The sequence below is a fragment of the Amblyomma mixtum genome, chromosome 10 (genome assembly GCF_055824585.1).
Source record: "Amblyomma mixtum isolate Tamu chromosome 10, ASM5582458v1, whole genome shotgun sequence".
Lineage (NCBI taxonomy): Eukaryota > Metazoa > Arthropoda > Arachnida > Ixodida > Ixodidae > Amblyomma > Amblyomma mixtum.
In genome coordinates, this window is record NC_143021.1 from 160,228,835 (window position 1) to 160,357,300 (window position 128,466).

The following is a 128,466-nucleotide window of genomic DNA, read 5'->3' on the forward strand; positions in this document are numbered from 1 at the left end:
TGTCCCGGCTTTCTCCGACGTGACCAGTACTTTTTTTTTAACTACTTTATCCAGAAGTATGTCTGGCGACTGTTATCCACAAGCTAGCGACGGCGACGACTGCTGCTGGCCGTAAAGCACGGCTCGCCAGTCTGGGTCACACCGGCGATTCCCGTTCATCGTACGCGTGCCCTGCGATGTAAGCAATAGTTGATTTCAGGTCACTGTTGCCAAAACTACACCTGGTGACTATTTGCATTCGCTAAAGCTTGTGATTCGCTCTTCACAACCGCCGAAATTACAGATCCAACCCTGCGAACTCGCTGGGCCTAGTCGTCGCGGAAGGGAACAGAGCCGTCGTCGACTGAAATTGATTTGGCAAGCGCTTATCGCTGGTGAGTGTTCAGGTGTGCACACGTGAAATATAGCCGTTCGTTTCGCTCATTTAGAAGCGCGAGCATATTCACACCGCCGCCTCATCACCGTGCTCTCGCTCAGCCGCCGACAAGGCTGACCGTCCGCCGACCGGATTCGTCGGTGTCGTTGGCCTGAAAAACGTGTCCCTCTAGAATCATATTATAGTAAACTAGATATTTCACTAAAATTACATGCTGTTGTTGAGCGTGATATATACTGTCGTTGTCGGACTAGTGTGACCGCCGTCGTCGTCGTCGCTGTACACTAAAAACGAGCTGAGGCTTTCGAATGCGTTTCGAAAGTGTCGTGCAGCACCGCGGCAGTCCGTCGAGTCCGAATGTCATTCCTATTCTCGAATGTCATTCCACTCAATGTCATTCGAACATTTCCGTGTGAGATCGTGATAGCATTATACCAGCAAAAGCGCCTTGGGTACTTCTGGGTCCGAATAAGCCAGCGAAAAGGACCCCGTCTGGCAGGGCAGACCGGCTCCCTTACGCGCCCGTGTATCTGTTGGTTGACAGTTCGACTCCTGACCTGTGCCTGACGCAAGTTTCAACTAGCAATTCCGTTCTCAATTAACCCCAGATTCGAACGCGACCAGTAGGGTACTTTTGCGATAATTTGGCAGCCCACAGTATTTGCGCAAAAAAGGCCTCACCGTGCAAAATAGTGCGTCGCTTTCGCTGGGTATATATACGGCAAGCCAAGTATAGCGCTTGTCGTAGGATTTGTTGTTTGCTGTGTCGCTGTCGTTTTGGTATGCTGTGTGTAGGTATTTGCCGTTCCCATTCAATCACGTGACCTTTTAATTCAGACTCCTGTTGATTAATGATAAATACCCGTGTACGATTTGTTCTCCACTTGAAGAATTTGAAGCCCGAGTCAACATATTTTTAATGTATTAATTGTATATTTTTGGTATATTTCTAATGTATATTTTTATTATATACTTAATGCATTATAAATATGCTAAGCGGGCAAAAATGTACTTTTCACGTATTTTTAAGAACGTTTAAAATATTATTCCTAGTATACTTAGAAAGCATTCGTATTGCAGTTTAAGCATAGGGACAAAAAAATGCGAAATAAATATGAAATAATACAATACGTTTGAAATGCATTTTTAGCACATCCTCTTTTTCGCTAAGGGAGGCATCGACACTGCGCGGTTAGAGGGTTAAACCAGCAAATATAATGCAGGCATTCCAAGCAACTTGACATGATTTAAGAACTCAACTTCCTTCTAAAGTGACCACAAATGAGTGGACTTGGTGGCACCGGACGAACAGGGATGCTCACCCATTTCTTCTTCGTTGTGCAGATCACGCTGTATTCGGCGGGATTCGACGATGGACATGGTGCGCATGGTTGCCGAGAGGCAGGCACCTTGAATCCCCTGGACTGCTCGACTGATAGCCGCATCAGCGACGGAGCACAACTGCCATCTTTAAATTCCCTTCCACGTGTGGTACGACCATACCAGCTGACCCAGGGGGTGACGGCAACAGAGGCGCGGCAGCGCAGCTATATAAACACGAGCTCCACCAGCCAACACTTCAGTGGACTTGGTGGCACCGGGCGAACAGGGATGTTCACCCATTTCTTCTTCGTTGCGGAGGTTGGTGATGAATACACAGTATATTCTTTTCGTGATGACTCTCGCGCTTTGTTGGTGCTACCAAGTCGACAGTTTCTTGTTTCTACATTGATTGATTGCTTTGATGTAATTAGATTGCTGCTACTAATATTTAGGAACGTTGAACTAAACCCGGGACCGAACTCTGGCTCAGACTCAAAGTCTAGCTCCAACATTGAAATGTTGAAAAAAATACTTAAAGAGCAGACGAAAACCAACAAAGTTTTGAAACAGCTAACAACGAACCTGAAGCAAGTAGAATCAACAGTTAGTAATATGCAAGACAGGATCACGGTAATAGAGACGGAAGTGAGCCGATTGAAGCATTTTGAAGAGAAACTAGCAGAATGCGATGCAGCTTGTACGAATACCATTAAGCAGACGCTAGACCTGGCAGCCAAGGTGGATGACCTAGAAAACAGAAACCGACGCAATAACCTCTTAATATGCGGTGTAAAAGAAGAGCCGGAGGAAGATGTAAAAGCACTAGAGGATAAAGGCAAGCAAGACATTTTTAAAGACGTTCTTGGAATAGAAGTAGTCTCAATGGAAAGAATACATCGAATCGGAAACCCCAACAGTCAACTCTCCCGTCCGATCATGTTGAGGCTTTTCAATTTTTCTGAAAAAGCTAAAATTTTGTCTAGTTGCTTAAAACTGAAGGGATAAGATGTATCTATAAGTGGGGACTTTTCAAACAGAGTAATACCCCTGTCACACGGGCATTTCGAAGGCCCTCGAATCGATAGTCTATCAACTCGAAGGCGATCGAGCGCTGCTACACGGCCAGTTTGAATGGCCATCGAGTCAATAGGCTATCGAGTCGACAGAGCAGCTCGGAACTCTATCGAGATTTCGAGGGCCTGCGAGCGTTGCCCAAGGTTGCTAGCATTGCTTCGAACGACAACAAACATGGCGGCGCCCTTCAAAGCCGGACCCCTCGCTATAGTGAACTAGAATGTATTCTAGTGGCGCGAACGGCGACGCCCAGGCACGCCGTTTCGCATTGACGCCGCGAGGTGGCGCCACTGCAACCTTTTCTAGAAAAGGTTTCAATGTGTTCCGGCTATTATCTGGCATATACCGATGTTTCTGTGCGCTTATTTAGTACGAAACAGAGATTCCTTTCTTATGGAGATTTATTCGGAGCTGCACCTACGTTAGAACGCGTTAAATTCGAAATTGAGCTTGCCTTCACGGCTGCACTAGCTGCGGAAGTGCTCACCCCTTGTCATTTACTGGCGTTAGCTACGGCTGATATCGGACGAGTGATCGCACACTACAAAGCATCCTGGCCACGGCAGGTGCTACAGGCAGTGCATTCTGTCCAGCCGCGCAGGGCCCGCTTTCTTAGAGGGCAAACTCAAGTATCAGCGAGAAACTGGCAGCGCGCTGTTCCTTAGAGTTGCCGGCTGACAGGCGCACGGGTTTTCGCTTTTCTCGTTAGCCGCGCGCATCGGTTCAAGTACCATTTTTTTCTCCTTTTTTGGAAATAAATCCTATTATTGTAGTATGAAATTCGGCTTTTTCAGACCAGCAGCCGCGAATTCTTCATTAAGCAGGATACCTGCATATTGTTAGGCAGCTTGGCAATTGCAAAGCTATAGAGCAGCTTTGAGATGTAATGTTTTTTAGACAGGTAGTGATCACAAACAAAACGTACGTTTTCGGACCTAGCCACCCGGGGATTTTTAGTGGTGTCATACCAGTGCTCTCTTTTCAAGGAACATCTGTTATAGACCATTTCTACAAGCTACGCACCAACATTATTTTCATTTGTGATGATCATGCACAACATGCAAAAAATACGAGGAGGGCAACAAAGTTGTGTTTAAGCACACGGCAAGGTGTCATGCCGGCAAATTTTATTAGCATCGCACAAAAGGCAAGAACAACAAGGCAAGACCCAACGTTATCAGTTAACAATGCTTCAATTTCTTTTTCTTGAGTGAAACTAAAGATCGCATGATCTAAGAGCATCTACTCAACTTCAGGTGCTTTGAAGCCTGACGCCTCTTGTCATTGCTTTGATTAATACTCTTTGTGAAAAAGTGCATGCGAGTGGTTACGTAGAAAGCAGCCATTTCTGCTGCAACATTTTGATAGTGGTCCGCGCACCCAAGGCTGTAATTTCGCTTAGCTGTTAATGTACTCAGCACATCCAAAATGCTGTCTGAATGCAGCTCGTTTAGGCTGAAACATGCTGTAAAGGCATTCTCAAGGTCAGCCACAAACTGATACAGCACACTTGCAGGGTACAAAAGGCCCCCGTTGTCCTTAAGGAGAGTGAATTGAGCTAAATTTAATACCTCCGACCTTTCTTTGCTAATCAATAGGAGATTGAGGCATTCCTCACATTTAGTCCTGAGGATACATTTTCTGGCTACATAGCCAGCCATATAAAATATAAGTCTGCTGTCGCTTGATGCCACAGCACACGATGTATGGTCGGACTCTGCACTGAGCATTAAAGTATCTGCAGCATCAATATTGCCCACATCAAGACACATATCAACAAGCTGCTGCTTGCCAGAAGGACCGCTGTGCTGACTGGCATCAGGGCCTAAGAGGGAACTGAGTATTGCAGGCTCACAATTTCCTTTCGCAACCGAGTGAACAAGATTACTGAACGATAGGCAGTTTACAGCAACAACAAACTGCTGTGGCGTCGGATGGGCATTGCATCCACATGACTGCCGCTCAATACCTGGCTTGTCCGGATCGTTAACAGGTATTTAAAACCTACCCCTTCACAAAGGTATTTCAGCAATGACAATACACTTGAGACAGTAACTCAGAGCCCTGTTGCAGTGGACTGGCTCAGGAAGCCACGCTGTCCTTTTGTGTGACGTTCCCAGTCGTGCAACAGTACCAGCATGTTCTTCAGTTTGTCCGCAGATGGTGATGAAAGTCTCAATGCTTCGGCAGGAAACCGGGAAGTCATTATCAAGATGAGGTCACGGATGATCCTGCATAATTAAGACGACATAAATACAATTTTGACTGTGCAATAAAGGTGATGCAGCTAACTAGTTCTCATCAAATTTTTAATATGAATTACTAGTGCTATATTATTGGAGTACTTACTCAAAGAAATGTAGTGTTGCTGGAATATCACCGCACCGTTCTTCAATCTTTTCCCGGTAGAGCTGCAGGCCCTTGACAACTTTCTCACTGAATAGCTGGTAAGCTAAAGAAACCTTATTTATTCACAAAGGAAAATTGGGTCACTGACCAAGTCAAAAAATGAAAAATGACGAAAAATGAAAGAAACCTGCATCTTTTCGAAGTTGTTCGGGTTAGTGTGGCTGGTGGTGATGCCATGTAGTGCCTGGAGTGTCACGTTGTTCCCATCCATTGCCACGGCTCTACGTACAGCTTGCAAGGAGACCTGTAATGAACAAAAAATATGCCGCCTTGGTTGGTATATGCATATGCATCAGTAAATGAAAGGAGCATTATTTATGTTGGGATGTATTTGGATTGTAATGTATACAGTAGAAAACTCACCCGCCCTTCTGGCACCAAGTACTCATGGCTAAGCAGGCCGTTCCGCAAACATTTGATTAAATGAGGGAAGTCGGAAAGGAAATGGAGCCGTCGCTTCAAATCCACGGGATGGGGCGCACTACACTTAGTGCCGGTCAGAGATGCTCTGATGCCCATTAAGGCCCACATCTTCCGGTTCCATGTCGCACCGTCCGACGTTATGAAGTCGACCTTGAGGCCTGCTTTCTCTGTCAGTATGACAGCCTCAACCATAATCTTTGTGAGCAGGGTCCCTTTGATGCTGCCTTTTTTTGCGAAAGCCGCCAGGACCTGTGTCCATTTTCCCACGAATGGAACAAACATTATCACCATGCCATGGTCACTTACATTGTGCTTGTCTTCATCAGAAGTAAATGGACCAAGGTCCACAAAGCCATCTATGTGGCCAGCAGAGCTTACGGAGAGATGTTCAGATAGCTTCATCTCATCCACAATGAGACCTCCATGTAGATGGAATTCATCCATGGTGCTAGTAGCTTGTTTGAGCACATCGAAACTTTTGTATTGAATCCAAAGCCTGCCTTGTAGCAACTGAGATACTTGCGAAGAGTTGTTTTAGAGGGTAATGCAAGTATGTTCTCTTTTCGCATGTGCTCATAGAGCTTTGCACTCCTCATTTTCACCAAAACCCACTGTGGCGAGTACTTCATGCCTTTCGGACTCTTGCGTGATGACGCTTCAAATACGTGCTGTGCCGCTTCGCGCTGTTTCGGAGGAAGCTTAGCGACTCTGGTAGCAAAATCTTCCTTGGCAATCTTTTTGTTTTTTCCCGCCATCGCGACAAGCCGCTCTTCCATGGAGGTGGTGCGTTTTCTCAGAGGAGCTGTTCTTTCCTTTTCGAGCTTGAGCCGCAATGCACACGCTCTCTTCACTGACAGATTGGATCTGGTGCGTGCCGTCTGTGACTTTCTTGTAAGGAGCAACTTTCGAAGGCCCTTGCATTCAGCGCAAGGAGTTCCTGCAAATTCAAATATTTGACCATAAGAATCACATGTATATAGACAGGATATAATATAGCGCAGTTGTACTTAAAAAAAAGGCTAAGAAGCCGAGCTTACCTTCTTGATTTACTTTTCCACGACATTTTGTGCTGAAAATGCTCCGCCCACTCACAATGCTTGCCGCCCGTAGTTTTTCTGTCAAACGCTCCGTTATTTGACTGAAGTCTGTGTCCAGCATGGCTCCCTTGCAGACACAAATTCCCTCTGTCTCTCGCAGCACATTGTCCGCTTCTGCCAGCGAACACACGACAGTGTCACTACATAACGCACCTCTAACGAATACTTGTGCGCGCACTTCATCTCCGGTGGCAGCAAACAAAACAACCTTGTCATGTACAACCTCAAGCCTAGGGCTTGTTTCTATGCTTGTTATCGCAAAGCCAAGACTTGAGGCACCATCGTACATAAATCGGCACCAGTACTCAGGGGAAACTTCTAAACTACGAAGTGCACCAGTCGTGAACGCTTCAGTTCCCGATGAGTCCACAATTTCATTGTCGTCGTTCGCTGCGCTACTGACAGAATCCTGGCGCTTCTTATTATTTGTTGACACGCTTGCTGGAGCTGGTCTTTTCCGCTGAGTCCTTGCTCTCACGGGCTTCACGGAAAGATAGGCCGGGCAACGAGGCAAGAGCGTAGGCACCGCGTCAGGTGCCAGCGATGGCTTACCGCGTGGAATCCGCACTTGGCAGCCGTTGATCACATGAACGTAGTCGCGCAAAATGAAATGCGGCTCAAAGTGGTGCTTACATACCGCAGCGGTTTCTGTGAGAGGCTTGTCCTGTCTTCGCAAACTCCGCTCCCACTTTTTTCGATGCTCCTCGTCCCTCGGAGCAGCAAACAAAGATGCTTTCGGAGCACCCGGACAGCCGCTTCGGCATCCCGGAGCAAAACAGTGAGAGTCCGTCTTTCTCTTTGCCATTGCGTACTTGACATGGTGCTTTCGAAGAGATATAAGACGTCTTCGTTGGTGCTACGCGAAACTCGTGAAATTTCAAGGCCGCAAGCAGAAAAACGTGCGCAACGTACCGAACGCAAAGCCGCAGACTTTGACCGACGCGCGCGCGGTCCTAGAAAAGAGACCTGCAGCGCCACCAGCGGCCGTCAGTGGCGTCCGCGTGTCAAGAGCGCCCATTTCCCTTCCGTTCGCGCCACTAGAAAGTATTCTAGTTCACTATACCCTCGCTACCCTCGCTTCGAACCGAATTCTCGTTGTTGCTGCGTTTTTCTGTCCGTTCACTGGTCATAAATGGGGCACCGGTCTTTCGCTTCGTCTTATCTTGCCTACAAGAAAACGTATAAGTCACAAATTTGCTTTATTTCTTATTTAGAGTGACGATTCTGCCGCTGCTAGGCCTAAGAGAGTCGGTTTGTTGACAGTAATGGTTCCCGTTTTCACCACCAGATGGCGCCACTAGAGGCTGAGTTTATTTTTGCGTCTCTGCTAGCATACGCTGAACTAAATGTGGACTGCGCCTGCATTTAGCGTACGTAAGCGTGCATACGCTCGTGGTACGTAGACAGCATAAATTTATGCTCTTTTCTCACTGTATCTGTGTACGCCGCGAGCGGTGACGTGGTCCGCACAGCGAGAAGCAGCAGCGGCGCTGCCGTTCCAACTCGCCCGGGCGTCAACAGATGAGAAGAGGTCCTAGTTTTTGCGGCGAGCGAATCCGCTTCGCTTGCCGGATTTTTGAACAAGTGTGAACGCGCCTTATGACTGCAAGAAAGTGTATTTCAACATTTAGTTAAGTTTCGTCAATATATTTTTGTTATTTGCGCAAAACCGAACGTAGCGATTGTGGCGCCACACGAGCTTGGCGTAAGACGCGAGAACCATTTCAATGGCCATTGAGATTTGCCTTGTAGCAGCTCCACAACTCCCTCGAGTTCGATGGCGATTGAAAATCTCGATGGCCCTCGACTCGATGGCCATTGAAACTGGCCGTGTGACAGGGGTATAAGCGACATACGATAAAACCTTTGACGTTCTGCAGCAGAAGAAAAGGCGAATGGAGCGAGAGTGTCTCTTGCGTTCGAAAAGCTGGAAGAGGACGGAAAGTTATACATATGGGATTCACAACAAAATTGCAGAATGGAGGCATCTCGCTCAAGGGCTTCTGCGCTTGATAAAACGAGAGTACGGCGGAAAAAATGAAAATTTGACCATAAATTTCTTAGAGTTGTATCGCTCAACGCGCGATGTATAGTTAACAAACTCAGTCTACTTGAAGGCATAATACTGTGTCATCAGCCACATATCCCCGTCATTAGCGAAACGTGGTTGCATGCAGAAGTGCAAGACTCGGAAATAATCCCGCCATCGCACAAACTTATCCGCAAAGACCGAGGCGCAAGAGGTAGAGGAGTGGCGATAGCGATTAAAAATAACATTAAATTTTCCCGCATGGATGCCATTGATGGTCATGAGAGCGTGTGGTGTAATATTGAATATGGGGGAAAACGCATACCCCTTGGAGGCGTCTACCGACCACCCAACGCTCCTCCCAGGTATTTTGAAGTGATGCACGACTGCCTCATGCAGAGTACAAATTCCAGATCCCAAATAATCATTACAGGAGACTTCATCTTGCCTGGCATAAATTAGTCAGACATGTCACACGATCACAACGAAGTGAAAACTGCTGAAATGTTGCTACTAAGCACTTTTAGTTTTTTTCTTTAAACCAATTAGTTACTTCTTATACTCGAACTCTCGGGTCGTGCTCTTCTCTACTCGACCTTATGCTTGTTAGCAATTCATTTGACAACTGCTCAGTAAATGCAACTGAAGGAATCTCAGACCATAAGATGTTAATCCTGGAATGCTCATTGCGTGTTTCGAATAAGACTGTCAAACCATCTACCACTTTTGTTAAAGATTACGAGCGGTCTGATGACATTTCTGTTTTAGCTCATCTGGAATCTTGTTACCCAGCATTTCAGACAATGAACGGCGTATGTGTAATGTGGCCCTATTTTACAAACAGTCTTCACTTCTGCGAACAGCCGTACATTCCTGTGAGAAGAAAACGCGTCAACCGAGAATATCCGTGAATAACGCGAGACATTACTCATCTGAAAAGAAAGATTAAGCGTGGTCGCAAGCACTACCTGTCAGGCGAAGTTGTACGCCTTGTCAGTATGCTCCAAGATAAAATTCGAGCCGCGAAAACAAGTTTCTTTTAGGAGATATTACCGTCCTTTATGAAACATGACCCGCGAAAGTTTTGGCGCTGTCTAGCAAATGAGCAATCGACAGTTTGTGAAATAAAAACTTCGAGTGGAATCATAACTAACCCGGACGCTATTGCTACCACATTTAACTCGTTCTCTCAGTCTGTTTTCTCGCGCTCGGTTTCAGGTGCTTCCATTGACTCATACCCCATCACTCATCCCATGTCTGAAATAAGCATTAAGATGGCGCATTGTGCCTGCTGCGCAAACTAGACGTGAAGAAATCTCCAGGGGCTGATGACATCTGAATTAATGTCCTTAATAGATATGCTTTCTGGGTTTCCAAATACTTATCAAGAATTTTCACCCTGTCGTTGCGAACACTAACAATCCTGGATAACTGGCGTAGGGCTAAAATAATTACAGTTCATAAGAGTGGTCCCAAACATGAACTAAATAACTGCAGACCGGTTTCGCTAACTAGGTCTTTGTGTAAAATACACGAACATATTATTTATAAAGCAGTTATTAATCATCTAGAAGTTAATAACCTTCTCTACAGTCGACAACATCGCTTTAGATCGCGATTGTCAACAACCACACAGCTAGCAGAGATAACGCACGATATTGCAATTGCCCTTAATGCAGGGGGCCAGTTGGACGCCGTTTTTTTAGTCCTATCTAAGGCATTTGACTCAGTTCCTCACCAAGACTTACTCACGCAACTGCGGGCTATAGGTATTGAAAACAACATCATTACATGGATTGACTACTTATTGAAAAACCGTAAACAGCGCGTCAAACTGAAAAATTCTGAGTCTGATAACATGGATGTCTACTCAGGAGTACCACAGGCTTCAGTCCTTGCCCCCTTATTGTTCTTAATTTATATCAATGATATACATTCATGATTACACTCTGGGGTACAAATTCGACTCATCGCAGACGACTGCGCAGTATATAAGGTAATAGATTCTATAGAAGATCAGATTAAACTAAATGAATCTCTATCGGCTATTCAGTCTTGGTGTATCAGATGGGGAATGAGACTCAATACCACTAAAACAAAACGCATAATTTTTAGCAACAAGAAAAATCCACTAGATTTTTCATACATTATAGCCAATGTCCCAATCGAGAAAACTCTGTAAAATAACTAGGAGTGACACTATCAAGCAATCTAAGATGGGAACAACACATTAAAGACATATGTGATAGGGCCCAAGGAAAGCTGTATTTCCACAGCAGAAGATTACGCAACGCTCCTCCTAATGTAAAACTTAATGCATATAAAACTCTCGTGAGACCAACCTCAGAATATGTTGACATTATTTGGTGTCCACACCCGCAATATTTGATACGAAAAGTAGAACGCATTCAAAACTTAGCAGTACGCTTTGCATATTAAAACTTTTCCAGACATTCCAGCGTATCTAACCTGCTTCACAAAGTAGATCTTCAAAGCTTGGCACAGCGTAGAATAACATTAAAACTAATATTTCTGTTCTTACTTTACCACGGTAATTTGCACATATCAAGAAAAGCATACTTCCAGGAACCATTTCGTCATTCTTCGAGAGCTAACTATGAGAAAGCACTTCATCAACCCATAAGCCATATTAATGCTCATAAATATTCCTTGGTTCCATCGGCTATATCTAATCTAGCTGGAACAAACTACCCTCGTCTGCTGTAAACTGCAACTCAGTTGAATCCTTCATAGAGCATGTCAATAGCACTGATTCGTCAGTAATGCACCGTAATAAAACTATGATGCTAACTTTCATTTTTTGTAGCTATACTTGTTTCCGTGCTGAACCCGCTATTTTCGTTTCCCTGAATTGGCATCATTACCACCACGATGCCGCTATGATGATGAATTCTTATTTTGTATTATATATGTACCTAACTTGTTCCCCTGTATTGTCTCCTTTTTATCCACTCCTGCATTGACCCGAGAAGGTGCTTAGTATTTGTAAAATAAATAAATAAATAAATAAATAAATACGCATTCAACTTGTTTTGAAGACTACTATGAAGATGATTGATTTAGTGCGGTCATGATGGCAGGGTGGGTATTTAAGAAATATGGTATAAGAAATAGTTCTGCCATGCCGCAAACTACGCATTAATGCGACAGCGTTAAGGGCCCCGTGTCGCAGAAAAGCCGGTGTCGTCGTCGGCGGCGTTGGCCCTGAGCGAAAAATTCCAGAAGCGCACTGCTTTTTTTCTGTGCTTGGTGTGCACGTAGCGCCATCAGACGGCGCCCACTAAAACATCCTCCTCGCAATGTACGCCACTGCCCCAACAATAGCGTGCGATGGCAGCGCCCCCCGCTCATCGCGTTCGGGCGCAGTGGGGCCGTGCGGGGACGCAGGAATCACGCGATGAGCGGCGAACAACGCAGCGCACATCCAAGGCGCGTTCACCACGAAGATTGCGGCTTGCTGCCCGTTCGTTCGGCGCGGAAGCTATGCTGGCGTTTGTGGCATCGGGTTTGCCGAGAGGCCTCCTAGAGACTGCGAGCGATCTGTCCAACGGGCTAGGTGTTGTGCCGAACGGGCGATGGCGTCCCGCGGACTTCCTGGCAGGCTGCGACACGCTTTCGTGCTCCACTCTTAAATGCGAAGCTTAAGCGTCCTCCGACTTTTTTTTACCCTTGTTGTAAGTTGTGTACCTTGTTTTGTATTCGAGCTCTTTCTGGAGATATTTTCGAAAAATTCTCTTTCATTATTCTTGACGGCTTCGAATATGGTAATTGCTATTTTACTGTTAATTAGATTTCTGTTTGTTAATACATTGTTCTTGAGGCGTCTCTCATAGCCTCAGTCGCTTTGGGACGTTAAACCCTATAAACCAAAACATTGTTCTTGAAGAGCAGAGAGCAATGCCACGTGTAGGGTGCGTTCTCAATAATTTTCGTCCCCGATGTCCAAACGGATAAACAGTACTGAAAGCGTGAATACAGTAGACTATAACTTAGCTGTTTTCTCAATTGTGGAGATAACAGGTTCCTTAGTTCATTGATAACCACAATGGACCTCGCAATACTGGTTTTTATGTTGTCTATAGAATTTGACGAGTTCAAACTTTCTTCGAACGCAACTCCCTAGAAATGACTGAAATGCGGGGAGCTGGATGTCTTCAAAATTATATTTCAGTCTACGCTTTCATCAATAAGCCTACCACGAGGACAAAAAACAATGTATTTTTTAATATTTAATTTTTTATTTGTTTAATCTAGGCCACTCATAAACAATCCTTAGCCAGATATTAGCTTCAGAAAACTTATGAACTAGTTTTCACCGGAAAAAAAAGGTTAGTGTCATCGGCATATAGGATTATGTCTGTAGTTAAGAGCACGTTAGTGATATCATTGATGTATAAAAGAAAGAGAAGCGGACCGAATACGGACCCTTGCAATACACTAAATTTGATTTCTATTCGTACGGACCGCGAAACAAGTATTTCTGCGTGCTGTAGTCTGTTAGTGAAAGAGTTTTAGCTCTGTTAAAAGCAGTTCCCATTATCACAAACTCATTTAACTTTTGCAATAAGATGTCATGCTTGATGGAGTAAAACGTTTTTTTAAAGACGAAAAATATTCCTATTGTATACATTTTATTCTCAAAGTTGCTTACTATTTTTTTCGCACCATTACCAGCGCCATTTTCGCACCTGTTGTTTTCGAAACACCTATTGTTTCTGTGTTATAATGTTTTTTACAGCGCAGAAATTCAGAATGTGCTCATTACTCACTTCTTCATGAAATTTTTGAAAAATTGGCAGGATTAAAGTTGGTTTCGAGTTATTAATGTCATTACTCCCACCCGCTTTAAATATTGCCGATAGCTATGCAATATTTAATTCATTAGGAAAAATGCCAGCAGATAAAATGAGATGCCGATGTATAAGAGAGGTTTGCTAATATACACCGCGACTGCTTTTATAGGCTCTGCCTTTTATGCCATTAACACCACAAGGTGCTGAGTTCTTTAATTTGAGCAGCTGTTACCTATATCCCATCTGTAGGTGCGAGAAATAAATACTTGCTTATGCTAGTCAAAATATGAAATATATACGCAGGGTTCTAAGTGTCCAGAGCGCTTGATGATGCGCTTTTAAGAAGATGTTGATTAAATTTATGCGCTAGTGAATCTGCTGCGTATGTTGTTCCGCTCTCACTTATTCTAGAAACACAGCTCTTTTAAATGTTAGAACAGTTCGCTTACTATTCTCCAGCTTTTTTTAGGGTCATTAAGAACAAAGTGTCCGCCCCAAAACATCCCAACTTCCCAACTCTGTGTGGCTTGACGCATTGTCGAGGTGCAAGATCCAATTGTCGCGAATTTCTTTTCGAACTTGTCAAGCCCTGTTGCGCTACTGTTTGGAAACCTCACAGTAAAACTCCTTCTTGTCTGCTTGTGTGTGTTGCATAAATTCACTGTGAATCACACCTTTTCTGTCAAAAGAACACAATGAGCATTCCCTTGATTTGCGGTTTGCTCAGCCTTGCTTTTTTCTGGCCAGGAGACTACGTGGTGTGACACTCGCTGCTCTGACGCTTTGATTCGGAATCGCACTGAAAAATCCACGTCTCGTCATCTGTGATCACTCTGTGCACAAATTCTGGGTTCGTTTCGCAGCATCCATGCAATTCCTCACACTTAAACAAGCGCACTTCTTTCATCTCACTTCTCAGGACTATCGGCGCCATTTTCGCGCGGACTTCCCTCATTTGAAGCTCGCTCGTTAGAACGCTATGAACGATTGTTTTGAGTATTCCACACTCCTCTGCAATTATTCGAACTCTTAGTTACCGGTCCTTGTCGAACACATGACGCACTTTTCCCACCGAGTCGCCCGTATGTGTTGTCGACGATCGTCCCGAGCGGTCGTCGTCATTGACGGACTCCCGACCTTCTCGGAACCTTTTGTGCCACATGAAATTTTGGCTTTGTTTCATCGCGTCGTCATCGTAATCTTTCCGAATCATTTCGAGCGTCTCCGCGCCATTTTTACCGAGTTTCACAAAAAAGGTTCACACATACCACGGCTCTAAAAACTGGTCCATTTTTTTCTCGACCAGAGTGCAGTAGATGCATCTGCGCGGAGCGTGAACTGCCTCAACAACTGCCCGCAGGCAACTGAGACCAGTCTCGTTTAGAAGCTTAGACCCCCACTAACTTCTCCGCCCGAAGCACTGTTCCGCCAGGCCCTGTATTAGTGAATTTATTCTCATAATACCTTTCTTGTGCTAACTTTATATCCCGGCATAGTCTTTTTCTCACTATTTTCAAATCTATTAAGTGCTCCGGTTGCTTTGTCTTTGTAAAAGCGGCAGACGTTCTTCGTCATTCTTTCATTCTTCTTACCAGCGTGTTGTTGATCCATGGTTTCCTGCATTTATTATTGCGTTTCGTCTTTCTTAAAGGAAATGCTTTGTCATAAAGCTTTTAGATTATTGCAGAAAAAATGCGGAACGACTTTACAGGATATATCAAGTTGTAGATGAAAGACCAGTCTATTTTCCTCACTGATGTTTTAAAATCAGCAATGGTGTTCCTATTTATCACTCTGTATGGTGGTCGCGCAACATGTTTACTTTGTCCGCGTATCTGTGTTTCAGGTGAAAAAATACAAGTATCGGCATATGATCACTTCGAATACCAGGGCACGCGTTTCTAGACCAGTTGTTTGCGTCGTGAAGCGCAAATCAAACAAGCTTTCAGATGCATTCGTAACTGTGATCGGAACAGTAACGACATTTTCGTAGCCACAGGAAACAAATGCATCCAAAAATGCCTGTGCGTAGGGCTTTAAATAAAGCGGGTGTATATTCAGTTCAATTCTCTGTTACAGAGATACAGAGATGCTTTACATAGATGCGAGAAAATTTGAGGGCAAGCAACAAAAAGCTGCTGATTAGGAGCTTGACGAAGGTTGCTGCCCCTATATTTGACAGGTCGAAGAGCAGTAACACACAGAAACAATTATACATATCTGGAGAAAAAGCAGAAAAGATAACTGATACATATGTTGTTGGCACTCTCATAGGACACAATCAACATTACCCTTTTTCATAGTCGTGCGAGTGGACATATTACAAGAAATAAGACAGAACTAATAACACGAGTCAACATGCTGTGGTTTATATGTTACATACGGCGATGCTACATTGATTATTGATCATTTATCAGTTACCAAATGATAAATGGATTTATGATACAAAATGATTGATGACTTGATGACAATAAATTTGCAAATGATCATGATCATTTACTTTGACCTCCAGGTTTTCCACACGTTATAAAAAACCTGGAATATCTGCGTTTTGTTGCTTAATATGATAGATAACCTAATCATATTTTGAACACATTCCCTGAATGGAGTGTTCAACGTTTTCTCTGTTTCTTTGATTTCTTCTAGATCATCTACATTAACTTTCATTTTTAGAAGGACGGCAAGTTTACGGTGAATCTCCGATATTTCCTCCGCAAGGCTAAGTTAAGCGATGTGGTCATCGGTTGTGGTATTCTAACCACTTCGGGCCTTGGCTGTTTTGCAAGTGACACGTTTCCAGGATTTTAGGGACCCTCTGATTTTTTTCGTTTGGTACTTAGCGTTACCGCCGAGCAGGTGCCCACATGATAACTGAATTGGCATTCAGAACAAGATAAGCATATTTCGCTGTCGCTAAACGAGTTGCCGCCGATGGGGCAGTGAGATATTATTCTAAAGAAGAGGATAGCTGAGCAGCAGCGGTAGCCATGCAGCCGATACATACAAGTAAAGAGGAACCAATTTGTATCATATGAAGGGCTGGCTTAGAGGAGCGCCAGAAACATTCGGCATTGCTGCTGCTGAGTGCGTGTGAACACTGCTGTCGACGTGGGCGTCGTTTGTATTGGTCTTCAAGTGACGTAACGGTGACGTATCGATGAACGGTTCAGAGGCGTTGTCTGCTGGTGGTTAGCTGGAGCGCCTTTACGGAAAGGACAGGACACGTGCAAGGTAAGGGGTGAATTCTGCAACATATGAAGGGCTAGCTTGGACGACAACCAGAAACATTCGGCACCGCTGCTGCTGAATGTGCCACGCTTCTTAAAGCTCACTTGCGAGACTATAGTACGCCCACCTGGCCCACTGCCGGCACCTGCTGCGCCTTCCTTTGATACCGTGTTGTATTTAACGGCCATCGTTGATCTTGCCTTCCCATTAAATACCCTGCCCATTCCCTATTCTCCTTGAGTTGGACTTGGATATTCAATACTGCCAATAGCTTCCTGCCGCACTTTGTTCTCTTCCGGTCTGTTAATGTTATGCTACTCATTTTCTTTTCTGTACCTGGATGCTCTGCCCTCAGTTATTTTCTATTTATTTATTTAACCATACTGCAGGCCAATGCTTTGGCACTAGCAGTAGGGGCATTTTACAAACAGCGCAATGTAAAAAGCCTACACAAACAAAAGCAAAAAGTCAAGAAATTCAACACTAGTAAGTCTGGCAACAAATGAATACATGTCCACAAAAAATGCGAACAAAACTATACAAGAAAAAAGGACATCAGTCCAAAATACAAAGAGTACAACGTAAAGAGGCATTACTACAGAAAGACTGAGAAAATGACATTGTACATAAGTCATGGCAAGTAAGAAGAGAAAAATCAAGAATACAGTGCAATCAGGGCGTCTTTACTTGAAAAAAAAGATATTCCAGTTTTGATAGAAAGTTACGCGCTTCAAAAATGTTCGGTAGTAGTTTGGTCAATTCATTCCCTGTTTTAGGGAAAAAACTGTTCTGGTAGGAATTTGTTTTTGCAAAAATCGGAGCCAGTGTGTATTGTGTAGTGTGCCGTGTTCGCCTGGTGGTAGCTTTCTGAATGTAGTCTGGAAGTTTAAACGGGATTTCTCTTGACAAAAATTTATGAAGGAGCAGAAGTCGATTTATTTTCCGGCGTATTGTTAATGTTGGATTGTATGTTCTTCTATGAGTAGTGAAGGAGAATCTAATCTTCTATATTTACCAAATATAAACCTCACCGCTTTTCTTTGAATGCGTTCTAATTTTTCTATGTCCTTCTTGGTGTAGGGATCACACAGCACCGACGCGTATTCCAGTCTCGATCTTATACATGCGTTATAAGATAAAAGTTTTGTTCTGACGGGAGCATTTTTAAGCTTTCGTTTCAAAAAGCATAATTTTTGAAAAGCGGAAGCACAAATATCTGTGATAAGAATGGACCATGATATATTATTTGTGAGGGTTATTCCTAGACACTTATATTTATCAACTACAGAGATCGCAGTCTTGCCTATTTCGTATGTAAATATGCTGGGGTGTTTCTTTCTTGTAACGCGGAGCAGAACAGTTTTTTCCCCGTTTCATTCCATGCCCCACTCTTGACACCAGAGATCAATTGCATCCAGGGCAGCCTGTAGAGAAGCCTGGTCTTCTGTGCTCGAGATCTTTTTAAAAACAACACAATCGTCTGCGAATAACCTGCATGAAACATCTTCTGGTAAAACATCTACTAGATCATTTATATAAAGTAAAGATAACAATGGTCCCAGAACACTTCCCTGTGGAACTCCGGAGGTAACAGAAAGCATGCCGGATGAATAATTTTTCATTTGAACAAATTGTTGTGCGTGTTTAAGATAAGGATAAATCCATTCTATTATGTCTGACGGAAGACCAAGGCGCTGCAACTTGAACAATAATTTACCATGAGGCACTTTATCAAATGCCTTACAGAAATAAAAAAAAGACATCTAACTGGCCAGAAGTGCCCAGAACACTCAAAAATGCATGAACTGTTGAGACCAACTGTGTGTCAGTGGACAGGCCTTTTCTAAAATCGTGCTGGTGAAGGCTTTTCGTTAGCCTAAAATTTTTGTCGCATGATTGAGTACTGACAATATACAACACTTCAGTGCTTTGATCTTGACGGGTTCTGTTAAGCTGCCATCTACAAACAAGAAGTGAATTTAGGAAAGCTTTTAAACGTCTCATATACCTCCATCGTACAATGCGTCAGGCCCCAAGGGATACCCAACTGCTGCCATACGCTTACCCCCGCACTTCTCGATTACGATTATATTATATGAAATCGTCACAAGAAGTCCACTATTCAGAAATTGAAATCAGTTCAGGAGAAATCATTCCATTCCATCATTCAAAACTACGGCGAAGGTTGTTTTCCCCTTCCCACTATACAGGGACAGGTCTCGCAGCGCTATCATCTGGCCGCCACCTAGAATGTTTGATGGGCCTGCACACTCTGGTGCATTTTCAGCGCCTTCCTTCACTAAACTGTTCTTTGAAATGTAACAAACAAACCGGCCTAGCCGACCGCTTGCACAGAGGCGAGGGACACCACGTCCCAACAGTCGAACTGGCGCGCCCAGCACCAGCTCTCAACGGCCGCTACCTCCGTGCTCGGCCAGACCGAGCGCCTGCCAGCGGAAAGTACCTAGAGACAAAAAGCCCTCGGGCGCAGGTCCCTTGGCGAGTCCACCACGATCTACCCGCGCCCCTTTCCACATGCAAAAATAAACTGTGCTAGCTGCAGCTTCCCACTTGACATCAGTTTTCACGAATAGGGAAGCTCAGAACAGATGTCAGGGTTTTACCCTAACGCCAAAATTTCTCCCTATGCGGTTGTTCAATCCTCCGCCCAGTGGACAGGATGCACGCTAGACGTCTCGGGCTATCGGTCACTTTCGGTTTACAATCGTGCTGGCCCAGCACACAGCGCGTCGCGTAACGCGACGAAACCCAGACCTCTTTCGCTTGTTTATGGCCGGCGGCTCCTCCCCACGGGAGACGGGATTCCGGGAAGCCGGAGGCCAGGGGCCCAAGGTTGATGTCGGCAGAGAGCCCCGCCATCTGGAGTGGCAAGAGAAAATATTGGTGTGGTTTAGCTCTGGTTAAACCTGGTTGGTTGCGAAAGCAAACTCCTCGAGAAACGCGGCACGACCGGCTCCTCCTGGCTGCAGTGGAGAGAGCAAGCTGACGTCACTCGTCGCCATAGCAACTGAGAGTCTGACGTCACATCATCTGTTAGGCGCGGCGGCAGCTCCTCGAGGGGCAGGGGGGTCCACGGGCCACGGACCACGTGATGAGAGGTTAGACCTGGCGTAGTATTGCTTCCGCAATAAAAGCAAGAACGAACGGGGAGACCAACCGAAGAGCATGATTGTTCGAACTGCTCCTCCCCTTCTAACGGCGCGCACTAAAACAAAACAAAACAAAAGCGAGACGCGCAGCCTAGGCTACAGCCCTTTCGCGGAATGTTCGGAACACTTGTACAAAAAGAGGCAGCAGCGTGCCGAACCCTACACTTTCCGTCAATAGAAGTGCCATAGCCTGAACCTTATCTCTTTTTTTTCCGCTCTCAGACATTCAAGCACAGTTTCTTTCCTCTGACCCCTGGGCTCTGAAATTAAAGTCGGGTCGTACCCATGGAAGAGTTTTTGGCGGCCATCGCTTGTTATAGACATTTTTTTGTAGCGAGAACTACATTGGCCGTATTCTCGCCGTTTCGCTGTGGCCGGTGGCCACACCACGAGCTCAGCCGTTGCCTAGCAACCGCCGCAGCTGGCAGCGCCGCTCGCCGCGCCATCTGGCATCAAGCCGGTGAAACCGCGTTGCTACAACAGAAGAGAAGCCGGCGTTGCATCGTTTATATGGAAGGGGCGGCTCACTGGGATTCGTCGGCAGGTATGGAAAATGAGTCGAAGAGACTGAAATAAGCCAGGCTTCATCGTCGGAACGAAACCAAGAGGAGGCAGCGAGCCGAGGAGACGGAGGAAGAACGAGCAAAGAAACAAAAACAAGAACAAGAATAAGCAAACAAAAATCAAGCAAAAGAAGAAAAAAAAACCATCAAACCTGGCCTCAAAGTATTGTGCCGGAGCCATTGAGACGGCAGCCTGCTACTTCATCGACCATCGGGGGGTCTTTGTGGCAGTTGAGAAGCAACAAGATGAATACTTTAAAAATAAATGCGTTACACCTTAAAAATGTCTAGTCCTTAATGTAACCATAAATTATCGATAGGTAACAACAAAACCAAACACTGAGACGTACCAAGGTAAACGATAAAGATGTAACCGCAGAAATAACCAAGCAGAACATAAGATTAACCGCAGCTCTCGCTATGCATGTCCAGGCATAACTGAGTTAAGCCACAGCCAATTTTTATTTTCTTTTATTTTAGCATTTTTGTAAATTTCTGGATGACTTTTTTATCTCCCTGCCAACTTCTGCATTAGCCATATCAAGGCTGCAGTATGTATAAATAAGCAAAAAATTGAATTGTCCCTACCCCTACTCTCCTGGCCATTTCACTTTTATTGTCAGGATCTACTGACCATGAGACGTTAAGAAGGTATCCAAACTTCGATACCTGTCGTAAAATATTCATTCCCTCCAGGACTGCCGAACATTAGTTTAGTTTTCATCAGATTGTCACGCGCCACGCAGTCACCCCGTTGGTGACCGAATTAATATTTAGGTCCACCGTTCCATCCCACTGTCCCACACTGTCTCTGCCCCCGTGTTCTTCTTCCGCCGCGAAATAGGTCTGAAGCCCGCCTTTCACCCTGGAAGTTCAGTGATGAGAAAGCAGCCATTTCTTTTGAATTTCTTGGAACCAAAATTCGTGACTACAGTCGAGACTCCTTATAAATGAACTTGACGGCCATGCAAGTTGCATCCGTTGTGAACGAAGTTCGTAGTAGCCGTCGCGGTGGCTCAGGGGTTATGGCGCTTGGCTGCTGACCCAAAAGACGCGGGTTCGATCCGGGCCGCGGCGGTGGAATCTCTATGGAGGCGAAATTCTAGAGCCCCGTCAACTGCGATGTCAGTGTACGTTAAAGAGCCCCAGGTGGTTGAAATTTGCGGAGCCCTTCACTACGGCGTCCTTCATAGCCTGAGTAGCTTTGGGACGTTAAACCGCCATAAACCAAACCGAAATTCGTAGTAAGTGGACTTGTCCATTTGCAGCCAAAACATAGAGTCAGGCAACAGTTGCGCTAATTTCTTTATAACGCCTTTTGAGCACGTCTGTTTCACTAAAGAAGGCCCTTTCTAGCCGGCCGCTTTCTAAGCTCTCCAGCTGGTCATGTACTCTTGTCCGAGGCTCTCGCTCCGGACGAGCCGTTTTAGAGATGCGATAATACCGACGGTGGTTGAGGCGTTCACGGCAACTGGTGAAAAGTCGGCATTCTTTTCTTCAGTCCTCGACAATGTCGGAAGGATGCAGCGACGAAGCGACCACAGCCCATGTGTCCAAGATCGTACAGCACGCGCCACCCTTGTGTGAAGGGCTAGAGCAGAGCACTGGACTCCAAATAAGGAGACAGCTCGCTACGGTTAATAGGCTCTTGAAGCAACCTTTCCTCGAAAGTGCAACCGCACAGACCTAAAAACCGGCTAGGAACTAGCGCTTACGCAAAAATCATTGGCTGCTGTGTCATTTCACTTTTCGTTGATTGGTGCTAACTGAATAATTGCTTTTCACGAGGCTGAGGCAGACCAGTTGTCGTCTGCGCGTTGCCTGCCCGCGGCAATAGCGCAGAAGGCGGAGATCAGTTCCAGTAGGCGCCACACGCCACGTGGCCCGATGCGCCAGCAGTCGTACAGCCCCCGTCAAAAGTGTTTGCTTGTAAGCTGTTTAGCGGGGCTCCTCAGCACATCTAGCAGTCCAAAGCTTGGGATGATTGATTACGCAAAGCCGTTCCTCTTTCGATAGATTACGATCGCTCAGAAAGCATAAGAAGGTATACAAAACAAGCAAGCCGCTTGGGCCGTATGTATATCTTTAACGGGAGGTGCACCCCGTGAGAGTTATCCTAACTTCTCATATCGCTGCCATTCACTGGCCGCATGCAGTGGTTTCGATTCCAACGCTGCCTGTCTCGCTCCTAGCATGCTTCTGCTTCCAATTGAAACGCTTCACTCAGCTGGCACACACACACGCACCTATTCACCTTGTAGCACGCGTAGGAGCGCTTGGCCAAACCTAACTACAGTCTCAGCGCCACCTCTTTTATTATTTCTTGAGGCCCCACACATTCTTTTGGGGAGGCCACGGGAGCTAGGAGATGCTTTCTGGTCTGCGCGCTGGCGGGAAGCGAGCAATTTTCGACTCCAGCGGCGAGTTTACTACGCCTCCTCGTTCGTTATACCTGAGTGGTGGGGCTGCGATTGTTCGTTTTATCTGAGGCACAGAGCCATAGTGTTAACACATATCTTGACGGTAGCGCCACTGTCATCCGTAATAAGCATCCTTTCGTTGTAGCTGCAGCCGTTAAAAGGGGGCTCGACTGTTGTACTGTTGGCTGCAATTATATAGTGCGCTTCTAGGTTCGCGTATAATCGTAAAACATCTTCACAATGCACTGACTGAAACTGTTTTCATTAATCTAAAAGTTTTTATTGTTCACGAATTATGTATTTCAGTTTTCATTTCTCGATGTCATACTTGTCTCCAGAGAAATCAGCCCTTCCTGAGGGATCTGCAAGTATGACACCGCGGAATAACCCATGTAACTCATGAGTGTAAGGCTAATACTGAAAGCTGGCCTTTTAAGTACTAAGTACTTTCGCGAGATCACATAAAACCTGCCAAAGGTTCTCATTTATTCATGTGCTGTAAATGTTTTCTTCGCAGGAAGTCGTTGTTCAGTAGCTGTATGCGTATTTGCACAAAATACACCATGTTATTTCGCTCGATTTCTCTTGGGATTAAAAATGCAATGCACCTACCTTTTAAATGTGTATATTTTCGTGTTCTAGCATCCTATTTTAGTGTGTTTTCTCTTTTATGCAAGTTAATTAATCCATACCAGCGTGACCATATGGTCACGCTAGTATGCATGAAGCATTTCGATTTATACACAGTCAAAAACCCGCGCCAAAATCTCCCCCTATACACCGTTGGAAAGCTTAGTGTTTACTTTACTTGCCGCCAGGTGTCAAGAGCTGTCCATCTTTTGTGTCAGCTGCTCCAAAAGGCGGGAAATAGTGTTCTTGTGAGAGGTGTGGCGCCATGCAACGCTCCCATGGGTAAGTGTGTTTTTTGCACTGTTCCTCTAGGCAATAGGAGGATGCACTTACCTCCGTATAGCCCTTTGAACATGCGACCACCGGTGAGCGTTTTAAAGGGATTGATGTTTGTTTTATGAAGGAAAGAGCGCATGTTTTGCTGCGTTACCATATGGTCACGCTGGGCCTTAGGGCTCCGTAAGTTTTTTAATTTTTCATATCTGCATTGCTTTCACTCGCACTATGGCAGAGTTGTCCCCGCAATACTCATGTAATGCATTATTGTCTAAATAGGTTGACGTTGGAAGAAATAGCGAAGATACTCGAAGAGGAAGATGACGCCGTGTCAGCAATTTACATAGAACCACCAAAGGCTAGCAGCTATTCGTATGAGGACTGGGCAGATGAGGATTCCGGCGGGCTCATTGACAATCTGAGCGGGAGGCAGCTGAGAGCCGGAGCCGAAACTGTTTTCACGGACGGACGCCGCATTGGTGGATGTGATTCCGACGATGACGATGATGACCATGGTGGGCAAGGCGACGGAGCATAGAAAACCTCGTCACCTGCGGGTGATGCAGGCTTTTCTGCAAAGAAGGGAGATTTTCCAAAGAGTCCTGCCATATTTCCCGACCCAAACTTTTCCTCTTACAGGGACTTTTCCGCTGTGGAATTGTTCGAACTCTTTTTCGATGAAGCCGTAGTGGAGCTACTGGTCGAGCAAACACGAAAATACGCGCTATTTTTGAATATGCCTGATCCGGAGGTCACCAGAGAAGAAATTAGGTGCTTTATCGGAGTCCTCGTTTTGTCCGGCTATACCCGCTTGCCAGGAAAAAAATGCTACTGGTACAGCGGCACGGACATGCGCAACACAATGGTCCACAACGCCATGCGAAGAAACCGCTTCTTACAGATAATGAGGTTTCTGCACTGTGCGGACAACGCGAGCCTGACACTCAGCGACAAGTTAACAAAGTTGCGCCCTTTGATGACGCTGTTGAAAGCGAGGTTTCTGAAGCACTTTCAGCCTGTGCGTCACTTGAGCTATGACGGAAGCATGATTGAATACTACGGTCGCCATGGCTGTAAGCAGTTCATACGTGGAAAGCCAATTCGCTTCGGATATAAAGTTTGGTGTCTAAATGCCGAGAATGGCTACCTTGTAAACTTTGAAGTGTATCAAGGCAAGCAGGGGAACCCAGAGACGTCTGCAAAATATGAAAAGGACTTTGGGAACGCTGCGGCGCCACTTCTTCAAATGGTGGATGAACTCCCGGTAGAAGCTCGCCATCTTCCATTCGCTTTCTATTTCGACAATTTATTCACGAGCAACCCTCTACTTAGGCGTCTCAATGGACAGGGCTGCGAAGGTACGGGCACAGTGTGATGGACCGGTTTCTTAAATTGGCCCTGGGTCCACACTGGGCACGAGGAGATTGATACACAGACTCCAAGAGTGATTTTAGAATATGATTTAATTAATTGATCTGGCTTGATGCCGCTTACGGGAAATGCAGTAGGGCTCGTCCACGTCGGGGCTTAGTCAGCTTGTCGTGGCACGGGCTCGACGAATGGCTGGATGTCTTCTGCGGCCGGGCTGGGGACTCTTTGCGGCTGTGCAGCTCTCGTTCTCGGCCAGGCGTTGGAGGAGCTGCTGGCGTGGAAGCGTGCTGTCGGAGGTCGAATGTGGGCGAAGGCTAGACCCCGGGCTCCCTGGTCGATGCGCGGCCCCGGTCTTCTGCCTTCCTCCGACTCGTCCGCTCGTTCGACTCGTCCCTCTCTGTCCTTTCCTCCCGTCGGCTCCCCCTTTTTAAGCGTTTTGCTTCTTTCTTTCTGCAGCCTCCATCTTCGCCGTAGCCGCTGGCTGCTTCGCGGCGCCGCCCGCTCGCCGCTTCCTTTTGTTCCCTCCGCGCAGAGCTCCCTCCTCGTGACAGCGTCGAGCCCCCTCCGTGGCGACGCGACGCCGGTCTGCCGCCTCCCGGGAGTCACTGACCGGGTTTGTGCGGCCACTGGTGCCCCCGCGGCGCCGCCTGCTCGCCGCTTCCTTTTGTTCCCTCCGCGCAGATCTCCCCTGGAATCTTCGTGGCAGGCTTAATCCCCACCGTAGGAATCGTCGGCGGCCATCCTATGAGCTATGTGGCCTTGTCCGTCCGTGGCGACACGCCGCCAGGATGGCGCGGTCTGCCGCCTCCCGGGAGTCACTGACCGTGTTTGTGCGGCCACTGGTGTACGCGCACGAATCGTCACATCCGCTCCTTCTTAAAAACAATGTTCATCGAACATTAGGAGTTCACCGCACACACACACACACGGGCGCGCACGCTGTTCAGGACTGCACGAAAATCACGCCCGCCTTCCCAACGAGCATCGAGCCAGACCGAAGTTTAAGAACAATTCTTTCACGTAGATACCACTCGAGTGCACACAATGAAATAATAATTAACAGTATTTACAAGATTTCAAACAAGAAAACAAACAAAACGAAACTAAAAGAATCGCACTTGTACCGTACCTAACAAAACAAAAGGGAATACAGACTTAGTGAGGCAACCCCCTGTCCACTACTCTGCTACGTTGGTAGTACCTGGCTGCTGGAATGAGAGAGGGAGCAGGAACCGGTTCAGCTGACCTAGCTTGTTCGGCTGCTGTCCGTGGAATCAGGCTGCCAGATTGGGCTGCCTCCTCCTCAAGGAGGGCGCTTCCGAGCTGCGACTTCATGAAGTGTTCCAGTTCATCACAGGGACTGAACTTTTTGTGCTGGCTGCTCTGACCGCTTTTCTGCAATGCAGGGTGGTTTACAATGGCGGGCTCCGTGCGAAGATCGTCCTCCCCCTCCTGTCCCCTTGAGGCAGCCGTTTTAGAAAGAGGCGAGCATGCTGGTGCTTCCTTTAACCTGTTAGCGTGAACTACAGCTGTCGATGCCCCTGCGATATGCCGAATCCGAAAATTAACCGGCGATAGCTGCTCTACTACGCGGTAAGGTCCCTTCCATTTGGGCGTCAACTTACGGGCGAGTCCTGCCTTGACCTGCACGCACTCAAGATATACGCTGTCTCCCACCTTGAAAGGAACCGCCCTAGCCCTAGAGTCGAACCGCCTTTTCCTTTTGTCGGCTGCATCCCGTAATGTTTCGACTGTTACGTCATGGGCCACTTGCAATGGAGACGTCAGCGGAGTTTTTATTTCCAGGCAAGAACGGCAGTTAGCGCAGTACTCTTTAACGTCGGAACGCATGCCCTGCCAGTAATAGTAACGCTCCAACCTCCGTTGCGTCTTCATTACTCCCAGATGGCCCGCGTACGGGGCATCGAGAAAAACTCTCAAGATGTGCGTCACCATTGACCGTGGCACCACCACTCTTTCCCATACCTGGCCAGCCTGCCCTCCTGACCGCGTGGGCCGGGTGCGCTTCCGTAGTGTCCCCTCGTTGTCAACAAAGTAACAGTTGTCGGGGTCTCGGGCGATCCCCCCCGAAACAGCATGAAATATTTTCTCTAGCGCCTTGTCCTTCCGCTGCTCGGTGCGGAGGTCGTCTGTATCTATAGCTGGAAGAAGCTCATTCACAGTGCGCACCAAATTAGCTCCACTTAATGCGTCCGCATTTCTGTGCGCCCTGCCTGGCTTGTGTTCTATCTCAGACCGAGGCGGCACTACCGTTTCTCTCCTTGCCCTAACACTAACACTTGCATGTGTTGGCGAGCATTGTTCCGCGCTCTGTTCCCCACAGTCCACTCGTGCAACGTACTCAGCCTCTCGGTTTGCTAATGGGACCAAAGTTCCGCGACAGGAAAGGCAGTTTTGGCTCAGTATGACATCGATGCCGTGTTGCCGCAACAGGTCGTGACCAACGAGGCCCGATATGTCATCCGGCAGCGACACCGCGTCTGAACAAATGTAGCTTGGATGGTCAAAGCTACTGTTCCCAATCGCGAAGCGCAAAAGGTACAATCCTCCTGTGCCGAGATCAGTTCCAGTAATCCCCACGAAGCGCACTTTCGGAGATTCTCGGGCCTCTTGCACCTGCCTGTCTCCCCTCCTTGTCAGTAAATCGAAAAACTTTTCCTTGAGGAGCGTTATCCGGGAGCCAGTGTCAACCAAAAGTTTGCAAGTGACCCCGTTTACCACGAATTTGGCAATCGGACAGGACTCTCCAAAAACGCTTACAATAGCACAACTACCGTCACCTCCCCCAACCGGCTCGGCTGCGGGGGACTCTACGAGTTTCTTTGGAGCGGTGGCTCTTTGTTCCCTCTCCGTGTCGGTCTGTGCACGCTGCTGCCCATTTGATACACCCGATTCGCGGTTTAGCTCGGGACAAAATCTAGTAATGTGACCGTACCTTTTGCAAGCATAACAGCGAACCTGCCTCCGTTCACGGTCCCTAAAATTGCTCCTGCTGTTCGGCTGTACGCTTTCAGCAAGGAGCGCCTCCAGCCGATCTAGCCTATCAGTCAACTGAATAACGCCCGCGTCAGCGCTTGCGCTTTTTAGCTCCGTTACGAGCCGCACCCTTTCCACACTAGATACCAGCAGCTCATTACGCTCCTCTACTACGGCTGCCTCTATCGCTCCTTCAAGAGTCGATGGTGCTCTAGACAAGACAAACCTGCGCACTGGATCCCTCAGGCCAATGAGGAACTGGGACTTCATTTGCTCCAGCAGCAGCTCTTTAGCGTACTTTTGCCTCGCACTATCAGGTCCCGGTTCTCGCGCTAGGGTTTCATTCCCCAGGAAGCGAAGGCGGGAGGCAAACGCGCGTGCATCTTCCTTTGGCCCCTGTCGAGCGTCGAGGAACCGCCTGAGTTTTACACTGGGAAGTTCCCTGTCGAAATATTTAAACGCCAGGGTTTTGAATTCAGCCAACGTGCCTGCCTTCCTGACTTCCTCATCTCTCCAGGCAAAATTATGTGCTGCTCCAGACATGGGACATTTCGCCATTCCCAGCTGCTGTGCATCATTTAAACCGCCCATTTTGCACACCTGCTCTAACATGTCAAAATATTCAACAATAGACGGCCCCTGACCGTCGCCAGTGAATTTCTCCACCATGCTTGACAAAGCAAATACGCTTGCCCCAAAGGGCTGTGCACTCGAGTGGGCCGCATTCATTTTAGACCGAATAGTCAGTGCCTCAAGCTCCTCTCGCCGGGTTACAGTGCGGCTTTTGCCCAATGATTTAAGTGTGGACCCCACTTCTGACACCAATGTGATGGACCGGTTTCTTAAATTGGCCCTGGGTCCACACTGGGCACGAGGAGATTGATACACAGACTCCAAGAGTGATTTTAGAATATGATTTAATTAATTGATCTGGCTTGATGCCGCTTACGGGAAATGCAGTAGGGCTCGTCCACGTCGGGGCTTAGTCAGCTTGTCGTGGCACGGGCTCGACGAATGGCTGGATGTCTTCTGCGGCCGGGCTGGGGACTCTTTGCGGCTGTGCAGCTCTCGTTCTCGGCCAGGCGTTAGAGGAGCTGCTGGCGTGGAAGCGTGCTGTCGGAGGTCGAATGTGGGCGAAGGCTAGACCCCGGGCTCCCTGGTCGATGCGCGGCCCCGGTCTTCTGCCTTCCTCCGACTCGTCCGCTCGTTCGACTCGTCCCTCTCTGTCCTTTCCTCCCGTCGGCTCCCCCTTTTTAAGCATTTTGCTTCTTTCTTTCTGCAGCCTCCATCTTCGCCGTAGCCGCTGGCTGCTTCGCGGCGCCGCCCGCTCGCCGCTTCCTTTTGTTCCCTCCGCGCAGAGCTCCCTCCTCGTGACAGCGTCGAGCCCCCTCCGTGGCGACGCGACGCCGGTCTGCCGCCTCCCGGGAGTCACTGACCGGGTTTGTGCGGCCACTGGTGCCCCCGCGGCGCCGCCTGCTCGCCGCTTCCTTTTGTTCCCTCCGCGCAGATCTCCCCTGGAATCTTCGTGGCAGGCTTAATCCCCACCGTAGGAATCGTCGGCGGCCATCCTATGAGCTATGTGGCCTTGTCCGTCCGTGGCGACACGCCGCCAGGATGGCGCGGTCTGCCGCCTCCCGGGAGTCACTGACCGTGTTTGTGCGGCCACTGGTGTACGCGCACGAATCGTCACAACAGTGAGGCAGAACCGTGTTCCGAAAGAGTGCCCTATCGCTCGACCGGATGTCGTGAAGTGCCAACCTCGCGGACACGAAGAGCACGTGTTGAGCGACGATGGAGTAATCGTTGTCCGCTGGATGGACAATTCTGTAGTAACCATCGCGAGCACCATACACGGGGTAGAGCCAGTGTCGTCTGCAGACAGCAAGTGCCGTGCTCAGAAGAAAAGAATCAAAGTACCCCGTCCAAATGCTGTTGCTCAATACAACAGCTTTATGTTGAGGTACAGACCAGATGGATGCGAATGTAGGTGCCTACAGGATCGGAATCCGTGGCAAGAAATGTGGTGGCCGATCTTCACATGGCTTTGTGATGTGTCAATCAGGAATGCTTGGGCACTTATTCGTAGCACAGGGTCCAACGTCACTCGGCCTGAGTTCCGTAGGCAAATCGCACAAAGTTATCTGATGCGATGGGACAATAAACCGAAAGGACCTGGACGCCGAAGAACCCCGAAGACTGGTGACGTGTTGTCTGGTGCACGGTATGACCAAGCGGCCCACTTTGTTGCACCGGTTCCCAATAACAAGAGGCGAAGATGCGCTGGGGACGATTGTAACAGCACGGTGCGCACACAATGCTCAAAGTGTGACATTGACATGTGTATCCCATGCTTTAAACCGTACCCCACTAAATAAGTGGCCAAATATTCACTTAGTACGTTTTTTGTTATTTCTCGCCACTTGAAATAAACATTTGTTACTCCGTGCATTTTTGTGTAGCCTAAAGGCCCTGCGTGACCATATGGTCACGTGCTATATTTCCTGAACTAATAACACAACAGCGATAGTTTTTTGCGTGGGACTTAAGTGTATGGAATTCAGTTAAAATATAACATTTATTTCAAGAAAACGAAAAAAAAGAAACCGGTTCTTAATGGGTTAATATTTCGTGCCGTGTAAATGGAGTCCAGGCCTCGTCAAGCTTGTTAAAAACTTTTTCCGCGACTGGATAGCACTTTGTCCGAATATTCAATTGCTTGCGTACTAATTATTACGTGAGAAATATAGGATGCCTAAAGGGTTTAGAGCAGCTTAGTGGAGGAATAATAGTCGCACCCTGCGAAGTTACGGAAAACAACGACGAAGGATGTGTGCATTCTTGGCAATAACAACCTTCGCCTCTGCAGATAAGAAAGGCACCTGTGTACACTGCAGATAAGCGGGGAAGAGTGCGAAGCAAATATTAGCAGGCGAATACCTGTACATTGCACTTTCAACCCGAGCCCCCCTGAACAGCTATAGGAAAGTGGAATGTTCGTCATACCAGCAGAAGTTGATTTTCTAACGCCGATAATCGGTATACACGCTTAGCAGCTAATTGAAGTAGTAACCTAAACTATATTTGGTAGCTGGATGTGTATACTTATCGTTTGTCCTCGTGATCTGGTTTTCTTGCACGCTGCTCGCGCATGTGTCCCGCAAGGCAGCATAGTATACTAAGACCTTAACTATTTAACCTGTACATCAATGATATAATTAACATTGACAAAAGTGCCATATATATTGACTATGCAGGCGACGCGAGAATTTTTTTCACTGGATCCACAGTACCTAAACTGCTCACTTGAAGCACATCTTTACCTTAGAAAATTAATGCGACAAAAATGAAGGCTATTATATTCCGCTCTAAAGACAAACCGCTCGATTTTAGACCCGTTCTAATACTCGGTTCCGACTCATTAGAAATTGTCTCTTCAATAAAAAATCTGGGTGTTATATTTCATGAAAACATGCTCTGGAATAAGCATATCAATCATCTCATTGGTAAACTTTCTAGAGTAGTGGGGATCATCTCCAGGGTGGGCATCTTATTGCCTCAGAAGCTTAAGCTGTTATTATATAATTCATTGTTTTATTCTAATCTAATATACTGTCGTTTGGTATGGTGCACGACAACGTTCTCAAACGTAATAAAATTGAAAAATCTCAAAAAAAATGTTCGCATTACTACCAGCGTAGTTTACGATGCCCCCACGTCTCCGCATTTTGCCTCATTAACAATAAACCTGTCAATGGACTTTACAACACGTTATTAATTGGTCGTTATAAAACCCACCCAGAAAACAAGAGCCCATTTTTCGGCATTCTAGCTCGCTTAGCCGTGCACGGACGAGGCACCTGAGATGCGGCGCATGAGCGGGTCTATATACAAAACAATGAGCAGCTGCGACCGGGGGCAGCTCTGCCTAATGCCGTGCTGTACGCTGAACCGGGTGCCCAGCGCACTGTCCACAAGAGAGCGGGCAGATAGGTACAGATTTTGTCAAAACTAACCAGGCTGCATGTTTATCTTCTCATTCGTATAGTATACCCCTCACGTCTTCTCTGAAGATCAAAAACTTCTTTGAAGGTGACGGCAGGGGTTCTCCCTACCATACTGAGATTTATAGCTGGATGGCTGTCATAACCTTTCAGTCACGAATTATTGTATTGATTGGAGAAAAATTCCATACTTACAGGTTTCGATGTTTTCGATGTCCAGAGGCTAAAGAAAAAGGTTTCATCTCTCTAGAATAATTATTATGCAATTGCGGTCGCGTCCTCATATGGAGACATCGCGACTGAATCCTGCTTTTCTTAAAAAATATAAATAATAATTATACAGAAGCACTTTGCAACAAGGAGGCTAAATATTTATTTAGAGTTTGCGAATGGTGCATGGAAAGGTTCACTGATTGTGGTAAAGGAAAAAAAGCAGTCCTTCTCAGCTGCAATGCACAGAAAAACATCGCATTTCCTGCAGCGGACCCTGGTTTTTATCGAACGTTGCTCGTACTTGCACCGCTGTGGAAACGGCAACTGGACCTGCTGAGACCAGTGCTCCTTGGCATCGTATCTCTCATCGTTTGGTGGTGACGGACGAGCATTGTGTGAGCGACGTGGTGGTGGCTCAGCTGAGTCAACACTCGGGCACCCTCTCTTCCTTGGTGCCCCTTTGTTGCACTGAAGTAGAGTGAGAGCCACATCAGTCTGGAAGGCGAGCATGTCGAGAGCCTTTCTTCTTGAAAGTCCCTGGCTGCCGGCGTCGCGCACATACTCCAACCATGAGTTGGCCAAAGCCAGTGATGTGAAGTGGCACATTACTCTGACAGGCCATTTTCTGGTTTTCGCTTTCATGGGGTAGAGGGCCATCGCAAAGTCCAGCTTGTCCACTCCTCCGACGAATCTATTGAGGCAAAAACCATTAATGGCTCATACTGTCGTGACCAAGATGTGTTAGCAAATTTGTCCGCGTTTCAGATTGGTCGAAATGGTCGTGATGTCACTGGGTGCGAATTTTTACGGGTGTCCACTGAAATATGTCAGACAGTTACTGTGCAATTTCTTTTCCTCAAATACAATTTTCGACTGATTTCCACCGAGATACGTGAGACAGTTACTGCCTAATTTCCTTTCCTCAAATACAGTTTTCATTTCCTTCATTACGGCCCCACTTTCTCTTTCTTCTTTCACTCCACTTCCTCCCTTCCTGCATGGTGGAATTCAGGTGTCCACCGAGATGACAGAGAATTACAGTGACATTTCCTTTCCTCAAAAAGCGTTGCATTCAAGGGGCAACATATCCAGCAGAACGAGTGGTGGTGTTCCATGGACTCCCTGGCAGCGCTACAACACGCTGTCGCGTTCCACTCATAGAGGCTCCTGGGTCCAAATAAACTACTCTTCAGAGGCAAAGATTAAGTGTCATTAATTGTCAGTTAATTAATGCACCAACAGAATGTGAAGTGAACAATGGCGTAGCAGGCTTTCGCCTTTCACCACTTTAGCCGCTAAAGTTCCTCGTAATTTTGTACTCCAGAATAGCGTCTGGGCAGGGTATTTCAACCTGCTCCTTCGATGCGTCACTCCACCTGCTGGGGACACGAACGGAACCACACCCTACTTGCATAGAGGCGATGTTTTCCACCCCACTGTCAAGCCACCTAAGACATCTTCATCTTCATCTGAGTCACTGCTCTCCATGGCCGCTGGTGCAGAAGCTTTGCTTCCACCTCCAAAGTCAATGTCCTACAATAAAAAAATAGAACGCAATCATTTAGGGCCATCATTTAACGTTGCGGCGTCCATCTTGAAGCGTTGTTTCGGAGTAGCGTTTCCACGCTTCACATCAGATGGCGCTACGTATCGCTGAGCCATATGTCTCGAATATTAGTCGCACCAAGCTGCAGCTCGAATCATGCCCATTTTGATGAAAAAAAAGGGAGAAGAAAGTCGCGTCTCCATACGGAGACACCGTGACTGAAAGGGTTGCTTTATTATACGACTGAGAAGCAAACCGTGCAGCCTGGTTACTTTCGACAAAGACTGTGCGTGTAAAGGCCTGAATTTGGTTTACAAAGTGTTGCGAGAAACCAGAAGCCCGGAGAACGCCGAAGAGGTACCGTTGCTCTACCCAATCGAAGGTTTTCTCCTGGTCAAGCGAGTCTGAGGAGCCCTATATTCTCGTCTTCGCAGCGGACATGAACAAGTAACGAGGAAGTGCGAGAGGCGTGAACACCGAGCGACCCGGCGTGGTGCAGGTTTTCGCGGGGCTGCAGTGCACAGGGAGAGCCGTGCTTAACCTGTTCGCCAGCCACGGTATTGCAGCCCGCGTTTAGTGGAGTGATCGGGCGCCATGCCTGCTGATCTGATGTGGACCCGCCGGGCTCTAGAATGAGCAAAACGAGGCTGTCCCTAAATGACCATGGTCTGACTTCCTCTTCAAAGAATTCATTCGCCACTCTTAGGAGGAGACTTTCCGGGTCGTAGTAGAAATTCGCGTAGAAGCTAGTGGGAATGCCGTCAGGATGTGGGGCAGAGGCGCATTTATGCTCTTCAGTGTGGCTTTAAGCGCTTCGCTTGTTACTGTTGCGTATAATTGAGCTGATCTGTCGTCTGGTATCTGGTGAAAAGCGCCGCTAAGTGCGCTCCCTTTCGACACTGGAAGCACATAGCTGCGACGCGTGACGCATGAACACGTCGAAATGTTCATGGAGCAGCCGCTCCGGGTCCTGCAAAGCGCCGCACGCACCTGATACAAAAACCGAGGGGTCCGATTCCGGTCTGCCTTGTACTAGCGTCCGGCTTGCAGCACGCGAAGACTGCCGAAGCAGGGCCCCGTACCGCGCCTTCAGAAGGTTCAAATAGTCGCGCATAGCAAACATGAGCGGTGTTCTGATGTTAACAATACCTATGCGCATCAGGGTTGTGTTCAGCTCGTGCCTGATGAGCGCCCTGCGCTGGCGACCGTGCCTTTCAACGCGTCCCCCGGCACAAGAAAGCCATCGCGCGCACGCACGGCACTGAATGCACGTTTTTTCCAGTAAGGGTAAAGATGTTGCTCTGCAATGCGTTAGTACTAACTCATATCCAATACTGCAGGCCGCCGCGGTGGCTCAGTGGCTATGGTGCTCGGCTGCTGGCCCGAAAGACGCGGGTTCGATCCCGGCCGCGGCGGCTGGATTTCTTTGGAGGAGAAATTCTAGAGGCCCGTGTACTGTGCGATGTCAGTGCACGTTAAAGAACCCCAGGTGGTCGAAATTTCCGGAGCCCTCCACTACGGCGTCTCTCATAGCCTTAGTCGCTTTGGGACGTTAAACCCCATAAACCAAACCAAACCAATACTGCAGCTTGGTTTGGGGAACAACAGGGGTAACAAATCTTCATAGATTGCATTTGCTGCAGAAAAAAAGCTGTCCGCTCCACAGCAAATGTGCCATTCCTTTTCCCCACAAGAAATATCTTCATAAAGTATGATATCCTTCCAATCTTCCCATTATACTTTTACAGGCTTCTATTATGCTATAAATACTCTTCACAACAGCGTGATAATCCCTTTGTTGAGGTATTAGCGGGGTCGCAGCGGAGCGCAAGAGAGAGACGACCAGCGTGGCAGACTTCTAGTTCCGGACTGCCCGTGCCGGGCGTGCGCGCCCAGCACGCGCTGTTCATCTTTATTTTCCTCTAGCGCGGGAACGCCGATCTCAGCGCCAGCGCCGCCGGGCGCTACAGGGCCCCCCGCCTAGACGGAACGTCGGAATGTGCGCTCGGTAAAAGAAAAGAGAGTAGAAGTGTCCAGTAAGTTCATGTCAGGAGCCGGGAAGAGCTGTCGGGTGGAGTGCGCGGGCTCAGGTGGACGAGCCTGGCTGCTGCGCAATGGGCGAATGATGCAGGGTGTCCAGCTGACAATGGACATCGGGGCAGGAGAGGCCATGATTGGGCCGGCACCGACTGTAGTGCTGCCCGCTGGCACAAGTGTCATCAGTGTCGGAACGTTGCAGCAGATGCCGATGGGAATCTGACGCGCCGAGTACACGATCACAAGCACAGGAGCGGGCGAAACAGCTCCATGGACTGAATGCAGCTGTGCTGCGACAGCAGCAGCTGTAACAGTATTTGGCACAGGTGTGACTGTTGACACAACGGTGAGAGCCGTGACGATGGTGGAGGAAGTTGCGGGGCTCATTGTCAGGTGCTTGGGTGAAGCGGGATCGACAGTCTGGAGCGGTTGGCCAGGGATGATGCGCGTGTGAGCATGGTCGGCTGTAGGTGGCTGCAAGAAGGTTGTGCCAGTGACAGGCCGTGGAGCCGAGACTGCTACATCAGACGGCTGGCTGGCAGCAACAGACACAGCTGGTGGATGAAGAGTTGCTGCACTACTCGGTGTGGATAGCTCTGCCATTCGTTCCAGAAGGTGGCTCAAGTCAGGCACCAAAGCAGACGCTTGCTGCGACAGTGTCGAGCTGCCAGGGTCAGAATCCGAGAAGCGGTTGACCGTACTGAGGGCTTGGGGTGGGGCCTCTTGGGCAGGCGGTGTGGCCGCCGGGGTAGTGGGGCTGGTATGTGGTATATGCTGCGGTGGCGGCTTCAACCTCACAGCAGAGGCCTGCAGAGCTGTTGGCGGTAGTGACGAGGTAGAATGAGATGCCGGAAGCCTCGGCACGGCTGCTGCCGCAGAGTCGTCCTTGGCTGCAGGAGGCTCTGGCGACAACGTCACTGAAGCGCAAGGAGGCAGAGCCAGAGACGCGGGTCGGATAGTAGTGGGAGCAGGACGCGAGGCGGAGCTCGTGCGGATCCCACCTGGTGTGGCGTCGAAAGAGACAGCCGGGCTGGAGACGCTGGACGGGAGTGGCGGCGAGGCGGCGAGGGGCTGCTGAGGCGGACCGGGTTCTGATGAAGGCTGCGTGGGCGCGAGCGAGGCCGGTGCAGGGCCAGAGGCTGGCGGCGGCGAAAACGGGTCCGCTGCGTCGTAGAGCTGCGGCGGAACGTAGTAGGCGCCGAAGTACGCCAAGACGGCCGCACGCAGCTCATCGTATGGCCGGCCGCCGAAAGCAGAGTAGGTGAGCCGACGCAGGAGGTCGGCCGGGAGGATGTCACAAAGGACTTCGTGTTTGAACGGCTGGATGGTGATGCCGTTCAGGTACATCGCAGCCTCCAGTTGGGCGAACCAACCGCCGACGCCTGCAGGCCGGAACGCCGGGAGCGGCGGGTCGAAACTTGGGTGCTGCCAGTACGCCATGCTGGAACGCCGCTGAGATAGAAGGCACGGTTCGCCAGGTCACCACTGTTGAGGTATTTTGCGGGGTCGCAGCGGAGCAGCAGACAGAGACGACCAGCGTGGCAGGCTTCTAGTTCCGGACTGCCCGTGCCGGGCGTGCGCGCCCAGCACGCGCTGTTCATCTTTATTTTCCTCTAGCGCGGGAACGCCGATCTCAGCGCCAGCGCTACGGTAACAGCTACGGTAACACTAGGCACTTGGAAACTAGAAACTTGGATCACTCCACACCAAGAACTTACTCTATGAACCAGTCCTTAAGTTACAACATTCCCGCCTTGCTAAACAAACTAAGCCATGACAACTTTGATATTACCAGAAATTCAAAACACAATATCCGTGACTACTGCCGTGACAATTTCAGTCGGTGAAAGAAGCAGACATGAATTTCTTTGTTCGAAGTTTGTGACATCTATCCTGTATATTGTAGTTATTTACAACGTTTGCTTTGAGTACATGTGTGTATTGCGATTTTTTTTATATGTGTTTCGTGCTTAGCGTAAATGTGGATCTGTATCGCATGCCCATGGCATTATGAATTGATGTGAATGATGTGACCTTCGCCTTCCTTCTGTACTGCCACTATCTCAAGGAGTCGGGACCTTCAGTCAAGCTGTTACCACAGCTTCTACTCCCGGCTACTCCTCTGTAAGAACGGAAAATAAACTTGAACTTGATGTAAACTGACGTCCATTCGCCACATGTCGCTACGTGGGCTGCACCCGCGAAGTCAACTACTACTGACAGCGGTCGGTGGTCTGAGATGCGTGGAGTGCCCGCGAGAAGTGCGAGTGAACCACAATATGCAAAGTAAAGTTCAAGCTCAGGAACCTTTTCAAGGCGGCTGCATGCCCTGCCTCCCTCCCGGACTGCTCCAAAACTTACGCCGTGCATTGAAGCGTGTGACAAACGAAACAGAACACCAAAGTCCTGCAAGTTACCGTGCCCACGCAGTGGGATCTCCATGGCCAAGTTCGCGAACATCACTAGCGAGGCCAATGACGCAATTAAAATCCCCCATAACAAAGAAGGGGTGGGAATCTAAAAGAAGTGACTGTAAACAATACAAAAAAAAACCGACGAATTACTGCGCCGCGCCGGCGCGTATACCACCAGAGCCCTGACGCGTCTGCAGTTCAGCGCAGAGCCGACCGCCAAAGTGCGGCCATATATGTGGTACGTATAGCGGAGGCGTTGTGTTTAAAAACGCAACGCCGTCAGCACACGAAACTCAATCGGTAAACTAAAGGAAACCGAAAACAAAAAAAAAAGTTGGAGGGGACGGTTGAGCTCCGCCTTAACGGTATCCAGTGATAGCTTAATGAGTTAATCCCCATATATGCAGAAGTTGATTCTCTACTTCACATTCATATTCGAGGGAGTCCCCATATTCCTCCTGGCGCGGTTGTGCAGCGGTTTAGCGATGCGCCATAGCCGTGCGGTGGCCGGTGTTCCCGGCGGTGTGCCTTGGGCAGCCCACGTTGGTATTCCCGAGCGGCCAATCATTATTTTCTTTTAATATCAGTATTAGTATACTTGCTACATCTACCACAAAAGTAGAATTGAGAAAAGCATTAAATGTGCATTTATGTAATAAACTTATTGCATCGCCAACAAGACATGCTGCATATTCCGAGGCGCGCCTGGATCTTTTAATTTCACACGTCAAAGCTAGCCGCTTGAGAGCTGCTGTCATTAAATTGGTGCTTAGTGACCACCAACCCATCTTCTTGCCCGTGGTTCACGCCGCCACCTGGAAAAAACCTGTGCGACAGCAAAAGTACCGAAATATAAATTCGCGCACGTTATACGTATTTCGTGAGCGCGTGACTAATGCCAAATGGAATGAAGTGTTAACTTCGCCTTACCCCATAAATGCACACGACCTGTTTCTTGCAAAGTTAACCCATATATATTTATATTGTTTCTCAGAAAGACAGTTTGTTTCCCAGCGAATAGCGCACAAACCGTGGGTAGACCGTGAACTGTTAAGTTCATAGAAAAGAAACTGATATGTTGTTCAAAAGGTTTCTCCAAACCAGAAGTTCCGATGCACTGAATTCATTCAAAACCTACAGAAATTACGTCAAAAAAGAGCTCCGAGTCACCAAAAACGGCCCCGGCTTAGCTCAGATAACCTTGCTCATGCAAGCGAAAGTCACGCTTGCATAACCAGCGTGAAGTCACGGTGCGACCTATTGCTAGAGTCCCGCTAGTCTGCCACAACGTCAATCAATCAATCAATCAATCAATCAATCAATCAATCAATCAATCAATCAATCAATCAATCAATCAATCAATCAATCAATCAATCAATCAATCAATCAATCAATCAATCAATCAATCAATCAAACAAATCTGTTTATTGAAAAGCCCAGCAAAAAATACATGCGAATCATCTGGGCCCATAGCCTTGTCGGCTAATTTGGGCCCAAGCAGAAAGTGCAAAAAAAAATTATAGCGAGACAACTCAGTATTATGCATAGAATTGATGTAGAGCTGTTATGCGAGAGTTATATGCAAAGACAACGAAATACTCAAGAAATTATACAATAGTTGAAGGAAAAAACAGAAATAAGGATGAATGCATCCACGAAAAATTCATATATAGTGGAGTCAAATATTGCTGGCTCCGGAAAAAATTTTCTATTTAAGCGATTGAGAATTGGCCTATTTTTCAGATAGCAGGCAGTTTGTTCCAAATTTTAGCACTAGCAAAGGCAATCGTTCTTTTACCCTACACGTTAATAACAACTGCAAGGTTAAAACGGCAACTGAAAAAATTTCTAGCTGGACGAGCTGGATATACGAACACAGCTGATGATGGTGGGATGTTATGTTTAATATATGAAGCTCGTTTGAAGTCCCACATAGCAAAGAAAGGTGTAATGTCTAGGCCGCGAAAGAGCCGAGCGGATATATCGGTGTGTTTATTATGTGTTATCACACGATATCGGTGTGTTTATTATGTGTTATCACACGATGGGCCCTTCTTTGTAAAATTGCTATTTGATTTAAGTACCTGTTATACGTAAGTCCCCAGGACTGTACACGGTAAGTCATATTGCTTTGCTATAGGAAAGAATACAAAATTTTTAATGTGCGAAGCGAGAACTTTCTAACTTTTATTGGGACAAAGTAAGGCCGTCTCAATTTACTGCGTACAAGAATTATGTGAGGACAAACATTGAAAGCGTCTTGATCGACTCGTTCGAGGGGGTTTGCGCCTATTCGAAATTCATTTTCGTTAGCGCAGGACGTTGTCTGCGCTAACGCATGTAGCCCACATTTCTCTTTCTCTTATCATCACCACGTGCCTCAAAGCGCGATTCAGGCGTCCACTTACCCAGGGAGCCAGATATTAGGCCTTCTTTCCCTCAAAATCATCGGATTCTAGAACGCTGTCAGCGCCAACGCCAGTGAACACAAGGAACGCCGACGCCCTGTAGCTTCAGTGTCGTGTATCTGCCACAACGTTGTCAATGACAATGCATGCAGTGCACATCTCCAAATACTGCCACGTAGCGCGCGTGCACGTCACATAGAAACAACTTTATTGCCATAGAATGTCGGGATTTAAGGCAAGTGGGCTTGGTATGGCCCCCAGGTGAGGGCGACTTCCTGAGTCCACGAAACGAGTGCCAGTTGGAGGCTCTTGTCTGGCCTTCTGAGCAGTTGGTTCCATTTCTCCTCGGAGGGAGCTGGCAGCAAGGCTCGTGGAGGCAGGTTTCCCGCGCAACCCGAGAGGACGTGCACCTGGGTGGCAATTTTTTTCTTGTACATTTTAATTACAATACAATACAATTTATTCACCACTTTTTAATACACATAAGTCTGCCTGTGAGCCAAAGCACATAGCGTTTGTTGGCTTACCTGGCAGTTGGTGGATACATTATCAGTGAATTTGTCATCCTGGCTACAATTGGCAGACGGGATCGTATTCTACTTCTGAGACGAAAGAAAGTCCAGAATGGCTAAGGATCAAGTGTGTATGCAGCCTGCGGAGCACGGTGGCTTGCGCTCGATTTAAGTTGGGGTGGGGAGGCGGGAATTACATCTCGTTTCTTCATGGAGGTTGGTGATTACGGGAAAGGTCTGAGGAGCCTCGGCAAGAGCGTCTGGGTCCGTGGGGCAGATCACCCGGTTGGTCAGTCCTCGGGCTAGTCGGTCGACCCCTTCATTTCCAGAGTTTCCCGTCTGGGCGGGTACCAAGACCAGGTTGATCTTAAGTTCGGGAGTGCAGCCGCGAAGGATGCGTGCAGCGGGGTGGCAGATAAAACCTGTTGAGTAATTTTGGATCGCTCCTTGGGAGTCGCTCAGGACTGTGCGCGTACGTGGGTCAGTGATGGCCAGCGAGATGGCGGTTTTTTCCGCCGCTGTGGGAGAGTGGGCTCGTATTGTTGCGTTGGTGACGAGTGCGACTGAGGTGTCCACTGTCGCAAGGGGTCATTTATGCACCTTTCTTTTGTTTTCGACGTTCCCGCTCTTCAACGGTTTCGATTGTCTGTTTTCGCTCCCTCTCGATAGCTATAATTTCTCGCATGGTTGGCAATGTCAACCGGATGATCAGACTCGGCCCGACTTCTGTGTGTACCCACTCTCGAGGACGTCGGCTCCGGCGGACTTCCTCCATCCATAGCAAGGCACTGGTTAGGCAGCACGCAGCGGCCGCGGCGACGGCGGAGCGCACGGCTGCAGCTGCTGCGATTCACGTGGTACATCACGTGGTTACTTACGCAGCTCCGCTCCTCGTGCTCAAGCTCATTCGTGCAGACACAGCAAAATCGCCGTGGCTAGGCTAGTAAAGCTTTCGTTTTAGAGCAGTACCTATGTCAATATTTCCACTGCAACAGAAGGACGGTCGGAATCTGCTTCGTATCGTTAATAGGCGTTTAAGGTCCCAAAGCGACTCAGGCTATGAGGGACGCCGTAGTGAAGGGCTTCGGAAATTTCGGCCACCTGGGGTCCTTTACCGTGCACTGACATCGCACAGCACACGGGCTTCAAGAATGTTGCCTCCATCGAAATTCGACCTTCGCTGGAGGGATCGAACCCACGCCTTTCGGGTCAGCAGACTAGCTCCGTAATCACTGGCCCACCGCCGCGGAGCGGTCGTAATCTGTCTGGGAAACATTTAATTTTGTGTTTAACTGCGCCCCTCAGGCAATGTCAAGCTTCCTAAAGGATTTCATTGAAATAAAAGAAATAACTTAGCTAATACCTTTAAAAAATTTTCTCTCCATCTGCTCCACATTGACTACTAACAATGGTTTAGGCTCTGAAACAATGGTTTAGGCTCTGTGGAACTGCACAAATGACGATGACATTGACATAGGCAACGAGGAACCCACAAAACACAACGGGCGCAGTGGTCCTCTTTGCCTGTGTCCTGGTCTTTCGCGCAGTTTTAGCCTTTCAAGCCGCCGCGGTGGCTCAGTCGTTATGGCGCTCGGCTGCTGACCCGAAAGACGCGGGTTCGATCCCGGCCGCGGCGGATGAATTTCTTTGGAGGAGAAATTCTAGAGGCCCGTGTACTGTGCGATGTCAGTGCACGTTAAAGAACCCCAGGTGGTCGAAATTTCCGGAGCCCTCCACTACGGCGTCTCTCATAGCCTTAGTCGCTTTGGGACGTTATACCCCATAAACTAAACTAAACTAGTTTTAGCCTTTCTAAAACTATGAACCGACTAGCCCGTAAGAACGTCCTACTAAAGGTTTAATCTTTTATATAGGCACCGCTAATCACACTGCTTTCTTGAATCGAGTGTTCAATAATGAAGTGGTAGTCCTTAAACAACAGCAAATCTTCCGACGCATGTGGAATTCAGACGACGCAGGTTAAAACTGCACAAATGATGATGACATAGGCAACAAGGAACACACAAAATATCGCATGTTTTCATCAAATGTTTTCCTTATTGAAAAACTTGAAAGGATTAACCTTCCTCCTTTCATTATTAACTGGGTTGCTGCGTACGTCACTGATCGTAGACAGTTTGTTAATATTGATACTTATTACTCCCATGAACTTCCAGTTACTTCCGGCGTCCCTCAGGGCAGTGTGCTAGGACCGTTGTTGTTTTTAATATATATTAATCACATTGTGAGCGTTGTTACCGAACCCGTCCAAATACGATTGTTTGCAGACGACTGTGTACTGTTCAGGGAAGTGTCAAGCGAGGATGACCAGATAACTCTTAATAATAATCTTCAAAATATTGTTTTCCTGGTGTCACTGTTGGGATATGCAATTGAACAATGACAAAACAGTAATATGAAAGTAATCAAGAAACTTAATAACCTCTCCTTTTCCTACGGCCTCTGGATAGAACCATTAATCGAAGTGAGCGAGTATAAATATCTTGGCGTGACACTAACAAATAGCCTAAACTGGAACACTCACATAACTATTGTATGTGACACAACCTTTCATAAACTTTGCCTTCTCCGTCATAAATTGAAGCACGCCCCCACCGAAACTAAACTTTTTGCTTATACCTCATTAATAAGACCAAAACTTGGATATGCATGCATATTATGGGACCCTTATACCAAAACTAACATTGACGCTCTAGAATGAATCCAGCGTAAGGCAGTCAGGTTTATTTTTTCTAAGTACCGTACAACTGATTCCCCAACAGCACTAATGAAACAACATGGAATACCGACACTGGAACTTAGAAGAAAAATTCAGCGATTAAAATTTTTTTTCCTTCTTAAAAATAACCTTCTTGCTCTAACTCCTGAACCGTACATAACACTACTTACGGCACGCCGAACACGACATCGACACGATGACTCTCGAACGCTATACAGCACCAGAACTAATGTTTTTAAATATTCTTTTTTTCCTCGCACGGTAACAGATTGGAACAACTTGCCTCTGCCTCTTCTAACCAGCATTGATTCAATTGAAACCTTGAATTGTCTTAAATGTTTTTCTTGTCTGCTTTTTGGTTGCCCAAACTGATCGTGTTTTTTCCCTGCTGCATGTTTAACATTTAATGTTTGGATATTTCATTAATTACGGTACTTCTGTTTGTTTATGTTTGACTTTCCCAAATGAAGAGCTCAGTTTGCATTTCGTTTCGTCCGTGTTTTGATCATATTCTATTGCCCAAAGAACAAGTGTTTTAAAATTATTATTTGCTATCTTCGTTCTGTACACTGATGCCATTTGTATGCCCCTCCTGCTCGGGCCGTAAAGGCCTGCAGTATTGAATAAATAAATAAATAAATAAATAAAATAAGCGCCATATATTGCCACTTGCTTAGCTTATGTTTTCTACATCTGTAAGTCAGAGGGAACGTTTCCTCGCAGTATTCACTCCGCCAAGGTGACAGCCGTACCTAACAAAGGTGAACGAAACGATGTATCTAATTACAGCCCTATTTAAATTTTGCCAGTCTTTTCAAGTCGTTTTGAAAAGCTAATCCCGGTGTCCCGCATCCTTCACTGACCTTTACAGCCTTATAAGCCTTTCACAATGTTGCTTTCGAAAAAAAAAACGTGTCAGCAGAACTGGCTCTTCTGTCCCAAAAAGAGTTCATATTGACAGACATATAACATGTGTTAGTTTTCTTGATTTCAACAAAGCCTTTAATCTCACTAACCATCAAACACTGCTCCAGAAGCTTAAATACAACGGGATTCATGGCAAAGCTTTATCACTATTAACATCGTATCGACACTATCGCACACAATTTCTTGATATATAAATCGGCACTTCGCAGATGTTAAAATCGTGACTACAGGTTTTCCGCAAGGTACCATTCTTAGCCCGTCTCTTTTTGTTATACATCAATGACATTGTGCGCATAGGTCAACTTGACAAATACTTATTATATGCAGATGATATAGCAATGTTCTTTTTGGGAACCGCAGGCTGAAACTAAAGTAATCGTGCCAACGGCGCCCTTTCGTAAATTCCCAATGCAATGCACGAAACAAAGCAATACATACGAATAAGTGCAGATAAACATGTTTCATACACGTAACACGAATATTGAACTCCCTCCCTTCTTGCTCAAAGAAAACGTACTTGAAGTTGCACCTTGTTATAAAACTTAGGAGTTTACTTCAATGAAAACATGTCATGTGATAGACACATTGAACATGTCTGGAGTAAATTATCTAGCACCATTGGTCTTACCTGTATACGTCTCTGCTGCTCGACTTTCCCCACATCCGTAAATACACTACTTCTCAACTCCCTCTTCATATGTTTGATCAACTATGGCATTCTACTGTGGGCCACTAGAAAAACAGAAAAACAAACAGAAATTGGTCGTCTTGCAAAAGCATTTGATACGGATTATAAGTAATGTGCCATGCCAACATCCTACTGCAGTTTCATTCGAAAAATTAAATATTACTCGCGTGGACCCATTGTATGGTTCGAGATTATGCAGATGTTACAGGTTAAACCACCTAAAAGCATCTGAACCCTGGCTGAACTAGCACAGCTAGAAGAAACGTAGTTTCATACTCCATACGTCATCTTCAAATCTGGAAATTTATCAAATGTCCTACTAATTACGGAAAACAGAAGCTAAAGTTTACTTTGCCAACATATTACGTTAATATATTACATTAACATATTACATTAATTCGACCTAAAATTGAGTACGCTTCCGCCATATGGGACCCAGATCAAGCCTACATCAAAGATAACATAGAATCCCTGCAAAACCGTGCTGCTCGTTTCATATATTCTGACTACTCACGTTTTGCTAGCGTCACGGCTTTAAAAGCTCGTGCTGGACTTGACAGCCTTTCCCATCGTCGTAAACTGGCTCGCTTAACTCTTTTTCACAAAATTTACCATCATCCGTTGCTTCACGACGATTTCTTGCACTTACCCTCAGCAGTGTTTCCACGCCGTGACCATCCTTTCAAAATCAAACGCATCACATGTCGCACTTCAAGTTATGCTAAATCATTCATACCCAAAACCATTATTGATTGGAACCGGCTGCCTTACACAATCGCAACTGAAAGGAATGCGACATTATTTCATGAACTTTTAAAAAATCAAAGCCTTGTGTAGTTTTCTTCTAGTTCTGTTCTGCTCACCGCAATGTGTTCGAGTTTTGCTTTTAGTTCTGTTTATTCCGTTGTTTTTATCTTTGTGTTTCCTTTTCTTGTTTTTTTATTTTGTTTATTTTGTGTCTTGTTGTTCCGCCACATTTCGATTCTTGCTGACTACCAGTTATTGCCCTTTTCTTGCTTCTTTTTTTTGCCCTGTTACTCATGTTAATGTTCCTTCCATGTATTCAAGTTGAACTTTTTACCACCCCCTATGTAATACCCTCGTGAAGAGGGCCTTTAGGGGTATCTTGAAATAAAATAAATAAATAAACTGCCAGAAATCAGCTCTTGCAAGACGACATCGAAGTTACGAGATTGTGAAAGTTTCGCTGTTTTCATTTAGATATAAGCTTGCGTTTTCCACTTATACTTATTTTGTTAACTGGTCGTGCTTGGTCTGTGTCTTTGCAAATACGATATTGCCTTGTGGCCTTGCAATGTTTTTTTTTTTTAACGCCGGCGGCGCACAGCTTTCTCACTTTATTTGTGACGCAAGACATGACCAGATTTATCTCGAAGGATTGCAGCCAGACTGAAGTGATTCTACATTGTTCCAGGCTGGTATGGTTATTAATGCGAAGGCATTACATGGCTATGTCGACGGTGTCGTGTCCTCAAAACATATCGGCAACGATTTCTCTGTTCGTTTCAGAGCGAAGCGAAAATGAATGATGGTGTGTGATAGAAGGGGAGGTGAGGATGATGTACGTCAAAACTTGGTGGATGTGGTATAATTAGTTAAATAATTAAAGCCAAAAATGTCACTTAGACGTCGAAATAGTATCGGATGTGGATATAGTTCTAGGACGTGATAAAGAGCATTATATGTCAAAATTTCGAGAAAAAAGGCAACCATTGAACCGAGGATGATAAACGTTGTACACTGAATTTGATTGATGTGGAGTAATTAGTTAATTATATGCCAAAAGAGCATTTATACGTCAAAATGGCCCCGGACGCGCATACGGTGCGAGGACGTGAAAATAGAGCTAGATTTGAAGTTAAAAAGAGGCAAACAGACCAAAGAGAGAAAAAGAGGCAAAAAGGGAGGCAAACAGTCTAAAGTGAAGCAAAGAGGCGAAAGTGTGAAGGAGGCATCAATGCTTTCTTATTCTCCCATTCCGGCTCGCCGCATTGATCTCTAACGTTTTTTTGTACACCATATCTCGAAAGTTCGTTGACAGCTTTAAATTTTGCATGGCCGAGACGGGTGGGCATTCTCTTCGACGAGCGCTGAGCACGCTTGTTGCTACGCCTCCGCCGTGTTCTTTTTTCGCGCAAGTCAGCGTAATAGAGAGTCGTTTGGAAACCCTTTTCGCTCTCTGTCTGCACGCCGGGCTGCCGACACCACTACGTGGCAATAATGAATCTTCCAAGTTTCGCTTTTATTTCTTTTTTCCTCGTGCACACATTGTGTTTGCTTGTAGTTTACATATGCGATGGCATTTCTATTGCCCTCTTTTTGTCTACATTTTTGCTCATGTATGTATGAATGCTGCACAGTGCAGTATTTGCATCCCTGCTGTATAGAATGGGTGCGCCGGCATAGAAAGGCTGCTTTTTCCTTTTTGTTTGTGCACCGGACATCACCCGACATCACCTGATGCTTTCCCTTAAGTTTGCCAGAATCCATCGGTTAAGCAGTTAGAGGAGTTCGCTCATGTTTCTCGCAGGGCAGGGTCGACTGTCGAGGCCACAGTGAGGTTAAGGTCTGCGGAGTCCTGGTCATTCTTATCGAGGCGATCCGGTGGCAGCGTCGCCGTGGTCAGCGGGGCAGGCCATCGGTGTTCGACGCGCCGAATGCCGCCGGGTGCTGGAAGAGGATATCGTCCGTGACCTGTGACACTGGTTCGAGTGCAGGCGCCATGCTGTCCTCGGTCGTCGCTCAGATGGACTCGCTGGCGCTGGTGGAGGACGCCTCAGAAGAGCTCGATTTGAAGAGAAGTGGCAACTCCGTGTCGAGCAAAAAGTGCATGGACGCGGTCGATGCTCAATCAGAAGTGACATCCTGCTGCCCCGAAGAGCGGGCCGCAGGCTAATACACGCAGGGGCCTCCGACACAATGTGCAGCTGATCTCCAGCAGCACAGCTAATCGGCTCGTTATTGGAAATGTGTCGGCGAAGGCCGGTCCTACAAGGGACCTGAGTAAAGTCATCCATTTCCAGTATTGGGCCTATGAACTGCGCTGCTTGGAATGTGCCTTCGTTTGGGCGCGCCGAGGTCTTGCCAGCTTCTCCGTGGTCGAAGCAGGTGCAGGATACAGCGCCGGTTTACCACAGGCTTGTAAGCCTTCTGTGGAGCTCCGTTAGAGGCATCCGTCGCTGCATAGGAGCGGAGATGCAGACAATAAGCCGTGGCGTTCTTCCTGGTGCAGCGACGACAAGGTGCTTCGCAATCAGGCTTACTCATGGCCAAACACGTCACAGCCAACGCACTCCGGCGTACGGCACGCCGCACCGATATTTCCGTCCTCGCCATGCCAGTAACACGCCTTGCGCGTGCCCCTGTAGTCAAACGTGAGGCGTCGGCCTTGGATGGAAATGAAATTTGCCACCGCTTGTTTCAGCTTCACTGCGACCAGCCGCTGGCCGTTCCGGGAGTGCTGTCTCCCCTTGAGCCCTGGGGACCGATTTCCAGCACCTTGCCGCCGGGGCTCAGTGGCACATCTGCGGCGAACAGCGGCCCCCGTAAAGCTGTCATCTGGACCACTGAGGGACGCATTGAAATCTAAGTGCCGTTTACTACGGAGGCATCCTCCGCCAGGAGCTTCTGCGCCGCCGTAAAAGCAGGCACTGCGACGCAAAACTTTAACCCTCCCTGATGCTGGAGGCTTTTCAGCGCTTTCGGGCCGACAACGGCTTAGGTGCCGTCCACGATGTCATCAGCCGAGGTGTCCGCGCTACACGCAAACATCAAGCAGTGCTCCTAAGAGGGGCAGCGCTATAAACTCTGGGTCAGCAGTAGGTCCTGAAGTCAGCATGATAGCAGCACGGTAGGAACAAAACGCACCTAGTGCGCTTAATACTCAGCAGACCACTCCCGGGCAGCAGGCCGTGGCGCGCAGCGCCGGGAGGAGAAGATTCAGGGGTGCATGGCTTCCTGCGTTGACAGGGCGGGCGAACTACAGGTTCGGTTTTGCGAGGGTGGTCAATGGCAGTCGCAACAGCAAGCACCATGATTTGCAGGCAGCTTCCATAGAGCGGATCCTATAGGATCCGCTGCATGCGCTAGGTTCTACATAAACGAGTTTCAAAAAATGTTGCTTTTCGTTTATTCTTAGTGTCCGTTCATATTGTCTCAAGTTGGTTTTGCCAACTGCGCATAAGTTTAATGTCAGGTATTATTAAGCGGGTGCATGGAGAACAACTTATGCAATTGCAGTGCTAACGTCAATCGGAGTCAGCCATGAAGCTTTCAAAAGACGCCGCACAGTGCCGTGGGGGGACAGATAAGGGAGGGAGTGAAAGAAGGAAGGCTTGAAGAGGTGCCGCACTGGGAGGCTCTGCCGGAGCTTCGGCAAGCCATGGGACCTCTTACTTCTTTCGCACCTTCCTGCCTACTGCCCCCACCCTCCTTCGGTGCTGTTCTGCGTTTTTCCTTTCCACGCTGTCTTCCCAATGCCAGCTGTGGCTTCGGTTCAAGTGTCGACCCAGGTATAAGAAAATTACGGGCGATTTCCTTTCTTCAAAACAGGCAGCTAGTGGTGATGGAGAAAACTTTTATTATGAAGGGACAGGACGTATGTTTGGATCAGCCCATAAGGGACCGATACTTCAAAGCACCGGGTAGAGGTCCTTAATTTGGGAGCCGAATGGCGGTGGCGGGCGCCCCGGAGCGCCTAAGGCTTGTTGGGACTGTAAGTCGTGGCAGCCGAGCAGGATCGCCTCCCTGTCCTCCCGGGTTGGGTTGAGGACGGGCGGAATAGCCTGTCGTACAGCGGTCACGGTGGCTTCTTATGACTTCTCTCTGCGTATAGCTTCATACGTGCTAGTCAAGTGAGAGGCTAGATTTTAACAGTGACTCGAACCGACCGCGCATGGATTTTCAATTTTATGCCATACCAGACTTTTTACCCCTTCCCTTAAAGCGCTTTTGAAGTGTCCAGGGAAGTGTGCCAGTTACTGCGCCATTTGCTTTAATCAAAAACCAATCTTCGTATCAAAATTGTGGTGCAACACCTCGTCGCTCAAAATTCTGGGTGTTGTAATACGGGCTTGTGCCTGTATAGGTCGTGTGTGGATGGATGTATTTGCAGCCGGGAACAGCAGTGCAGGAACGTAAGCACCCAAAATTTTTTTAGTGTTATCTTTGCTCGCTCCCATAACGACAGCCCTACTTTCCACTTCTGCTCGTGTAAAAGAAAGTGTCGCTGTTTCATGCTTCTTTCATACACAGCAGTCCTGAGCAATGGTTGGCTATATGGCGTTTCATAAAAGTTCAATAAAACCTGTGTTTAACGAATCCTTTTTATTCGGTTGTAAGACCATGCAAAATGTTTTCATGGAAGACGACTCAAGGAGAACGGTCTGGTGGAAATCAGCCTAATGCAAAATTGCATGGCCTCCCTTAATGCAAGCAGGCACTGTCAGCTGCAGGTGAAGTCGCAGAAATGAACTCGGGGGGAACGAGTCCGAAAACGTTTTAATCGTGGATGGTGCCTAGTACTGCGGACTGGTAGCAGCTACAGCAAAATGCATCTTTCGCCCGTCGTGCTTGTTCGCGTGGCCGACAGTCATTCTTGGCCAGAACTCAGCCGTTGCCGAGAGAGAAGAAGGATCGACATGTGAGCTCAGACCAATGCATCACGAAAACGTTTAGCGTACTCACGACGAATGACAAGGTACACAAGCGAACACAAACGCAACTGGGCGTTTATTGCAAACACGCAGAATGTGAACAGAATGAAAACACCAACAACAAAACAAGCATTCACGTGGGCGTATAGAAGGTAATCAAGCAGGTGCATCTACCCATAAAAATTCTCCTCATGCAAGACCAACAAAGGATCAGGCACACACGATTGCTCATTCTTGCGGATATGCTATGCCTCAGCAATTTCTCTAGTCAAAAGGTCTGGATGGCGAAACATGAGAGCGGTTCTACCAAGCAAAGGTTCACAGCCTGCGCATTTAGAGCAATGCTTAGAAAGATTGGACGAGGGCAGCTTTTTCAGAGAGAAAAAATGTTCTTTTAGTACACCTCTAGGCATTGGCCCGTTTGACCAATATAGGTCCGACCACAAGAGAAAGGAATTTGGTACACCACTCTTTTCACGCTTGTAACATGGCGGTTGCCATGCTTCAGAGTGCATCGCTTCTTTTTATCCCGCATGCCAATGCTCGCAGCAACCCGAGCACAAACACTGCTTACTTTTTGGGGGACAGGAAAGAAAACATTCGCGTCATATCGAAAACCCACATATTTGAGTTGATGCGAAAACCGATGCACATAAGGAACGACCGCGATCTTTTTCCTTTCCTCCTCTGCACCTGGAGAAGATTTATTAACAGCTTTAACTTTTTCAACACCTTTACAGAAGCCAGAGACAAGACATCATCTGGAAACCCTGCCAACCTTAACCTATTCAACTTCTCCGGAAAGCTTTTTTTCATAGAATGAAAACACGACTTCTGCGGTGACGAACCTAAGCAGGCGACAGCGATTCCACGTCTCACAATTTTAGAATGGCTAGACTTGAAATTTAGAAGCAGTTTCACTTACCGCGGTGAATATACCCAGCAAACGTGGCCCTGCTTAAAACAAAGTTTCTGATCTAGAAACTGCAGGTATTCATTGGTGGGCGTTTCAAATGTAAACTGCAGTCCACACCCATATTCTCTAAAAATATTAAGCACATCCTCTACCCGCCTTATAAAATTATGTCTGTCAAATAACACCAGATAATCGTCCATTTACCTAAAATTTTGTTTTGAAAGCCACTCAAATGTTTTTCAATACGGGAATCAACTATAGAAAGAAAGATGTCACTGAGTACGGGAGCCACTTTAGACCCGATGCACGTGTGTTGCCTTGTCTACCTTGTCGTTCGTTGTGGGTGCGCTAAACTTTTTCGTGTTACCGAGAAAGCCCATTGCCACCAGGGGTGCGGTTAGCATCCCATTTGTCCTTAAGCTTAGGAAGCGCTAGCTGCAGAAAAGGAGGGACACACCTGACGAAGCGATAGCAACAGCTGTCGGTCTGTTCGGGAAAAAAATTCAGTATAAATGCACACCACGACGTCGTATCTGCGCAACGTGAGTCGCAACAGCACGGGATCTGACACCTAGAGAATTATAGAAAGAGAAGACTGGTTTATAGGGGTTTAACGACCCAAAGCGACTCAGGCTATGAGAGACGCCGTAGTGAAGGGCTCCAGAAGTTTCGACCACGTAGGGCTCTTTAACGTGCACTGACAACGGGCAGTACACGGGCCTCTAGAATTTCGCCTCCATCGAAATTCGACTGCTGCGGCCGAATTTCGATGAAGGCGAAATTCTAGAGGTTCGTGTACGGCCGAGACCGAACCAGCGTCTTTCGGGTCAGTATCCGAGCGCCATAAGCACTGAGCCACCGCGGCATGCAAGAAGTAAAAAAAAGAGAAAAGAGAGAAATCCTATGAAGGGAAACGTAATCGACCAAGACGTGTTCCTTAACATGGTAAAATTCGGTTTTGCTTAATATGACCGACAGCGCGCTGAGGCATTGGTTCTGAGGAGCTATTTTCATATTGTAGGCATCGATGATTTCTCTTTTCTTTTTTATTTTTAGCTCTAACTGTCACCTTAGTCATCGCATAGCAAACGTGAACCTTCAGGATGCGAAGAGCAAAACGTGATGTCAGTGCACGTTAAAGATTCCTAGGTGGCCGTGATTACTACTCAACCCTGCACTAAGGTACCTGTTTATATTTTTCTCTTCCACTTTCCTCCTTGCGCTAAATGCGTCGTTGAAGTACCCACGAAGAAGTGAGACAATTACTATTCATTGTTACCGAGAAGTAAGACGAAATCACTCAATTTTTAGGAGCGGAATGCATTCACATTGTGCGAATGCAAAGTACAGAGGTGTGAGGCAGGGTTTAAAAATTTTATAGGCAATGATTTATTTATTTACATTCATTTATTTCTACATACTGCAAGCCATAAAGGCCAAAGAAGCAGTGGGGTAACACTCAATGAACCATCATTACTCACGCGGGATAAAAAACAGAAAAAGGAGGAAATACAGAAGACGAATTCTGACAAATCAGCAGCCATGGTTATCAGACAAAAGCTCGTTCAATCGCAGAAAGAACAATTTCAGAGGAAAACCCATGGCAGTGTATATTATTTCATTTGGGTGTAGTCTTAGGGAAGAAAGAATATTTAAACAGTTAGTGTGGGTGAATAACGGCGACGGTTTATGAGCTGGATAAACCCTTGTGACTTATGAAGGCTGCAGGTATGTTAGATGTCAACGCAGGGCTAAAGAGGAACTTAAATCGAGCTAGCTTTTAAAGACCTATAAGGACTTGATGTTATTCATTTTCATTAATTGAGATTGAGAATCACGAGGATAGTGCCGATTATACATGAAGCGAACTGTTGATCGTTGTATCCGTTCAAGGTTGTCAATGTCTATCTTAGTGAAAGGATCCCAAACTTCGCAGGCGTATTTTAACCGAGATCTAGTAAACGATTTATAGACCAAACCCTTTTATGTCGGAGAGGCACTATTTGGGCCTGTGTTTAGCTTGACGGACCTTGTGGCGTGCAGAAGTGCAGATAACAATAGGTCTGGGCTAGATGAAGTGGTTTCTAAATATTACGCCCAAATACGCTCTATTTGAAACACTCATTTTGAGATATCGGGATTTGCTTGATAGTGCATTGCTAATGAAAAAAGGGTTTTTTGTTCGTGATGCACATGAAAACAGTTTCATCAGGATCAAGTTCCATATCCGAGAGACCACAACAAATTAGATAGAGCACTGAGACTTTCACTAAGCACAAATTGCTCAGTATTTTTTTAACGACGTTGACGAGCAAGCAGTTATCGGTGAATAGTCGAATCCTAACACTTTGATGAATGCATGTGGTCAAGTCGTTCACGTAAATTATGAACAGTAGAGGACTTGGGACACTGCCCTGCGTAACACCGGGATTTAGAGAGACAGCATCTGTACGATGACCTTCGAAATCAAGGAACTGCTCCCGCCTACCTAGATGTGACGATATCCACTCTATTATAATGCCAGGTAAACTCACATCGTACCGGAATGTGTAACCCTGTAACTTGCACCATGATGTATCCATACTAGAAAACTCTCACAAGCAAAGATCACGGTGAAATCCCACAGTGCGGATAAACCCGAGTGTTAAAGAGTTCTGTTAATTTCGAAATTCCAGTGAAACTCTTGTTTGACTAATTGATGCTTCATTCTGTTTGGAAATAACAGCGCGTTATGAAAACGTTCACGAGTGCGACACATAGGAAAACGCGCTTCATACACATTAAGTACCCGAAATTTATTCATATCCGGAAGGCAAGTGTACGCTGAAAATTTCAAATAACTGGTGTCTGTTGGGTGTAACTAAAGCAGCATTGTGTAGGGCGCCAAGCCTCACGGGCGGCGTCCGTACGTCTGATGTGCGATGTATTTTTATTAAGGCGCTGGTCTTGACGTGGTCCTTGATCACCAGCCGTTTGCTCGAGGCATCCGAACACAATGAGCCACTGACAACCGGTTGCTGACATTAACTTGTTGACATTGGCCATCCAGCGAGGGCGGGCACCCTGTGCACGTACGGTAGCAGATGCAGCGTTGCTTTGAAACTTGCACGTTGCAAACAAGGCGACCAACTTTACGAACGAAAACTGTGGCAGAGGCATGGCATTGAGACAAGAAAGAAGATAATAAACACTCCCACAACAAAGAGTACCTAGCGAGAACATTTGCTTTTCGCCTTGATCAAGCGTGCTCCCTGCGGCTGACGGTGGGAGCAGACACGCATCCCGGATGAATTTTCATATTCTGTATTTGTTATTGGCGTAGCTAATCCTTTTACGCCTCTTGATTTCCGGCTAATGAATAATCCACCAGCCACCTTTACCCAGCTGCACAGGAATTGACGGGGCGAGTGCGGGATGCATCCCGTGCGTGTTTCGTGACATTGGCGGTAGGCGGTGGAAATAGCGCTATGCCTATGGAATGCAGATGAAAACAAACTCCATCGCTGAATCCACGGGCTGAACAAGTCGAGGCGGTCAAAAAAAAAAACAGAAAGTAGAATAGTTTTTACTCATGACCAAATTTTCGGCAAAAAGTTCATGGGTCTGATCTGCGACAACACCAATGAGTGAACTTTTTTTTTTTTTCACGTGCAAGATCAAGATTTTACCGCATTGTCCAGTCAGAGCTGTCTCCTTGCAAAACCAAAGCACAAAAGTGTGTATTTTGGTTGTGAAATTGAGGAAATAAAAATAGGCGGATGCTATTTGCTACCTTGCAGCGTGTGGTCCGGGACATAAAGTATACGTTCATCGCGTCATTATATGCCAGGCCTTATCACTCATTTCTCTTGAAAGGAAACGTACAGCGCAAGGAGCTCCCAAGTACGCAAACATCGTCGATGACGCTCTGTCTTTCTTGTGCTGCACTAGTCGCGCCGGAGATACGTTACGGCGATGAGAAAGTACCTTAGCCTATTCAATGAGACTCGCACTGCTTTCAGATAAATGCCCCTGAAGACATTAGCTGAGCTGAGCTCGTCCACATTCGCTTTCCGCCGAATTCCGCGGCCAGGTCAGTATTTCTAAGTTTATCCTCACAGAACTACTAACATCTACCGTGTATTCAAGGATTTCTCGGTTTCTTGGTATAGAGGAGAGTCTAAAAGCGCACACCTCCGAGAAATGAATCAGTAAACACGATGGCTCAAATTACCCGAAAGGCAACGATATATGCGAGCGTGAAGACGCCGCAAATATGTAGTATAAAACTAGAGTCGCGAAAATAAAAAAAAAAAGTTTAAGATACCCAGAAGCCCGTTAGGCCAGACGCTGCTTCATACATCTTGTCCATGAAAGAAGCAACTGTCCCTTCTATTTAACGCCTGAGAGCACATAGGGGGGCATGAACGCTCTTAGTTGTACAGCACGGCCATTCACTCGGCCCTTGCTCTATGGTGATGTGTAAAAGAAAAAGAGCCTTTCTTGATCCATTCAAATCGCGTGCGGAGAGGCCAGTTTAAGGAAGTGTTCGTGTAAGGAGGCTCATGTATGAAGTGAGACAACATTGTAGGCTAGCGCTTGAAGTCCTGACGGCAGTAAAACATCCACAGAGCTAGCTGAACATCAAGTGACTCATAAAATAAAGCCGTCGGAAGCAGCAGCTTGAGGTCTGGTGCGGGGTTCTTCGTGCGCACCAACAAGCCCAATATAGAACTGTGGTTCATCGAACTTCTTCTGCACTGGCCCCTTTTCTGTCTTCCCTGTCAGCGCTAGTCCTGACCGCTTTTCATTTTGACTTCATGTTTTCGTGCTGCCTTCCCTAACGATGAAACCAGGGAATCCGCGGCGTTGCGTTCTTCTATTGCTCTTGGGGCTTCCTTGGGTGACATAAACTTTTTGCAAAACTTTCTTGGGAAATAGCCTGATTGACAAAATTTCTTCTGTGGAGCTTTCGATTTCCGCTGAGCAGGCGGGCAAGTACGGTATATTTCACATCAGTCCATAATCTAAAATGAAATCTCCCGACATCGATGCTTCTCTTATTCTTTCATGAGACCTTACTACCTATTGTTGCTCATCGATTAATTTTAGCATCACACTTTCCCATTCTGAGCAGTTTTTCATTTGCCCGCTGTTATCTTCTTCTCAGCACTGAGCACTTGCCCTAACCACTGCTTCCTTCGATTTGCTCATTGATCAATTGCATTGCCTGTAGCAGTCATCTAACTTCGTCGAATATTCTTGTTGGTTCCATTGTGATTACGCGTGTGTTCTCTCCGAGACGTTGAACACCATATACACCTAATGAGCAGGTTTTGTTATCGAAGTTAGCCAAATTCACAAGCCGAAACTAACTCGAACTAGGCTATAATTTCATGCAAATACAATTCAATGCAACTCAATTGGTAATTACTTTTTGAGAGGGGGAAACTCTACGCAAAGCTGTCAGAATGGCTTGGCGGGGGTCCAGGCTCCTTACAAGTTGGCTTTATTTATTTTGGGCCCCGCCGCGGTGGCTCAGCGGTTGCGGCGCTCGGCTCCTGACCCGACAGACGCGGGTTCGATCCCGGCGCGGTGGCCGAATTTCGATGAAGGCGAAATTCTAGAGGCCCGTGTGCTGTGCGATGTCAGTGCACGTTAAAGAACCCCAGGTGGTCGAAATTTCCTGAGCCCTTCACTACGGCGTCCCTCATAGCCTGAGTTGCTTCGGGACGTTAAACCCCAATAAACCAATAAACCAATTATTTATTTGGAGACACTGTCAATCCACTGGGAATTTTAACAGGAAGGGCGTTTGGAATAAGGCACATCAAGGTGTAAGCTAAAACAACGTCAAAGAATTATCGACACAAAGAGTAAACACGAAAAAGTATTGAAGGACTGTATCAAGCGACTACAGTGCCGCACTTAAGGTTCAGTACATAAATATACAACATGAGATAAAGAAATAGGATTGTCGAATGTAAAGTTAGTTGAAGACAAGATAACATAATCGATACGTGGGATATATGGGAGGTTAGAAACACACAAGCACTGGTAAGAAAATGGCAACGCACTAAAAAGGAAGCTGCCAACAAAGGCTCAGAATTGGTCTGTTTACGAGTGACGATAATTTTCTACCAACTGAGTGAAGATATCTATCTAGTGATGTGCTGGTGGTAATGAAGTGGTCAAGGGTGTTCCATTCTTTTATTCCAAGTGGAAAAAAGGAGTATTTCAGGAAGTCAGTACGAAATATGTGCTCTTTTAATATTTCTGAATCTCTGCGAAGTGCAGGTCTTGTGTGTGGGGCCATCAGGTAGCTAGGCTTATCAAGGTTAAGCTGACTTTGAAGTAACTGGTAAAGTAATTTTAGTCATGCAAGTTTAGCTTATTTTCCACAGTGAGAATGCCGACTTTCTTGAGTTGTTCAGTGGGTGAGACGGTAGGCCTGTATTTGTTGAAGAAAAATCTTACTGCCTTTCTTTGCATAGCTTCTAATTTTCCTATGAGGTATTTAGTATGCGATAACCATGTAACGTTCGCGTGTTCGAGTACCAATCGTACGAAAGCGTTGTATGCAATCAGTTTTGTTGGAGGAGGAGCTTGGTGAAGATGTCTTTTGAGGTACAGGAGCCTTTTGACGGCGGTTTATGTCACACAGGTGACATGTGAATCCCATCTGAGATCATGGGATATTATTACAGCCAGGTATTTATAGCTGTTAACTCGAGTGAGGGGGGGGCGGCGTCGTTAACAACGTAAGCGTAAGACGACGGATGTTTTTTTTTCTGGTTATTGTGAGAACAGCGTACTTATTAATGTGACGGGCCGTCTGCCAGTCTTTACACCACCTAGATACGGGTTCTGCAGTGAGGTTTAGGGCCTTGTGGTCATCTGGTACGCACGATCTGATTTCCACTGCAAGCACTTTGGACTTTTGTTGTGGAGCCCTTTAGCCCGATGCCGGTGACATATATGCTGACTGTGTGTGCAGCTTTTTGTAGTGCCTCTTCTACCTGTTGCTTGGTACCTGTAACGGTCCATATAGTAATATAATTGGCTTAGAGTGCGTGTTTGACGTGTACGATTTGGCGTAGGAGCTTCAGGAGGGATCTCATGGCTACGTTAAAGAGGAAGGGGGAGAGGACTGCCTCTTCTGTCGTGCCATTTATACCCATCTCAATCACCGGTCTTTGGAGCTCCCCAATTTAATTGAGGATGTTCTGTTACTACGGAAGTTTCTGATGTAACTGTATGTCCTGGCCCCTGCGTTCATCTCAGAGAGACCCTTAAGAATCTACTCATGGGCTATCTCATCGAAAGCCTCGAAAAGGTCTAAGCTGAGGATGGTATGCAGTAGTTTCTTCCTTATCGTGTGAGGAAAGACATCGTTTTCAATCATACAGAGTATGTCCTTAGTCGAGAGGCCAGGCCTGAAGCCGTTTTGGTTGCTAGGTAAGATTTTTTCCTTCCTGGAATAAGCGTTGAGTCGGTTGAGAACTACGTGCTCTAGGACCTTGCCTAGGCAGGAAGTTAGCGAGATAGTATAAGATTTTGAAGATCTAGTTTCTTGCCCGCTTTGGGAATGAATATGACCTTAGCATGTTTCCAGGAGTCTGGAATAGAACCGTTGTTCCAACACTCATTGAAGTACTTAGTAATGGGTGTGATTCACGCATCATCCAGGTTACGGGGGGTCGTATTAGTGATCCCGTCTTCTCCCACCACCCAGGCGGTTTTGGTGGTACTTAGCACAAGCCGAACCTCCTGTTCTGTAATTCCTCGCCTAGGCCTGGGTTATCCGCTCCCATATAGTCCTCAGAGGGCGAAGCACTTTTCTCCGCGTTAATGTATGTGCATTGGAGCTCTTGTAGAAGCTCGTCATTTCTGCTTGGGTAAGCTTGGGCTATGCGGAAGAGATTTTCTGCGGCGCTGATTTAACAATAATTGGTCTATAAGGTGTCTGAATTAATGCCAGGTGTTTTTGCTTCCTACCTGCCCGTTCATGAGGTCGCACGTGTTGTTCCATTGTTCTCTGCTTAGTTGGGCTGAGTATTTTTCGATTTCGTGGTTAAGTTTTGCAATTTTAAGCTATAACCACCTGTTGTGCTCCTGCTTAAGCCACCTCTTGAGGGGACCTTTATGCGCTTCCCAGAGGTGTAGCAGGTGGCAGACCGGCTTGGGCTTGTCCTGCTCTTGCTCCGCCGCCTTCATAGCGCGGTTTGATTCCGCGCAAAGCTCTTTGGACCACTGCCTAATGTTTTTAATTTCGTAAACTTTTTTCTTGTTCCTTATATATCTGAAGGCTTCCAGTTGGTAATCTGGAACTTGCGGTATCTAACTTTGTGTTTGCCACTGATAAATTTGGTAGCAAGAATATAGTGGTCACTGCCCAAGCAGATCTCTGTGTTCTCCCACTGCGGATTGGTTACCCCTTTAACGAACATGAGGTCTGGTGACGTGTTTCTGCAAACGCTTTTGCAGATTCGGATAGATCTGTCCGGATCGGGCATAAGGGTCAAGCCTAGCGACTGGGCGGTTTCCCAGATTTGTGCCCCCTTGCTATTATGTGGCCTGTTGACATAGCCCCATGCCTCATAGGGTGCGTTTCTGTCACCCAGTATAGATAGGGGTTGTTTTCCTGGCTGTTTTGCTGCTTTAATAATTTTGATGGCGTCAGAAGTAGTATCTCTTGACCGGCTATAAACGCTCAGGATACAAGTGCATTTATCTCCTCGACTGCGTGGTAGTATTTGTAATCGGGTATATGCGATTTTGAAGCCGCCAATTTTCAATTCAGTTTGGTTTGCTGTCATATTTCTCTGTACCATGATGGCGGTGAGCGGTTTGCCTTTTGTGAATTCATTGAAAGTTTTGTAGCCTGATAATGTGCATTCAGCTTGTGTCTGCTGCAGACAGATTATGTCGGGTTTTGATTCCAGATGTAGTACTTTCATTTCCAAAGCCCTGCACGTCGCGGTGAAACGTCTACAGTTCCACTACCAAACCGTGATCTCACTCTCTGAGACTTGGGAAGGCTATCTTGGGGCTCGACCTAACTGAGGCCTTTGACAATGTTACCCATGAGGCAATATTGAGGAACCTGTCGGACATAGGACCGGGGGGTAGAACCTTCTGGTACATCAGATCGTTTCTGGAGGGTAGGACTGCGGAGATTGTAGTCGGAGAAATGAAATCGAATCCCTTCCCATTGGGGGGCAGGGGGACACCGCAAGGGTCACTATTATCGCCGTTTCTATTTAATATAGCCTTGATCAAGGTACCACCCAGGCTGCAAGGGATATTGGCACTTAAACATACATTTTATGTGGATGACATTACTCTATGGGTAACAAGAGGCAGTGACGCACAATTGGAAGAAACTCTACAGCAGGCGCTGGATATTGTGGAAGAGCTAGCAGAGGAAGCAGGACTCTCGTGCTCTCAGCCCAAGTCCGAGCTTTTTGTGCTGAGGGATAAACCAAGAGGGATACATGCGAGGCACTATATGCCGCACCACCTTTAGAGGTGAAAGTGTTGGGAGTACCGGTCGCTGAGGTCCAAACGATCAGGATCCTGGGTATGTATCTGCAGACTAACAGGAAGAATAGTGAGTCCTTGCAAAGGCTTAAAAATACGGTCAATGCTACCGCGCGGCTAATAAGGAGAACCGCCAATCGTAAGAGAGGTGTTAAGGAAAAGGACTTGTGTAAGCTAGTGCAGGCGTTTGTGCTGAGTAGAATAGTGTATGCGTCGCCTTATTTGAAGTTGGACGCGGCGGAAAAAGGTAAGGTTGAGGCTATGATTAGGCAGGCGTATAAAGCGGCCCTTGGGTTGCCTTACAATGCGTGTACCGAAAGGCTGCTGAGATTAGGGGTGCACAACACCCTAGAAAAACCACGGGAAGCGTACTTGGTGATGCAGCTCGGTAGGCTTTCAAAAACAAAAGCAGGGACAGACTTATTGGAAAGGATCGGCATTGGAGTTGACGTTCCAGACGGTGACACGAAAATTCAGATGAGGCGGGAAATGCACAAGGGCTTGTACATAAAACATTTGCCCAAGAACATGCATTCAATACATCACGAGGACCGCAGGAAGGCAAGAGCCAAAGCTTTACATGCTAAGTACGGGAAGTAAAACGGGGCAGTCTATGTAGATGTCGCCGAGTATAAGGACAAGGACGCATTTGCAATTGTGGTGGTGGACGGTCGGGGACGCTTGATCGCCTCTGGATCAGTCAAAACCCGCTCCCCAGAAACTGCAGATGAAGCGGCGATAGCACTAGCTATAACTAGTACTAATGCTGACGCGATCTTGAGCGATTCAAAAACAGCTATCCGAAATTTGGCGAGGGGCAGAATATATGTCACAGCGGCGCGATTGCTCAATCGGGTCACGGGGCGAGGGACTATGGAGGCGGAAAGTGTCTGGGTACCTGCACACTCTGGGTTCCCTGGGAACGAGACGGCTCACATGAATGCTCGAGGTTTCGTCAGCCGAGTAGGTGAGCCGGACGTCCCGGGAAGGTCCACGAGAGATGTGCTGGTATTCTTTCATGACATCACTAACCATTTCAGACTTAAGCGGAGGATTTACCCACCCCCGGACAAGCAATTGGTGAAGGCGCAGGAATGTGTCTGGAGACGATTGCAGACTAGATGTTTCTTCAACCCATACGTGTTGAGAAAAATCTACCCGGAGATTCAGCCGGAGTGCAAATGGTGTCAGGAATTGGCAACCTATGACCACATATTATGGAGCTGCAGCATAGCACCGCCACCGGCGGACATTATGCTTGATTCATCCCTGGAGCAGTGGGAGGCAGTGTTGGCCAGCTCAGACCCGGTCGTCCAGACCAGGGCCGTGGAGTGGGCCACCCAGGTCGCCGTCAGCCATGGGTTGACGGCCGTCTAACACGGAATCGTCCACACATGCTCTCTGACGAAAATAAAGTTTTTCCATCCAACATTCATATAAGGTTCAAGTCTTGAGGCCCCAGTCATGACCTGGGTTATGTTTTGGACCCCTGCACTCAGGGTGGATGTGGTAGGGGTTTCCAATGTAGGCATTGATGTGAACTGAGTGAAGACTGCAGTCAGAAACCGGATTTGCGCCGTGAGGGTGTCAATTTGGCATTGATGCCAGCTATGCATACACCATGCTCTTCTAAAACTTGCTCCTTCCTGCCAAATCTCTTGTTACAGTGCGTTTCAAGTGCGAGTAGGCGCGGTTCTAATTTTTCAACTTTGGAATCAAGATTGCTTTCTGTGTTATCGGCTTTTTGCTTTGCGCGAGGTGGAGTGTAGGTAACCATTTTGAACGCTGGATTGTTCGGGTGTAGCCATTTGAGATTTTGTAGTTTCCTTTAGTGTGGGTTTGTGCTGGCCGTTTTTCTCAGCCTTAAGTTGCTACATTTTAGGCTTAGCTGCGATTACTTGTTCCCCGAGTGATTTGACTTCGGACTGTAAGGACTTAATGACCGCTACCAGCTCCCTCACTTGAGGATCTTGTGTCGCCGTGTTCTCTTCCTTCCGCCCGGCATTTTGGCGGTTTTGCTCCGTGGTCCTTCCGTCCTGTTTCCAAGCGACAAGCTTGTTTTGGGTTGAGTTGGCGTGAATGAAAGTGTTGACACCATGTGGCGATGTTTTCGGTAGGTGGCATGCTCTGCTGCTTACACATCAAGCCGCGAAGTGAAATACATGCTTGGATCCTCAACTTCGTGCGTGGTGCAGGCGTTTTGCGCTCTTTATTCGAGCAAATGCTGCAGTGAGAATGCCCGAGGAGGCGACGAGAGAGCAATAGTTATACCCGACTGCAAGAGCGGCTGTGAATCACGTGAAGAAAAGTTGATCGGTATGATGCAATAATCTTCCTATCTAGTCACAGTTCTTAACAGCAATTAACTGTAAAACTTTTATAAACTGTTGAAATCTTTTACTACGGAAATTTCGGCGGGTACTCTCATACCATTAGTCGGAGCGGACGCAGCCATTAACCATGTAGACACACTAACTGACAAGGGAAAGCTTGATAAGGCTTCAAGTGTGCTCAATAAGTCCGAACTAGGTGACTATGTCTAATTGGAGTATACCAGCGACGTCTAGGTTAACAAATATTACCTGGCTGGGTGTGTGGCCTCAAACAGGAAGATGGCTACGAAGTGTCGTGAGTGTTTCGAACAGCTTTTAACTTCTGCTGAAGACGGATATGACGGTCTGCCCTCTTTGTCAGCTTTTTACTGTCAAGGAGGCCTTCTCAATCCTTCAGTCAAGCTATTTGCTTTTGTGAAAGCTTTAGAAGATGTGTTTACAATGCAGTTCAATTGGAACAATTATCGACGATAGAGTTTGAAGTTTTTCGCATTATGCAGAATGTGCGCCATGTGGGTGTCAGGCACACGAGGAGGAACTGAGAAACAACATGGTGAGGTTTTTCTTCTTAGTGGCTCAATTTTCATTGCGTTAGCAATAATACTGTAGGTTTCGCCTCGTCGTGTAGACCTGGTCGGTAGGGACGGAACAGCCGCTGCGCCGAACAGGTGGCGCGCCGTTGCTTCAGTCGCGCTCCACCAGATGGCAGCGCCGTCGGCGGTGAGAACAGTTTGCTCTGTCTACGACAGATGGCGCCACTAGAAGGTCCGCCACTCGTTGCCTTCGGAGCCGGCGTTAGCAGCACTGCTGCGCGCAGAGCGAAACGCGGCTGCGCAGCTTGTGCACAAACGTCAAATGACTCTTAAACAACCCAGCTGTAATTAGCCTAATTTCTAGTTAGACCGCATAAATAAATAACACCGAGTAGGAAATTGGTCCAGTTGAGGAATCGAACTAGGGTCTCCGGAGTGCGAGGTGAGCACGCTAACCACTCCGCCATGCGAGCTTGATGATTTGGAATGAACAAAGGCGCGTGTAGTGAACACGGTGTCTTCGTTCACTCCCATCTTCCTCCCTTCCCGTTACGGCGAGGTTCACGTGTCCACCGAGATATGCGAGACAAATACATTTCCTTTCCTCAAAGATCAATTTACCGGCGAGGAAGGAGTACAGCCGAACGGGCAATGGCGTTCCCTGGACTCCCTGGCAGCGTGGCGGAATGGTCACGTGACCAAATATGGCGGCGCCCATGCTCCCGCGCTGTTAAGCGTCTATAAATGCGCGCTTGCCTTAGCGTGAATGCTTTGCTATGCAGTCCTCTAAGGAGAAGTGGCAGCGGCAGGAACAAGTGAGAAAGCGACAACGTGCCCAAGAGCCGCCAGAACAGCGTGAAGAACGACTTGCAAAGCTTCGTGCCAAGGATGCAGCTCGGCGACAACGTTCTACCTCTCAGAGTGGTTCCACGTCCTAGGTGCCCGATGAATCTCAACACCTGACTGCTCAGGAACGCCGCAATGCTACCAGGCGAAGGCAACGCGCCGAGGAATCGCCAGAAGAACGCGCGCAAAGACTCGAAAAACAGCGGATTATCGAGGTTGCCATTGCTAACGCAGTTTATCCGGTTTAACCAGAGCTAAATCAGTGCCAATTTTTACCAAGTCCTTCAATAAAGATATCGACCTTCAGCTAGCGAAAGTAGGATTAATATCTCAAAACTTAAAGCAACAATTAACTTGAATGGCAGCTATATATGTTGTTCCATTCCCCGTGTCCTCTAGTTTGGTTCAAAAGATAACATCTAAAAATAATGTCTAATATGTTCGCTGTCGGAGGAAAAAAACAATGTTGGCTGCAATTTGGAAATTTGCTCGATGCATTAGCGTCATTTGGTTTTTGTTTTGTGATACAAACAAAATGGCAGTGGTTTAGCTGTGGTTAAATCGGGTAAATTGCGTTAGCCATAGCAACCACAGTAATCCGCTGTTTTTCGAGTCTGCGCGATCTGTGCGTTCACCCTCTTGCGCAGGTCGACGACATCGTCGATGGAACTGTTGAAGTTCTCGCCTACCTGCTGAGACCACGCACGCAAGCGCTGTTCGTCCAGCCGGCCGGCGGAATACTTCTGAGAAGCTTTCTTTGAAAATAATCCATGATGTAATATCCTCCTCGTGGTTCTGATAGAACAGATTCGCTACTCCCGACAGATCGAAATCACATTGTCCAGTTCGATTTGCGCGTTTAGTTTGTTGTATGCGCTCACCAGCTGATAGGTCGTGAGGCAATCCTCAACATCATGGTCGTCGGTGCCGCTAAATATGGCGGGGTCTCGCTGGCGGAGAGAACCAGCACAGACGACGACCTAGACCACTTGTATGGCTTGGTGGTTGGCGTCCGAAGGCATCGCGGTAGGGGATAGCGTTCAGCTGCAGAGTTCCAGTGTGAGAGGATGTTACCCCACACCTCCACCAAATGAAAGGTGGGCTTATTTTGAGAACCTTCTTAACTGGAGCAGGGCCAGCAGCAATGTGAGCAGGGCAAATGTCGCTAATTCGCCTCCAGCTCCAGTTGATTACGATGTTCAGAAAGATTCAGTGCTCAGTCCTTTATTGTTCCTAATATATGTAATGACTTGCCCTCTCAGGTTTCTTCGAAAATTTGTGTTGGCAGGTGACTGTGTAGTACATCGTAAAATAATTACTTACTCAGACATTATGACTATTCAGGTGGATTTTAATAACATTAATGAGAGGTGTCTGACATGGTACGTCCAGTTAAACATTACCAATTATAAGTCTATGAATATATCCCGTGCTAACGTGATTTGTGCCACCCATATGCTTAATTACATTCTATTAGAAAGTGCAACGTCATATCGGTACCTCGAGGCTCAGATTGCCTGTAATCTATCTTGGCAAGCGCATATTGATCAAACTCTATGGCACTTGGACCACTGGAATACATTCACCGCAATTTTTTTCTGGCACCATCATCGTCAAATATATTATTCTACACAATGAGCCCTTCACTATGGTGTCCCTTATAGCCTCAGTCGTTTTGGAACGTTAAACTCTCATAAACTATAATCAATTTCCATTTGTCCGCAGCTTGATTACGCATCATCAGCTTGGAGATCCCGTGCATGTCACCGTCACGCAGTCCCTTGCAGCGATACAAAATCGTTCAACCCGAATCATCCTAAACAACTTTCAAAGAACTGCCAGTGTTACTAACATGTGTTCGTTGTGGACTGTATTTTTATATTCCTATTTCTACTTGCGCTGCTGTGTAACATTTCTTGAACCAATAACATTTGATTACATTATTTCTTGTGTTTGCCTTTTCGTCTTGACATAAATGCTTTGTTATTTACGTTCTGTATATTGTAATATTATTTAAACTTTCTGTATGTTTATAGGTAGCGATGCGGAGGGTGTTGACCACTTGCAAAGGCACTCCTTGCACCGCACGTTGCCGATCGAGGCGGGAGGCAGACACGACGCTAATCTGTGCACCAGTGTCCACAAGGAAGCGGCATCCCGAGATCCTGTCGGTGATGTATAGTAGGCGTCTGGACGTTGAGACAGTCACCGGCCGCCATCACCGGTGTATTTCACGGCCGTAGGCTAGACTGCCGGCAGTGGCGGGCAGCGGAGACGAACTTGGGGTGGTACCAGCAGAACCAGTCACGGGCTGGGCTCCATCGATGTCTGGAACTGGAACGATGGCGCAACTGTTAGTGAGAGGAACGGTGGTAGCGACGGGGAATCGACGCTGGCAGTGCGGCAACGGTGCTCTCGAGGTGGTCGATTTTAGCCTAGAGGAACTTGTTGTTGGGCTAGTTGGTAGTTATTCATCATTAAAATCAAAGGCGCCAAACCATACAAACACACTCACAGGAGAAGAAAGAAAGCGCTCTGTCTCGTCTTTCTTTCTTCTCCTGTGTGTGTGTGTGTATGGTTTGGCGCCTTTGATTTTAGCCTAGAGGCTTGGCTGCCGGTGGACGTGAGTGGACGACGCGGCGGAAGGAATTACAGCCACATAACAGGGGACGGAGTAAACCGAGACGCGGTCAGCCAACTTCGCGAGCTTATCCAAGCTAACATCACCTGCTGCAGATAAGACGACCACGACGTACTGAGGCTGAAGGACGCTGAAGGAACAGCTTGCGGTGTAGCGGGCTGTTGGCGTCCTGTGGGCGGTCACCGAGCAGCTGCCTCATGCGATGGAGGGGCTGAGATGGTCGGCCGTCGCTAAGGTCCTCAGTGCTGAGCAACTGCTGCGGGCGGCTGCACTCCGAGATGGACTTCCGGGCCAGGGCCATAGCCTTCAGGTGGTCATACGAGGAGGAAGGTTCCGCCGTCTTCAAAACGCCGTCAAACTCGTCCATCACATCAGGGGAGAGAGTCAATACGACGTGGAGATACTTCACGCATTGTGAAGTGATGCGCCAAAAGTCGAACACAGCCTACACTCGCGCGAACCATATGGCAGGATTCCGAGGCCGAAATGACGGCAGCGGAAGGTGTATGATTCGGGACCGGGAGCTGTGCGCCGCAACCGTGGCGGCGTTATCCGCGTCCATCAAGTCCGGGTTCCCCAAGCAGTAGACGGGCAGAGACTTAGTTCCCTTACAAATGAAGCGGAGCGCTACGCGCACGAAGTGAACAGGCCGTGAACCAGGTATGAACTGTGTTTATCCTACTCCGCACATGGCCCCACGTAGCCAGCGCGAGCGCATGTCACGAGCCGAGGCCGCGCAGCAGTGCTGATGGTGATAGTGCCGCTGCACCTCCCCCCCCCCCCCCCCCCCTCACCGGGCCTTCCTCCTGGGAGTGAAGGGCCTATCTGAAACCCGCCAGTGATTAACGCTTTCCTTATGCGAAGACAAGTCCTGTTCTCGAAACGTTATCACGCTCCGTGAGGCTTCCCCTTCCTTGCTCGCTTTGAAATCCAGTAATTGTGGTATAAAACGATGAAGCCACCACGGTCGTTTTTGTTTCTTTACATTCCTTTAAGCAATGAGTCGAACTTAGCTATTAGTTCTCCGCTTAGATTTAAAAATTATTTTTATTCAAGACCTCGTGTTCTTACGTCACTGACCGCTTACGATCTTCCGATCGCTTTCTGCTACCTTCTACCGCACATTCGTTCACATATAACGTATATTCTATCTAAACCATGGGGTCTCAGGGAGAGTGACTGTGCCTGCATCGACAACCGGATGGATACTGCCACCTTGTAATATAAGTTGCACAATTCTTTCTGGAGAATTATGACACACTGCATGTGTTTCATCTCCTTGATTAAATTTCTTTTTACAGCTACGCGTTCTAAGACACCCTGATCTAGCTTCGAAGATTAGGGCAGTCCATCTTGAGCTATCATACAAAGATTCCTTCCAGATTTGCCTTTCGGTGCGAGAGCAATATTCTGATGGGTGAACCTCGGGGAAGATATGGCAATATTTGTGGGCTTGTGGCAAGTGTAATCAATAACTACAGTAAATATCCGCGATATCAATTTTCACCGGCAGCGGCGCGAACCGATAAGCTTTTCTTGTCACTGCGCCACAGCACTAGGCTATCGCCGTAGCCGAGCAAGCCTAGTGTTAACCAGCAACACACCCTCGCACATAGCATTGCACATCGTCTTCTTTATCTGCCAGTACTACTATCGAACTAATAACCGTGCTTTAAGTGAGGCGGTAGAGACAGAGATGTGCGCTGCGGGCGTTGGCGTGGACAGCGCTGCGGCAGAAACATTGCACTAGAGCAATACACGCTGGTGTTGACAAGATTGCTGCAGAAACTCGGCACTGGAACATAAGCCGCCAGAGCACAATGGGTAAATTGGCATTGCCGACGATAAACTTTAAGACGCGCATAACTGAAACCCTGACTCAGTGGACACCTCAATCACGCTTTCAGATACGGGGCTGTGGAGTCCGCCTGCAAAAAAGTACGCTTTCACACAATATTTTATGCTGAGCAATGCTAAACTGCGAGACATTTTTCAGTATTTTAATACTGTTCTACAGACTGCCCTTTCGAGTATATTATTCCAGCTCTTGTGCTTTTTTTTTACCCGTAGTTTAAAGCGTTAACATCCTCGTCCTTGTTTCCTACACACCTGCAGGTTAGTTTTCCTTTCTCCCACTCTGGGTCAACCCTCTTTCTCTGCAACCTTTTAATTACCTATGATGGCCACCTGCTATCGTACCATTCCCTCCTGAGACCCGGGATGCAGTTGTGTTCACAAATTTTTTTTGTACGCTTTCAGAATAAGCTTGTAGGAATACAAAGCACTGACAGTTGATCAGCTCAGCACGATGTGCAATATATTGGACACCGGGACTCTACCCGTATTCTTCCACCTTATCGGCATGGCAAAAATTACTTGAGATATAGCTGTGAAATTGTGCTACTAAGTATGGAGGTCACCATTGAGTTGGCCGTACTCAAATTAGGTTGGACAGTAATTTTTATCATATTCGGTCGAAGTGAAATTTTGGGTGTGGCCCAGCTAAACTTTGAGGTCACCATGGTTAGAAAGCAGTTTTTATTAAATTCGGCAGAAGTGAAATTTCGGGGGCTCAGGGGACCAAATTTTGGGATGTGACCCGCCTAAATTTTGAGATAGCCAACTGAGTTCGCCATAATGAAATTAGTTTGGACACCTAAGTTGGTGAAATTCGCACGAAGTGACATTTTGAAGGACCGGTGGACCAAATTTCAGGGGTGGCCCCCATAAATTTGGAGGTCACCATTGAGGGACTGTAGACATCGCTGGTTTGGTTCGTGCATTATTCCTCAAGTGTTACACTGATGCTTAGATCGACAATAGTCGCGTCGTCGCTATCCGATAGGCCATTGTCCGACTTGTTGCCTCATGCAATTCTGTGCAAAACTGCTTCGACAGCTTCATCTGAAACGCGAGGCCTGCCAACCAGAAAAAAAAGCCATGACTTCGTCCCGAACTGTTAAATACCAGCAGTATTTGTTTACTGTTATCACCAAAGCCATCTCAAAAGCATGGTCAAAATAACCGGCTTGAGTCCCGGCGTCCAACGTATTGGACAGGCGAAATCAAATTAAAAGCAAAGAAAAGTGAAGGCGTGTAGAGTTAAAATTCTTATATCTGCAGGTTTCCTATTCTATTTTTGTTCATATTGATGCGGGTAGACGACGACGACAAAGAGCGATGGCACGAGTGGGAAGAGTAGAAGAGGACAACGAAGTTCGGACTGTGTTCTCGGTGCCGCTCGCAGCTGTTCTTGTCTATTTGTAAATATCTGCAAATATATTCTTTCCCGCAACATATTTGGTGGAGGTGCGGGGTAAAAGTAGGCGAGAAAACCACAACATCGTCTAGGTAACAGAGGCAAGTGGACCATTTAAAGCCACGAAGAAGGGAGTCCATCATTCGTTCGAAGGTAGCCGGGGCGTTACAGAGGTCGAACGGCATGACTTTAAACTGGTATAAGCAATCAGGCGTCACGAAGGCGGTCTTCTCGCGGTCCTTTTCATCAACGGCAATTTGCCAGTACCCCGATCGAAGATCAATTGAAGAGAAATATTTGGCGCCGTGGAGGCAGTCTAATGCATCATCTATCCTGGGGAGCGGATATACGTTTTTTTTTTGTGATGCAGTTGAGGTGCCGATAATCAACGCAGAAGCGCCAGCTGCCGTCCTTCTTTTTCACCAGCACGACTGGTGAAGCCCAAGGACTTGACGAGGGCTCGATGATGCATTTGCGAGCATCTTGTCCACCTCTTGATTTATGACGGTGCGTTCGGCGCTGGACACTCGGTACGGACGTCTGCGGAGAGGAGCGGAATCACCGGTGTTTATGTGATGCGTCACCACAGAGGTCCGAGCCAAAACACGGCTATCAAAGTCGAAGATGTCGCGGAAAGATGATAAGAGACACCTAAGATCGCGAGCTTGGATTGGCGGTAGGTCAGAAGCGATCATGTCGGCGTAGTCGTCCGTTGGGTTCTCAGTTGATGGGGCCGCAGGCAGCCGGCATTGCTGAGTGGAAGGTAAGCAGGTGTCCACCACTGAAATCACACATTCGGCAGCAGGGGACAGCGTGGCGAGTGAGATGCCTTGCGGGAGCGGTTGGATGGATGAACCAAAGTTCAGGACCGGAAGGTACGCTCGGTTGGTAGACATTGTAAATACAATGTGTGGAAGCGCAATGCTGCGCGTCAGGGCGACGTCAAGTTCCGGAGTGACTACGTAGTGACCATCAGGTACAGGGGGAACAGATGAGAAATAAATGTAAGTTGCGGCTTGAGGCGGTAGACGGACAAAGTCGACAGCACAAAGACGGTGTATAACTGGGGACGGCGACTCAGCAGAAAGAGGAAGGTCAAGCTGAACAACATTAGTGGCGCAGTCAATGAGGGCTGAATGCTCAGACAGGAAGTCGAGGCCAAGAATGACTTCATGAGGGCACTGGTCCAGAACAGAGAACAGACCACCGAGATTGGGACGCAGCCTTGCCTTATGTGACATTTGCATATAACTCTTCCCTTCATGACAGAACAGGCTATTCTCCTTTCTACCTTTTGTTTGGTAGGCATCCCACCTTGCCTTTGGACACACTCTTGCCGCCTTCTTCAGCCCCCACCACTGCTTACGCTCGGGACGCCATCTCCCAGGCCACGCTGGCGCGCCAAATAGCACGTAGGAGGCTCCAAGCCTCTCAATTTTCTCAGAAGTCAGCCTACGACCGCCGTCACCAGGCCGTCGAATTTACCCCGGGATCACTCGTCCTTCTCTGGACGCCCTCTCGCAGCATCGGTCTCTCCGAGAAGCTCCTTTCGCACTACCGTGGCCCTTACCGTGTCGTGCGCCGTGTTACCGACGTGAACTATGAAACTGCTCCCCTTGGAACCTCGCCATCGTCCTCTGGCGCCACCACCGACATCGTCCACGTCTGTCGCCTTAAACCTTATCACGACGCCCATACGTCGCCGCCCTAACGCCGAGACGGCGTTTCAGCAGCCGGGGGTCCTGATGCGGGTAGACGACGACGACGACAAAGAGCGATGGCACGAGTGGGAAGAGTAGAAGAGGACAACGAAGGTCGGACTGTGTTCTCGGTGCCGCTCGCAGCTGTTCTTGTCTATTTGTAAATATCTGCAAATATATTCTTTCCCGCAACAATATAACGCAAAATTTATGCCCTGAGAGTTGGCAAAAATGGCAGTAACAATACTTAGTTCTCGGCTGGTGGCGCAAGACGCCGCGCCACTGAGCGCTGCCATCGTCGAAGTGTTTTGGCGAGAAAGTGAAGAATTTAATTTTAAAAAACGAGGCACAGATGGCATCACTAGATGTCCAATGTATTGGACAACAGGGTTTTATGAAGATGAATGCTTAGGTGTAGGGGTACTGGCTTAATAACTATTGTCCAATATATTGGACAAATTTCCATAGACGGGTCTCAGGATGATTTGCTCAAATGTTTTTTATATAATATTGTCAAGAGACAACGACGAAGACAGTGCTAGGCTCGTGCTCAGAGCGCGAAGAGGACGAAGTGTGTTGTGTGCGCCGTTGGCCTAGCGCGAGCGCTCCTTCCCGCGCCACTGCCAGCTTCGTCGTCTTCGTCACACTTATTTTACTCTCAGCTTCTGTTGTTTCGGACGATGCCCTGTCCTTATCCTGTTCTCCTGCCTCGTTTGTAGTTTTGCAATGGCCACTTATTGCTGTAGCCAAACGGGCGAGTTGGTGGTACATATTGAAGCCAAACAGCGCAACGACGCAGACAGAGTAGAAGAAAACACAGGACAAGCGCTGTTCTCACAACTGAAATTTATTCATGGAAAGCAGTACATCTTATAGCTTGTCCTGTGTTTTCTTCTACTCTGTCTGCGTCGTTGCGCTGTTTGCCTTCGATATGCACCTATTGCTAATCCTCCCACAGCTCTTTAATTTATTTCTAGTCCCGACTGAATTTCTGCCCGTATGCAGTAAACTGCGTTCCCACAAGTAGGCCTTGGCATCATTATTCCTTAGACTTCCGAGTACTTAATACTTGTTGTAACCCCATAATGCCCTATGCTTCATTATTGCTCCAGCGGTATTTCAGCTAGCTGACATCTGTCTCCTAAAGGATCAACTAGGTGATCGACCTGTTCGTGACGTGGATTCCATGCGCGTAAAGCACGGCGCTGTCGCGCTAACTGTGGGTAGCGTTGAACACCGGCCTTTTAGAGGAGCTCGTCGTATTAACCGTAAAAAGAAGAGTGAGCCCGGAGCTGGACGCGACTGCAAAAGCACTCGGCGAGAGGGCGAGGGTAGGCTTCGCGGCACAGTCTGCACTTCCCGGTACCTAGTTCTTTCATGCATAGCGGGCCCGCACGCTTTTTCTTCGGTAGGTTCTCGAGGATTTCTTTACAGAACTTCGCCCCCGTCGCGGTTGTTGTCTTTTGGTGCTGCATGAGTTATTAAGCGGGTGGAACGAAAAATGCTAGAAAAAGAGCAAGAACTTGTCTGTAAGCGGCAAATATCTTCCGGTTGTAGCCGGTTCCCCGCAGAGTACGTGGTGCCTACGTCAGACTGTCAGCACAAGCCAGGGGAGAAGGACGGCTTGAGAGGGAACAGGGCTAGTGTGTGCGGGTGTGTTCGCATATCCTCGCGGGACAGCGCGCTAACCGTCCCAGAAGCCGGTTCATCCGTGTCTCGTGATAAGTCGCTGCATTAGGCGCATGGGGAGAAGCGTGAAAGCTATGTTAAGATCTACGGTAAGTTACGTTTTTACATCTAGGATCGCAGTTTCGAAAAAATTTTGCGACGTGTTTCAAAAAGTCAAGCTCTGTACAAGACACTGACAGCAGGCAGTGTAGGTTCGAAATTAGTGCTTGTGTTTCACCTTTCCTCTATATGTCCGTGTCCCCTAAAGTGGTATTATTTTGAAACCTAGCGAACACCTCGTTAATAGGCAGTCGTAGGAGCTTTACGAACCTCACTTGCCCTAGGGACTATTATAGATGCTAATAATGCTTACCTCAAGTTGCGCACCCAATAACTGTTCGCGCTTCTGTCATAGCAGGCGGGACAGACCTTGATTATATCAGCGTCTTTCACGTTCACTGCAAGTGATGGGCCAGAAAGGACTGAATTGCCAATACTTATGCTTTAAGGCCTTAAGGCGGCCGCGTTTAGTTAAATTTTTTTTGTTTAGCATTGTCGTACACCAGCAGCACGGTCGTAAACTATTATTTTACATATGCGACAATCACTTTTTTCTGACGCGACCTGTAGCTCGCTGCCTCAGAATAAACCAGTGGTGTTAAAAGCAGAGATAGTAGCTGCACTTGGCTCTTGTTTCATGTTCTGTACTGCCATCCAGTCACGCGCCCTGATTATGTGCCTACCATTGAAGACTAAGACAGAACACTGCATGGAATTCCATTGCGAGGGATGTAGTACATCAGGAGTGTGATGACTGATAGAAGATTCTCTTTCACCCCATTTTCTATTTACTTACTTATTTATTTATGGATTTATCATATGCTGCAGATTATACGAGGTCTGTTAGAAAAGTATCCGGCTTTATTTTTTTTTTGCGAACACCGGATGGATATGAGATAAGCGCGCTTGCATTAGGCGACGTTGAACCTTCATGCGCATGCATGAATTGTTTCCCGCCTGCCGATAGCGTCAGTCGCTGGGAAGCAGCATTTGAGTGAGGCAGTGTGCAGTGCTCTCGTCGGTTTTTTATTGCAAGGAAAATGGCGGAGTGAAAGGAGCAGCGCTACTGCAACAAATTTTGCCATAAACTTGGTGACAGCCGAGTGGAAACCATTCGAAATATTCAGACGGCTTTCGGTGAAGATGCTATGAGCAGCACAAAGTTTAAGCAGTGTTACAATTGTTTTAAAGATGGCCGCACATCGGTGGAGAACGAGCCACGCTCCAGTCGGCCATCAACATGCCAAAATGACCAGGTCATTGCCGAACTGAACGCTATGGTGATGCGGGACTGTCGCGTGACTATCCGAGAAATTGAGGAAGAAGTGGACATGAGCAATTTCTCCGCACATTCCATTATCACCGAAGATTTGGCCATGGAGAGAGTTGCGGCGAAATTCGTGCCGAAGCTGCTCACGGTGGAGCAAAAGCAGCTTCGTGTTGAAGACTCACAGGACATGCTGGATTCCGCAAACAGTGACCCCGACTTCATCAACATCATAATCACTAGTGACGAGTCTTGGGTGTACAGGTACGACCCGGAAACCAGATCCCAGTCGTCAAAGTGGAAGCATTCCACATCACCAAGACTTAAGAAGGCCCGGCAATTGCGCAGCAATGTGAAAGTGATGCTGACTGCTTTCTTTTACACCCTCTGTGTGGCAGACCACGAGTACGCACTCTGACCAAACAATGACCAAAGAGTACTACAGAGATGTCCTCCGTTGCCTACGTGATGCTGTGCGGCGCAAGAACCCGGAGCTGAGGTCAACAGGAAATTGGCGCACCCATCGCGCCAATGCTCCTGCACATTCCTCGCACTCGAATCAGATTTTTTGGTGAAAAACCAGACTCCTGTAGTTCAACAGACTCCTTACTGTCTTAATATGGCCCCTGCGATTTCTGGCTGGTTCCCAAAATCAAAAGGCCATTGAAAGGAGCGCGATTTCAGACAAGGAAGAACATTATGGCTGCAACACAGCTGAGCTAAACTCCATTTCGAAAAGGGCCTTTTCGGAATACTTCCCACAATGGCAGCACCGCTGGGAGAAGTGTGTGGAGTCCCAAGTAGACTACTTTAAAGATGACTAGGTTTGCAACGCTCCAGTTATGCAAGTTTTTTTTCAACGGCCAAAGGTCGGATACTTTTCTAACAGACCTCGTATATGCGGCCTAGGCAGCAGTCGAATAAACACTTAGAAGACCGGCGTTACACAGTGCAAAAAATATACAGGGTGTCCCAGCTAAAAGTAACCAAGCTTGTTAAAAAGAGGATGTTCCCTAGCCCAGTGACACCAACTGAGGGTTGTTGACAGTCGCGTGTCCTAGTCTGCAGTATTTTTTTATTATGCAAACGTGATTAATTAGCAAAGACTAATGTGCTAACTTTATAATTATTGCTTTCAGGAAGAAAGTGTGAAAGCAGGAGTTGTAGATCCCATAGAAAAATAATCGTTTGCCATGTTTGCAGCCAAGTACCACTGATACTTCTTTTATCTGACTTAAAAGAAAGCCCGCGAAATACAAAAAGAACCACGTGATAGGGAAGCAGTTACAGCGCTCCCAAACGAGCGATCAAGCAACGACATCCGCTTATGTTTGCAACACTGTCCCGAACAGCGTTCGGCGTTTTGAGGTGGTGGCGAGATATGCGCCAGGAACTGCTTACGCGTCATGGAAAGTGAGCGGGTGCTGCTTTTCAAGGAAGTGAAGCGCGGCTCGCATGGAGCGCTTTTTCACGCGTAACCTCGCCTCGAGTGATAGGAATAAGGCCGTGCCGCTAACTTGCACCGTCACGCGCTGAAGAAACGGTCGCCCTAGCGCCGATACGAGAGTTGCTGGCGTATATCTCGCAACCATCGCAAAACGCCGAACCCCGTGCGGGACAACCTTGCAAAGATAAGCGGATGTCGTTGCTTGGCCGGTCGTCTGGGAGCTCTGAAACTGCTTCCATATCACGTGGCTCTTTTTGTATTTCGCGGGCTTTTTTTTAAGTCAAATAAAAGAAGTTGTATCAGTGGTACTTGGCTGCAAACACAGCAAACGGTTATTTTTCTAAGGGATCGACAACTCCTGCATTGACACTTTCTTCCTGTAGGCAATAATTAAAAAGTTAGCTAATTAGTCTCTGCTAATTAATCATGTTTGCATAATAAAAAAATACTACAGACTAGGACACGCGACTGGCAACAACCCTCAGTTGGTCTCACTCGGCTAGGGATCATCCTCTTTTTTACAAGCTTGGTTACTTTTAGCTGGGACACCCTGTATATACTGCAAATGTAAATGCACGCTGTAGGTAACGACAGGAGTGAACGAAATTTTCAGAGGATAGCAAAGAAAGAATCATAATAAATTTAACAAGCTCGTCTAAAATAACTGTTGAATTACTTCAAGTACTTTTGTAGCCACAAATACATAAGCAACCAGACGGTTGCTTCGATAGATGTTCTGGGGAAAAATAATGCTTGAAACTGTTAGTACGAGTGAACAAATGAGTGTCCAGGCAGATGGTGATGCCTGGACACTGCGGACCACGATGGCTGCACGTTTATTAAAGTGTTGAGGTGAAGCTGACGACGGTACAGATTCAACAAACCTTATATTTTGGCAAGCTTCCTAGCGAATTCTCAGGTTCTGATGCTATTTTGTGGAATTAGTTTTTTTGTAGAATCTTGCCGATGGTGGCTTTTACATATAGAAAAAAATGTAAGCATACATTTCCTCATGATTTAATGGTTTTGTTACAAGAGGGATCAATAATTTCCAATGCATATTCAAAACTGCTGATTAGTGTGCTGTTAGCGGACAATTTAGCGATTGGAGGAAAATAATTGTCTGTGCGCTATAACACTTAGCTTTCGTCGTGCTGATGCACAAAGTTAATGAATGTGAATGAAACTACTCATACGACTAATTGTTTTTAGTCGCCGTACGTGAAACCTTACTTATGTGGCAGTGGATTACAGCATAGTGATACGAAGGTGGGATTTTTCGCAAGTTTCAGAAGAAAGTTTTCGTTTGTCATGTCTCGAAAATCTCAGGCATCCGTCGATTACACCAGCTTGAAGTGAAATCAAGAGAATAGTAAACTGCATCTTGATCTCTAGTGCAGTGCATAGCCTTGAAGAGCATACCGCCAGCTGGAAATAAGGGCATAATGGCCTTTCCATCAATACAGGCGGTTAGGTCTGCAATGTGTATTTAGAGAACTAGGTGGTAGAGCATTCCTTCCAGGACATAAAAACTGATGGGGAGCAAATCAAAAATAATGATATTCCAATTCGACATAGTGTTGATGCCTGCGCAATGGGAATGATATCCTACGGAACTACTCTGTGAGAAGTACCAATGTTGACCAGATTTCAACGCTTAACCGGAACATGAGGCACTACTTAATGCCCGAATGAAATCAAGAAAAATTATATTAATTGCATGAGAAGATAAGAATTGAAAAAAAACGCAGTGAATCGAGAGTTGGTGGCAGGCAGTTTAGGCGCATTTTGGAAAATTATAGTGAAATATGAGATACTTTTATCTCTTTCTAACCTGCCATAGTGGCTTGTGGCTGTGGTGTTCCGTTGCTTATCACAAGGCAGCTGGTTCTATATCGGTAGCCGGCGGTCGGGGTTAGATGGTGGCGAAGCACAAGAACGCCCATGTGTTGTGCGATGTGAGGACTACGGCGTCCCTGGCACCCCATCTGTAGCGTAATTGCTTTAGGACACTGAACTGCACACAAGAGCATTATGTCTATCTAGGAATTCAGACGTATCAATACACATATTGAGTTCTTTCGGTTCGATGAGATGGGAGTGAGTGATATGTGAGTGTAGTGTGTCAATTGCGAACGATCGTCGTCTTCTGCACAGAGGCATACCTGCTGGCTTGCAGTCACTGGGTAGGACGCCGCTTGAAAATCAAAAACGATATACTGTAATCAGAAACACGCAAGTCATTCAACGCAACGACGAGTAAAAGCACTTGGATTTTTATCAGTACTGAGATTGAAAACTAAAGTTACAGGCGTACCACAATGACACCAGAAGTAGGTCCTCGAATCAACAACTATTACATGCGGTGCCTCAGATGTACGGATCATCATTACGATCTTAAGCAGAGCTCTACAAACAACGTATGTAGAATTGTGCCGCCGCGGTGGCTCAGTGGTTATGGTGCTCGGCTGCTGACCCGAAAGACGCGGGTTCGATCCCGGCAGCGGCGGTTGAATTTCTTTGGAGGAGAAATTCTAGTGGCCTGTGTACTGTGCGTTGTCAGTGCACGTTAAAGCACCCCAGGTGGTCGAAATTTTCGGAGCCCTCCACTACGGCGTCTCTCATAGCCTTAGTCGCTTTGGGACGTTAAACCCCATAAACCAACCAACCGTAAGTAGAATTGTGAAACGAATGCATTAAAGACGGCGGACACCGATGACGACAATGGTTCCTCTGGTGGAGATGGAGATATCGAGAGAAGCTGTCAGTGGCGACACAATTCCAAGACAACAACTGGCAGGGGTTTTTGAAAGGAGCAGATTGATGCTCATAAATTATAGATTTCTAATTTTTGGTAAAGTTTTTCAGTGAGTTTCGGGTATGCATGCACCGTCACATGTGATATTCCTTGAGAAGATAGCACATGGCACAGCAGTTCTGTACTAAAACATGTGAACCAACTGGTCAAGAATAGTAACCAGCACCTAAGTCGACATCACCACGAACAGAATACATGATAAAGAAATTCGATTGAAGAAATACATAAAACCTACACCAAACCTTCCGCCCACTTGTAGCAGCAGATGGTTATACGCGGCTCAAAGCGCATTGGGACTCAGTGCGTCAAATTTTTTTTCAATCACAAGTAACTGTCTGGCGTATTCTCACTACGCTGACGTTTGTGCGGCGATAAACCACGCGTTTATGCCTGAAAACAATTGCATTCAATAATCTTCCCACCTGTCACTTGAAACTCGTGGATACCGTAACGAAAAGAACATCTTGCTACTGTTTTCAAGGTAATCGGTAGAGTAGGCTCCGGTGTTCAAGCCAAAAATCGCTATCCCCGAAAGCATTTTATTTGCGACACCACCTAGTGGTGGCGACAGCGGTATGTCAGTTTTTGTTTTTTTCTAGCTTACAATAGCACCGGTCCTTTTCAAATTAACTCTATCATTAGAACGCAATATCCTACCGATGAACGTGAATCTCTATCTGTTCTCATTATCCCTTTAATGTCGAAAAGCTGCGCAAGAGCTATGATAATAAGGGAGTAATTACTCATTGACGTCCACCCGAGTGCAGCCATACGGCTACAAAGGAAAGCTATACAGCTTTCTCAGAAACTTCGTAGTTAAAGAACTACGTGGGTGGACGTCAATGAGTAATTACTCCCTTATTACAAATCTACTCCACTTTGGGGGATTCCCCTAAACATTTGGTCAATCGACTTATTGATCAATTCGCTCTCGCCTTACCATAAGCTTGCCGTCGTGGTTAGCTCAATTGGTAGAGCGACTGCTCCGGTGAAGCGGTGGTCCTGGGTTCGAACCCCGGACCAGGACGAATTTTTCTTTAACTTCAAAGTTTCTGAGAAAGCTGTATAGCTTTCTTTTGTAACCGTATGGCTGCGCTCGGGTGGACGTCAATGAGTAATTACTCCCTTATTACAAATCTACTCCACCTTGGGGGATTCCCATAAACATTTGGTCAAGAGCTATGATGGACGCCGTAGTCCAAGACTCTTGATTAGTTTCAACAGTTTAGGTTTCTCGAAATTCCACTGACATCCCTTTCATGAAAACACGGCCGTGGCGTTCAGGATTGGATCTCGCGTACTAAGCGTGGGGGGGGGGGGGGGGGGGTACTTGTGGTATGTCAGTTTGAACCAAGCTCCCGCATCCGCTGTGGTTGAAATAATGTTACTCTTCGGTAGGTTTTACAAAGCAAGAGAATTCCTCGGTCCGAAGAGACTGCAATATAGCAGTGTGCATATAGTCCCATTACTACAGTACATGTGCACGCACCGACCCATCCTCTATATATGGCGGTTTAGGTTTAGGTTTATTAGGGTATAACGGGATTTACCGTCCCAAAGCGACTAAGGCTATGAGGGGACGACGTAGTAAAGGGCTCCGGAAATTTCCTCCACTTGGGGTTCCTCAACGTGCCCTGAGAACGCAGATTACACGGGCCTCTAGAGTTTCGCCTCCATCGAAATTCGGCCGCCGTGGCTGGGGTCGAACCCGCGTCCTTCGGGTCAGCAGCCGAGCGCCGTAACTACGGAGCCACCGTGGCGGGGCATTATATCCACCGCAGTGCATACCCACTATATATGATGATGTAGAAAATGTTCAGTTCGTGGCTGCACTGCCTTGTATTTTCATGTGTGTTTTTCGTTTATGCTGTCACTACGAAGTGCCTTTGAGTTTTATTCATAGTGATCGTTTCGCAGCTTGCTAGTGCAATTCGGAGATATGACATCTGTTGTAGTTATTGACTGAGATGCTTGTTCACAGCATTGTTTGTGTATTTTTCCAGTTGTCCCTGCTCACCATCATCCTTGCGCTAACTCTTGGTACGGCTGTCTACGGCTATGGAAACCCATATACTGGCGTTAAGGGTTGGTATGGCGGCGCTGGAGGATACACCCACCCAGGCTGGTCCGGCGGCTTTGCTGATTACAGCGGCTACGGATACGGCAGCGATGGATACTTGACTCAGGGATGGTATGGCGGAAGCGCAGGGTACGTGAACCCTAGCTGGCACGGTGGCAGTGGTGGATACCCTACTCCTGGGTGGCATGGCGGTAGCTCCGGATACATGACTCCTGGCTGGTATGGTGGCAGCTCTGGATACGCGAGTCCCGGCTGGTACGGTGGCAGCGGGGGGCTCAATACACCTGGATGGAGTGGTGGCAGCGCATATATGACCCCTGGCTGGTACGGTGGCAGCAGCGGGTATCTCAGCCCAGGATGGGATGGGGGCTACGGAAGTGGTGCCAGTTCGGTCGGCTTCGGAATTAAGTACATGAAATAAGTAAATGATATACAAGTGGATTTAATAAATTTGTAATTTTTTCGAATTTAACCTGCTGTGTTCAATTGTTGCGGCATTCTACACTAAAAAAATTTGGCAGCAATAGAAATTTTTAGTTGTGCTTGGAAAAGGCAGCTAAGTTTTGGTACAAAAAGCGAATGGCAGTAACTATCTACTGTAGAGTATTGACTCCTGCACACACTCTTATCATCGTTTCTTATCACATATAAACCTTACGGAATTACGAAGCCCATCGAGTCGCTCAAACTCACTTCATCAGCTGCCATCGATGGAATTATTTCTAAAATTCTAAAAAGAAAACACAGAATGCCTTCTTACCTCATATATTTGAGCAGTCTCTTTCATCTGCAGTGGTTCCAGCCAATTGAAAACAGGTTAAGATCATTCCAGTTCCTTAAAAAGGTCAATCTTCATGTAAAAAATTCCATCCTATCTCGCTCACCAATGCTGTTTCCAAGGTAACGGAGCATGTAATCTACTCAAGCAGAATAAAATTCTTAACATTATCAATTTTTTTCCTTTCTTGCCATTATGGTTTTGTTAAAAGGACTACCTTGTAAAACCAAACTAGCACTGTACATTAACGTCCCTAAGTTCCTCCACTGATAATAACATTCTTGTGGACGCAGTATTCGCCGAGTTTGAAAATTAATGTGATAAGGCTGCTGACAGACGTCTCTTTTTCAAAACATTCGTGCTTAAATAACAATCCTTCAGTTGTGACTTGGATTCATTCCTTCCTCACTGACAGACTGTCATTGGAATATGCCAGCAAGTGCATTTCCTAAATTTCCTGTGTCATCTCCGGAGTGCCTCAAGGTATTGTTATCAGACTCTTAGTCTTCCTCATTTACATCTATGGCATGTCGAATAGCATATCTAGGGCACGGAAATTTAGACACTAAAGAAGCCCAAAATAGACAGGCATCTAGGCCCTATAAGATATTGAAATAGGCGCTATAAAGCGAAAATAGGCACTTTCAATAGTACTCTTTATTTATTAGTGCAAGATTTTTCAGTAAATCACGGAGCGTACGAAGTCCTCAATTAAAGCAGACACAATAAATCACATTCATAGGATTTCGATCTTGAAGCTCCTTCTGTTTTCGCTAAGCATTGCTTTGTACTTTGAGAAGCTTCTTTCGACGTCATATGTAGTGGCGCGAACTTAAAACATGAGGTCATACGGGATGTGGTCGTATCGTCTCCGCATAGAAGGTCTCTGATTTGAGAAACTGTTTATAGAATCTATTTTTTTCCTACCATTTGTTGCCTCTTCGTAAAGCAGTAGCGCCCTTTCCTTCCAGCCCCCGAAGTGCTGCTTTTACCTCTTCGTCTGCCTTCCGTGATTCATCTATTCAGAGCCCAGCCTTTTCCCACTTTGTCATCCTTTCCTTCAATGTTGAGAAGTTTAGCATGCCAGCGATTTTTAAACGCCGGCTAAATTCTCTGTATTTCATCAAAGAGTCTCTCTCTTTCTGGCCGATATAGTGTTTCCCGCATGACAAGGGAGTCTTATACACAACACCTTCATCGCACGTGCATAGGGCTTCTGGTGCCTAGTAGCGCATCTGCGCGCTTTGTTGTTGTTGGTTTTTCCCAGTTTGCACAACGTTGCAAGTTTTTTTCGGCACCGAGAACACGACGGTCGCATTCGCTCGTTGACCAATTCTTTTCAAATTGTGGGAAATCTTGTGAAGATAAAGCAATACAACAAGGTTTTTTCGTTCACGAAGAACCGGGTTGGGGTGACATTGATTTTCTGGTCAATGGTCAATCGAGGCTGACTAATGCCGGGTACCCCTCCCATGTTCAAGTTTCTGTTGCCGAAAAACTTGTTAAGAGAATGAAACCAGAAAATCAATGTCACCCAAACCCAGTTCCTCGTGAACGAAAAAGCCTTGTTGTATTGCCTTATCTTCACAAGATTTCCCACAATTTGAAAAGAATTGGTCAACGAGCGAATGCGACCGTCGTGTTCTCGGCGCCGAAAAAAGTTGCAACCTTGTGCAAACTGGGAAAAACAACAACAACAAAGCGCGAGGATGCGCAACTAGGCATCAGAAGCCCTACGTCACGTGCGATGAAGGTGTTGTGTATAAGATTTCCTTGTCGCGCGGTAAACATTATATCGGCCAGACGGGGAGACGTCTGAACGAGCGCCTAATGGAACACGCTCGCAACGTCAGAAACGGGCAAGGCGGATCGATGGTTGACCACATTCTCGCATGCAAGTCAAAAACCTGTAAGCCTTTCTTTGATAAAAGTCTGGTAATAGGAAAAAGCAGAGAAAGGGTAACGCACGAAATCATTGAAGCCGAAAAGCTAAATAGGTCAGGATGCTCGTGTGTAAGCACACCTTCCATTCTCCTTTCAGATAAAGAGCTCGTTTTTCTAAGTAATCGATACTGTTCGCACATGTGACTACTGTTGTCTGGCGTATAAATGTGATGCTTCAGGAGAATGAAATTTGTTAAAAGTTAGCGCTCGTGGTGTTCGTCTCTCGTCTCTTGTGTCCTTGTCTTTTGCTGCGCTACAGTGTATTGAAAGGGAAAGTCCTCTTTGGTGCAAACGGGGAGGGTTTAAGTCGAGAAGAGGGAAAAGAATTTATAATCTAGCTTTCTCTGCTATTATTAAGCCTTTTGCTACCGAACAACTACCAACGTACGCAAAAAAATCGTAAAATACATTTTCACCGAAAGTGTAGTTGCGCTGAGTGTCCATGGAGAACCTCACACTGTACTGCGATTCCTTGATTAGAAACCATGGGAAAAATATAGAAAAAAATATAAACACTCTCAATTTAGGTCACTTGCAAACATAAATACCCCAGAAAGCAGCAGATCTGACAGCCGTCGCCGTAGCTCACTTGGTAGAACACCGAACGCGTAATTCGGAGGTCGGGGGTTCGGTTCCCACCGGCGACATGTGGTTGTTTTTGCTTCGGCTTTTCTAATCGGGTGTTTTTAAGCGATAACATATTCAGTAATATTCTTCATTCTTCAACACCACAAAATAAATAAATATAAATAAAAATATGCCCCTGTGTGTCTTGGTTTCTGTGGCCGTTGGCTGCCCTAACACACACACATATATATATATATATATATATATATACATATATATATATATATATATATATATATATATATATATATATATATATATAGCGAAGTATACGCTTCGTTAAAGGAAACATATTTATTCGAATCGACGTTTCGGTCGGCAGACCTATCTTCTTCAGGCTTGATTTTACATTGTTAATGCATCCCCTTTTATAGGGGTGGGCACAGAACAGGTAAGTGGGAAACACAAAGCACATAGCAGAAAAATACGCATAACAAATTATTAGAGGCAGTGCGACCCACACACAATTGCGAGGAAGAGGTGCTCAGTAAGAAAATACAACGTCCAGATGCGGCCTCTGCTTTGTTAAGCACCACAGGCTTGCTTATTGACAGGCGTGTCCAGCTCGGAGGTACTCGACAGGTGCGTGGCCGTTCAACAACTTTCGTAGAAAAATGCGAAAACTTGTTCCTTCTCCTGGCCGCGAGGGCAAGAAAAAAATAAAAAATAAAAAATCTGACCCTCCAACAGAGAGAGCAGAAAACAGAAAAAAAGAACAAAACGAGAAAATGAAAAGAGCAAGGAAACCTCGGGAAAAAAACAGAGAAATAGGTAAAAGAAAACCTTTGAAGGGGCTGCGAAACACTGCTTGGGGGGATACCGCGTACACTTAAGGTGGATTCTTTATGTCACACAGATGCTGACTCAAAAAGAATTACAGGAATCGATGCACAGGAACGGGAGTTATTCAATGAAGAAATTTCAAAATACAAGCAAGCAAAACGCTGCCCTTGACTCGATTTTGGCGGGGCTTCCCACTCCTATTTCGCTCTCCCAATGAGGGCACTTGGCGCAACCAATCAAAACAGCCTGCCAAAGCACGTCGCCGAAGTTTGCACTCTATGGTTGCCTGCTCTCTTTAACTCGTTTCGCTGAGACTGGCAGCGTCGTCTCCATGGTTACGGCTTCGTTTCCTTTTTTACAACACACACGTGGACGCCCAGCTGACCGAGCGTTTCTTCATCGTCACGTCACCAGTGCAGAAGGGACCACTGAACATTGGCCTTTCCCAATTTATCTGAGCTCGAGCGCGAAATAATGCGACGGAGTGACGATCTGCGCGTTATTCCCTATGGGGATATGCCGAGAGACGACGACGAGACCGGCGCAAGCCAGGCATCGAGCTCTCCGCGCGGCGTTGACGTCGCCGATCGTCCAACCACGCCGCCGCCGCCCGAAGATCTTCTATAAGCTAACGATGTGCACTGGTAAATGAGAAACGAATGGCTTTTTTCTTTGTGTCCTTTCTTGGGACCGAAATGAACGCTTGTGGAATGCAGTGGCTCGATGAGATCGATTCCGATAAGCCGTTCTCAATAGGTGCGTGCCCCGCGAACTTGTACGCGGACGGACGGAGGTCCTTGGAAAATTGATGTGCTGTGGCCATCCTCATACTCCAAAATGTTCCGATTGAGCCACTGTGATAACATACGTTCATTTTTAACCCAGAAATAGAACATGTGTGGAGAAAAACACTACACTGTGAACATCAAGAAAATGCTACCGCATCCAGGTGTACATGCGGCCACTGTCACGCTATGCCAACGGCAGCGGAGCGGCTGTGCTGCCGAGACATCGTGCAGTGCGTAGCCCGGTTGTACGGCTGCATCTGCGAGGATGAGTACTTCTTCATTCTGTGTTTGGACACAGAGGTGCTCAGAGTCGCTTATGGCGACCTTATTGAGAGGGGCCAGGAGCCAGAAATGGATATCCACAAGTAGGTATTTCCTGTACCACCGTATTCCACATTTTCTTTTGTAATGAGGCCTCGTAACAGAGAAAGTACGACGGTACCGCATTTGCTTGAAAAACGAGTACTGTGAACCAGAAGCAGACTGAACAGGTTTTCACCACATTTGGTGGGGCTTGATCACAGGCCGAAATTCGCCTTACCTTTATAACGGCTAGCTGTTGCTTCGACATACAACGTCAGTTACCCATCACTGGCTGGTCAGGGCGAGCAGCAAGCTGGACAGTACACATGCAAATGTTGGCAGCTTCTGCAACTTCCTAGGCCTGCTATTTGTGCATGCCAACGCAGACAGTATTTCATTGGTTTCACTGATGCAGTATATTCATTTATAATCATTTCATGCATATATGTACAAATCACCACCATTACTGTACAACGAATGTTTTACTGCAGCCACATCAGTAACAAATTGCATCCCTTCTGGAATAAAACTTTCAAGATTTAATATTTTTGTAGGGAACATCCCTGAGAGCACTGAAGAGAATTCAACCCTCCCGGTTAATTAAGTGTATGATTTTTGTCCACGGTTACATTTGTATGTCATCATTGTAAAGTGTTTCTAGAATGCAAGCTGTACTTATTTTCACTCAATTGTCTAAAAAATCATTATGTAAAAAATTCAGCCATTTTAGGGCTCTTGAAAACGCATGTTCCAGAGCCACACCAGCATCTATGCAAAATGTAATGCCGAGCATCTTGAAAACTGTCTTCCGCACATTCATATTGCATGCCTGGCTTCAAGTGGCTGTGCGTGCCTTATTGCAACAAAATATAACCTCCAGCCATTTGCGGCACATTATGTCGCAGCAGTGACTAAAGCCGATGCAAAACAGATTACGTACACATTTGTGCATGCTGTAACTGAAATGTCTAGAACAAAACTCCGACATATTTTATGAGCATTCTTCAACAGCTATGGAGATAATTTATAGTGGCACACTTTTGTCAATAGACTGGATGCTAGATATTTTAGTCAAACTACTATGCACTAGATCTGATTAAATGCAGAGATCACAATATGACACATGTCTTCACTCTTTTCATTCCAGATGGTATCGTTACGTGGCATATCGTCAATTCACGCCATGGATATGGGGGCGGCTTGGAACTGGCCACCGAGAAGACATCCCTTCGTGTGCTGTGTCCATGATAAGAAAAATATTCCCGTCAGAATCTTACGCAGGCTTCAAATATCTTGAACTGTGAAGGGCTAAAATAAAAAAATTGTCAATTTCCATAAAATCTGGAGTAATGATCAAGCATCTTATAGTTGTATTGTGAATAACCTGCACCCCAGCATTATTACATGCGGCAGTGTAAGCCACGAAGCAATTGGTGTTCCAGACAGACAGAACATAAAGGAAAACATAGATGTGTAACCTTTTGCTTTTGTTCAGGGCCCATCATTTTTGGGTTAACACTTTTCTGATTAATGAGACCAATTACAAGTCCCCTGCTTTTTTGCGGAATGAGAAGCCAGTCTCTCTCCCACCAGCCATGTACACTGTCCATTTCCACTTCTTGTGCCCATGGCACTTCGGGAAACAATTTCGGTGTTTCAAGGCCTGGCCATAAAAAAAATTCTGACAGGAAGTTGAAAGTTCTTCCTGTATAGCATTACTTTCTTTTTTATCATGTCAAACTGTTCAATGTCAACAGCTTACCAGAGGAAAAGAGAGGTTTGTTTTCCTTACTAATCCAGGTACAACACCTACTTCTTGCTGCAGAGCCTACTGAAGCTAAAAACATCTGATTCAAGGCAGCAGTCAAACTATTAGTTGCAATGGCGACGGCTAAGAATGACTTGATCAGGGTGGATGTTTGGGCGAGTTGGTTGCTCATGATGAAAAACTGTAGCGCTCGAGACGAGGACACAACGAAGACGACAACACATGCGCTAAACACATGCGATTGACTTGGCACAAGTCAATCGGCTTATTTTTACAAGAGAAACTAAACCTGTTAACAATGGAGGATCCGTACCTTATAAAGAATTCGGAAGAAGTTATAGGCTTCCTTAATACACAACCTGACAAGGGCTTTCAAGCCTTCTCAATCGATATTAAAGATTTTTACTATTCACTACCCCACGCAGGCTTGCTTAAGTGCGTCGAAAATAGCATAGACGATTTAGAAGTAATAGTTTTCCAGAACGCTACAGGAGTGTCTGTACAGAATTTTTCAGGCCTTTTAGCTTTTTATCTCCAGTCCACCTTTATCAGCTGGCAGGGAAAACCCTACCTGCAAAAACAGGGGGTTTGTATTGGCTCGTGCTTAGCACCGGTTTTGAGCAACTTGTACCTAGCAAGTGTTGACAGGATCATCAATGATTGCCTAATTGGTTCCAAAGTGACCAGAGTTTCTAGATATTTGGACGATTTTCTCATCCTCGTCGACAGTAGCTCAGATGACCTAAACAAAGTATCATCTGATGTAACAGAAGTTTTTAATGAATGCCTCGACCCACTTCAGCTGACCTGTGAATATCCTGAAAACAAAGAAATTCGCTTCCTTGATATTAAACTCGTATGTGATCAAGAACACACTTGCTGGAGCTATGCCCCTCGTGCCAACAAATCCTTGCTTGCTCACAATTCGGCGTACTCTAAGTTGATAAAAAGAGGCATTGTCAACACGTGCTTCAAAAAGGCTCTGGAGAAGTCATGTGGGCACCAGGTGAACAGTAGTTTTCAGGAACAGGTAAAACGGTTACAAGAGGCTGGATATCCTAAAGCAATTTTGGTGTCAGTGGCTGAGGGAATGATTCGTAACAAAAATTCCAAATGTCAAACTCTACCTGAGAAATGTAGGAAAACAGCAGTAATTCCGTACATGCACAGGATTTCCCATAATCTAACAAAGATAGGTCAACGAGTAGGCGTTCAGGTAGTGTTTTCGGCCCCAGATAAACTGGCAAAACTATGTAAGATGAAAAATCCGTACTCTGTGAAACATCAAAGTTGTACAAAGAATCAGAGCAAGAAATTTTTTCACTGCGCAGAAGGTGTTGTGTATTCCTTGCCACTGTCATGTGGTAAGGTGTACGTAGGCCAAACCGGGAGGTGCCTAAACGAGAGGCTACGGGAGCACAATAGGAATATAGAAAATAAAAAAGGTAATCTTTCAGAACACTGTGAGGAATGTAAACCAGATGCATGCATGCCGAAGTTCGATGAATGCCAGGTGATTAACAAAAGCAAGAAACAGCTAACACGGCAGATTGTTGAAGCAAGACGAATAAAAACTTAGAAGTGTGTAAGCATCCCATCTGTATATTTATCAAAGAAGGAGATGATTTTTCTTGATGACTTGTATAAAATGTGATAAGTGACTTGCGGTGCGATAGGCTCGTGGGAAGATATTTTAATGCTTGCGCAGTAAAAAAAAAGCGCATGTTTTGTCGTCTTCGTTGTGTCCTCGTCTCGAGCGCTACAGTTTTTTATTAAGAATGACTCCCGCATGTTAAGGCTAGCCGAGCACATGGCTGAAGTGCAGCCGGTTCATACTGCTAAGGGAGCACAGGTAAAACAGACAATAAGTTATTGGTGTGGAGCGACTACATAGAAGCCTGCCAGCATGCCGAATCCCAGAGCAACACATGCTGCAAGATCAGGCATCTGGCAGGAGTATGTCCCTCAACCAAGGCCACTGACAGAGATGAACAACACTGCAAGAAAGCAGAATAAACAAAAACAGACGAAGCAACCCATCAATAACGTTATGAATAGTGTTACGTAGTGGTGACGGAAACCCGAAAAACAGCGAAAAGGGCTTCAAAAAAGAAGCTGCTTATTGGGCAGACCTGCACCCACAAAAAACTGAATTACTTGGCGCCAGCATACCAACAAGCGTGCTCGGCGGCTGTCAAACAGAATGCCCGCTGCTCTCGGTTGCACTCAATTCAAAAGCGGACTTTCGAGAAACAGGGTGCAAAGTAACCACAACAGTCTGAAACAACATAAGATTGGCTTCATCTGGGTGCGATCAATCTAAATAAATCTGGTCACGTCTTACATCACGAACAGCGCGATAACTGCGCGTGCTGGCAGCTTACAAGAACAAACAAACAATGATTGGAAAGCTTAGCGGCACTCCCTCCCTCGTAAAGAAGCATCGATGTGGTGCTTTACAACTAAAATAAATGTGGGCAAAAATAAACACTGAGAGTGCAAAAAGCAATCATTGAAAATGCAAGCACAGTCTCCATTAGCATGCATAATAGGGCATTATGCGCACAACATGTACAATTTCTGGCCGCGCATGGCGCCGCTAAGTTGTTGTTGCTCAGTAGGGGGCTACTTTACAGTCAAGCTCTCCAAGTCAATGACCTTGTACGGGATGAAGTAGGGGCACAAAAGCTTTGAACTCAGCCTGTGGTGGCGAATGGGCATCTCTACGCATGCACGGTCACCCGGCTTATATTTCGCATGGCATTGGCGTAGATGGTAGTGTTGGGCGTTGGTGCGCTGTTTGTCTTTAATGTGCAAGCTGGCCAGTCATCGTACTTCTTCTGCGCTTTGTAGGCAGGCAGCGATGCCGACCTTGTCTTCTTTGACAACATGTGGCAGCATGGCATCGGGCGTGGTCATGACCTCCCTGCCATGGACGAGCTTAAAAGGCGCCATCTGGGTGGTCTCTCGCACTGCAGTGTTGTAAATGAACACGATGTAAGGCAGGATGATGTGCCAAGTCTTGTGCTCAGCATCGACATACATGGCAAGCATGTCAGCGATGGTTTTGTTCCGATGTTCCATAAGTTCGTTGGTCTGCGGATGGTATGCAAGTGTCCTGCAGTGGCTTGTTTGACAGTAGCGCAGGATGGCATGTGTCAGCTCCGCCGTGAATGCTGTTTCTCTGTCCGTAATGAGCACTTTGGGGGCACTGTGTCAGAGAAGCATATATTCCAAGCAAAATTTGGCGTTCTCTGGCGCTGTTCCCTTCAGCAAGGCGTTTGCCTCGGCGTAGTGGGTCAGCTAGTCTGTTGCTACAATGCTCCACTTTGTTGACTTCGAGAAAAGGCCAAGCAGGTTCATGCTGATCTGTTGGAACGGTCTTGACAGAGGTTCAATAAGGTTCAGGAATCCTGCTGGTCGGGAGGGAGGAGCCTTGCATCGCTGATAATCTCGGTACGTTTCCATATAACGTGCAACAGCGGCCTATAGCTGGCGCCAGTAATGCTCGTCTTGAATGCTGAGGACGGCGTCAGAAAACCCGAGGTGTCCAGCTGTTGGCTCGTCGTGTAAAGTGGGTAGAATTTCTTCACAAAGTTCTCCAGGTACAACAAGGAGGTAAGCTGCTTTGTTCAGTGCACAGGGTAGCCAACCGAAATCCTTTCTGGTGAATATCCCTGCCTTTCCCTCCCTCTATCTCTCTATCTCCTCATGAGGACAGCATTCTGTACACAAAACAACGACAGTCCTTGCTTGAATGAGGTTGGGGGTGAAGAAACCTTGCCTTCCAAGTACTCTATGAGGCGTTGGAGACTAGGATTTGAGCGCTGCTGCTGTGCAAAAGAGCTGGAGCTGATAGGTCTTAGGAATTCATCGATGCAGTCTTTTTGTGGCACATCTATGGCGTCTGCGTCGGAATGCTTGCGGCCAGATTTGTACACTACAGTTATGTCGAGTTCTTGAAGGTGCAGGCTCCAACGAGCAAGGCGGCTGGAGGGATCTTTCAAATAGGCTAGCCAGCACAGAGCATGTTGATCGCTCACAACCTTGAATGGTCGTCCGTACAGGTAGGGACGAAATTGCGACGTGGCCCAAATAATGGCGAGACACATTCTTTCTTGGTGGTCGAATAGTTGGCCATGGCTTTCAACAATGAACGGCTAGCGTACACGATAACTGTCTTGTCTACCATTTTTCTGAACGAGGACCGCTCCTAAGCCCACACCGCTTGCATCGGTATGAATTTCGGTTTCGGCGTCTTCATCAAAGTGCCCGAGCACAGGAGGGGACTGTAAGCGGCGCTTCAGCTCTTTGAAAGCTTCCACTTACGGCATTTCCCATTTAAAAGGCATGTCAGCCTTGGTAAGTTCGGTCAAAGGTTCAGCGATGCGCGAAAACTTCTTGATGAATCGCCGGTAATAAGACCACAATCCAAGAAATCTGCATACAGCTTTCTTGTCATTAGGCGGTGCAAACTCTGCGATCGCAGCAGTGTTCTGAGGGTCTGCGCGAACTCCATCCTTGCTTACGACGTGACCAAGGAACAGTAGCTCCTCGTAGAAGTGGCACTTCTCTGGTTTCAGTGATAGACCTGAAGACTTGATTGTTTCCAGCCTTCTGAGGTGGTTCTTCAAAGCTAGAGGAGAAGACAACAGCGTCATCTAAATAGACTAGACAAATTTGCCACTTCAAGCCTGCGAGCACGGCATCCATTACTTGCAGGAATGTCGCTGGGGCAGAGCAGAGGCCGAATGGCATCACCTTGAACCCGAAGAGTCCGTCTGGTGTGATCAAAGCACTCTTCTCGCAATCTCTTTAGTCGACTTCAATTTGCCAGTAGCCGCTCTTCAGGTCCATCGATGAGAAGTACTTAGCGTTGCACAGCCGGTCCAATGTATCGTCGATGCGGGGGAAGGGGGAGACATCCTTCTTCGTAATGCTGTTCAGGCGGCGGTAATCGACGCACAAGCGAAGGGTGCCGTCTTTCTTTTTCGCTAGGATGACTGGTGCTGTCCAGGGGCTCCTCGATGGCTGGATGACCTCGGCACGAAGCATTTCCTCAACTTGCTTGCGGATAGCTTGGCGTTCTAGCGGCGATACACGGTAGGGGCTCTGTCGCAGTGGTCGGGCGTGTTCGTCTTTGACAATGCGGTGCTTGGCAAGCCGGGTTCGTCCCACATTTGATGCTGATGAGAAGCAATCGCTGTACGTTTGAATACTGCGTATTTGGTCTTGTCTGTTCCGTGGTAATGCTGGGTTGATATCAAATGTGGGTTGTTGGCCTCGGTCAGATGGTTCTACTGGTTGGTCGGGGAGGGAAAATGTGTCTCTGATGTGTGATGTGTAAATTCCAGTATTCCTTGGTGAAGTTAGTTAGCAGCACCTGGGCTTGGCCATTTCGGATTTTTGGGTCCCCCTTGCGACGCCTGGTCCTAGATCCAGGAGTAACGCCATCGGCATTTTTGATGACTCCAGTATCTATGCAGGCGACGACACTCGATCGGGGCGGCACGCTCAATGCTTCGTCCAGAACGTTTAAGGCAACGTGATGAGTCGCGTTCGTCGCAGCAGGTATGGTTTTGTCCATGGAAAGCTTGATCGACTGGGATCGAAGGTCGATGATCGGCCGATGTTCGTTCAGGAAGTCCATTCCCAAAATCACGTCTTGCGAGCATTGCTGTAGTACCAGGAAGGTTGTAGCGTAGGTTCGTCCATTTACTGTAACTCTCGCTGTGCAGCATCCTGACGGCGTAATAAGGTTACCACCGTCGGTGCGGATCAGGGGGCCATCCCAAGTTGTTGTTACTTTCCTTAGTTAGACAGCGAGTGGCGCTCATGACGGAATAGTCAGCTCCCGTGTCGACCAAGGCAGTAACCGCGCGACCGTCGACCGTAACTTGTTTGCGTTTTCGTATTGCACGTTGTCTTCGGTGTACGTTCTCGGCTTCATCGAGTAGTGAGGCTGCGGTGGGCGTACTCCGACGTTACTTCTCTGGGCGGTGGTAAAAGCTTCAAGTCTGGCCGCGTTGTCGTCGGTGCTATCGTCGTAGCTGAGGCATGGTTTTGCGTTTTCGTTGATGGAGGATCTTTGTTCTTGCACTCAGAAGCAACCTCATCTCCAGACGCTGCTTTATACAGTTTTACCTTCGGGGGCTGGGGGAGCATCCACGCACGGCGTAACCTCGGCTAGGAGATACAAAGCGCGGTGACGAGGCGACGGGGAAAGTGATAGGGGGCTCGGCGATGAGCATTCTTCTCGACGCAAAAACTCCGATTTCGGCTGGTCGCTGGCCAGGTCGGGGTCGTGGGGCGTCGTAAGAGAACCCTCGGATGGTCATTCTCCTGTATGGGCAGTGCCGGAGAATGTGACCGGCTTCACCACAGTGGAAGCATAGTGGGCGGCGCTGGTCAGGAGTTCTCCACTTGTCGCATTTCCTCGGCTGTGTGCGAAGCTCATGGGTCGGGCGGGTTGGGGCGAGAGGTTGGCGGTCCAGCGCAGCTGGCTGAGGGCGATACGCGTTTGGGTACCTTCATCGAGGCGCAGGATGGCGCACTGCTGCGGTGTAAGTCATGGCTGGGGGCTCCAGAGGCTGCGTGGTGGTCGGCGTCAGACCCAAGGCCTGTTGAGCTTCGCCCCGGATGACGTCAGTGAGCGATGTAAGCTGCGGCTGCGTTCCCGTTGGCAGCAATCATCGGAGCTCTTCTCGCACAACTTGGCGTATAACCTCCCGCAGGTCCTCGCTGTTAGCAGTGTCCGGGCAGCTTGCTGATAAAATGCGCTGCTGGCGGTCATACTGGCGGGCTCTGGCATCAAGGGTTTTTTCCATGGTGGATGCCTCTTCTACGAATTCCACGACGGTTTTGGGTGGGTTGCTGACGAGGCCGGCAAAGAGTTGCTCTTTAACTCCTCACATAAGCAGCTTTACCTTTTCTTTTTCTTTCATGTTTGCGTCGGCACGCCGGAAGAGACTCTTCATATCATCAGTGTACACTGCAACGGTCTCGTTTGGGTGCTGTACGCGAGACTGTAGCAGCTGCTGGGCTCTCTCCTTTCGCACGACGTTTGTGAAAGTCTTCAGAAGAAGGCTGGCTTCCTCATAGTCAAACCAGATTCTTGCTGGTCCGTCCAAGGCAAAGAAGACGCACCTTAATTTCATACCATCGTCCCATTGGTTAAAGATAGTCACGCGGTCGAACTGTTCCAGCCATTCTTCGGTGTCGGCCCCAGCCGAAGCGTCAAAGGTTGGTGGCACCCTGGGCTGCAGCAGAATGATTGGAGTGGACGTCTGGGGCAAGCTCATGGTGGACGTTGCTGTTTGCTTCCGCTTCCGGGTAAGCTCGGGGAGAGTCCCGAACTCAGGTGTGTCCCCTAGCAGACGTCGACTTACGAGGTGGACTGGAGTCAGGTCCTCCGGTGAATGACTCAAAGGACTGGCGTCACAACTTGCAGGGGGTGCTGGTAGATGGAAGGCAACCCAGCACCTCCACCAGATGTGACGTAGTGACGGCAGTCCAACGGTCAGGAAGACAGCAACAAAACTTTCAAACGAAGCTGTTTGGGCTGACTTGCGCCCGCAAAAGAAGTGAATCACTCGGCAGCGGCGTAAGCAAAAAACGTACTCGTCAGTCGTCTAACTACGAATGCCCGCCAATCATGGCATCGCTTAATTTAAAGCCGGCAAGGAAACTTCGAGATAACAGGTCAAGATCATCTATAGTAATCTGGAAAACGTTGCAGCTCTTCATGGCTGTGATCAATCGAGATTAGTCCGGTCGCTTCTCCCGTCACAAACAAAAATGATAACACCCTTTTTCTGCGTGCTTGAGCGCGAACGAACGGACACTACAATGATATGTGGCAATATGACACCGCGGTTTAAAAACTAAAGAACCATTTTGAATTGAAGAACATGATCTTTCAGTGACGTGTTCAGTCAAGTGAAATAAGAAGAAACCGAAACCACCAATCGGTTTCATGTACCTGTACAAGAACTGGCTGCTATATAAGAATTTGGCACTGTGTAGAAAGACTTCCCCTGCCAAATCATAAAAGGAACCCCATAGCTAGCGATATTAAGCAGAATCTCACTTCAAGAGCAAGACATCAGGCTTGACTGCTTACTAAGCAAGGGACGCAGCCTTGAGAATGTTGAAAGACAAGCTGCCGATATAAACAAAATAGCGACAGTGCCAGTCATCAAGTTAGTCCTAAAGAAGACGCAGCACAATCGCCAGCAGAAAAAGAAAGAGAACGCACAAATCAAGACATGCTCATGCTACGGAGGAGAGTGGCCACATGCTGGAGGCAAAAAGAAATGATTGACTTGGGGATCCACCTTCCACAACTGCAACAAGAAAAATCATTTTGCTTGAATGTGCAGATCTCGGACAGAAACTCGAGTGTGAGGACCTCCTGAAGAACTATACTGTATAAAGTGCAAGTCCAAGATTCCCACTCCAGTAGTAGATATCAACAGTGAAAACAGAATTTTGACTTTTACATGGAAATGAAATCGATGTTATCAGGGACTGTCTGAGCACCCCCCTGAAAGAAACAAGCATACGCCTTGTGCCGTATGGAGAGAATCCAGCCCTTCCGGTGTTAGCAATGTTCACAGCTAAGATGAAAGCCTGAGAGAAGGGCGTCGAGACAAACGTCTATGCCATCAAAGGGGAGCACACATCACTACTGAGCTATAAAGCAGTGAGCGATCTAGGTCTCATACAAATCCTAAATGGGGTTACGAGCAATACCAATATAAACCGTGCAAAAAAATTTCCGAACCTCTTCTGAGGGATTGGGAAAATTTCCAAGTAAAGCTTCAAATCAAGGAAGGCATCAGACCACTAGTTTTCCCACAGAGAAGAATCCCTTTCAAATTGTGGAAGGAAGCGAAGAAAAAGCTCCAAACAATATAACTCGACATAATTGAGGTAGCAGCGGGACCGACACCATGGGTTTCTCCAATAAGGGTTGCCCCAAAATGAAGTGATCCAAGTGCAGTTAAGACGTGCGTGGATATGTGGGAGGCAGATGTTGCCACCAGACGAGAAAGACACCTCATGCAGATTTATTTATTTACTTATTTACAAAATACTGCAGCCCGAGGGCCAAGCAGAGTGGGCAATTTAACAACAGCCAAAGATCACACCAAACTTCAAAGAAGAAAGAAAGAAAACAGACAAACACTACAAAACACCTGAATGATCAACAAAGATGGTGGAAGACGTCGTCCGTATCTTCAATGGAGCAAAGTTTTTCTCGAAGCTGCACATGAATGAGGGTTACCAACAGCTAGAGCTTGACACGACACAACAGATAACCACATTTTCCATGCACTGCAGATTGAGAAGATGCAAGAGACTTCAGTTTGGAGTAAACGCAGTAGCAGAAATCTTCCAAGACAATTGACAATTTCATCCCGATTCATCCCCACACTTGACTCAGACTCTCAAACCACTTCGCGCACTTACTCGAGAAAAGAACACATTTAAATGGACAAGACGACGCGTTCTATAACGCTAACGAAGAATTGGTTGCCTGCCACTTCCTTGACTACTATTATGAAAGCAAAGAAACCTGCCTCATCACAGATGCAGGACCAGCAGGGATAGGCGCAGTGCTGTCACAAGAAAGGAATGCAGAAAAGCCATACATCATCGCATACTATAGTAGAGCATTGACTCCTACAGAGAGGCACTATCCTCAAACCGATAAGGAAGCGCTGGCGATAGTACCAGCAGTAAAACATTTCAAAGTGTGCCTGGCTGGAGGAAGCTTTGTAATTGAGACTGACCACAAGCCGCTCGTCTCCATCCTTCATAACCTGAGTTTAGAACTGTCGGCCAGATTACAGTGTCTAAACCTATGACTCCAACAGTATGACTGCAAAGTCAGACACATATCAGGAAAAAAGAACCCAGCAGACTATCTTTCAAGACTTGGAAAAGATGCCAGCCTGGAAAACATATAAAGCCAACCGAGAATATTTATTTATTTATTTTTGATACCCTCAGGGTACAAAGTACATTTCAGAGGGGAACGGCAGTTGATAACAAGAAAAATAAACAAAGCACAATTCATACAAAACTATAGAACAACTGAGGCAGGATAAAAGGAAGTGAGCAAAATTAACACGGAACAGATTAATAAAATAGTTTAAGAACAATACTAGTACGTGGAGAACACAACACTACAATAAAATACAAAAGCGATCATTATGTAATCAGAATGGTAAGTATTCTTCTAAATTGAGTTGAATCAGTGACACAATGCTCTGTGTGTCAGTATGTCAGCAGTACCCAAAACCATGACAATGCCTACGAGGATTATTCACTGATGCAACAGCTAAAGAGGGTCATGCAGAAAGAAAACGAGGAGACATCGGACAAAATGTGGCAAAGACTGCTTTGAAGCATTGTCCTGATTTGTGAAGAACTTACCATCACCGACAATAATGAAACTTCATGCCTGGGAAATAGAAATTGTGCACAGAGGACACTTGGGAACCGTAAAAACAAAGCAGCTCATTGGAGAAAAGAATCAGTTTCTTGGACTGGACAAGAAAGTAGAAGCTGCCATAGCAAACCCCTGTGCACGCCAGAGCACTAACACAGCAGAGAGACCACCGCCGCTGAACATGACGGACCTCCCGACAGTGCCCTCGCAGGCATTAGCAGCAGACTATGCAGGTCTCTTTCCAGATGGAACGTACGTCTTGGTTATGGTACAGGAATATTCCAGATTTCCTGCGGTTGCCGTTCATGGTGTGCCAATAAAGATCGACACTGAAAATGGCCTACCATTTTTCACCTCAGTGTTCACAAACTTTATGGCAGCCAATAGAATCAAGCACCACAGAGTAACTCCCCTATGGTCTCGAGCCAGTGGAGAAATGAGATATTCGCCAAACACATCAAGAAGGTAGCAAGGTCAGCCATTGCAGAGGGAAGAGAATGGGGAACAGGTACGGGTGTACTCGCAATTACGCAGCAACACTACAGGCTCTCGGCCGCTTGACGCATAGCGAGGTGCGGCCAGCCACGTCGCGCCGCCGACAATGGACGAGCGTGTCCTGGGGGACTGGGGGAGTTTACAGTCGCGACCGCTGTTTTCGGTGAGGGCGCCACTGTTCGGGGACAAGTCGCCCGGTTTCCCGGGAGTGGACTCCCAAAGCGCTTCTTGCTTCGTCGTTTCCAAGCGCGTTTGCCTCACGATCCTCGTGTCTGCAGTGCTTTCTTTGGATTTTCTGATGTGCGCGTTTCTGGTGTGCCCGTGAATGAGCACGTTTGCCTCGCGTCTGCAGTGCTAGATTTGGACTTTCGTGCGCGCGCGAATGAGTGTTTGCCTCGCGTCTGCCGTGCATGCTTTGGGCTTTTTGTGCACGTGTGTGTGGAGGTCAGTGACGTGTATGGGGCATGATGCCGCGCATTTGCTGTGTGCCACTGTGTGTTAAAAGCTCCAGACAGCACCCAACTGTGAGATATCACGAGTTTCCCTCCGTACTAAAGCGTCGAGAAGCGTGGCCGAAAATCGCTCGCCAAGGACTGTCAGGGAAAGGAAGCAAGTGGGTGCCAAACGACAGGTCTCCAGTATGTTCCTTGCATTTTACAGAGAATGACTACAAAAAGGAATGTCAAGGAAGGTTCTTCGTCTGTGAATGGTTCCTTCCTTTTTTGTATGACAGTGCAATAAAAGTATCAAGCTGCTGGTTGAAGTACTTTCTGGTTTTCTTGGCTGCTGTTTCAGTTGTAAAGTCCCACAACTTCAGCTATACTGATTGTTTTTCTTTTTATAAATTACAAAATCTTTATATATATATATATATAAAAGAGCCAATAGCCGACGTGATGGACGTGACAAGCAGAAATCTAATGCGTGCGCCCGTCTCATTCGCCGTCTACTTGTGGTCGCGAGAAGTGAATAAAATTCAGGGGAACACTTTGACGATCTAAAGTGCGCACAGGCAAAAGCCTCTAACCGCCTCTGTCGCTGCCGTCTGCTTGGCAACTGTTGAAGATCGTTTGGCGACTCGAACGCTTCCGTTTAGCATCGCAAACGCGTTTCGTAGAGGGCGACATTGTAGCGTGCGAGGGCGGCATCCTTCCTCGACCAACGTTCAGGGAGCAACTGAGAGAGCTCTAGGAGGTACGACCATTGCGCAATCTTGTGACGTCATTGCACATGCGCCGTTGTTATACCACCTGAGGACTGCGCATGGGGGCACTGCGCAGTGTGCGCGTTTACTGGGTATCATTAACTAATTATCATTACTCTTCGTACATCAACTACTACACCATTAACTACAATTACTGACTTTTCAAGTAACCATTCTTACTGTCATACTGACGATTGACAGGTGATGCGGACGCACGGACACTCTGGCAAGTCATGAGCCATAAAAGGCTTTCACCTTAAAAGTAGATCGAAAGCTTCAGGCGCATTAACGCAACGTCCTGAGGTACAGCCGCTCGCCCGGTCATGCATCGTATAGGCGGCCGTTATGGACAGCGTTCAGGCATACACTAGAAGGGGGATTCCCACCTGCTGCGGTGATTGTGACATAATCGGCACTTTCAAACTACTTAAAAATGCAGTCTTTAATGAGCAACTACAAAGCGCACTGTTTACGCCCTCAAACAGTGAGCAACGGGCATACAGACACAGCTGTCACGGCGTTTCCCTGCGAGCAGTTGTCCTCGAGCAGCGGCGCCGCGGCGAGCGCACGGAGAACTTGGCCCAAGACGCAGTTTCTCTGTGACGTGACGGGCCGTACCTCACTTTGCATCAAGCGGCCGTGACAGGCTATAACTCAGTTGTCCCCACTACAGCTTCTATATGGATGAAAAATCAGAACCAAACTTCCTCCCACTACCCGTGAAGAGAACGACAAACTTCTGCGATGGAGAGACAAGATCACGAAAGTAAACATGAAGACGTATGCAGACAAGAGGCATCCCGCCACCCCACATTCTGTTCAAAAGGGAGACTTCGTTCTCATGAGACGTCAAGCCACAATGACACATAAGCCACTGTGTGAACCAGACCGCTATATGGTGACACAAGTGCAAGGGTCTGCCATGGCGGCATAAAGACAAGGCAGGAAATTCATAAGGAACTCTCCGTTTTTCAAGGAGATAACCTGGTGAACCTCACAGAACTGAAGATGACCCATACGAGTTGGCCAGCTCAGCTGATCCCATAGAAAGGGAAGACCGACAGCAAGCCACACGGTGAGGCATATGACAACAGAAAGTCACTCAGCTGCAGCCAAAGTGAGAACCATCCCCTCACCAGCACCTGTATACCTAATGCTGGACAGAGTTGACGAAGACGATGATGTGCAATGCACAGCAAGAGAGTGCGTTGCAGTTTAACACCAGGCGTGATTGGCTGCGGTGATAGCATAGTGCTCTATTGCAGTGGCGAGCGAATCTGATCTGTTCGCGTTGAAGCGGGCTCGAATTACAGTCACAGCAATATTTCTTTTCTTAACTCACGATGGCATAGCCTTGGTATCAGCACAAACAAAATCTGCCAAGATTCCCGGACAGTGTTTGTGAGCTTATGACTGCTTTCACACTAAAATGGTGCAGTTCCTCAGTAGGCGACGAGTGCACAATTTGGTGCAGGCATACCAGCCTTTTACGTGAAGGTCTTCCATTTGGGTCAGAGGGACAGCCAGCACTGCCCAGGAACAGTAGTAGTGCCATGGTTGGGAAGGCCAAGGCTGTGAGTGTGGATTTACAACTGTGGCACCACAACACACAAAGGCTACCTCAAAAGCTAGTTGAGCCAGCGCTGCTCGTTGAGGGAGCAGGATCCAGTACCGAAAGTGTGGCACTCATTGCAAACCGTGACCGGCGTGCAGCAATGAGCTCCTGCTTTGTGCGCCGTGGCATGTGAAGCTCGCTCATTGGAGGGTTGTGGCTGCTGCTCCTGCTGCTCTCACTCCGTGGCTGTCTGAAAGAAGGGCAGGAAATGCAGCGGTCGACAACCTCTGCCATCAGTGCTGGAGCATATCCTGCAAAAGAAAACAGTGTTATGTAATGTTCATCTAAACTTTATGTACACACCATAAGTTGTTGCAGTCTTGACTGGGCACACAACTTCTTCCCCTTTTCTGGCCCTCAGTTGCTTCCTTTTCCACCTTTGCTCCCCATCCTTGGTGACTGCTTGAGCACGGCCAGTGTTCTCGTTGTGATGAAGGATGGCCAGCTGAGTCCTAATCATGAAGCAAAATATGTAGGGGGCAGGTACAAAAGCATAGTTACGCTTATTCTGCAGTATAAGTAAGCAAAGCAGCCACATGTGAAGGATGTACCTTGCACGCATGATGTCAGTCGAAAATGCCACGGACTTCGGGGCAAACTTAATTAACACGCTGTGGAAGGACTCAAGGTTGTATGTCTGTCCAGATGCCGAAAGTTTCTCTATGACTCGGAGAAGAAGCCTTTCAGATGCAAGGGCAACAAGTCGAGCATAAGCTCGTGTGCCTGAAAATTTTCAGTTTTCAGTGGATGCAACTACAGGCACAAAACATGACTGTACCTGGTGAGAGCCATTTTCCGTTAGGTATGCTGTCATGTAGGCACTTTGGGTAAGGGTCACCATGCCCAGAATGCGCATTAGCAACATGGTTCAGCATGCCTAGAAAAAACACATTCACGAATAAACAGGGATGCAATTCTGTGCTTGCAACAACCAATGCACTAAGTCAGATGGCAGTTGTCAAGGAAAGTATATTCAAGTAGACAGCTAGCTTTCACAACAAGTCACCTTGGAAGGATGTCAGAAGTGACATAGGTGTGAAGGGTTGCATCCCTTGCAACACATGCTACCCAATATCAAAAACCTCAGTTGCGCTAATTTCTTATTATAAATTCTTATTATAAACATCAGATATAGGCTAAGAGAAAAGCCAAACTTAATCAGAGAAAACAACCTGAATCTGGCAGAACACTCCCTTTTCAAGTTCAGTATCATTTTTTTCAGTTCGCACGTCTAATTAGCATGGCAAACCAGAATGCCTCTGAAAATTTCACGAGGCTTGTATTGCTATAATCTTGAATTAACAAGTGCAGAACTGTCACTGACTGTGGTTCACAAATGAAAACTTCCAGGCTCTTAAAATTGGCTTACGGCAAAGGACTCATTTTGCAAGCTTACTCTTCCATATAGCCACCAGCAGTTTTCCATCCCCTCCACTGACAGCAGCACACCAATATAGGTGGTCGACTATCGGTTGGACCCAGGGAAGAAGGTCACCGCAGCCCGCCTTCTTGCTTGCCGCAACCAGCCTTTTCTTTATCGCTGCAATTGAGATGGTGGTTAGGGCGAACTTTGTTATTTTTTCTCAAAGAAGTATGGTTTCGTCAATTCGTTTATTAGGGAGTGATTATGTAACTGTAGCAAATAAACACTTTGTTTTTAACCTTTTCTGTTTAAATTCGTAGGAAGATTGCCAATATGCCCGCAGAATTGGCAGCAATGGTGGGGGCACAAAACAGTGGTGTGTGATGATGCAATCTCTAGACTATGAGTTTGCATTGTAGCAACGTCACAGCTTCTTGAGGTTCAATTGCTATTGAGAATCTCGCAGGTTCTCCAATCAAAAGCATTTAAAAGTGCCTGCATGACAGGGGTATTAGCTGCTGTAACAAGTAAAATTGTGGCCACACCTAAATGCCATACAAGATAAGCAAAGAGACAGCTGGCATGCTTGTGGTTCCTGGTCGTGTTATCAGAAAAATGTGTACATTTTACATGTTTAGATACTAACGATTCTTCAGAGGAAGGTTCATTCTCATTCTCAAAATGCAAATATCATAGGCATAAAATGCTGTCAATGCATTACATCGATCACTTACTCTTTGCAACATGCCACGTATCAAACTTGTGGTCGACACTTGGTTCGTGCACTTGCATGTGCTTCTTGACACCTGGGTGGCGGTCAGTTGTCAGTGATGCAACAGCCACATCTTGGGACCTCAGCTCTTCCAAGCCTTTCACAAGCCCGTACTTTTCCATAGCATTCCCTACTCTGAAAATGTGATGTGATGCATCTCAGAATTATACAACCAGTACAAAAGTGGCAGCTCACTGCCACATCCAAACAGGCCAGACAGAAAGGTGACACCCACCTCTCCCAGCTGCACTTGGAAAAAATGGATGACTTCGCTGGAAGCTGTGTCCATGAAGCTGTAGGTCAAGTATTTGGCCGAGAAACCTGGCGGGTCACATCGTCGATCACCAGTCAAGTGAAGTGGCCCTTCTAGCGCCTCCAGCACATTATGCTGTTCAGCTTTCCACATCTGGACAATGAAATTGTACAGCATGAGCTTGAAAGGAATGCAGAAATGCCTCACATGCAGCCTCTGGGATACCACGTTGAAGTATGGAATGCATTGTTGTCCCTCCATATTTTTCGACCTCTGTCACAATCTATTGCTTCCAGAGCAGGAGAAAACTTGTTTACCAAATGAAGTGAAATTAATTCTGATTTGGTTTGATTTGATTATGCTACATTAATGCAACATGTTCTGTACTGAATGCTGAAGGAAAAGATAAGGTCGAGAAAAATGTGCCCGCACCATACAATTATGCACGCAAGTATCAGGCAATACAGAGCAACTTTCAGACGCAGTAGCACTTGCTACATACGTGTGTGATAGCTCGCTGCAAGATGAATGCCTGATACATATAGTATAGGCGGCTGGACGGCACACAGATGCCCGCTTGTTTCAGTAGCCGCAGCACCTTTTCTGGGCTAGCTACAGAAAAACATATGGCGGCAGACAGCAGTGCATTTCCCGCTGCCTTTTTGTTGAGCATGGGCTGGCTCATCCAAGTAATTCTGTGCTGCTCCATGCATACTGCTGTCACATGAAGTGCAGAGCCAGTCACTCTTGTCGGCACTTTACAAGGTGCTTGGCACTGTCTGCACACTTCAAACAACTGCATCAGGTTTTCCTCAAAGATGATGAATTTTCTCTGGGAGTGGGCTGGTGCAGTTGGAGACTCAGAACCTCTGCAAAAATATAAGTAACATCCTGCTTAATAAATAACCAAGAACAGTCGCAATTACCATTACAGCAAAAATTGAGAATACTGTTCAGAGATAATCACTGCAGTGATGGGTTCAGGCTAAGGTGAAATTAAAAACACTCACAAAAATGACTCATCACGTGACGGCTCATAGGTATCATCAGCAGGAACTTTCAGTGGCGATGGCTCAACTGCTGACAGTGACGATGAATCTGGATGATTCACTGGTGTTGAGCACCTTACGATGGAACCTTCTGCACCAAGCTCCAATGATGCGTTGAAGAAATCCTCAGATGTGCCATCTGCTTGGCACTGCGTGGTGCCTGCTTCAGGAAGCAACCCAGGCTCTGTCTGTGTCCATTCATCTTTCATCGCTTTGATCAGGAAGCTGGCCTGTACACCTGAGAGAAAAGTGAGGCATTTGCATTAACACTCCGAGCAAGTTGTCAAGGTCATGACAAAACAAACAATGATCAAATGAGCTATGCACATGCACTGCGTCACTCTACTGCCTGACTTCTCAATCAGAATTAAACTCCTATAAGTGGCGATGAAGTAATTCTTGAAACCAAAAAGTTACCTATGGACTTCTTTTCAACCGTAGCAGTATCATGTGTCTGTGTGGAAGCAGTGGCCAGCCTGCAGTAGTCGTGGTCTACTCTGGGACAATTTGTTGACAGCTGCAAGGAAACGTTTGGGTGAAAATAAAACACTTGTGCATCAACATACAACTTGCCCACTTAGAAAATGTTTTCACGTACTTTCTCTCCAGTATTCACAGTAGGGCCTGATAACTCAAGCTGAACTGGTGAAGAAACACCAATTTCCATACGTGCACCAATTCCAAGATAAAATGAAGTCGGTTGTGTCGGCATCTGTGTAAAAAGCAAATTTTTTTAGCACAATTGTTTTTTCGTTCCAACCTGCACACATAAAGTTGAAAATCTCACATTAAAGCTTGATGTAGATGATATCTGTGGTGCAAAAACATCAGTGAGGTCAGCTTCTTCAGGCTCGGTTAGATGCCCCTGAAATATGCAGTGATGAACTCCTTCAGCTCATACATTAGGTAATATCACTTCACCAGCAGCTTTGGTAATCTATTATCAGCACAGCACAGCTTGAGCTACAGCATGTGCCTACACGCCGAGGTCGCACCCTGCCACACTACCTGTTGCAAAAAAACCACTGCGAACATGTGAAGAAAGACGCCTATGAAAAATGAATTGCTTTATTATAGCTATATATCGACTCAAGTGGACTTCAGACTAGTTTATGCCCTTATGATTGTGTTCACACTTTGAAGCCACGACAGGAAATCAAAAGGTTCACATTCCAGCGCATTGATGAATTTGTAACTTTTTTCGGCTTTTTTGTTTTATTTTTTACCCTGTTTCCGGTGCGCGGGTTTTATCTCTGTCGCGTCAACAGACGCTGCGGTAAGAAAAACAGGAACGCGCGCGTCAGTGATATCCCGTGCTATACCTTTTTTTTGGCAGGGCACGTAGTAGCCAGGCTATTCTCCCGCTGAAGGAATCTAGGTGTGCTTGCGCGAACTCTCGCAGACCTGCCCGTTTATTAATTTATTTATTCCATGCTGGCGGCACCTTTTGGCCGCCAAGGCAGGAGTGGTTACATGCGTTAAAAGACACGCACGTACCGTACTATGGCGACGAAAGAAAAACACCAAGAGTAATACAATAAACAGTCAACACTTTCCTCTTTTCTCTTCTCCTTTCGTCTCCTACTTTTTCCTCGTTTTTCCTTTCCTCCCTGCTCATTTTCTTTATTGTCATCGACAAGCCGCGCGCGGTCGATGGTAGCCCGATATTATCAAAACTTAGGAAGGCTGTAGGCGGAGCCTGAGAGCAAATAATTGCGAATAACAGAGTCTGCTTTAGGATTTAGTTTTCTTTCCTCAGCACAGCACCGCTCGAGCCGCCGACAAGTGTGCACACGCACGCTCCGCCCAACAGACCGATCCCCGTCGGCCGACAGGCGAAAGCACAGCGAGCGGCTCCTGGGCCTTCACTCGTGACGGTGGATCACTGAGAAAGAACAGCGGTAAAAACATGACAAGCTCAATGATGCAAGAACTAGGGTAGGCTCGTTGAACTATAACCTGGCCATCGCCACCAGCTTTCACTGCTCTGCTGGTGCGTCGGTAATCAAGTCACGGTACTTACTCTCTCTACCGATGTTTCTCCTTGAGCGCCTGCCGCCGTCGGCACGCCGTCGCATCGTAGCCGCCGTTGTTTGTAGCCAGCGGATGCGAAAGCATATGGTGACCCTTCGAAGGCGTCTCGAGTGAAATGCGCCGAGGACACCCGCCGATTCGTTTGCTCCGCAATCCCGAGAGCTTGCATCCACATTCTTTTTCGCTCGTTCTGAGCAGGAAACTTGTGGTAGGACACTCCAAGAGCGCCTTCGCTGCTTGAACAGCCTGGGACTGCGCAGATTATCTTGCTCATTGCAGCGCGAAAAACAAAGCAGTTCCACAAGCTGAAGAGAAGTGGTCGTGCCAAGACAGCACAAGACGCACAAGGCTACGAAGAACCACGAGGAAAAGACAGGAGCTGCAGCAGCCGAGAGCAGGCTATAGAGATGCATAGAGGGTAGCCATAAGCGCTATGTGCTAGGTCGCAGGATGTGTACACGGAAGTGCAAAGTTCTTCGAATGCAAAACAATAGCCAGAGCCCCTGGTGGTTTATTTTTATTTTGCTTGCTTTGCACGGCTTTTATCTTAGACAAACGTGTTGTTTTTGTTGATCTAATATAAAACACAGACAGGTGACAAAATGTGTCCCTATTTATACACACCATTTGCAGCATATTTACTGTTTGTCCAATCATCAGCTCGCGCCAATCGACGTCACATCCGTTTCCAACGCCCAACACGGGGTGGGGACACCATCAGTGCCATGAATTTGTTTTTGGGAGGACAGTAAAATATTAAAAAATGGAATATACGCGGTATTACCGACGCTAATAGCGTCATTGTAATCAACTGTATGCGATCAACAGGCAAAACCGTCAACTAAGATAGTGTTTCTGGGCCCCTTTAAAGTAGTGCTTTTTCTTCGTACCCAGTAATAATGGACCCACGCCCGGTTGAGGGGAAGTATTGGAAGGAATGTAAGAAAATGTAAGCTTACATAGTAAACTTAAAAAGGAAAAAAGAAAGGAGAAATTGCGTGGCATTCGCGGGACCTCAAGGTGAGCACACCCGGGGGGGGGGGGGGGGGGGAACGGCACAGGCGTGGCACAGGTGTGGCATGCAGAAAGGGTATGACCTCAGACGACTTAGTCAGTGGTGCTTTGTTTAATTTCGTAGGCCTCTGACCTCGGAAGAGAGGTGACGGTGCCGTAAGTTTCATTAATGCCATTTTGCACTGTGTTAAATTTAAAAATAAAATATGATTCTCGTTGCTCGCGCTCACGAGTGTTTTTGAAGCCACTCTAGTATTGTTACTTCAAGTTTGTCAAACTCGTGGCCTTTCTCGCGGAGGTGTTTCGAAAGAGGGAGGTTGGGGAGCGATTGGGTATGTGAGCGGTGTTTATTAAATCTGAATGGGAAGGAATTGTCTGTTTGGCCTATGTATTGCATTCGACAGTCGCCACACTCGAGCATGTAAACCACGTTGCTAGAATCGCAATTTACGTCTTCTCGGATAGAATGTTTGAAATTTGAATGGTTGCTTTTAGCCAGTGCCGTGGTTTCCATGTGTTTGCAGACTTGGCATCGGCTTTTTTGCATGGTGTGCAATCTACAGCTCTCGGTTTGTTGACTGTCGAATGGACAACATGGTTTTGCAGATTTTTGGTCTTCTATATGTTACTTGGGGGACTGTTGTGAAAATTTTTGATAGCCGGTCACCCTTTCCTAAGATATTAAAGTGTTTTTTTCAGGATGTTGTTTGTGTTCGGGAGATTATTTGTGAAGGTTAGTATGAGATTACAGCGCTGGGATGTTGGCTGAGATTCCTTAATTGCATGATTAATATTAGTTGCTTCTGCCTTTTTAATGGCATCGTTGATAATAGAAGACGGGTAATGTTGTTTGTCTAGAGTGTCCCGCTTGTGATTAGCATTTTCGTGAAAATCTTCCGATCGTGAGCAAATTCGTTTGAATCTAATGGCCTGTGAGTATGGGATTGAAGTGTTGCAGTGGCGTGGGTGGCAGCTGTTGAAATGAAGATACTGTTGACTGTCTGTGGGTTTTTTATAAAGACTAGTGATTAATGTACTTCCTTTTACTCGAACCAGAACATCCAGGAAGTTAATTTGATTAGTTGAGTAGGTGTGTGTGAAAGAGATATTGGGATGGATTTTGTTGAATTAGGCGATAAAATGAATGAGTTCGTCCTCGGTTTCTGTCCAAACTATGAATACGTCATCCAGAAAGCGTTTGTAAAAAGCTGGTTTTGTTGGATATGAGGACAGAAAGTCTGATTCAATTTTGTTCATAAATATGTTGGCTTAATTTGGAGCCATTTTTGTGTCCATAGCTGTACCGCTAGTTTGAATATAATATGAGTTGTTGAACTCAAAGGTGTTAAGTTTAAGGACCCAATTTGCAAATGTCTCGACGGCACTTGGACTAGGGGTGTCTAGAATTTTGTATTCTTTATATGATCCAAGCATTGCCTGAATTCCGTCGTCATGTGGGATGTTAGTGTAAAGTGATACCACGTCCAGGGTAACTAGGAAAGCGCCTTGAGGGAAGGTGCCATTAGATAATTCTTTCAGGAAGTGATTAGTGTCGCGTATGTAAGATGGATGTTTCGGAGGTATATGTTTGATGAGCGAATCGATATACTCTGAGATCGGTTCTGTTATTGTGCCAATACCAGAAACAATCGATCTCCCTGGGTGATTCTGTTTGTGTATTTTCGGAAGCATGTAGAAGCGCCCCGCGGAGGAATTTCTTGGCGTAAGCGCCTTACCTACTCGCGGTGGTAATTCACCTTCATCTATTAGTTTTTTTTTTAGTTTTCTCTACGATCTTCTTTTGCTCAGCGGTCGGGTCTGATGGGAGTTTAGTATAGAATTTTGGGTTATTGAGCTGGCGGTTGCCCTCCTGAATGTAGTTAGCTGTGTCTAAAATAACTATGCCTCCACCTTTGTCGGCGGGCTTAATGACAATGTCGGTTCGTTTGCTAAGTGAGCCTAAGGCGTTACGTTCTTTTTTTGTGAGGTTAGGTGATACCGATTTTCGTGTCCCAAAAGCTTGAAGAATCTCCTTTTGTACCGCTTTTATATATAAGTCTAGATGTCTGTCCCTACCAGTTTTGGGTGTCCACTGTTCCTGAGGTTGCGGGTACGGAACATTATTTGTGTTCGATTTGTCGAAGAAATATTCCCGTAATCTAAGAGTTCGCGAAAAGTTATCTGGATCCTGGAGTAACTTGTACTCGTTATACTTGCTATGGCTTGGGCAGAATTTTAGGCCACGCGACAGTAGTGACTTTTCCTCGGGGGTGAGCTGTGAGCTTGACAGGTTAATTATATTTTCCGGAAGGTGTGGCTCTTCGGGTGTTCGGTCTAATGTGGTTGGATGTTGGTTTACGGTTTCGTTGTAATTGTCGGGTGTGGGTATGTGGCTTGCTAGTTGTAATGGCAATGTGAGCTCTGTACAATCCTCGACAAGGATGCCATCACGGGAAAATTTAGTAAGTTTTTTCGTCCAAATTTGTTGAGTTTTGTTAGACTTGAAGACCTCAAGGTCATTTACCTCGGATGTTGAGAGTATCATGCTTTGATGCGCCCGCCTCTCCTCGAGTGTTAGTGATGCCAACGTCTATTCGAAGATACAAAAAGTCCTTTCGGCACAGTGCGGCACATAGAAGACCAAAAAATCTGCAAAACCATGTTGTCCATTCGACAGTCAATAAACCGAGAGCTGTAGGTTGCACACCATGCAAAAAAAGCCCTTGCCAAGTCTGCAAACACATGGAAACCACGGCATTGGATAAAAGCAACCATTCAAATTTCAAACATTCTATCCGAGAAGACGTAAATCACGATTCCAGCAACGTGGTTTACATGCTCGAGTGTGGCGACTGTCGAATGCAATACATAGGCCAAACAGACAATTCCTTCCGATTCAGATTTAATAACCACCGCTCACATACCCAATCCCTCCCAAACCTCCCTCTTTCGAAACACCTCCGCGAGAAAGGCCACGAGTTTGACAAACTTAAAGTAACAATACTACAGAGTGGCTTCAAAAACACTCGTGAGCGCGAGCAACGATAATCATATTTTATTTTTAAATTTAACACAGTGCAAAATGGCATTAATGAAACTTACGGCACCCTCACCTCTCTTCCGAGGTCAGAGGTCTACGAAATTAAACAAAGCACCACTGACTAAGTCGTCTGAGGTCATAACCTTTCTGCATGCCATACCTGTTCCACACCTGTGCCGTTTCCCCCCCCCCCCCCCCCCTGGTTGTGCTCACCTTGTGGTCCCGCGAATGCCACACAATTTCTGTTTTCTTTTTTTCTTTTTAAGTTTACTATGTAAGCTTACATTTTTTTACATTTCTTCCAATACTTCCCCTCAAACGGGCGTGGGTGCATTATTACTGGGTGCGAAAAAAAAGCGCTACTTTAAAGGTTTTCTTTTACCTGTTTCACTGTTTTTTTCCGAGGTTTCTTTGCTCTTTTCATTTTCTCATTTTCTTCTTTTTTTTTCTGTTGTCTGCTCTCTCTGTTGGAGGGTCAGATTTTTTATTTTTTATTTTTTTCTTGCCCTCGCGGCCAGGAGAAGGAACAAGTTTTCGCATTTTTCTACGAAAGTTGTTGAATGGCCACGCACCTGTCGAGTACCTCCGAGCTCGACACGCCTGTGAATAAGCAAGCTTGTGGTGCTTAACAAAGCAGAGGCCGCATCTGGACATTGTATTTTCTTACTGAGTACCTGTTCCTGGCACTCTCTTTTTTTTGTGGGTCGCACTGCCTCTAATAATTTTTTATGCGTATTTTTCTGCTATGTGCTTTGTGTTGCCCACTTACCTGTTCTGTGCCCACCCTTATAAAAGGGGATGCATTAACAATGTAAAATCACTCCTGAAAAAGATCGGTCTGGCGATCGAAACGTCGAGTCGAATAAATATGTTTCCTTTAACGAAGCGTATACTTCGCTATATATTCTTGTAAGCAGTCAAGCACTTCATGCTTTCGCAACCTATATATATATATATATATATATATATATATATATATATATATATATATATATATATATGTATTTCCCGAAAGGAAAGTGCATGACATAGCGCAAGATAGGCCCAATGCAGCCTGTGATTAAAGGAAATGAAATGATTAAAGTAAATCAAATAACGTGCAAAATATTCGAAAGCGCACTACACGAGCAGTTGTCTCATATTTTGTCCATGAAAGGCACAGGTGTGCGTATTCTGTTTAACACCTGTCAGGATGTACGAAAGCACGAGCGCGCGCAGCTGCACAACAGCCAAGCCATTCACTCCGTCCCCGCTCTGCGTACGTGCGTAAAGGATGAAGAGCCTCCGCTGCTCGAGTTAAATATTTTACGGAGAGGTTTAAAGAACCGTCGTGTGAGGAGACTCACCGCAAAACGCAGACGGGACTACGTCGAATACGCTGGGGCGAGCGTAGGCAGTGGCCAAATTGTGATGCCTAGGGAGTGAAGGTTTTCTTGTGAAGCGTTGTGTGCATGTTGTAGTCGCGGTGAAAGCGCTCCTCGCCCTGCTTTCAGAAATTATTTTTCTCCTAAGGAGCATGCAATTCTGCACTAAGCTCAGGGCCGCAAAACTTTCTGGGGCCTTGCCGACTTTGCGTCCGGCATGCCACCTTCGCTACTCTGAGCGCAGTGGATCACACTAATTTCCACTGGACAGATAAATGTGAGCAATGTATTGCTTCACTGAGGGCAGGGTTCGGTGAATAAATGCGGCTGCCTTATTTCTCGCTCCCCTAAGTTACGAAGACCAAACAAAAGAACAGCCTCACTTCCGGTTTCCCAAATGCTTAATAAAAGATATAACTCCTGTGTTGCTTAAGTAACCGTCTTAACGAATTTGAATGGCTGCATTTGCTGCTTTTTTGTTGTTCTCTCCATTAATGAGCCTGTATAGTGGTCCTATGCAATTATTAACCTTTGCTGCACGCAGATACCACATGATGTTTTTACTGTTTATCTGTAGCTTACCCCACTTATGTAACCACATATGCCCTGTACGGGAGGGCACATTCCCCGTCACGCCTTTTTTTGGCTTTTTGTATGTGCCCACCCAACATCGCGATGTTAAAATAACAGCTTGATTGATTGATTGATTGATTGATTGATATATTGATTGCTTAATTGATTCCATGGAATGTTACCTTGTTCAAGCCCCTCTAATCCAAGCGGCACTTTTCAGCTTTTTCGGGCGAGCGGCGTGACGAAAGAAAAATCTTCAGTGCCATTAACACATGGTCCGACATCCTGCGTCCACAAGAGTCCGTTTGGTTATTGTAAAAGAAATGAAATAATTTTCGTCAATTTGTGTCCTTATCGGTTTCCAAACGCCCTTCATTTTCAAATTTCTGACCAGTCACTGTCATCATTCAAGAGCGACGAGTGAACTTTCCTTCCTTCTCAAACCATTTCAGACTGCAAGGTTTGCTGCTTACCGCTACAGCTGGCCACTGTGAAATCTCTGCGCTCGTTTTCCCTCCATGTCGAGCAGAGCTTCCCTTCAGAGTAAGAGAGAGGCTTCTATATTTGCCATTCCAAAGCCGACGGCTCAGAATAAGTTGAAATGCATGATACGCCACTAGTACCAGCTTTGTAATTACGAGTTGCAAATCACTTTCGGAGCTTCGCTTCCATTTCATGTTCTTGGTAGGCGAAAGTCTGCGGTTTATGGCAGTCGCATGTTTCTGCTTTAAGCAAAGTCAGCGTCTACATCTCCGTTAAATGTCAGTTGGTGCTTTACCACAATGGGAGAGTGGTGGACAAGACACAAAGATACGATCAAAGATCAGGTGCCCTCCGTAACTCTTCACAACTGCCATTCCGTGCGATGTCAGACCAATTTTAAAGATTCGCTGCTGATTGAGGTGCGTCCCTAAGCTGCACATTGCGCATAATTTGTGCAGACATGTTATTCGTGAGCTAACAACGTGTGGAGGACATCAGTAACATAAATTGTTTTTTAGACAACAAACACTTGTATTCATTGAACTAAATGTTTAATGTAGGTAGGAACTATGCTACCTTACTGCATCTTCGCTTCGCGATTGCAGAGTTAATGAGGAAACAAAAAAATTCAGGGGGCACTTTGACTGTCTAAAGTGCGTAGAGGCGAAAGCGTTTTCCGCACCACTTTGACTGCTTCTGTGGCACTGGTGGCGTCACATGTAATTGAGTTCTAATTACTAAGTGACGACAAATCACTAATTAATGGTTAATTACTGATGTGTGCCTGAATACTAATTAACTGCTGATTAATGACGCTTAAGCTTCGCCTTTAGGAGTGGAACGCGACAGCGTGTTGTAGCGATGCCAGGGAGTCCACGGAACATCACCACCCGTTCGGCGCAATGCCTTGCACTTTGAACGCTTTTTGATTAAAGGAAAGGGCGCAGTAATTCTCTGCCACCTCGGTGGACACCTGAGCCACACCGTAGAGGAAGGGAGGAAGTGGGAGTAGAAGAAGAAAGACAAAGATCGGCCGTAATGAAGAAAATGAAAATTGTATTTGAGGAAAGGAAATTAAGCAGTAACTGTCTCACATATCTCGGTGGACACCCGTCAAAACTCAGGGGGCACTTTTTTGACCTAAAGTGCGGTCACTGATGTGTGGTTAAGATTTAAGCTTCGCCTCTAAGAGTGGAACGCGACAGCGCCTTGCAACGCTTAAAGGAGTCCATTTAACGCCATCACCCATTCGGTTCTATGCCTCGCTCGTCGGTAAATTGGTTTTTGAGGAAAGGAAATGTACCTGTCTCTCATATCTCGGTGGACACCTAAACCTCACCACAAGGGAAGGGAGGAGGATGGGAGTGAGCGAAGACACCGTATTCACTAGACGCACCTTTGTTCTTCCCGAACCATCGAGCTGGCATGGTGGAGTGGATAGCATGCTCGTCTCACACTCCGAAGACCGGGGTTCGATTCCCGAGCTCGACCAATTTCTTACTCGGTTTTATTTATTTATATGGCCTGACTCGAAAAGTTAATTAGGCTAATTGAGTAATTAAGCAATTAACTAAGCTCAGTCCCACTTACCTGGAGCATCACTATACGATCCCTTCAATTGGTTGCCTGGTTATTAGCTAAAGTACAATTCGCCCCGTTTGAAATTCGCGCACTGTGGCGTCACGACCGTTTCGACCAACTGAAAAGCGTGACATTTCTGTCGACAACTGCTGCTTACAACGATGAGACATTAAAGGCTTTCGCCTTCAAAAATGCCCCCAGAACTATGCTTACTGAGTAATGCGGCTGACCAGTGGAGCTCTTTGTGCTTTTGCTGTGCAATCGACACACTCCCCACCACTAACCGTGCAGAGCACGCTCAGTCGGCTCCTTGCTCCCAGTGGTCAGTAACATGACAGAGACTTCAATGTTGTGATGTCATGACCTCAGCTGACGATAACGATCCGTCAGGTGGTAGGCCAACAACTGCAGCGCTCAGGCTACAAGTGAACCAATAAATGCTTCAATCAATAATGACCACCAGTTCACAAAATATATGAAGGCGACAAGGATGAGACGACGAAAACACCGTACGCAGCAAGGCACTATTTGCTAAACTACGCGTAGTACCACTTGATTTACATCATGATAAAAGAACTGCTGAATATGTCCATAAAATAGTAACAAACAACCTCCCGTTTGTATATCAGTATTTAACATCCCGCCACTTCCAACACGGAGCCGCACGTATGCAAATTTTAACTTGTCAGTGAAAAGAAACGTATATGACGAGCGTCTCCTAGAGTTTACAGGCGTAAAAATTTCGAATAACCTACCACATGGCCTGAAGACTGCCTACAACTTTTCCGCTGGAATAAAAAATTATTACCTTAATAAGAATGACATATTCCGAGTTCATACTTTCATTTATTACTACACTTCTTAGATATCTGCCTGATATTATTCGCATGTAGCCGAATACTGATACTTTGATTTATGTAGAGATTTATACATTTGCGTCTATTGTGAAAAAGCTTTGTAATTTAAAAGTGTGTACCAAACTCTGTGTACGCTCTTCTCGTGTGTTGTACCCTTGTGAAGCTTTCAAAAGACTTACTAGCTATTTTCCCCTAGCTTGTCGTGGTGCCTTAATTCTTGTGTAAGCTCTACGCGTTCTCTTTGATCTGTAAGTTTTTAGTTTATATAATCTCTAATATGTTTTTATTTTGTTGCTGGTCTTATAAGTGTTGAGAGTGATGTATAGCTTTCTCTATACTAACTTACCCTGTCTTTATTTTGGTATATTGTTGCCTGAATGCTTGTATAACTTTTTCTATTGGACCCATTACTAGCCGTCGGCTATGGGTCCGAGCAGTGTTTGCGTATATTTGTATAGCAACAAAGAGCAATAAATAAATGAAAAAAAAAGCTAGACGAAACTTTTCTGCTCTTCTTTTTTGCGCAAAACTTTAGATGAATCTACACCAACTAGCCCAAAACGGCATGTTCATTATTGGGCTGACTACCTGCGGTCTTACTGGAAAACCAACGGGCTACTATCAACAACAGTGCCAGAGGTCCATCAAAGATGCTGCGGATCTTAGTTGTAACTGGGCGTTAACTTCACTTCACTTTGGCGCGTCTGATGGACGAAGCGGAGTTGGTTAACCCTACTCGGCTGCTGAAATCCAATGCAATGTCCTGCGCTTTTGGACGAAAATATTTAGAGTTAAAATATTTCAAGGTATTGCTATGGCAATATTTAAGCTAATACTTCATTCTTGCGATGTGAAGCAATATCTTCCAGAGTGTTTCCACCATTCCCATCGAGCAGTCAAGAGTGCCGTAGAGAACGAATGGGGAGCGCTTTTAACGACACCAAAAACGTTAATAGCTTAACAATTTAAGCGTGCCGACGGGATAACTGCGGATATATTTAATTTTATAGTGAAGTCTCAAAATATATGAAAAAACTGCTTTCCTAAACTGGCTGTGTTCGAAAGCGCCTTTCTGCAGAAATGTTGAGTATGAAAATTTCAAGTTGATGAACAAGGCTCTTTTGAAAACCGTAACTGTGAAACTGGGTGTTTTATAAGTGGAGATGGGATTATCGCGACACAAATTTTACCAATATCGGGACATAATGAGGATAGAAAACAAAAAAAAATGAGACACTTTTCGAGCAGGAGTGCATTCTTTCAAACGCTTTTATTGGTGATGTGGTATTGTCAGCTCAAACAACGAGATGTTTAGATGGTGTTTAGTTGCCCGAATTTTCTCAAGCGATTTGCGAAGCTTGTCTTTTGTTGCGTACTGCTTCTCTACAAGAAAATTTAAAATTTCAAACTGTGCCTCTGGAACGAATCCGGCCGTTTCGAGCTTTGCAATCACGCTCTGAACAAATGTGTATTTCGCGATACTGAACAGCTCACCTGAGAGGGCGACCGCGTTTGGTTTCGTGCATTAACTTGCCAGCAGGAGACGCCATCTTTTTTATGCACGAAATGTGCTGCCTATGTATATTTTGAAGCGAAAGCTTCACTTCTCGCGTACGAACTTTGAAGGTAATGTTGCGTTGCAGATATTCCCTTGAAGCGGCCTTAATTACAAAAGAAAAACAGATGAAAATTGTGGTTAGGTGCGAATCGAACCCGGTCTCTGTCATGCGAGGCAGGGATGCTACCACTCCGCGACGACAGTTTTTTTTCTTAAGCATGGCATATATTGCACACGCTTACATGAAGGAAATAGCTATATACATTATTTACAAAGTAATCAGCCAGTAGCCGACCAAGCTGAATGAAAACACAACACTACACAACTAAAACAAACGTCTTAACACAAATTAAACAGTGGCTAAGAAGGACAAGATATCAATAGCGGGAACCAGTCCGGTTGATAATTATTGCCTTCGTTTGGTCTGGATTACTGGGGTTTAACATCCCAAAGTGACACAGGCTATGCGGAACGCCGTGTTGACGGGCTCCCGGAAATTTTGACCACCTGGTGTTCTTTAACGTGCACTGCCATCGCTCAGTACACGGGCCTCTAGAATTGCTCCTCCAAAGAAATTCAACCGCCGCGGCCGGGATCGAACCAGCGTCTTTCGGGTCAGCAGCCGAGCGCCGTAACCACTGAGCCACCGTATACGTGTCCTTTAGCTGGCGCGACATCTCGCCGGAATGCATGCTGGAGGAGACGACAGGCTCAGCATGCTGTTTCAACATGCGCGTTTTCCACAGGCTGTGCAGTCTGAGCAAGAAAATCATGTCATACGGTTCGTGGCCATGTTGGGTGGCCATTAGGCAACGCACATTGTGAGAATTCCAAACAAGGTCTTTTTTCAATGTTCTTTGTATAATGTTCCAAAATAATATCGCGTCTTTGCGGGCAATAAAAAATTTTTTAGGTGGTTTCATGTGCATCACGTAGGCGACAATTAACAGAAGGAACAAAAAATCTCTGCCTCTCCCGTAACCGAGAGTAGAGTAAGCATGAAATGTTTACGGGCCTAATGTCATCTCGGTGGACACCCGAACCGCACCGTACAGGAAGGGAGGAACGCCACCACCCGTTCAGCGCGATGCCTTGCCATTTGGTTTTTTGAGGAAAGGAAATGGCGCAGTAATTCTCTGCCATCTCGGTGGACACCCGAACCGCACCGTAAAGCAAGGGAGGAACGCCACCACCCGTTCGGCGCGATGCCTTGCCCTTTGAACGCAGCGCTTCTCCCCCGGGCCCCTGTGCACCTGCGCAGCTTTGCTTCGATGCGCGAAGCCCCTAAGAGATCACGTACGACAACGAAGTGTACGTGGCATTTATGTGCTTTTTGCAGGCGTTATTAGAAATCGGAAATTATAATTCCGTGCATTATCAAACGCACAGCGCGACTGATATCTTGATAAACATTGAGAAGGCACTGGCAGCAGTTATTTTTTGTGACTCGTTTGGAGACCAACCGTTGCTTGCATGCCGGTCGCGTAGGAGGGCTTAGAGAGTCACGTTAAATCTCGTTGTCTCGTACGGTGCCCGGATGTTCTCGTTTCAGAGCCCGGATGACTCGATTTCAGTGCCCGGATGACTCGATTTCAGTGCCCGGATGACTCCATTTCAGTGCCCGGATGACTCGATTTCAGTGCCCGGATGACTCGATTTCAGTGCCCGGATGACTCGATTTCAGTGCCCGGATGAGTGGATTTCAGTGCCCGGATGATGGCTCTCGGTCTCGGCGTGACGTCACCACACTGCCGACAACGGGGGCTAAAAGCATTTCAAGCTTAAAATATTTTTTTTGTGAAGCCACATTTTAACAGGTAGAACTCCGCCGTAAAGTCTAAACAAAAACGTTTTACTACAAGGCGAAGTCGTCATTTTACGTACTCCTTTCTGCCCATCATGACCAATACAATTATAATAGAGAGAGCGATACATTGGACGTAAAGAAAGGATAGATATGAATTCTTTGTAAAAATTGAACAGAATAAGTACTCTTAAGAAAATCGAACTGCCAGAAAACGCACTGAGTGATAAACTTCCTTCATAAAACCAAATAATATGGGCCTCTCGACACAATTATAAGAGACCATTCCGCCACGACTGCTCGAATCTTGGAGATGAATGAAGGCACGTCTAGTGAAGGCACAGGTGTCAAAGAAATGTACAACAATAACAATGGTACATCAAGAACGGAGGTGTGTAAGCATCCCTTCTGTAGCTATTGTGCAGAAAGGACATGAATTTTTGCACACGTGTTAACCTTGTGGTTTCAGAAACGTGCTTGGGTGGAGGGACATCTGTCACGGTTCTTTGTGTTTTTCTGTTTTTCAATGTCGCTGGCGCCTTTATAAGCATGGCTTCCTGAATGAAATTCGGTTGTTAGTCAGCGCTTTGTATCGTCTCTTCTCGTCCTCTGGCCTTGTGCCATTGCGCTGTTGCACAAGAAAACAAAAAGAAAACTAAGAAACGTTTCTCGAAATATGTACTGAGGCGTGCACGAATAATTCAACTATGAGCATCTAAAGTGCAGACATACCTAATAACCGGGCAGCGAAGCACGTTACCTTTGAATTTTCTTCGTGCATGGCTTGTAGTCGCATCGCCATCTTGCGGCACTCACTGAAACCCCAACATGCAGTGTACTGCCATGGTCCAGCAGATGGCGGGCGTCTATTGAATGCATTAAACGAAAGAGCATTAAACGAAAGAAAGAGCATTAAACGACAGGTTAAAAACACGGAAGTTAAAAATTGGATGAATTCAATGGAAAAGAAACATAGTGTAGAACTATATCGATTCTGGAAAAGGCAGATCAGGAAAGAATTTTTCTATGATAACTCAAGAGGCAGTGCCCTACTTTTTGAAGCTAGATCAGGGTGTCTTAGAACGCGCAGCTACAAAAAGAAATTTAACGAAGAAGATGACACATGTGCAGTGTGTGGTAGATCTGTGGAAACAGTTGAACACCTCATAATCAAATGTGATGGTATCCATCCGGATGTCGATGCAGGCACAGTCACTCTTTCTGAGGCCCTAGGGTTTAAAGATAACAATGGTCATGTAAATAAATCTGCAGTGGAAGTCAGCAAAAAGCGATTGGAGGATTGGTGGCTGAAAAGCAGAGATGTGGCATAAGGTTAGAATAGTAGGAAACCGTAGGGAAAGGTGATGGAGAATCTTAATGAGAATTGCCAACACAGTAAACAAAAAAAATAATAAATAAAGAAAAGCTGAGCATGGTGGCAATTCCCACCACCCCGTTTCAAAGGGGGCGCTCCTATCCATCCATCCATCCATCCATCCATCCATCCATCCATCCATCCATCCATCCATCCATCCATCCATCCATCCATCCATCCATCCATCCATCCATCCATCCATCCATCCATCCATCCATCCATCCATCCATCCATCCATCCATCCATCCATCCATCCATCCATCCATCCATCCATCCATCCATCCATCCATCCATCCATCCATCCATCCATCCATCCATCCATCCATCCATCCATCCATCCATCCATCCATCCATCCATCCATCCATCCATCCATCCATCCATCCATCCATCCATCCATCCATCCATCCATCCATCCATCCATCCATCCATCCATCCATCCATCCATCCATCCATCCATCCATCCATCCATCCATCCATCCATCCATCCATCCATCCATCCATCCATCCATCCATCCATCCATCCATCCATCCATCCATCCATCCATCCATCCATCCATCCATCCATCCATCCATCCATCCATCCATCCATCCATCCATCCATCCATCCATCCATCCATCCATCCATCCATCCATCCATCCATCCATCCATCCATCCATCCATCCATCCATCCATCCATCCATCCATCCATCCATCCATCCATCCATCCATCCATCCATCCATCCATCCATCCATCCATCCATCCATCCATCCATCCATCCATCCATCCATCCATCCATCCATCCATCCATCCATCCATCCATCCATCCATCCATCCATCCATCCATCCATCCATCCATCCATCCATCCATCCATCCATCCATCCATCCATCCATCCATCCATCCATCCATCCATCCATCCATCCATCCATCCATCCATCCATCCATCCATCCATCCATCCATCCATCCATCCATCCATCCATCCATCCATCCATCCATCCATCCATCCATCCATCCATCCATCCATCCATCCATCCATCCATCCATCCATCCATCCATCCATCCATCCATCCATCCATCCATCCATCCATCCATCCATCCATCCATCCATCCATCCATCCATCCATCCATCCATCCATCCATCCATCCATCCATCCATCCATCCATCCATCCATCCATCCATCCATCCATCCATCCATCCATCCATCCATCCATCCATCCATCCATCCATCCATCCATCCATCCATCCATCCATCCATCCATCCATCCATCCATCCATCCATCCATCCATCCATCCATCCATCCATCCATCCATCCATCCATCCATCCATCCATCCATCCATCCATCCATCCATCCATCCATCCATCCATCCATCCATCCATCCATCCATCCATCCATCCATCCATCCATCCATCCATCCATCCATCCATCCATCCATCCATCCATCCATCCATCCATCCATCCATCCATCCATCCATCCATCCATCCATCCATCCATCCATCCATCCATCCATCCATCCATCCATCCATCCATCCATCCATCCATCCATCCATCCATCCATCCATCCATCCATCCATCCATCCATCCATCCATCCATCCATCCATCCATCCATCCATCCATCCATCCATCCATCCATCCATCCATCCATCCATCCATCCATCCATCCATCCATCCATCCATCCATCCATCCATCCATCCATCCATCCATCCATCCATCCATCCATCCATCCATCCATCCATCCATCCATCCATCCATCCATCCATCCATCCATCCATCCATCCATCCATCCATCCATCCATCCATCCATCCATCCATCCATCCATCCATCCATCCATCCATCCATCCATCCATCCATCCATCCATCCATCCATCCATCCATCCATCCATCCATCCATCCATCCATCCATCCATCCATCCATCCATCCATCCATCCATCCATCCATCCATCCATCCATCCATCCATCCATCCATCCATCCATCCATCCATCCATCCATCCATCCATCCATCCATCCATCCATCCATCCATCCATCCATCCATCCATCCATCCATCCATCCATCCATCCATCCATCCATCCATCCATCCATCCATCCATCCATCCATCCATCCATCCATCCATCCATCCATCCATCCATCCATCCATCCATCCATCCATCCATCCATCCATCCATCCATCCATCCATCCATCCATCCATCCATCCATCCATCCATCCATCCATCCATCCATCCATCCATCCATCCATCCATCCATCCATCCATCCATCCATCCATCCATCCATCCATCCATCCATCCATCCATCCATCCATCCATCCATCCATCCATCCATCCATCCATCCATCCATCCATCCATCCATCCATCCATCCATCCATCCATCCATCCATCCATCCATCCATCCATCCATCCATCCATCCATCCATCCATCCATCCATCCATCCATCCATCCATCCATCCATCCATCCATCCATCCATCCATCCATCCATCCATCCATCCATCCATCCATCCATCCATCCATCCATCCATCCATCCATCCATCCATCCATCCATCCATCCATCCATCCATCCATCCATCCATCCATCCATCCATCCATCCATCCATCCATCCATCCATCCATCCATCCATCCATCCATCCATCCATCCATCCATCCATCCATCCATCCATCCATCCATCCATCCATCCATCCATCCATCCATCCATCCATCCATCCATCCATCCATCCATCCATCCATCCATCCATCCATCCATCCATCCATCCATCCATCCATCCATCCATCCATCCATCCATCCATCCATCCATCCATCCATCCATCCATCCATCCATCCATCCATCCATCCATCCATCCATCCATCCATCCATCCATCCATCCATCCATCCATCCATCCATCCATCCATCCATCCATCCATCCATCCATCCATCCATCCATCCATCCATCCATCCATCCATCCATCCATCCATCCATCCATCCATCCATCCATCCATCCATCCATCCATCCATCCATCCATCCATCCATCCATCCATCCATCCATCCATCCATCCATCCATCCATCCATCCATCCATCCATCCATCCATCCATCCATCCATCCATCCATCCATCCATCCATCCATCCATCCATCCATCCATCCATCCATCCATCCATCCATCCATCCATCCATCCATCCATCCATCCATCCATCCATCCATCCATCCATCCATCCATCCATCCATCCATCCATCCATCCATCCATCCATCCATCCATCCATCCATCCATCCATCCATCCATCCATCCATCCATCCATCCATCCATCCATCCATCCATCCATCCATCCATCCATCCATCCATCCATCCATCCATCCATCCATCCATCCATCCATCCATCCATCCATCCATCCATCCATCCATCCATCCATCCATCCATCCATCCATCCATCCATCCATCCATCCATCCATCCATCCATCCATCCATCCATCCATCCATCCATCCATCCATCCATCCATCCATCCATCCATCCATCCATCCATCCATCCATCCATCCATCCATCCATCCATCCATCCATCCATCCATCCATCCATCCATCCATCCATCCATCCATCCATCCATCCATCCATCCATCCATCCATCCATCCATCCATCCATCCATCCATCCATCCATCCATCCATCCATCCATCCATCCATCCATCCATCCATCCATCCATCCATCCATCCATCCATCCATCCATCCATCCATCCATCCATCCATCCATCCATCCATCCATCCATCCATCCATCCATCCATCCATCCATCCATCCATCCATCCATCCATCCATCCATCCATCCATCCATCCATCCATCCATCCATCCATCCATCCATCCATCCATCCATCCATCCATCCATCCATCCATCCATCCATCCATCCATCCATCCATCCATCCATCCATCCATCCATCCATCCATCCATCCATCCATCCATCCATCCATCCATCCATCCATCCATCCATCCATCCATCCATCCATCCATCCATCCATCCATCCATCCATCCATCCATCCATCCATCCATCCATCCATCCATCCATCCATCCATCCATCCATCCATCCATCCATCCATCCATCCATCCATCCATCCATCCATCCATCCATCCATCCATCCATCCATCCATCCATCCATCCATCCATCCATCCATCCATCCATCCATCCATCCATCCATCCATCCATCCATCCATCCATCCATCCATCCATCCATCCATCCATCCATCCATCCATCCATCCATCCATCCATCCATCCATCCATCCATCCATCCATCCATCCATCCATCCATCCATCCATCCATCCATCCATCCATCCATCCATCCATCCATCCATCCATCCATCCATCCATCCATCCATCCATCCATCCATCCATCCATCCATCCATCCATCCATCCATCCATCCATCCATCCATCCATCCATCCATCCATCCATCCATCCATCCATCCATCCATCCATCCATCCATCCATCCATCCATCCATCCATCCATCCATCCATCCATCCATCCATCCATCCATCCATCCATCCATCCATCCATCCATCCATCCATCCATCCATCCATCCATCCATCCATCCATCCATCCATCCATCCATCCATCCATCCATCCATCCATCCATCCATCCATCCATCCATCCATCCATCCATCCATCCATCCATCCATCCATCCATCCATCCATCCATCCATCCATCCATCCATCCATCCATCCATCCATCCATCCATCCATCCATCCATCCATCCATCCATCCATCCATCCATCCATCCATCCATCCATCCATCCATCCATCCATCCATCCATCCATCCATCCATCCATCCATCCATCCATCCATCCATCCATCCATCCATCCATCCATCCATCCATCCATCCATCCATCCATCCATCCATCCATCCATCCATCCATCCATCCATCCATCCATCCATCCATCCATCCATCCATCCATCCATCCATCCATCCATCCATCCATCCATCCATCCATCCATCCATCCATCCATCCATCCATCCATCCATCCATCCATCCATCCATCCATCCATCCATCCATCCATCCATCCATCCATCCATCCATCCATCCATCCATCCATCCATCCATCCATCCATCCATCCATCCATCCATCCATCCATCCATCCATCCATCCATCCATCCATCCATCCATCCATCCATCCATCCATCCATCCATCCATCCATCCATCCATCCATCCATCCATCCATCCATCCATCCATCCATCCATCCATCCATCCATCCATCCATCCATCCATCCATCCATCCATCCATCCATCCATCCATCCATCCATCCATCCATCCATCCATCCATCCATCCATCCATCCATCCATCCATCCATCCATCCATCCATCCATCCATCCATCCATCCATCCATCCATCCATCCATCCATCCATCCATCCATCCATCCATCCATCCATCCATCCATCCATCCATCCATCCATCCATCCATCCATCCATCCATCCATCCATCCATCCATCCATCCATCCATCCATCCATCCATCCATCCATCCATCCATCCATCCATCCATCCATCCATCCATCCATCCATCCATCCATCCATCCATCCATCCATCCATCCATCCATCCATCCATCCATCCATCCATCCATCCATCCATCCATCCATCCATCCATCCATCCATCCATCCATCCATCCATCCATCCATCCATCCATCCATCCATCCATCCATCCATCCATCCATCCATCCATCCATCCATCCATCCATCCATCCATCCATCCATCCATCCATCCATCCATCCATCCATCCATCCATCCATCCATCCATCCATCCATCCATCCATCCATCCATCCATCCATCCATCCATCCATCCATCCATCCATCCATCCATCCATCCATCCATCCATCCATCCATCCATCCATCCATCCATCCATCCATCCATCCATCCATCCATCCATCCATCCATCCATCCATCCATCCATCCATCCATCCATCCATCCATCCATCCATCCATCCATCCATCCATCCATCCATCCATCCATCCATCCATCCATCCATCCATCCATCCATCCATCCATCCATCCATCCATCCATCCATCCATCCATCCATCCATCCATCCATCCATCCATCCATCCATCCATCCATCCATCCATCCATCCATCCATCCATCCATCCATCCATCCATC

The 128,466-nt window shown here is 46.8% G+C and overlaps 3 protein-coding genes across 4 annotated transcripts; 1 reads left to right on the forward strand and 2 right to left on the reverse strand.

The window, feature by feature from the left end:
* Positions 1 to 23,788: 23,788 nt before the first annotated feature.
* On the forward strand, positions 23,789 to 82,918 carry LOC149327522 (uncharacterized). 2 transcript variants are annotated; one of them, XR_016286329.1, is made up of 2 exons: positions 23,789 to 23,838; positions 82,375 to 82,512. XR_016286329.1 is itself a non-coding variant. In XM_089563661.1 (2 exons), the coding sequence occupies exons 1-2, from the start codon at positions 72,139 to 72,141 to the stop codon at positions 82,870 to 82,872; spliced, it is 534 nt and encodes a 177-aa protein (XP_089419787.1). In that variant the 5' UTR covers positions 72,113 to 72,138; the 3' UTR covers positions 82,873 to 82,918. The 2 variants fall into 2 exon arrangements, 1 of the variants encoding a protein (XP_089419787.1); XM_089563661.1 differs by lacking the exon at positions 23,789 to 23,838 and adding an exon at positions 72,113 to 72,174 and having other exon boundaries at positions 82,375 to 82,918.
* An 18,734-nt stretch (positions 82,919 to 101,652) lies between these two features.
* LOC149327523 (uncharacterized) lies at positions 101,653 to 103,890 on the reverse strand. The gene is made up of 3 exons (XM_089562929.1): positions 103,767 to 103,890; positions 103,519 to 103,667; positions 101,653 to 103,466 (listed from the first exon to the last, which is right to left on the reverse strand). Exons 1-3 carry the CDS (start codon positions 103,775 to 103,777, stop codon positions 103,222 to 103,224), a joined length of 405 nt encoding a protein of 134 aa, XP_089419055.1. The 5' UTR covers positions 103,778 to 103,890; the 3' UTR covers positions 101,653 to 103,221.
* Positions 103,891 to 106,605: 2,715 nt separating this feature from the next.
* LOC149327524 (uncharacterized) lies at positions 106,606 to 107,501 on the reverse strand. Its single transcript, XM_089562755.1, has 4 exons — positions 107,440 to 107,501; positions 107,251 to 107,364; positions 107,070 to 107,169; positions 106,606 to 106,890 (listed from the first exon to the last, which is right to left on the reverse strand). Exons 2-4 carry the CDS (start codon positions 107,362 to 107,364, stop codon positions 106,610 to 106,612), a joined length of 495 nt encoding a protein of 164 aa, XP_089418881.1. The 5' UTR covers positions 107,440 to 107,501; the 3' UTR covers positions 106,606 to 106,609.
* Positions 107,502 to 128,466: the final 20,965 nt, after the last annotated feature.

Bases quoted from the DNA above. Each gene is read 5' to 3' on its own strand.
- LOC149327522 (XM_089563661.1), top strand. From the start codon at position 72,139: ATGGGGCCGCAGGCAGCCGGCATTGCTGAGTGGAAG. The intron at 72,175-82,374 runs GTAAGCAGGTGT...GTATTTTTCCAG, and splicing joins CCGGCATTGCTGAGTGGAAG to TTGTCCCTGCTCACCATCAT.
- LOC149327523 (XM_089562929.1), bottom strand. The intron at 103,467-103,518 runs GTGTGTACATAA...TTTCTTTTGCAG, and splicing joins CAAGACTGCAACAACTTATG to GATATGCTCCAGCACTGATG.
- LOC149327524 (XM_089562755.1), bottom strand. From the start codon at position 107,364: ATGCCGACACAACCGACTTCATTTTATCTTGGAATTGGTGCACGTATG. The intron at 107,170-107,250 runs GTACGTGAAAAC...GTTTCCTTGCAG, and splicing joins CTGTGAATACTGGAGAGAAA to CTGTCAACAAATTGTCCCAG. The intron at 106,891-107,069 runs GTAACTTTTTGG...CTTTTCTCTCAG, and splicing joins GGTTGAAAAGAAGTCCATAG to GTGTACAGGCCAGCTTCCTG.